The sequence below is a fragment of the Motacilla alba genome, chromosome 1, assembly GCF_015832195.1.
Source record: "Motacilla alba alba isolate MOTALB_02 chromosome 1, Motacilla_alba_V1.0_pri, whole genome shotgun sequence".
Taxonomy (NCBI): Eukaryota; Metazoa; Chordata; class Aves; order Passeriformes; family Motacillidae; genus Motacilla; species Motacilla alba.
In genome coordinates, this window is record NC_052016.1 from 90,288,124 (window position 1) to 90,431,411 (window position 143,288).

The window sequence follows — 143,288 nt, forward strand, 5'->3', positions numbered from 1 at the left end:
AAACCAGATTTTCACCTGGATAAATGAAAATTCAACTACAGACTAGAGAGTCATTATGTGTCAGCAGAAACCAGATGAAAACTTTTCCTGATGGCCAGATGTCAAAAACAGATTTCCTGCAGGCAGGCAAGAAGAAAGAAGAAAAGAAAGAGGAAAATAAGGCTTGAGAATAGGAGCTGCACCAAACATCCTGAAAATAAGTTATGGCAGGTGGGTTGAGCAGTCCTGTGTTTGGAGCCCTCCTCTGAAATATCTTTCTACAACTTGTTTGCATATTCCATGCCATGTTTAATCCTTCTCACATCTCAACAACTGCCTGCATGCCTGGAAAGACAACTGCTACAGAACATTCACTGGGGACAGACAAAAGAGAAGTTTTTCCTGTAGCATTTACAGCTTTTTACCTACATTTGACTCTCACTAACTGAGGAGAGACACAAATCACCTGAGAAGACCAGACAAGGCCCTCTCACAAGCAAGACAAAAATATGCCATATCCTTTTGCTGTGGTTCGACTCCTTCCAACACTGAGGAGGAAGCTGTCTGCAGTGTTGTAGATAGTTGGTTGAGACATCTCATGCTGCACTGATTCCTGAGCTCCTGTGCCTAACAGGCAACACCCAAGGCCCTTAAAGTTTGCCATTTTTCTTTGGATATCTCATGGTTAAAAACCAGTTTTCCACCACTAATTACCACAAATTTCTTCACAGTGGAGGGTGGAAAACCACAACATGCACAGTGAGATATCTGAATGTCCTATCTTCTGTAAAGCATTGTCAGTTTTTGGAGCAGAATAAATGTGAGTGGACCTAGCACTACTGCTTACAAGCCAATGTGAACATTCAATGCTTTGTGGAATTTTACAGTGTTGGTTTTAATTGATCTGCACATTTTCTGTGTACAAGGCAAATCTTAGTGATACGTAACTCACCTAAACCCTCCCATCAATTTGCCTGGAAGCTACCCTTCACTGTCCACTTTCACATGATTCCAGCTTTCTCACTATCACAATTGTTTAGTTGTTTTCTGCATTTTGTTGTGGCAGAAAATTTTTTAAAGTTTTTACTGAAATCTCTCTCCTTTTTCTTTTTTTTTTTTTAACATGGAAATATTTTTACATTGAAAGCCTTTACTTCTCCTACATCTAATGCAGACTTCAACTCTGTGTTATCTTGAACATGGTCCTCAAGTGCATAGTCCCTCCTAAAATATAGGGGGACTATGCTGCAAAGTACCTGAACTATAACTGACACAAAATAGAGCCAAAATGGCAGAAGCCTTGCACTTTGGACATCAACTGCTATATTTTGAAAAATAATGAATTGCTCCTTTTTCAAGTGAGAAAATATGCTCACAACGGACTGAAAATGTTCTCTCCATACTCATACAGCTCTTCATAACCCTTCATCTCTCTTCTGAAAATGTTTAAAGATGAACAGGAAGGATGCCTCATTTGAGTACACTTCATGCCATTTCACAAACTAGCTTCTAACTCCTGTTTGGGTCAGTGAGGTTGTTCCTTGAGAAAGGAATATAAAAATGAACCCATTAACAGCAATCCTTTGAGTCCGATGGAATATACTGTGAAGTCTTGGAGAGTCTTTATTAGAGAGGAAGAGAATAAAATATTATTAAAAGAGGCCCATCGTACTGTTCTTTGATCTTGGAAATATATCCTTCTGGAGCACCATAAGAATAATAGCTTCTACCCTCCTTGATCAGAGAATGTAAGTTGACATCCATATACATATATACATATAAATATAGACATATAAATATACATTTCAATTTGTGAAGTTATTGAGAAGTTCATGTCCATATTACGTTCAATTTGGGGAATATGGGCCTTGGGCAACTTGCTTACTTTAAGCATTACTATGTAATTAATGTAATTTTACTGAAAGAACAAGAATATAAAGGCTTCTGGTTTTTTTCAGGCTTGGGAGGGGAGTTTGTGTTTGTTGTTGTTTTATAATTACTGTATAGAAATTTAACCTATGAATGTGCTTGATTTTTTTGCAATATAATGATAATATTAGAAAAAAATAAAAAGTACATGATTTAAGATTCATTCCCGTGTTTTTACCTGCCATGTGTGAAAAACTTCCAAGCATAGAAAAGGGCAGGGAAACCAAGTTATGAAAGAAAATTAATCTATTTCTCATTGTTATTGTGGATTTTTCAGGGTTTTTTCAGATTTTTTACAGGATAGATATATATATTAGAAGTTGGCATTGTCATAGACCCTTCATACAAATTTTAAAAGTATCAATGCTTTAATGAGATGTTGGCTAACTGGAATCCTTCTCTTTATGCAATAGGTGCACCAATACATATATTTTTTAAAACTTCTATGCATTTCTGAAGGAGCCTAGCGGTTAGAGCCCCACCCCCAGTCTGGAGCAGGGCATTGGAGGAAACTGGGAACAAACAGTCAGGGTCAGTAGTCATGGAATCATAGAATCATAGAATATATCAACTTGGAAAGGACCCACAAGGATCATCAAGTCAAGTTCATGGACCTGCACAGGACCATCTCCAAGAGTCACACCATGTGCCCAGGAGTATTGTCCAAACACTTCTTGAACTCTGTCAGGCTTATGCTGTGACCACATCCCTGGGGAGCCTGTTCCAGTGCCCAAACACCCTCAGGGTAAAGAATATTTTCCTGATATCCAACCTAAACCTCACCTGACACAACTTCAGGCCAATCCCTTGGGTCCTATTCCTGGTCATCAGAGGGAAGACATCAGTGCCTGCCCCTCTGCTACCCCTCACAAGGAAGTTGTAACTGCAATGAGGTCTCCCCTCAGTCTCCTCTTCTCCAGGCTGAACAAACCAAGTGGCCTCAGCTGCCCCTCATAAAGCCTCCCCTCTACACACTTCACTATCTTTGTAGTGCTCCTTTGGATTTTCTCTAGGAACTTCATGTCTTTCTTACATTGTGGCACCCAGGATGCAAGGTAAGGCCACAGCAGCACAGAGGAAAGCAGGACAATCACTTTGCTCAACCCGATTGTGATGCTGTGCTTTCATAAATGTTCCCTAGACTGACTATGTTCTGTTTTGGGTTCATTGTCTGTTTGGCTACATACATGCTGACACATGAGAGGCCCAGAGATTATCCTAAAGTCAACTCATCACTTTTTGTCATTTTTTCCAGTTCAAATAGTTTAAAATAACATGAGGTGTACATTGATACCCACCGGGGTGTTATTTCTCTAAGGTAATGGTTAGGGTATGTGCTTACCCAAAGATGGGAGGGATAGCACAAATGTTTGTGTGTGAAATTCAGTGTTGGTAAGTGTGAAGTAATGCCCAAAGGGAAACCCAGTAACATCTTTGTTTATAAAATGATGTTGCTTGTCAGTGACTACAGTGAATCGTAATCCATAAATCCATTCATCAGCTCAGCACCATAGAAATCCATGGTTCACCCATTCCTAGTTTACTCTCTGCACTTCTGGCCTCTGGCACAGGGAGGATCAACAAGGACTAGAAAAGACCAAGGTAAGACCATATGGTATGCTCTAAGAAATTAATTTAAAATCTTACAAGTTAAATAGTTTGATTGCTCATCTCAGAAAACAGACAATATAAGGTAGGTAGGAAAAAGGCCTCCAAAATCCTCAAGGAAGTTGCAAAAGCTGATTTGGACGACTTACACTGCCTTTGCCCAATAATTGGTGAACAAAATATTAAGCTAATGAGATCTAGGCTTAAAACCAGATCAGGTTCATATCTCTTCTTACAATACATAGTATAATTAGAAAACACTTTGCCAAGAATGTTGTGGATGCACATAGTACACTGGTCCAGAGAAACTGGAAAAGAACATGGAAAAGAAATTCATTGTAGGTTATTAAACAGGCAAACCACCACAGGCCCAGGAGGACCTCAAGGATTAAAATTGTCAAAGGCTGGAGGAGTACTAAGAGGAAGTCATAGTATGTGATTGCCCTGTTCTCCCTTCTCTTGAAATGCCAGTGTTTGAGGCAGGACACCATAAACAAGATAGGCCCTTGGCTCCTCTCTGGTCCATATCACACTCCCAGTTAAGCCCTGCCAGAACCACCTTGGAGCCTGGCCTCTTCCACCCTGCCTGCTGGGCTGCTGCCAAGGGGAATTCAGCAGTAAATTCAGCCTTCTACCATCTTGGAAGAGGCTATTCCACAATCAGGGGAGCCTGGGCCACAAGCTTGATCATCTGCCATTTGGTCCCTTTTGGCAGGTCACAGAATCACAGGATGGCTGAGGCTGGAAGAGACCTCTGGAGGTCACCATGCCCAACCCCCCTAACCAAGCAATCTCTCACAATCAGGTAAAGAGGAACTTCTGTCTTGCCCTTCAACAAATCTCTCCAGGTGCTTATAACAGTTCATCCATTTTGCTTCAAAACATAATTATTTATTCCATTTCTGACATATTGTCTCACCCAGTCTCATTTTTTCCATCACCTATCTCTCTCAAAGGCTGCTACTGTTGGAGCTGACTAGCAGCAGACCTGCTTGTAATTTGAGGCATGGCAATTCACTGTTGTTGGTTTTTTTAACTTCTCAGGCAGCAGCCTAGTCTATTCTGCAAAGCTCACAGCTGCATTAGGGAGAGTACAATTCTCTGGCATGAATTGTCACAAATACATTGGCAAATACACTCTAGTGTACGTCTTCTGCAAAGAAAATTAAAAAAAGGAAACAAAATCTTTAAATCTTTTTTAATGACCTGACAAGATCTTCTAAAAAAGATAATTTAAGTTGCTATGACCTGGCAGAGTCCATTAAAATAATCAGTTTTAGATGTGTATCTAAAGTCACAGTTCTTTTAAGTGCCCCAAATGAAAATTCTAATATAAAATAACTCTTACAAGAATGATTAGGATATAAGACTTGGTTATTGTTCTTAGTAATTAAATCCATCCTGGAAAAAAAAAAAAAACAAAACGGAATATTTTATAGGAATAAATGTACTTTCCTCATTTAAGCCACAGTTCATAGTCTCAAAAGGAGTTACTGAGAGCAACATTTCAGACATACAAATAATTTTGATACATTTGGATTACTTTCATTCTGGATTAAGTTTTTGGATTAAGTAATTGTTCTCTTCTTGAAAATATAAAGTGTAATTATGTAGTGCATAATAGAGTACAGCATAATGCTTAGTTGAAATATCTTTTTTTAAGCTTTCTTTTTTATTTGACAAAAAAACCACAACCCTGCATAACTGCATAACTGCATGACTGCCACTTAACTCCTGGTCTTTCATGATTTAGTTGCAAGTCTTCTAGTATTTTTCCTTAAAGTCTAAACAGGTGGAATATGTTATCAAATGAGGAGACACTCAAGCATCTTTAATTATAAAACATGAAGTTCAGAGCTGCCAGACAGATTACCTTTCTAGCTTTTAGCATAAATAAATACCTCAACTCCCTTCTTGACTGTCTTATCTCAGGATGATGTCTTGCAGTCAGACTTTTTCTTCTGCAGAAATTTTCAGCACTGGGACACTGATGGTTCTCTTTCCCCAGTTTCTGCACCACTGCCTACATGACCTGGCTCTGGCATGTCCCAATTTGCAGAAAGAAAACTGCCATTGTCCTACTGAGAGCTTCCCAGTCTAATTGTCCTTTGGAGCTTTTCCTAGTATGTTCCACAATCTTAACTGCTGCTGTTGGGTATGGTGACATACCAGGAAAATGGAGAAGTGTTTTGTTGAGTGCCTTAAATCTGAGGAAATTTAAAGGTTCTTCTCTGCTGTGTACCTGAGCAGCTTTATCAAAGGAGAAAGGACAACAGACTTATATGATGTATAAACACATTCAAGCTAGAAATGGAAGAAGGGTTAAAGAAGTAACTTCTGTGGCAGTTGGGCAGAGAAATACTTTAAGTGTCTGCAGAGAGACACAGGAAGTCAGTTTCTGCATTAGGCTGTCTGCAGTTACAGAATGTCTGTAAATAGTTTTGTTTTTTTTTTCATAAACAGTCACTTTCTTTTTAGAAACATGGCGCCTTTTCAGCAGAAAAGCTGGGAGCAGCAGTAAATCTCCAGCTCTCTGCTGTAAGGAAACAAATGTGATTAACAGACAAATAAACACTATTGAGATACGCAACAAACATCTCACAGAGGGACTCAAACCTCTGAAAATGTGGGCTTGCCATGCACAAAAGGTGTAACTTACCTGATCAAGTGTTGCCCTAAGCATCTTATTGCTTGGAAGCACTCATGATGACTGGTGACTGTCTCCTCCATTTTGTAAACAATACCTGCTTTGGTTTTTGATTGCATTCAGACATCCAGATGTCAGTAGATCTCTCTGTAGAGAAACATTACAAAAGAAATATTGGTATCCCACAGCTGTTACCATCTTCTTCTTGACAGCTGTTTTTGAATTTTGCCATCTTCATGCTTGTAACAGCAGATTACAATAATATTCCTGAAGATCCCAGCAAACACTCAAATAGGCTGTGGGTCTTTCTTATCTCCCCAAACTCACATGGCTTCAGAAAATAAAGGAAAATACATGTTAATGTATAAACTAAAGTCTCTTCCCGTCATTTACCTCTAAAAAGAGTCTGTCCATCTTCTCAATTAGAAACTCTCTATGAAGTGCAATGGCTTCTTCTCCCTCAAAAAGTTTCAGCACCACACCTCTGACTTGGTTTCCTCAGTTCCTTATTATTGTCAACATGCTGATATTTTTTCCTTTCTCTATTTCATCTTGTATTCCATAGTATATGCACAACGCATTGGTATTCACCCCATTTTGATGAGTAATGCAAATTTCTCTATACACTTTCACATAAAGTGTCCATATGTTTAAGCTTTTTTAAACCCCTAAACAAGTACAAAAACAAGTTAAAATACAACATTTAATTTTTTTTACTTGATTCAGCTGATAAAATTGAGATGGTAGAAGACAGAAGTCTGACAGTGATTATTTCCATGTTCAATAAAGGTATTTGTTTCATAGGGTAGAATTATTCCTGTTCTTACAACCATGAAAATTTGCTGAAGGAGCCTTAAGACCTGTGGCAATCATATCTTAGCACTTCTTAGCATGCTTATGGTGTCTCTTTATCCCTCCAATCTCAATACATCTCTTTCAAGATATTGCTAGACATATTGCCATTCACATCAGCTCTGACTGTCCCTAAAAGTACACATCTGCATACACACAAGCGCATCCATTGCTCAGCTGGAGAAGAGGACGCTGAGGGGAGACCTCATGGCGGTTCAGAGGTCCTCTTGCCTTCCTCTCGAGGGGAAGAGGAGGGGCAGGCACTGACCTCTGTGGTCACCAGTGACACGACCCGAGGGAATGGCCTGAAGCTGTTCTGTAATGTAATCCTTAAAATTAAAACTAGGAATGTGAGCGTTTGAGGTGTGTGGTCTTTAGTTCTTAGAAGTTACAGCATTTTAGAGGTACTTGAAAGTTAGGGTTCATGATCAAATACGTAGGGGAAAGACGGGACGCACTGCCCTCCGGTGGAGATTCAGATAATATAAGAGCTCCAAGATGCTCTCCACCTCGGAGCCTCGGAAGTTATTTTCTGGAAAAGCTGGGATTACAGTGAGCCAATTAATATTCTCTTCTCTGCACCTTATTTTAAGTTTCCCTAATTTCATGCCGTTGTCTTTGCAGCTATCATTATACTGTACATAAAGACTGAAGACTTATTTTCCAGTCTTAGGAAATTAAATGTTTGTATCTTACATCACATTTGTGAATATATATTTTTTAATAAGCGCACACACACACATAGATAATATGTGCATACTGCACATATAATAGATATATTATGTATATGCAGATTATTTCCCCCAAAATATTTTATGTACTTGTTTATGTATTTTTCAAATTTAAATAACACGGAACCAGTGTTTTTTATAGTCTGATACACAGCTTCTTTTTGTCTAGAGGCTATGTAAGTGCTAATTGAAGTGAGACTGGGGCAATGCTGAGATTAGAGGCGGAACCTGTATGTGCAGCAAAATCCAGATATATGAGTTCAAGAGAGGCTCATGAATTCAATATAATCCACTAGCTGTCAAACACACAAACACACAGATACCTAGAGATGCTTTCAGAAAACACTAATCCTCTTGTCCCAGAGACTACGGGGTTATTAGACTCTGCCCAGTCTTCCCTTCTGAGGCTGCTTGTTGGCTTCAAGCTCACAGCATGGAGAAAGAAAGCTGCAGACCAGAAGTTGCTCTCAGCAGCAGACATTGGCTGTGGCAACAGCTGGGAAAGTCAGCACTGGCACTGTGTATAACTGTAATACTGTTTCTCTGTCATGTAAATCGGGATGTGCTTGCAGCACTCCACTTTATACTGGAGGAGGATATAGCACTTATTCAATATCAGGTAGAAAGTAGCAGGAAGGAAGATTCTTTTCTTTCTTCTATCTTATGCTGCTGCTGTGGACCAGGCAGCTCATCCTCTTGGCCAGCACAGGCAAGAAATCTGTCATTCTCTGCTCCTCTTACTAGGATTTAGTTGTCTTCACATTGAAATTTTTTTTCAAGGCTCTAGGTTTCTCTGATTTACAATATGTTTTCTGTGGCAGAGGCCAAAAGCAAAGTAGTTAGCTTAAATTCCTAACATCCTTTCTTCAATTATTCTCGGAATGACATTTTTTACACTATTTAAATGTGCTGGCCAAGGATGACTCTTTGGGGCTTGGATAATGATTTCTGTATTGTTAAAAGTTGCTTTGTGAATGGCCATGTCCTCCCCCTGGGCATTGCTACGTCTACATTTGATGTAGCTGCTTTTCTTGTCCCAGGAGATGGGCAGGGAGCTGCCTGACAAATGAGCTTGTATTCTTCTGGTACTAGTTACACTGCACTCCCTCAGCAGTTGTGAAGTTTCTTCTCAAGGTATGACGTCTTTTGATGACGATGCTGTGAAGATGAAGATCTTCAAACTGAGTATGTGTAAAAATATTTACAGGGACATTACATATCCTACAGCCTTTATCCTCTGGTGTATTTAAATTTTATTTAATGTGAAATCTTGTTTCATCTTCCTGTGGTCTCCACAAAATGTCTCCATACGATTGCAGTACAACTCTACTTCAAATAGAAAGGAAATTCTGGGAAGTGGTCACTAAGAGATGTCAAGATATTACAGGCCTTCCAAGATGGACAGAAGAGGAGGAAGGAGCATTTGGACTGAGCTGAAAAATTGTAAGGGATTCTTAAAAATGGCCTATCAGAGCACAGAGCTAAGCAATAGGACTGTGAAAGAAATATAGAGCATCTGCTCTGAAAGCATTCTCTGAGTCTGGAAAAATCTAGAATACCCCTTCATAAACAAAAGATCTAGTTGAACATGTAAAGCATCTTAAAATATCAAGGAGATGGAGTGCTATACGAAGCAGGTAACTCTGCTCAGAAGGCTGCTAGCTAAATACAAGCAGTATATAAAAAGACAAAAATAAAACGTAGGATGGGGAATGTTAAATGACACAATGATTTTAAACAGAGTTACTCATGATTCGCTGATGAAATATAATCCATCTGTAAACAACTAAAGATTTTTCCCACTACAGTAACAGAAACAAGATGTATTAATTACTTCACAAAGTAGGCAGACACATTATACTATGGCAAGGATTTCAGCAGAAGAAAAAGGTTCCTTGAAACATGTAAATGTGAGCTTTTTGAATTGATGAGGTTATCCTAGAAAAGTCAAGCTGCCCTGTGAAAGGTGAAATGCTCATTCCCTTCATAGCAACTTTATAGCTAAGCCCCTAGGGTTCACTAATTTCCTCACAAAGGAAGTGCATTGTTCCCCAAACAAGATGATACTGTACTTGCACAGGTGGCTCAGGCAAATAATACATCTGGGTTGAAATACATACACTCATCACAATACACACAAAAGTAAGCACAAGAAGTTAATGATCACAGTGTTCTTTACATGCTTGAAAATGTTACTGTCATGGCCACCAAGTAAATGCACAGACAGAAAAGCAGAGAAGTCCAGAACAAAAGTATTGAGGTCTCTGCAGTTCAGAGCTCTAACTGCTGTTTTGCTTCTGCTCAAAATACCTTGGCTACTTGAATAAGTCAATAGTTTCATAACCAACCTTGGACAAGCTAATCTTTGACTAGCACAGTCAGCCATGACACAAACTTTTCTGATAACTGCTGGTGTCATTGATCTTCCCCTCGGTCAGCTCCCTGCAGCCTCACGCTTGCTGTGCCTGGCTTGCGAGGCCGCCGTGGAGCAGGTAACGGCTCTCTGACAAACCCCTCCCAGCCGTGGCAGCTTATGTGATGTGGTTTAGCTTTTCTCACAGGGTTCTTTAGCTTGACATTTGTACCAGCAGAAATAACATATAAAGATGGAAAATGAAAATATGTATTTCAACAGGTTTGTGGTATTGTCTTGTAAATAAACAAAATCACCATTTGCCATGTAAGTTTAAGAGAATAACAGATTTAGTAATTACAACTCCTTAAAAATAAAAATCCAAGAGCCATATCTCATTTTCTTCAAGTAAAAAACTCTTTTGGTGGTCTCTCGTTTTGGGCATTTTCTTAACTTTCATGGAAAATATATAGAAATTCCACATATTTCCCATTTCTTTGTTTAAGTTTCAAAAAGTCTGTTGTGCAAAGCAGAACTCAGTTAAAGGAAACAAATCAGGCTTGTTTCACTCTTTAGTTAATGGGATGCCACACCTAAGAAAGAGGAGTTATGTTGGGTGCATCTCTAAAGGCTCTACAGGGGTCTAGAGACAGATCTGTCTTTGTTCTTCTCTCTCAGAAGAAGCTGCCAGGAACAGGTGTTCTTTCATCTCAAGTCTTTCCTTTATTCATACACACAGATTGGGCTGGAGTCACAGCTTCATTGCTCTGTTGCTATGATAGCCAAACTATATTGGAAGAATATGAGGAAAAAAAGAAAATTTGGCCTGTTGGTTTGACATGTAAACCTTTGCATGATCATCTTAGTCCTCTGGAGTGTCTGATTTTAGTTTCTTGTGCTTGCTTATATTCAACACAAAGCAAGGCATAGTATAGGAAGATGACTCTGGATAAGAAATGTGTCCCAGATTCTAGGAACATCCATACAATTGCAATTTCCTGTTCTTTGGTTAGTAATGCAGTTACATTGAAGATGTACATATATTAGGATTTGCATTTACATTAAACTTGTAGGGTTGTAATATTTTTTCCTAGAGGAATAACTCCGCATCTTTTCCGGTGTGAGCCAGGAAATGTAAGCTTCTGTTACTTGATGAGATCCTTGTCCTTTTATTCCATCAAAAATTATATTGGTATCATAAGAAAGATACTATGGCTTTCATTTCTGCAATATCTTTCAGACCTGTCATTTGCAAGGAGCAGTGTCACACTTCACAGCCCTGAAAAAGGAATAGTGAATTTGTTCTGACAAGCATACACTACTCCTTTTTCACACAGGCCCTATTTTCCTTGCTGACTCTCCAGACATCCCAGAATTCAGTATTATGAATATGCAGAGCATAGCTGTCTGCATTCACAGTTGCACTTAATCAAAGTTTTTTATTTCTGTTTTCAATTTAGTATATTTTCCCTAGGTTCTTTGTATTTTGTAATTACTTGTGAAAAAAATGTCTTTAAATTTTCAATTCTGCTCTCAAGTCACCATCTCCACTAAAAAAAAAAAAAATTAAAAAATCAAAGTTCAAGCCTTAAATCCGGGTAGCTAGGATGATATACACCTGTCAGGTTATGGTGACAAATGGCTCATCCCCATCCACCATGACAGGAGCAGGAGGCCTAAGCCTGAGGGGAGCCCTAGCAGCCCCACGAGGCCAACAGAGTCCCCTGTCCCAGCCCCTCCAGGAGCCACAGGAGCCCTGTCAAAAGTTGTGCTGGGGGAGGGGGTCCACATACACAATATGTAGGTAGGGGAATGTGTATGCATACAAGAAAGTTTTCCATCCTGATCAGCCGGAGGGGAACAAAGATACTCCTGGTGGTGTTTGTGCCTGGGTGAGTTCTTAGTGTCCCTGTCTGTGTTGCTCCAGGTGGTTTTCCATGTCTCCAAGTACACGTGCTATACAGTGTGTGCACATCTACCTGCTGGCAATGGAACTCACACTCAGCCCTGCTGCTGGGGGCACCTGGGGCATGGGGCTGTGGCAGTCTCACCTCCACTAGGCTGTCAGATTTGGCAACCCTTAACACAAACCATGGAATCACAGAATGGGAAAGGTTGGAAGGGATCATCTGGTCAAACTTCCTTGTTCAAGCAGGGCCATCCTAAAGCACATTGCACTGGATTGCGTCCAGATGGTTCTTGAATATCTCCAGTGTGGTAGACACCACAATCTCTCTGGGCAGCCTGTCCCAGTGCATGGTCAACTGCATATTAAACTTCTTCCCATACTTGAATGAAAATTCCTGAGCATCAGTTTCTGCCTATTGCTTCTTGCCTATTTCTTGGCACCACTGAGAAGAGCCTGGCTCCACCAATGAGACACACGGTCCATGAGACAGGTGTCAAAGGATCTCAATATGCAATGCAAACTGCTGTTTTAATGACTGGACATATTTTTAATGCTGGAGAATATATTTTACTTTCTTCCAAGCCAACTGAGAAAGCATGCAGCATCACACTATTTGAAAATAATTCAAGTTTTTATGTTCTTTTTCTACTGCTTTTTCTACTTTTTCACACTTAAAAGGCCAAATAGGGGATATGTAAAGTTTGATGAAAATGCAAAAGATGATGATGAAAATACAGTCACAGCATCATAGAATGGTACGGGTTGGAAGGGACCTCAAAGATTCTTCCAAATGCCTAACCTAAATCTCCCCTCTTTCAGTTTGTACCCATTATGTCTTATCCTATCACTACATGCCATTGTGAAAAGTCCCTCTCTGACTTCCCTGTTTTCGCCCTTCAGGTGCTAAAAGATTGTTATGAGGTCTCCATGAAACCTTCTCCAGGCAGAACAGCCCCAGCTTTCCCAGCCCTCTTCACAGCAGAAGTGCTCCAGCTCTGATCATGGCCTCCTCTGGACTTGCTCCAACACTTTCATGTCCTTCTTATTTTAGGGTTCCTTCTGAGCTAAGAAAAAGTGATAACAGCTCTTTTCCAAACACTTCATGCCAGCATTAGGGGAGCAGAAGGGATGGGACGTTACACTTGATGTGACCACTGGTGAGGTCACGTCTCAAATACTGCATCCAGTTCTGTGCCCCTCCATTCAGGAAGGACATAGGGTGGAGTGGATCCAGATAAGGGCAAGAGAGCTGGTGAACGGTCTGGTGCACCAGACCTGTGAGGAGAGACTGAGGGAGCTGGGGTTGTTAAGCCTGGAGAAAAAGGAGGCTCTGGGGGGACTTTATCACTCTCTAGAACCAGCTGAAAGGAAGCTGTAGGCAGGCGGGGGTCAGGACAAGAGGAAACAGCCTCAGGCTGTGCCTGAGAAGGTTTAGGTTGGACAGAGGGAAGAATCTCTTCACAGACGGGGTGATTGGATACTGAAATGCAACGCCCAAGGAGGAGGTGGAGTCACTATTCCTTGAGGTATTTAACGAAAAGCTTGAGCAGTGCCATGGTCTGTCGGTGGTGTTCAGTCATTAGCTGGAGTCGATGTCAGAGAAACAATTCTGTGTTTCAAGGCTGCCGTCAGCTGGTGCGCAGGGGATGATCAGGACAGCGACAACCCTTCCCTCACGGCAGGCTGGCTACCGAGCCACTTTCCCCACACGCGGCCGCCCCGTGCTGCCAGGGATATGGCCCCGGGCTTCTCCGCCCCGGCCCGGCTCCGCCCCGCGGCCCCGCCGCTACATAAGGCCGCCTCCACCACCTCCCCGCCCCCGACCGGCGCGGAGCAAAGGCTGCGGGCTGCCGTCCGCCGCCATGGTGTTGAACCCGGTGCTGGGGAAGCTGGCCAGCAAGCGGGTGGTGCTGGCTAGCGCCTCGCCGCGCCGGCAGGAGATCCTCACCAACGTGGTGAGTGCGGCCGGCGGCCGCTGGCCTCGCTCGGGCCGGGGGCTGCGGGCAGCGGCGGCCGCAAACCTGCGGGGCCCGATGCCTCCCGGCCTGTCCGCTCCATGAGAACAGTAGGAGGGGAGCGGGGCGATAAAGGAGTTGTGTCCTTTCTGAAATGCACTGGTGCAGAGGAAAGGAGGCCGTAGCCTGTCATTCAGACTCTTCAGGCCCTGCGGAGGAACGCGTGGCCCTCGCTGGGCGGGCTGCGGGAGGCTTTTGAATAGCGCTTGGGTATTACCTGTCAAACTTAGTTTGCTTAGTATTACTATTCTTAATAATTCTGCCGATAAATTGAACTTCAGCGAAAGAAAACACTTAAAAATTCGGATGTGTGGAGAAGCTTCAGGGTTCAGTCGTGGACTAAGTTTTTAGAAATAGAGCATGCCTGCTGGGTGCAGTAAATGTGCAAGTGTAGCCTAGAGGCAAAAAGTTAGAAGAATAGTTGGGCATTGTTTGCCGAAACCAAACAGAAACTGTCTGATTTTGTTTTCTGTTTATCGTGTATAAGGACACATGAAGTGCAGTAAAGCTTCTGTAAGAATGTGCACTGCTGTTGCATGAGTAAAGTGCTATGCAGAGATTCAATAAAAAAAAAATCAGTAGTGTTTTTTTTTACTCTGTTTATGACATGTGTAAGCTTATACTGTTTGTTTTTATATGGAAAAAAAAATGAAATTATTAATGTGATTAGGTCTAATAAATAAGGGCAAAATCAAATATACACCCCAATTTCAAAGTTTTGATTGTTTTGTTTGCTTGCAAAGGATATGTATGTACTAAACAGCGATAGAAGCACTTGGGGGTGTTTTTTTCTGTGTGTTTGGGGTGGAGGTGTGTTAAAGAGTGAAAAACAGATGTCAAATTGGCTATTTGCTTAATATGCCTTGGGAGCGATGTTTAATTATGAGGTCAGATTGACTGCATCACTTTCCTGTGTTACAGGGCCTGCGGTTTGAGGTGGTTCCATCCTGGTTTAAGGAGACACTAGAAAAGTCATCTTTTACAGCCCCTTATGAGTATGCTGTGGAAACAGCTAAGCAGAAAGCTCTTGAAGTAGCAAACAGAATGCATGTAGTAAGTTACTAACTATTACAGCAATAAGCTTTTTGTCTTTAGGTGGTGCACGTTACTGTGACGTAATTTGCTTGCACTGCTTAAGTGATCCCTGAGGTTTATTTTTCTCCACTGAAGGCTAATGGATCCTGTCATTTGTGAAAGATGGTGTCTTGATATTGCCTAATCAGAAGTCTAATGCCTGCAGTTCAGGCTTTCCACAAACTGAAGCAGCCTGCATCTTTTGTCAGAATCATACCTACTCTTGTGTGGGATACATAGTCCATTTTTTTTTTTGAACAGTCAGGTGTATGGCTGACCTCATTCCACGTATTTGACATATTTGTTGATTGTGGAGACAGACTCCACAGAAAACACTGATGTGATTCCAGTGCTTTGCTGTAGCTTCCACTGAAGGAGTGACAAGAATAGCTCAGCAGTTGTGAATATAGAGGTATTGGCAGAAAGCAGAAAAAAAATTACTCTTTCTTTACCCAGAATGTTTCAAAATAGGACTGGTCTATCTAATTTTAAGAAGGGAGAAGTTGATATTATTTCAGATTCTGCTGGACAAGGCATCCATTTTGTATCCTAAATTCTATCAAAACCAGTGATGCAATTTATACTATCAGTGGTGTTTGGCTTATGCCCATGGCTGTGATCACTGTTTGAACACATAAGGCTCTTTGCTACCAGAACCTGTTTAAAAGTTGAGCAGATTAAATCTCACAGAATGGACCATAATATTTTCTTAATAATATAGCTCTGAAAGAGAGAGGTGTTTGCTGATCCTGTTCTGGCAGCAGAAAAGGAATGTTGAACACTTTAAATTAACAGTGTTGCCAGATGTCACCATTCTTCAAAGCAAATATTGCATGATGTCCAGTGTAAATCGTTACCCGGTTTTCTGTCAACTGCCTTCCAGACAATGGTACAACAGAGGAGAATGGATTTTAAACCCAACCTCGGTAAATTACTTACTGTGGGCTTTCATTGCAAAACACTGTGCTGGTGATAATGCTAGTTCAGTGGATTTCAAAATGCTTCTTCATACAGGAATTAGTAGAACTAATTCTAGATATCATTAAACAATTTGGAGCACATCAAGTTTTTGGCTAGAAGAATTACCTCCCTCTAAATGTTTTATTATAATGGTCACACTTACAGACAGGTTTAATGTCATGCTGTGATAAATAACAGCAGTATACCTTATAATATTCAGGTAAATCAAAACTTAGCTAGAAGGACAGGTACTGTTTAAAGTCAAGAAAGGTTTACAAGGAATTTTTATATATCACTACCTCTCATATTTTAAAACAGAGTTTGTGTTCCCTTTTAAGAGAAAAACATGAAGTGTAGCTAAAAAAAAAGAGGTTTATTTATCAGTAAAATTTTGCTTGGAGGAGTTATCCTCAAGGGCTGTATTCTCTGGCTTCCAAGTACTAGACACTTCATTTAAAGTAATTGTTTGCCACCTTGAAGACCAGTTTGACTTTTGAGAATGCACTTTAATTCCTGGATGCATTTATTCATCAGTAGCATATTTGGGCAAATTTGTGGCTTGAGAATGGTGTGCTCAAGCCTCACTTTTTAATGGGGATATAAATGTTTACTATTTTGTGAACAGTGCGAAAGCAGAAATAGTGTCTTGTTTTCAGGTCAGTGTAGAGCCCTACTTCTAAACCAGTAAACTGCTTTTTTCTCACCTTATGTCTTAAAAGATTTTTTTCTCTTTGCATCTTCTGACAAATGCCTTCTTATGCTTTTGCAGAAGCATATGAGAACACCTGATGTTGTCATAGGAGCAGACACTATTGTGGTAAGAAGTCTTTAGTGATTTAGTATTATTTTAATTTATGACAAATGTAGAAAATACTTGTATCTTTAGATTTAAGTTTGAAAGCTGCCTTCACTGTGAAGTTATACTTGCATTATGATACACCTTCTTGGGGTTTGTTGATATGGCTTTTAGGGGTTTTTTCCCAACAAGGTAATTTTTGAAGTCTTGAGAGCTAGAAGCCTTGCTACTGGTTTTGGGGACACTAATACTGCCATAAATACTGCCTTGGATCTTCTAATATGTAATGGAAATTCTGTTCTCAGGTGACTTGTCTGTCAGGAAGTCCAGATCATGTGAACAGTTCTGTGTTGTGCCTTGTAGGAGGAGGTCACTTTGTATCTGACATCTTCACAGACAGTGAACTGTTAAGGACAGAAAAAGTTGAATTATCCTTTTGTTTGAGAGGTGCAGCCATTGGAGGGTAGAGTATGGCACTCATGTGCTTGACACTAAATTACCTGTTCTATCAAAGTATCTGTGCTTCTTGCTCTACTCAATAGACTGAAGTTTGAAGCCCTGGCTGAAATGATATGAACATGATTTCTGACCTCAGTTTCTGAAAAGTGAGAAAAAGCAGCACACTCACTCTGTTTTTCTGTTTTAGTCTGTGGATGAGCAGATCCTGGAGAAACCAGTTGATAAGCAAGATGCCTACAGGATGCTATCAAGGTCTGTAGTTTTAACTAATATATAAAATTTGAAGGTGTGATTTCTTCATCACTTAAATTCTCAAAAGGGCTCCACAGAAGGGATACATGCAAATTTTTGGGGGTTTTGTTTTGTTTGTTATAAGTTTAGTAGATTTATCTCTTAATTAGGGATATGAAAAGCACTTAATATTTAGCTTTTTAGAGCTCCAGGAAAAAAGGCAGACAAGATAATGCATCTTTGCATATATCCAAGGTGTCAAGTGGAACTTTTCACACAGTTTCAACTTACATTTTGGTGTGGAATCTTGTGGGGGACAGAGCATGTGAGATGCTTTTGATCTCATCCAAAAATATCCTGGCTAATCTTTACGAGATTATTCCTTAAATAGTCTCTTCACAGATTCCCAGTCCCTTGCTGTTATACATCTGTTGCTTATGCAGCAGATAATAAAGTCCTTAGAGCTAATTGGCCACAGCGTGGCACTCTGGAGCCACTACAAGAGAGAGCCAGGGGTAATGGAATCTGGGCTCTTCCTCTGCACTCTGGCTTGCCACGGGATCTCTGGGGACCAGTCTGGATTAAAAGAAAACATATGCTCTAGTTCCCTGTTACATGTTTAGTCTGAGTTACATCACCTACCTATTTATTGCCAGCTTTCAGTGAAGATAGCCCTAACAGTAGGATTTATGCCAACTGGCCTTTTCTAATGCATTTGAAATAGTCACTTTTTTGATGTACAGTGAATGAGCTGGTACCGTGGACTGCTCTTATACAAGTGGCATTCTGGAGCCTTGAAATAACTGCAGCTTTTAGTAGTGTTTTTTATGTGGTTATTTTTTTGTTTGCTTTGCCATTATCTTTTCAGTGATCCTGAAATAAAATTTGTTTAGGATGCATGTCAGATCAATTGAGTGATTAGATTAATGTAATGGTCTGCTTCTCAGGCAGTAGCAATATAATCATGTAGAATATTTCCTAAGACTGTTGCTTAATTGACATTTTTTTGCCTGACAGGTTAAATGGGAAAGAGCACAGTGTTTTCACAGGGGTGGCTATTATACACTGCTGCAGTAAAGGTACACATCATTTTATTACAACTCAATATTTGTACTAAAAATTATTCTCATGATAGCTTGTACAAGTAAAGAAACAGGATGAAAATGTTTCATATACAGTCTGAATTGGTTTTCTACTCAAGAACTACTTTATCAAAATATAAATTAAAGACTCCCCACAAAAGCCAACCGTCCTCCTGTATTCAGTTTTCACACAGAAGGGACAGCAGCAAGATACAATGGAGTTTGGAAATACTGTCTCTGAAAGCTGTGAGACTAATTGAAAGGCCAGTGTAAGTGGTGGAGTATTCTTAATTAAATTCAAGTAAGGTAATACAGACTGTGAGACTAAGCTGAATGTGATCCATATCAACTTCATTCTGTGTTGTGCTTAGACCAGTTGAGGCTTAATGCCTCAGACTGTTAAGAAGCTGTATGGAGCAATACATCCATGTTCCTTATCGCATAATTTACAGAGAAAGCAAGTAGTTTTTATGGAAACTGTACCATTAATATAATTTGAGGAGTGTTTGAAGGGCATTGTCTGATAATTGTGCCAATAGTCTTTTAGTAGAGCTTTTGCAGCCATTTCGCTGGACATAGTCTTTCTGTACCCAAATTAACAACTTTTAATCTTTTCTGGAATGGTTGCTCTTAACTCTTGTAAAAAAGAATTAAAGTCAATGATGCAGTACTGCTAATATGCTAGTACAGCAGAGGGAGAGCTGCTGCAAGAGAAGTAAAACATGTTACCAAGGGCATGTTCCTGTGAGCAACCCAGCAATGTAAATAACACCTTTAACTGTTTACTCTAGGAAGAAAGTTAAGTGCACCCAGCTGCAGTAGTGATAACAACTGCTATAACAACACCTCTCATTTAAAGTTTACACATTTAAACTGCATCACAGTCAGATGAATAAAAATGTACCTTTAGTCAGCAGATTCCCCAAGAGATGCAATCGATAGAACACTTTTGTAGAATTACTATAAACTGTATTTACAGTTTATGATTACAATGTGTTTAACTCAAAGATTTTTTTTTTACTAGAATTTGTTATCAGCACTGAAAGACATGTTAATCTGTCTTCATATGCACCAATTTTCTTACTTTGTTTGGGCTTCACACTATCACCATTAGAAATTGGTTATCATTCTTCCTTTGGTCTGTACTGTAGGTATTTCTTACTCCTCCTCAAGCATTTCCACTGCTACCAGAACTGTGGTAACAGGAGATGCTTGGTGTTTATAGAAAAGAGTAAGAGAGCTAATGATCTGCAATGTGCACACTCATTTGGTCTGTTACCTTTTGAACATATTTTGGAAAAGTCTCTGTCTGCAGTGACAGGAGGGTCACAGTGTACCGCATGCAGCAGGGTCCATAGCCCAATCTGCAGTACTTTATTGCACCTTCCCTCATCCACTTCCAGCTACAGACGTCTGAAATAATACTGTCATCTCTTCAGAAATGATAGGAAGATGATGGTGATGGTTCTTGATGGGACTGCTGGATACCCAAGTCTGAAGTGCAGGTGCAGCTGCACGTACCCACTTTTATGACAGCTACATGTTGAACTCTGATATGTTGTTAAGAGTTCTTTGACAATGCTCATAAAGTTGGAAGGGTGGCTGTAGCCTTCTTTGTACTCAGTGCTGGATGTGTGCCAGCATCCATAAATAGCTTTGTGTAAGCATTGTTAATTTAAGAGTATATTCCACATAGGAAGAGCAGTCTGTTATCCCTGAGACAGGACTGCAGAGGTTGAAAATGCAAACTCTTAGTGTTTTGGGAAAGTTGAGTTCACTGTCCCTGAAGAACATTATTAGTCATTTCATACATCTGTGCAATGTATTTAATGTCTCTCAAGCAAAATTGTCAAATGATTAAGAAATACAACCTAGATGTTATTCTCTCTAAACTACAGTTCCTGTTTCTAAGAAGACCTTTTTCTTTCTGTAGACAAACAGCTAGAGATGGAAATCACCGATTTCTATGAAGAGACTAAAGTAAAATTTTCTGAGCTATCTGAAGAGCTCTTATGGGAGTACATTCACAGTGGGGAGCCAATGTAAGTAAGACTCTGATGCCACCACACAACACTTGAGAATAGGCCTTAGGGTACATTATTAAGCTGGTGTAAAACATTGTCCTGTGTTCTGTGAAATTTTGTTCTGTGTGTATGAGAAATGATAGTGTGGGTGATGCAAGGGCACTTATTCTTTTGTTCTTGTGTAAAGCTGTCATTTCTCCAGTGAAAGTGAGCCTACCTTTTTAGAACCCTAATGAATTTGAAAAGTGAAGACTTGAAATACTCTGGATTAAGCAAGCTCTTGTGCAATATACAATTATCTTTCTGTTAGCAGAGGCAGGGGATCTTCAGTGCCCAAGACAATGCATAGTTCATTAGACAGATGAAAAGAGTGTTGGATTATCAGGGCATCATGGAGCTGTATTGGGAGAAAGCTAGAACTTGGTGTATTTAGTTTATCAAAATTACTGCTCTAATGCAAGGAGCACCAGCCTGATTTTTACTTATCCTTGTGAAAAGTGAAAACAGCTTGTGTTTCTGTGTCAAAATTGTCCTTCAGTTTATGCATTTCTGCTACACTGGCAATGTAGTTACTGATTTATATAGGCACCATTTGCAGAGACAATATACCAGACAGAAGTTATTCCATGGAAGAAATAGGATGAGAACAGAATGCCTAATTACTGCTCCTAAGATGAAGTTCACTAGATTGTTTAAAAAAAAAAAAAAAAGTACTTATTTACTTATTTGGAGACAGCAAGAGAAAGGAATTTGTCTTCCCTTTGTGTTAGCTGGACCTGCCTGTAGGCATAGTTTGCACTATGGACTGCATATCAGGTGATCTGATGTGAACTTTTGTCCCTGTAGCTTCAATTCTGACCATGTAAGAAATTGTGGTGGTTTTAAAACTCATTTGTGCTATAAAACAAAAAGCCACGTTTTACTGGGGAAAAGAAACTACTGTAGACTTTGGATATACTTCAATGCTTATGTGTAGTTGAGGTGTACCTTGTGAACATGTAGGGTTCACAGTTTATTGAATAGACTGATTTTAAATTGGATTATATGGAGAGAATGTTTTGGCAAGACTATAGATTGTAATAAATTCCAACATAGGTTTTTGGAAGGTGATATTTACTATGCTAGTTAGTATGATGTCTAGATATAGTGGGCCATAAAGTTACAGTTTGAAGGAGAAATGACCATGGATTTTTAGGAAGAAAGTGAGATTGAAAATTATTTTGGAATATTCTGAATATTTCCTCTGGAAGCAAATAGCTTTAGCAGTATTTTGCTGCACCAAAATGGCTCATGAGCAGTGCTGGGTTGTTCTGTTCATTCTCCTAAAAAAGATGTGACATCAAGGGTTTCTCAGGGACCAAAGGTTCAGAGAATATATTTTATTACTCTCTGAGGCTGAAGCAAATTTCTACTTGTTTATATAATCCTGTTTATATATGTTCCTATTATATATATAATAGGAAGCACTTGTTCTGACTTTGCAAAGGACATGGTGTCCAATGAAGTCTGCAAATTTCATTAAGGAGAAGTATCTCACAGCACTTTTTTTTTGGGTTTTTTTGTTCCCTCCTCCATGTCCACTCATACAGGCTACACAATTCTATGCATATAGGTTTTTCTAAACAAAAAAAGTGACCAATGCTTTTTTTTTTTTTTTAATTTACAAGGCAAAATAATTTTCTGAAATAATACAAGACTTAATAATCACATGAAAAAATAAAAGAAAAATTACTAGTTCTCTTGAGGATTAAATTGAGTTCTTTTTCTAGCAAGAAGTGTACCATGTGCAGTAGGCTCCATACCCAGATGTGCAATACTTTATTGCACCTTCCTTCATCTGCTTCCAGCTACAGAAGTCTGAAATAATCTTGTCATCTCTTGAGAGGTGACAGGAAGATGATGGCAATGGTTCTTGATGGGACTGAAGAAGAAAATTGGCATATAGTATTGAAGTCAATCACTGGTGACAGAGTAATACAAGAAATACATAGCTGATGTAAAGTGTGGGAAAGGAAGGAGGGAAAATTGCTATCTCAAGGTAGTCTGTGATGAGGCTATAAAAACCTCAAATTTTGGCTTCAGAAAGATGTTTTGCTTTTTGTTTTATTCATGTTCATCTTTCAAAGATTTTATCCTTGCAGGCACTGTCTCTTTCCTTTTTTTTTTTCTGTGTATCTGTAGAAAGAAGGCTGTACCACAGTAATCCTCACTGTTTTGGGCTTGTATAATGAGTAGACTTTGACCCAGCTTTTTATTTTGTAATCTTGCCCTTATGAACAACTTTATCTATCTCTGCTTATAACTGCTAGCCTGAAAATCTGATGTGGTTTTAGCAGCTCTCCTCCAATGGCAGTGAAACCAAAGGACTACTGCAGTCTGGAAAGGAGGTGATGACAGAGCCCTCAGCTCTACAGTTTCACATTTTACTGTGAAGGAATAAAATGTTTTTTTCAGGTTCCAATGCCAGAACATAAAGTGTTGTAGAAAAATAAATATGTAGCCATTTCTGTTAATTATCTTGCTGGGAATATGATACTGCTGCTTTTGATGGTTATAATGTTTTTTTGCCTACCTGTAAGCATATCCCAAAATAACTATAACTTCATTGAAAAATGAGAAGACATTTTAGTCATTATAATATTCCTAGTTTAGTTGATGTAAATCATAAGAATGTTATAAAAGAAAAAATAATTTAAACAATGACTAAGTTATAAGGTAGGGCTGACAATGCAAGATGAAAGGAAAATTCCTATTCCACAATTTTTAGCAAATTCAGAAAATCCTACTTGCTGGTATACTGATTCATCTGTTTGTTTTAGCATGCTATTAGAAAGGGAATCCAGAGGTAAGCACTAAAAATAAAGAGCTGTTTCTGATCAAATCTAAGATGAAAAAATTAGCAATGATTTTTTTTTTGTGTAGTGACCTTCTTTCTCAAGCAGTTTGTGTAATTCCATACTACCTTAAGTTAATAGATCTGAGACTGACTGACCTTTGGTTTCTAAGCTTGCTGATGTAGGCTTTCAGATTCTGCTGTTATGTAGGAAACATACTTTTAACTGCCTTGTCCTTGTATGAGAACAGTAAAATTGTTGAGTCTACTGCAGCTTATCTGACTTGTATATATTTCCATTCCAATCTGTGGAATTTGCATAATTACACCTAAAGACAAATTAAATTTCCAAGGTTAGTTTCTGTGCAGGTACATTCCTGTGCCAAATTACCAGTACTACCATGACATCTAAGAGCAGAGTGTTGTGAACCACAACTCTATTCTGTCTCAGATGGTTGCACAAGAGATGGATGGATAGGGCTAAATAGAGTAGTGGATCTTGTTTGAATAGGTTGTTCTTTTCCAAGGAAGTCCTGTTTTCCCAATCCTCACTTTAGGTATTCCTATGACTGAGATCTGCAAGATGCATTCTATGATCATTTGAGTTCTCAAAGGTCATCTTTGTTGAGCTCCTTTGGGACCTAACATTCCTAAAAGCTTTCCAGCCTTCTTGTGGAATTGGGTGAGGGTCCGTATGCATCTGGTAACCCAGTAGCAGTGTTGCTCTTGGTGACACTGTTACCTTTTTGGTAGCCATGACTTGGTAACCTATGACAGCACACTGACTGCTGTCACCTGCTGCTTAGGTGACTGTTGCACTTGCACTGTCTGAAGCATCAAGACCTTTGGCTCCTCACTCTTAGTAGAAATACTGATCCTTGTATTTATCTCGTGATTTACAAATTGAAGTGTTGAGCCTACCTAATAGATTGAATCTGCCTGTAACTTAGGTACACTAGTCTTTATTCTAGCCTCTGCAGTTGTGGTGTATTTTTAGTGTTCTGTGATATCTCTACTCTTAACCTTAATTAGATCTATGTTGGTTTTGCTTTTTCTTCCTCAGGGACAAGGCTGGTGGATATGGTATCCAGGCCCTTGGTGGAATGTTAGTTGAGTATGTCCATGGAGACTTCTTGAATGTGGTGGGATTTCCTCTGAATCACTTCTGCAAAAAGCTAGCTGAATTGTACTATCCGCCCTCTAAACATAATGTACAACATAAAAAGTATGACTCCATCCCTTCTGTGGACACTTTTGAGAACCTAAGCGATGGAGAAAGTGAATCTTCAAATTTCACAGAGCACAAAGTTGCTAGTAAGTTGGACTGCAGCGGGATGCATTCCTCGGGAGCTGCTTACACTTCTGAAAACACTTCTCCTGTCAGAACTGGTTTTACAGTACCTTTGGAAAATCAGAATGGAGTGTCACAGAGTGCATCAAAACTTCCATCCAAAATCCTAGAGCTGATGGATGGTTTTAGAGCTTCAAAGGTAAGGGAAAAATAAAACTACTCATTACATTGTTGTCTGATACATTTGTTTTACTGTACTTCAGTATGTAACAGTTATTGTGAAGTACTTCAGCTGGGGAAGGAATGTATTAATAATTAGTAAAAAAGGACCACTGACGTTCTGGAGAATCTTTAGATAGCTGAAATTTCTGGTGCAGTGCAAACATTGCTGGGTTTGTCTTTTTGTATTTGTTCTTATGTGTGCTATGAAATTTCAGTTACCTGTGGGATACTTTTATCCCTTGAGCTGAGAGGGAAAAGAAGTTGCAGATTTTTCTTTTTTTACTGATCAGAAGAGCACAACCAAGCTGGAATTATATACTCCTAAAAAAAAAATTTAATGTGGTTAACTCACCTGACTTAAAACTTTGACAAGAATTGTATATGTTATATTTCCTTTGTAACTTTTGATGCTTTGCATTAGAATTCTGTGGAAGATCTTAATTTTTATTGCCTCTTCAGCATACAATTTTTAATAACCTGTTTCATGTTCTGGATGTGTTTAACTGATAATATCCATGCTGTATCTGATGGAGGCGTACTCATAACAGCTCAGAAACAAGGTCACATGCTCTGTGTTTCAGCCAGGCGTGATGAGAAATGCGCAGCTGGACATTTTAAGTACTCCCAGATTTTATACATAGCTCCAGCATGGCAAAGACAATAGTGAAGAAGGGGAAGAAGAAATGAACAGTGATCATTCTAATAGATCACTGGTCTCCAAGTTATTTGTGTTATAGGAGGATGTGGGAAAAAAGTGCTAAAGTGGCAGTGAAAAGCAAACTTGGAGCTAAAGATCCAGCAACTTTGAGGGTAAAGGAGGGGGGCACACCAGACAGTGAGCAATAGTTTTGCTGAAACAGTGGAGAGTTGTGCTCAGCTCTGAAGGAAGACTGTAGTGTGATCATGTGATGTGGTTCTGTGGGCGTACTGCTTGTAGGCAAACAAAGCTATCCTGAGAAGTTTGGAATAAAGTGGCTTTGAGGGTGCTACATTTGTGAACTTCTTGTGTACCTGTGGGGAGTGACATATTTGAATAGGTGAGATGATGCTTAGCATTTCTTCAATTTAGGTAAAAATAAATATGGATAATTACCAGCATGTGGCTGTACATTACTTATACTGTTTACAGTGATGTGATGATGAATTGTTTTGTGCAGTGAAAGACAGTGGAGGCTGGAAACAAAAAGAACAACTTTACTTTCTCATTACTCCAGTATAAAGTCATAGTGTCAAGTACTGAATCACATGTTGAACTAGTGGGATTTTTTTTTCCAACTAAATGGATCTTTGTAAAATGAATTACCAGTAGCAATGAATTCCGATCTGACAAAATTCATCATGTTTCTATTTGCAGAATAGGTATAAGTACACAAAAGCATTTTTTTCCACAAAAACTCTCAAGTTTTTTTCATCTTGATTCAAGAACTTTATAAAGCAGAGTAAAATCTCCTGCAGGTGAAGGTATTGCTACCTATTTTCCTCTGAACAGCTCTGTTGCAGAACAGGAGGAGATCAGGGTTAAATACTTGCAAGTTAAAAAACTTTGAAGTTTACTATGTTCCAGTTTTACTTAGTCTGGTCTGTACGCAGATCTTTTACATTTTTTCTTTAATTTTTTTTTTTTGAACTGAGAATTACCGAATGGGTTGCTCAGCCAAGTTTTCTGCCTTATCTTCTCACCTTCTTTTTCCTGTTCTAATAGTTTCCAGTTGGTATTAGTCCAAAGACTGGGCAGGTCTCGGAAGCCATCTGGTTGTAAACTAGGTGTAATTGGCTCAGTATTGTGAAAGCCTGAATAAATCTCTTATGAGAATAACAAAGTTGTTATAAAATAGAATAAAAAGATGTGAAGATGATAGAATATAAATACATGCAGTAGCAGACCTACCTCTCAAAGTTAATCTTTCTCTCCCTTTGATTTTTATTAAACAGAATGTCAAGGCCCTTCTTTCCTTAATTACCTTTAGATTTAAATTTCATCATAGTTGCTTGCCATTGTAAAGAAATTGATTCTGTGATTGCTGCATTTGCCTCCACTATTGTGTTCTCCAAAAGTTCCTTGGTTTTAGGTGTTTTACCTACTTCAGAATACAGAAACTGTAGAATTGCAAATTAATTTTGAATGGAGAGGTATATGTTTCTATATTTCATTAACTTTACTCTCTGGTTTGGTTAGCATATCTTGAAAAAGTTCAGCTAAGGCTTTCAATTTAAGGCAGCCATTGCCCATGAGCTTTTCTTCACCATGAAGCACTAGCTGTTCTTTTGTCCCCATTCCACTTGTACACATCCTGTTAAGGTGTGCCTGTAGTATAGTTGTCCTATGAGGTTTTAATCTTTTTGTTCTTAATCTTTTTGGGGTTTTTCCTTAATTTTAATAAAACAAAGACCTGTATTTTAGCAACTGAAGTTGTTACACTATCTTAGTGGAGAGTTTTAAGTTCCTTATGCTTTGGGACTATCAAATTTAATTTTTCATGATTATTTAATAATAATTTTTATTATATTTTGGTATTCATATGCTTAAGAATGTTCGTTCCATCAAACAGCCATATAGATGGGGAAGTGCTAAATATATCAATAAAGAAGTGGGTCTTCGTACAAAATGTGTAGGCTGCATTCCAGAATACTGTGAGTTCCCTTCTCTCCCAAACACCATTGTTAAAAGTTCTGTTACTTGGCCAAGATACTGATATCCTCTGAGAAGGAAGGGAGCCATTTTTAGAAGGTTTGTTAAATTGTGTTGCGGTAGTTTAACAGCAGTTGTGTAGAATAGTTCTAGGCAAACAATATAATTCTTCTGCTTTCTGATTGCAGTCTTTTAAACACAGCATGATAACAATTTCTTACCTACACATAGGCTCTGTTTGTAGCGTCTAAACTGAAGATATTTGATCATCTGAAAGACAAAGGTCCTATGAAGGCTGTGAATATTGCAAATGATGTTGGAACCTCTGTATGTGGAACTGAAAGGCTCCTTGATGCTTGTGCTTCTCTTGGATTACTGGAGAAAACACCACAAGGTGATTAAATTACACTCCCTGCAACTGTATATGATACTAAAAGACAGGCAGGACTGGAAGAGATGCTTTTAAGGTCACAGGTTCTGACTTGATGTTGTGGTTAACTTGGATTTAGGGCAGAGGGAATGGATTCCTTTGCTTTCATTATTAGTTGCTGGAATTGTTTCATGTGGGGAAAGGCTTTATGTAATGAACACATTGAAGTCTCCTTTGTGGAAACCTTAGATTGCTTTTGCTCTCTGGACATAATACTGACCAAATTTCTAAGAAAAGATTGCATAGACAGTCCCAGGGAACTGTGTAATAGCTCAGATCTGTCATCTGTACTTGAGTCACAACAACCCCATGCAGCACTGCAGGCGGGGGGGGGGAAAGGTGGCTGGAAAGCTGTCCAGTGGAAAAGGACCTGGTGGTGTTCAAGAGCAGCTGAATGTGAGCCAGTGTGAGCCCAGGTGGCCAGTGAGCCTCCTGGCCTGTATCAGCAGTAACATGGCCAGCAGGACCAGGGCAGTGTCTGTGCCCCTGGGTGAGGCCACAGCTTGAATCTTGTGTTCAGTTGAGAGCCCCTCATGACAAGAAAGACACTGAGCTGCTGCAGCGTGTCCAGACAAGGGTAATGGAGCTGATGGAGGGTCTGCAGCGTAAGTCTGATCAGGCACGGTTGAGAGAGCTGGAGGTGTTAAACCTGAAGCAAAGGAGGGTCAGGTGAGATCTTACTGTTCTCCACAACTACGTGTGAGGACGTAGCCAGATGAGAGATGGTCTCTTTTTAAAAGTAACTAACAGCAGGATAAGAGGAAGCAGCCTGAAGGTATGCCAGGGGAGATTTAGATTGAGTATTAGGAAAAATTTCTTCCCTGAAAGGATGGCCAAGCATTGGAACAGGCTGCCCAGGGAAGTGGCTGCCTCACCATCCCTGGAGGTATTTAAAAGATGTATAGAGGTGGTACTTGGGAACCTGGTTAAGTGGTGGACTTAACAGTGCTGGGTTAAAGGTTGTACTTGATAACCTTAGATGGCTTTTCCATTGAAGTGATTCTGTGTTCCTATCTGAAATGATTGTCAAATTCCATTTCCTGCTGAAGCAGTGCCATCAGTCTTCAGCAAAGGATCAGGCTTTTAATAGGGAGAGTTCTGCAATCTGTCCCTCTTTGTGGACAACTTAAATTTTAGTGCTCCTAACTGGAATAGTCCATGAATGTGTATGTAAATGAGGGAATTAGCATTAGGATTAACTTTTTCAATCAACACTATGTAGTTCTCAGTTTCCATGTGTATCATTTACATAGTAAGACTTGAAATAATTAGGTGTGAAGAAAAGAATATAAAGGAGTCTCTTTAACTCTGTTAGAGGACAAGACAAATGAAAAAGACCTAAAGACAAAATGGAGAAAGCTTGAATTCAGGGAAGAAGCAGCCATAATCTAAACAAAAATACAGCTAAGAATGAGGAACTTCTAATACTTCCCTTCAATATTAGGTATCTGAGGTACTCTGGTTTAAAATTAAAAAAAAAAAAGTGTATCTGTATTTTCCAGCATCTGAATTCTTTTTTGAAAAGAAGTACTTGCTCCTTTAAGAATGACAAGATTTTCAGAATTACTTTTTGTAGAAGATTTTTAGTAGTAGATCATAAGATCAGGATTTACTAGTTATTTATGCAGGGAAACATGCCTTCAGATTTTAAACAACAGTTGCAAAGTACTGAAACAAAGCTGGTTACAACTGTGTTCTTCCCATAAGGTTACAGTAATACAGACTCAGCAAATACCTACCTGACCTCAGATGGTAAATACTCACTTCATGGCTACATTATCCATTCTAATGACCACCTTTGGCCTCTCTTCACAAACTTGGAGTCTGCTGTCAAAGAAGGGACCAGGCAGAATCATCGAGCCTTTGGAAAGAAAGCAGATGATCTGTTTAAGGTAATATAAACTCTTACTAGTATCAAAACCAGCTGTGTGGAGCCCAGAGCTGATCTAGGGACAAGTGGAGACAGAGCTGTCCGAAGAAAATTTGTCAGTCTCAGAAATGGTAGAAACACAATGCAATTTACCAGTCCCAGGCTTCTGTTCCCTTCAACTTTAGGCTGTGAAGTAGTGGAGCAATCACATAATATATTGGGAAATTTGAGTGCTGACAAAAATTCTCCAGATGAAATGTTGCCCATCCCACTGACACACTCTCAGAACAACCTCTGGGCCTGATTAATTTATGTTTGTGTCCCTTTTACCACACATGTATTCCTTCTGTATTGGATGCCAGTCAGTTGATAGTGATGTGCATCCAGTTTAGGCTGTGCTGTGTAGTCAAAGCTGGTTTGTGTTGATGCAGTGGAGAAGGGATCTAATCTCCTTTATGAAGTTTTGTAGTTTTGTATAAGCTTCAAGCTAATATCTTTTACTGATAAAATTGTAATCCTTCTGCCATCTGTTTCAATCTGTGGTATTCTTTTCCAAATCCTAGCCCAAGTGGCTGTGATCAGACTGGAGAATCACTTAGGGGTGTAACTAGCCTAACTTGTCAGTTACCCATCTGGTGAATCGGGTTGAGAGGCATAAATATTTGTGCCTGTGTAAGCAGAGAGCTGGTATTGTGAGCAGGAGAATGTCTTTGACAGTATTGCTGGCTTAAATTGTACTTCAGACTACATCCTGAGGTCCTTAATTTTTATTGAACTTCACGATGGTGATGAAGGCAGTCTCCTGAAGGAGATGTCTACATCCCTCATGTATAGTTAATGGAACAAAATAAGGACTTCTAGAGACTTAAAAGCTCTGCTAGCTTCGTGTTAGTACTTAAACAACTGCAGTACAAAAATTCCATTTGAAATCATTCAAAGGGTCTTTAAAAGGTGTTAAGATACTTTGCTTTAGGATAGCTGTTGAAGTAGATGTCTAAATTTATATACAAATTAAGTGGTTTAATTAACCACTGGAGCTCATCCTTTGTTAAACATCTGGGTTACCAACTTTGCTTGGGTGATGCTGGGTGTCCAGTTTGGACCTGGGCTCCATATGTGTACAGAATGGTGTGCCTGAGCAGAATCTATGGGCTGCCTATGGCACTATGCACACCACAGCCTGGAGATACTTCCACTTCATGGTAGTTGCAAATCCAGCTGTAACTGGTGAAAGGTAAAGGGATTTTTGTGTATGTGTCCTTAAAAAGGTAAAGGTGTGAGGTTCTGCTACTGAATGCTTGCTTGCTCCCTAATAAAAAAAACCAGAATGATCTTTAATGTTTCTGATTTATGGTATGGTTCAATTATCTAGTTATTTTTTCCATCATGGGAGAATACATGTTTGAGTGAAATGAAAGCAATTTGTGAGGATATCAAGAAGGAGCACTTTTTCTTTCATTCTCCTAAATCTGTCCTTTCAAGGTGTCTCGAATTCTTGAGAGGATGCAACAATCTGCTTATCGCTACAGCAAAGGATTTGGACGAGCAAATAGTCAGTGGCTCTTTTAATGGACCTTTTAATTTTGGGAATTCTGATGTTCACCTACTGCATTGGTTGTACAGACTTTTAATTAACTCTGAAAATAAACTTTAATTATGCTGCTTCTTCCCCTTTTTAGGACTATTATCACAGCCAGGAGGTAAAGCAACGTTTTATGGCTGCCATGCACAGCATTGCTCACCTGACAGCAAGAGATGTGGCTACAGCATTTGATCTTTCACAGTTTAAATCTGCTTGTGATTTAGGAGGTATTGCTTGTAATTGAACATGTATACAAAGTAAAGGAAGAAGCTTGATTTCAGTTCTGCATTTTATTACCTAAAAGACATGTATATTTTCATTAGAACTGCAGTAATATTATCTACTGTTGTTTTTCTGATATTGCAATGTCAGGATAAAAGAACAGTGCAGCTAATTGAAAGAAGAGTTACCTAAATGGTATTAGAATAACTTAAGTAAATGTTTGTCTCAATCAGTTACACAATTCAAGGCAGAAAATAAGAGTGGCTCAGGTGATGCAGCATTGAGGTGGGAGTGTCATTTTCAGCAGTGTTGTTGCTCTTCTTAGGCACATCCAAGATCTTCAAAAGTAATGCAAGTAGTGAACTACCACTACTGGAGTGTCACACTTGAAACACTGCACTGCTAAAAGACAAGTTTTGATTCTTTTCTAATGGGTTTGTTTTGTGCATTGTTTTAGTTATTAATATCTAATTTGTCCATCAAAATTTTGAAGACCAATGATAAAACTGAAGAAACTCTGCTTTTTAGCATTCCTTTTTTTTTTTTAAAGGAAACCTTGTGCTTGGAGCTGCACAGAGGAAATGTTATTATATAGGGAAAAATCCACTGAAGGAAGAATAATTTATTTAGTGCCTAAGGAGGTGGACAGCATCTCAGAGGAATTAGCCCAATACTTGTACAACTGTTGCCACTTGTGCAGAGACTCCAGAACTTCACAATCTTTACTATGCTGGAGAGTGTTTGTCAAATTTCATGTATCAGTGCTTTGTAAATGCTAAACAGTTAGAGGTGTTCTTCTTCAACAAGTAGAAGTATTTGCCTTTTCATTTACATTTTGATACTCCCCAAAAAAACCCTGAGGTACTGATATCAAAGGTCACATTTGCAATTCTGTGTCAGTAAGGAGTTATGCCTGCATTCCACAAGCTTTAAAACTTTGCTCTATCAAGCAGGAAGTCTTGTTGCCCATGTTCATTGTTGAGCTGTCTATCTCTGGTTCTGATTGGATGTCTCTATTTTACAATGTTATATACAGCCTTGTCTTTAAAAATGTGTGCAAATTCTGGGAGAAAATAATTGAATTGACTTTTTAAACTCTTAACAGGTTGCACTGGAGCTCTGGCTTATGAATTAGTACAAGTATACCCAAATCTCAAGGTCACAGTATTTGACCTTCCAGAAGTCATTGCAAACACCTCTTACTTTCAGCCTTCAGGACAGCACACTGCTCCAGTGACATTTGTGTCAGGTAAATGTAGCACATGATCATTCTTCTGGTTTCTGTTATCCTTGAGCACAAACAAGCTCTTCTGCTGCTGCTCCAACCCCAAACATATCTTAGTACAAGGCAGTATAGGTTTACCCATGCTAAATGGGGACATAGTATCTTTCAAGACTGTGGAGATAAAAAAATGCTTGGAGAATGTGGCTAAATGGGTATGAATTAGTAACTTTTTGAATACCACTGGAAGCAGAGGCTGCATATGCTTGTCTGAGGTATTTCATTTCTAGACAAGATCAAAATGGTGACTACAAAGAACTTTGTCTCCTTCCTTGCTTTATGTTTGCTCTCCATTTTTTTTGTTAGACAATTCTTGCCCACGATCTGCTCTTTAACTACACTTTCCTTATCTGAAAATCAGGGCATACCTGTACCTGTTCATTCTTGTTACTTTTGTACTCCTCTGAAGCACCTTGTTTTTGCAGTATGTACTCTGTGGTTTCTGTTGGAATGTACTAACTCTGTTTTCCAACAGGTGACTTCTTCAAGGATAATCTTCCAGAAGCAGATCTTTACATCCTTTCCCGTGTTCTTCACGACTGGCCTGATGAAAAGATACATGTGCTGTTAAGCAAGATATCAGCTGTTTGCAGACCAGGTATGGTTTTTCATCTTGTGAACTTAAAGGTGCATGTTAATGTACCTTTAATGAGCATTGACTAATGCTTTTCTAGTAGGAACTTAGGATGCTTTTTGTTCAATCACAGTAGCCTTTGCTTGAATATGCAGTCTTGCATTGTGATAATACCTACTAATAAAAAGAAGGAAACAAAGCTGCAAATAAAACTATATATAATAAGCTTTTACTATAGTTGCAGGCTTCACGTACAACTGTATCATATCCCCAGTCTCTGTCATGCCCAGTCTTGCTTACTAAGCCCTGTATCATCAATTAAGTAAGCATGTGCTTATTTCTGTATAAAATTAGCCTAACTAAAGTTCCTTTGGGAAAGTCAAGAAGCAGCAGTTTGTTTTGCTGTTGTTTTGATGTCTCAGTAGTGTCCAAAATATGGTAAACTGGCTGAAGTTCAGTACTACTTTATGCACACATACCCTGAGAAATATGCAGCCTCTTTGACTTTCTGCTACATTTGAGTCATAGAATCATCAGAGTATGTCAAGTTGGAAGTGACCCATAAGGATCATCAAATTGAACTCCTTGAAGACTTAACTAAAACTAGTTCATATGACTAAGAATGTCATCCAGATGGTCCTTGAACTTCAGCAGGTTTGGTGCTGTGACCACTTCCCTGAGGAGCCTGTTCCTGTGCCTACCACCCTCTGGGTGAAAAAATCTTTTCCAAATGTCCAGTCTGAACTCTCCCTGATACTTCATTCCATTTCCTTGTGTCCTGTCACTGGTGCACCAGAGAGAGGAGATCAGCACCTTCCCTCTACTGCTCCCTTTGAGGAAGTTGTCTATGGTGATAAAGTCACACCTCAGCCTTCTGTTCTCCAGTCTGAACAGATCAGGGGACCTCAGCTGCACCTCATGAATCTTGGCCTCATGGCCCTTCATCATCTTGGTCACATACACTGAGGTGCCCAAAATTACACACAGAATCAAAGAATTTGCTGGCTTGAAAGGGACCTATCTGGATCCTCAAGTCCAACCTCTACCCCTATGCAGGATGCCCCAAGGGTCACATCATGTACCTGAGAACATTGTCCAAACACCCCTTAAACTCAGACAGTCTTGGTGCTGTGATCACTCCCTGGGGAGCCTGTTCCAGTGCCCAGCCATCCTCTGGGTGAAAAGCCTTTCCCTGATGCCCAAACTAAACCTCCCCTGACCCAGCTTCATGCTGTTTCCTTGCATCATGTCGCTGATCACAAGAGTGAAAAGATCAGTACTTGCCCTCCATTACCCCTTGTAAGGATGTTGAGGGCCACAAAGAGGTACTCCATCAATCTCCTCCAGGCTGAACAAAGCAAGTGACCTCAGCTGCTCCTTATAAGGCTTTCCCTTGAGATCCTTCACCATCTTTGTGGCCCTCCTTTGGATGGTCACTAATAGCCTATTAGGCTATTGGAGACCATCCAAAGGAAGGCCACAAATTTTTTTTTTTTTTAATATTGTGGTGCCCAAAACTGCACACAGTACTCAAGGCAAGGCTGTACCAACACCAGAGTAGAGTGAGACAATCACCTGTTTAGTGATCACCTGACTAAATCACAGAATGTAGTGATTCTGTGCTTGGATGCACCCCAGAACACAGTTGTCCCTTTAGACTGCCAAGGCACACTGCTGACTCATATTCAGGCAGTATTAAAGATCAAAGAAAACAAAAAGCAGAAAAGCCTGACCACTAAGATAATCTGATTTCTTAATGCAAGTGTAGGTTTGATTTGTTTCAGAGGAGAGGATGCAAAATAAGACCTAGCCCATAAACTATAATCCTGATTATAAATTATGAAAGAAAATTTTGGGTGACAATCTTATGCAAAGTTTGGGTTATGACAGATGATTACAGGAGTTTGGTTCAAATGAAAGCAAGGCTGAGTTTAAGACCATAGGCAGGAAGTGATCTCAGCTTCTGGAGACAGTGCTCTAAACTCTCCGTTCTCTTTAACAATTAAATGGTTGCTTCCGGGAAGAGGTTGCTGAAAGTAAACTTCCACTGATTTCCACTGAAGACCATTAAAAATCAATCTGAGGGGACCTCTGTAATTGTCTCTGAAAAAAAACACTTTGAAGTTGAAGCTAAAATACTTACACAGAACCACTTTTGGTTTTTTTGGAAATGCAGGAAGTGCCTTACTAGTGGCAGAAACTGTGCTTAATGAACAGAAGACGCACCCTTCTGTAGCTGTGCTACAATCCCTCAGTATGACTGAAGGCAAGCAGAGAAGCAGCTCAGAGTATAAACAGCTACTGGAGAAATACGGATTCACAGATGTACAAATTAAGATCACAGGAAACATACTAGATGCTATTCTGTGCTTCAAGAAGAATCTGTCACTGTAGTGTGCCCAGAAACAATCTGGGATGCGGAATTTTCACCCCTTGTGCAATATACCCATCATCAACCAGTTCTGTTGGCAGTTGAGGATCATTTTGGCCTTTTGTCTGAAGCATAGTTGTTACAGGCCTTGGAGACAAGTTGGAGTGCAGCTTCTGCCAGAGTGAATTCTGTGCATTTTAAAAAGTGTCTGGGGCAGGCTGAAACTCCTGCATGTGAAATACCTTAATGTCCAAGTCTTCTGCATACTGTATTAAGCTTAGACTTGGCATAGCTGTGTATAGCATGTCAGGTTAAAACTGTAAGCTTGTACTGAACTACATTAATATCTTGTTTTCTTGAACCGTAAAATTTAAGAGAATTCTCCCTCTGCAGTGTATTCAGTGGTTACTGCTAATTTTTATCAGAAATAAAAAAAAATATTGTACCCTCTGCCTGAATTTGGGAATGATAGTCCTCTTTTTCACTGCTGTGTGGGGCTTTACTCAAAAACATCTCATATACAGTCTTTTAAAGCAAAAGTGAAAACAGAACAAACCTCAGATGTGCTCCTACACTAGCTGTAGTGTCACAGAGGAACTTCAGCAGCCTCTGGCCTCCAGCCACAGTATGTACCTGCACAGGCTGCAGCTGAGAGCTGTTCATGTTGCTTACTGTCACTTCTGGGGTTTTCTGAATATGGTTGAATGGCCATATATGCTTTCTGTCTCATTAATTGAGATGAGTTTTAGGATTTATGTATAAAACCTTGTATGAAAATTTTAAAAATAAAAGTATCTTCATGCTTCAGTCTTTAATTGGAGAAGTGCATACTGAATCCCATCGCTTCAAGTAATTTGTCACAAATGTCGCCTCTCTTAATGTTTATTTCTTTCCTGGTATTTCATTGATATTTATTTTTTCTTTTTAAAGTGAAATGGAAGCCTCTCTAGAAATGAAAGTTACACTTTCAAACTAGCTTTCTTTCTATCAGTTGTGAGATTTTTGCCTGTTGCTTGTACAGCAGTAGTCCAAATAAACCAGTATGCAAGAGGCTGTGCCAATAGTGAATTACCAACCTCAGCAAATTAGAGAGGATTAATGAGGAAGGTTATGAGTTGCATCTGCCCGGATGTTAGTTAATCAGGAGTTACTTTGCTCCTTGACCAATGGGTAAAGAAAAAGTGCCACAGTGGCTCAACTCATTAGGAGAAACAGGCTTCCTACAGAGCATTTCAGGTGTACAAAATCAGGGAAATGTCAGACTTTACCACATTGGGGTTTTTAATTCTTAGCAGAAGGTTTCTATGAATGGAATTTTGACTGATCTTATCTGTACAGACATTTAAAATAGATAAGGCTGAATATTCAAATGAATAAATTAAAAATGTTTGTTTTCCACATTGACATGAAGCTTGCTTTTAGCTTAACAGGTTTGTATGTTGAGAGGGACTCATTCTGGCAATCAGATGTGTCTCATCTCGTAGTTATTTATGAAGTTCATAATGCTGTTTCTTAAGCTGCTCCAAGCGTTTTAGTCAGATTCAATCAAATCCTAAAGCTGGCACACCTGTAACTGTCACAGACTTTAAAACTGTGCCCCTAAGTGCCATGTCTCTGACTGTAAAATTTGAATATAATGTGTTTGGCTACCACCCAGCCCTCATTTACTCTGTGATTAAGGCACAACACTAAGCATTAGTCCCTTGGGCATGGTGTCTGTGGTCATGTACCACAGCTTTGCACTCTCAGGATAATTAAGTGTTGGAGCAGATGGTCCAGGGAGCTTGTGGAATCTCTGTCCTTGGAGGCTTCTATGTGTGAAGCCAGTCCTGAAGAAACTGAGCTGATTGCAGAGCTGCCCTGCTCTGAGTGGGAGGCTGGATCAGAGATCTTCTCTGGTCTGTTTCAGGCTCAGGTGCTCTACAATCATGTGATGCAGCCTGGTCACCTGAGGAATTATAAGCTCATCTTACTAATATACAAATTAAGTTTTTCAGTTGCTCTGAAAATCTTTTGCTGACTGGTAGAAGGAGTGGATTTAAGAGTCTTAACACTGAAAAGATTCTAAGCAATATGCATAACTGAGGAAAATTTTTCCTGAAATGATGAATGAGGGGACTTAACTTTTAAAACTTTTTGATGATTATTGAATGTCTGAGCTGTACAAGTTGGAATGGCTCTGAGGAGATTGTCTTACAGTGCAGAAAGGTGTGAATGTTATGCTGCACTTCATAATAAAATCACTCTGAACTGCTGCTATTTTGATCTGAGTTGTCAGGCCAAAAGGCAAGTATCACAATGCTGCTGTCAGTAGCCCTCTTGGCTTCCCTTTCCCCTCACAGGTCTGAATATGGAGAAAACTCTGTAAATCAGATCATTTAAGTTCTGCTTTCATCCTTAGGTCAGTCCCACCACAAAGAATTTGGGTCCTACAGAAATAACATACAGAATGTATTGAACAGAAACATTGACTTCTCCTCTGCTTCTATAACGCTTGCCATCTACTCTTCTCTCTGCTTGGCATCATTTCAATATGAATGTGAAGCAGCAGTATATCCTAAAGAGATGCAACTCTATTCCTGTCTTACTGTTTTCTATAGTCCTCATGCCAAGTCTATAGAAGTCATCCCCTTTTCTCCTGAAAACAGAGACGTGATTTGACTTGTGAGTGTTTGATCACTCTATACTGTGAAAGGGAATTTCCTGGGGTTTGTGAGAGGAGTGGATTATTCATTTAATGATGAGTCATTTAATAGGAGAGCAAATTCATAAATGATAAAGGAAATCACCCAGGTCTTGTAATTTTCACCCCTCTATATGGCAGCAGAAATTTTCTTGCCTGGTAATGGATTAGAACTGTTGCATGTGTTTGTTTTTAAATTAGGCTGTGCAATTTTGCTGGCTGAAATGGTGTTGGATGATGAAAAGAAGAACAGGAGCACAGCTCTGCTGCAGTCTTTGAACATGCTTGTCCAGACAGAGGGAAAGGAGAGAAGTGGCTCTGAATATCAAGCTTTGCTGGAACAACATGGATTCACAAATGTCAGAATCAGAATAACAGAAAATTTGTTAGATGTCATTCTCTGTGTTAAAACCTAGGAAAAAATGTATTAAGCAGTAGTCTGGATGTCTTACACTTGTATTTGATGTTTTGTAATTATCCAAATTCATTCTCAACTTTCCATCAATACCATAAACAAGAAATGTAACAAGAAATGTCAGCTTTGTGGTGTTACTTCTACAAAGGGACAAAGATGGATTACATTTATTTTAGACTTCAGTAAAATGATGCCAGGAGATTCTGTGGCTGCACAACACGTGTGGGACACAAATGGCGTCATCATCCTAAGGGCAGCATTCACACTGCTGAGAAATCACTGTTTCTTCATACTTGGTGCAATTAGAATAGTAGAGTTTTTAGACCAGCACACATTGCTTTGCCCCTATTCCAGGAGGTTAATGTTGGTATCATTTTAATGCTCCATCACCATCCATTTTAGTATCATTTTATATTACACCCTCTACTGTAAATAAACACACTGTAATCAACTCTGGAAACTGCTACTGCAGTGGTGTAAGAAACAACTTAAAAACTCTGGAAACAAGAACTGGAGCAGCAGCTTCCTGAGAGAGTCAAGACAGACTGCTCTGCTTTGAGAGAGGCTTCCAAAAAAAAAGCAGTTATATAAAAGCACAAGTTTCCACAAGTAATTTAATATCAAATGTGAGGGCACTGAGTTTGTTTCAAGAACGTCACCCTACACCTTTTTAGCCCTACTTAATCTGTGAGCTCTTATAAAAGTGGAGAGCAGAATATGAGATAAGGAGGGGAAAAAAGGTGAAGAAACAGAAGAAAAAGCATGGTGATGGAGAAAAAAGGATTTCCCCCAGTCATTTGCAGGTGAGCTCTCAAGCTGAACATAACATGACAACTACAGACTGAACAAGTTCCCCATTACAAGTTATGTGCCTTTTACCTTCATTTTTCACACTGATGATACTTGAGAGTCTTAGAATATTAATTTCTTTTTTAAATCAATAGAAAATTTTGTGGTGAACAAAATCTCAGTCTTGCAGACAAGGTATTGTGCTAAGAGAGTATTAACAATCAGTTATAAACTTTTTTTTTAAAAGGAAAAATTACCACACTGTGTGTGCCTCCCTGAATGAGGCATTCAGGGACCATTTCATAAATTATGTTCAGAATATGGTCTTCTAACACCTTATGTGCATAACTGTCTGTGAGCACAGGAGTCACTTCAGTCTATCTGTATTATGCTTTAGAAGAGCACAGTTTACTGCTGATCTTCTGGTGTGCAAAAAAAAAAGTATATGACATATCTTGTGCTAGAGCAGAGACAAAGGCTATGCCTGGCACCTTTTCTTCTTACAACATGCCCTCATGAGAGGCATCCTCATTTTGAAATCCTGCAGAGTACATACATGTGTAAGCAGTGGTTACTGGCACCTCAGCTACTGCAGCTTTGTGGTTCACTAGTCATCTGTTTAAAAAAAAGGTTTGGCCTTGTTTACTTTGGTAGGAAACACCCACAAAAAGTGAAAGCAGGTGATGTGAACTAATGCCCTCCAGCTAGAACAATTCCAACACATTTTAGAAAGAAAAGGTACAATTTCAGACAGAAGTTTGATAGGTTCAAAATATCAATTTCAGCATTCAGTAAAATTAGCAAAGTTACTGATGGAAACCAGGCCTGTCTTGGTAGGGCCTGAGTCCCTGCCATGAGTGCTTGCTCTGACAGCCTGTAGAGGAGGTTTTCAGAGCATCTAACTTTGAGTGCCCACACAAGAAGCTGGAACCACCCTGTCCTATTGTCCCTCTATTGTCCCACAGGAAACTGCCGCTAAGTCCTTTGGTATTCCATTGTCTTGGATCAGTTCAGTGACATACAGAAAAGCCCCATGGTGTGACCTTGGCACTGGCAGTGCTGAGGAGGAGGTGGGAGCAGAACTTGGGAACAAGGAAATACCATGGATCAGCATTACCCAGAGGGTGGTGAGTGTGGAGCAGAACTGACTGGTGCCTGGACAGTGCCTGAAATCTGCTCCCCTCCACCTGTCCCCTGATAGCTGCTGCTACCCCACAGGGACCCCACGCAGAAAGCTGTGTCTGCCTCCTAGACTGGCTTCCAGCAGTTGTTGCAGAAAGAGCCTTCTAGTTCACTTGCTTGTGCTGCTCATCGACTGCTGCCTGGGCCCACAGACTCACACTCCAAAGCCAGTGCTCCAGCAGCTCACACTCAGCTTCCAAGAATCAGAATCACAGAATCAGTTATGTAGGAAAAGAAATGTCAGATCATCAAGGACAATCTCTGACCCAAAACCAGGTCAGCAGATCATGGCACCAAGTGCCACATCTACCCTTTCCTTAGATACACCAAGGGACTTTGACTATACCACCTCTCTGGACAGTCCATTCCAATGACAAACCACCTCTTCTATGAAAAAATTCCTCCTAACGTTGAACCTAACCCTCCCCTGGCACAGCCTAAGATTCTTTCCTGTTCTGTTGCTTGTTGCCTGGGAGAAGAGGCCAACTCTCACCTGGCTACAGCCTCCTTTTGGGTGGTTGTAGGGAACAATAAGGTCACCCCTGAGCCTCCTTTTCCCCAACCTAACCAGCCCCAGCTCCCTCAGTAGCTCCTCACAGGACTTGTGTTTCAGAGCTTTACTAGCTCTATTGCCCTTATCTGGATCCAACACCTCAGTGTCTTTCCTGGATTAAAGGGCTCAGAACTGGGCACAGTACTCGAGGAGTGGCTTCATCCGTGCTGAGTGCAGGAGCAGGATTACTGCCCTGGTCCTCTTAGCCACGATGCCATTGACTTTCCTGGCCACCTGGGCACACGCTGGCTTATTTTCTGATACTGTCATCAGCATCCCTTGTCCCTTTTACGAGGGGCAGTTTTCCAGCCAGTCTGCCACCAGTCTGTAGCGCTGCACGGGGCTGTTGTCACCCAAGTGCATTTGGCATTTGGTCTTGTTGAACCTCATACAAGTAGCGCCCATCGGTCCAGCCCGTCCAGATCCCTGTGCATAGCCTGCGTGCCGGGCGGTGCGGGCACCCGCTGGGCTGTGCAGGCTGGTGTGGGCGCACGGGCAGCGGCAGGCAGCGATCGCGGAGAGCGCTAGGGAAGGGGACCGTAGTGGGGACAGTGGTGTGAGCAGCGGGCGGCCCCGCAGGCTGCCCCGCGGGGGCCGGGCCGGGGCGGTGGCGGGGCCGGGCCGGGGCGGTGGCGGGGCCGGGGCGGTGGCGGTGGCGGGGCCGGCCCGGGTGACGCGGCGCTGCGACACTGGCGCCGCAGCGGGGCGGAGGGCGAGGGGCGGGGTGGGGGCGGGACCCTTTCGCCGCAAGCCCCGCCCTCGTGGCGGCCTGACCAATGGGGCGCGGGGGCGTGGCCAGCGCGGCCCGGCATTAAGCCCATGCGCGGGGCCGCTCCCGCCCTTTCGGCTTGAGCGGCAGCAGCGTTTCCCTCCCGGCGGCTCCGGCGCGGCGCGAACATGGCGGACCAGGCCATCTCCTTCCTCAAGGACTTTCTGGCGGGCGGCGTCGCCGCCGCCATCAGCAAGACTGCGGTGGCGCCCATCGAGCGGGTCAAGCTCTTGCTCCAGGTCAGCGGCGCGGGCGAGAACGAGTAGCGCGGGCGGCGCCCGTCTCTGCCCCCGCGGGCGCCGGGCCGGGCGAGGACAGAAGGACGGACGGGGGGCGGGGGCCCCGGCCAGCGCGGGACAAAGGGCGCGAGCGAGGCGGCGGCGGCCGGCGGGAAGGTCACGTGAGCGGCGGCGGGTCGGCCGAAGCCGGTTCCGCCATGCGGGGCGGGGAGGGGAAGGAGGGCCGGGCCGGGCCGAGGGGGGCGGCCGCCGCTGGTGTCACTTCCTGCCGCCCCCGCTCCCGGCGCCCAGGGCACGGCGGGGAGGGGAGGGCGGCCGCTCTCCGCCGCCATTTTGGCGGCCTTCACGTGACGCGCGCCCGCGCCGCGATTGGGCCGCGGGGGGGGGCGGAGCCGGGCGGCGGCCGGCGCGCGCGGCCCGGCGTGACCCGGGGCGCCCCAAGGTGACTCGAGTGACCTTCGCGGCGGGGCCGGCTCCGGCCGCTCCTCCCTCGCCCCCAGCCCCTGTCCCTCTGGCTGGCAGCTCTCTCGGCCTGACGCGGCTCTGTCAGGCGAGTCCCACCACAGGCCCGTCTTTGACAGTAAAGGCTCTCACCTCTACGGGTGCCTGTTGAATTTGTCGTGATGTACTTGTCTTATACTTGCCCTTGTACCTGACGGAATCAGTTTGGTAAAGACCTCAGAGAGATCATGAAGCCCAATCTAGTGCCACGTAGTCTAATTTAAAGTAAACTGGCACTAAGTGCCACGTCCAGTCTTGAACACCTCTAGGGATAGTTGCTTCACTAGTCCCTAGGCAATCCATTCCAAAGTCTAATCACCTTTGGTGTGAAGAAATTCGTTCCCTAGTTCCCCCTAAACCTTCCTTGGCACAGCTTGAGGCTGTGTTCTCTTGTTTTGTCACTAGTTGCCTGGGAGAAGAGGTGTGCCCCCACCTTGCTGCAGTCTCCTTTCAGAAAGTTGTAGAGGAATGGCTCTCAGTTTTCTGTTCTTGTTTTGCCAACTCCTGGTTTCTGAGAAAGCTTGGAAGCAATTTTAAGTCTTTTTCCCTATAAAACCAACAATGGCCACTCAGAATTAACAACTTTGTTTTATAGTAGAAGCAGGTTTAAGCCTAGCTGCAGCATAGACCTGTCAAGGCAAGTGATCAATATTTGTGTTTTTATTTGCAGGTGCAACATGCGAGTAAACAGATTGCTGCTGATAAGCAGTACAAGGGTATCATCGATTGTGTAGTGCGTATTCCAAAGGAACAAGGAGTGCTGTCTTTCTGGCGAGGAAACTTGGCAAATGTCATCAGATACTTCCCAACTCAAGCTCTTAACTTTGCCTTCAAGGATAAGTATAAGCAGGTGTTTTTGGGAGGTGTAGACAAGCACACTCAGTTCTGGAGGTATTTTGCTGGTAACCTGGCATCTGGTGGTGCAGCTGGAGCCACTTCCCTCTGCTTTGTCTACCCCTTGGATTTTGCAAGAACCCGTTTGGCTGCTGATGTTGGAAAAGCTGGCGCAGACAGAGAATTCTCTGGTCTCGGGGACTGTCTAGTCAAAATCACGAAGTCTGATGGTGTGCGTGGCTTGTACCAAGGGTTCAATGTCTCTGTCCAAGGCATCATCATCTATAGAGCTGCCTACTTTGGGATCTATGATACAGCGAAAGGTAATATTTCAGAGGGGATCTGAAAAACCTGGTTTTAGAATTGTGTTGTCTGGTTTTGGATAGGTGAATGGGGATATCAGTGCCACATCTGTGACACTGCTGATACAAGGGAAGTCTCGTGCGTGTGTTAAGGCCAGCAGCCTACCTGCAAGTACTGGTTTTGTACTTCAAGCAGTTGCTCCTAAGGCCAGGAGAGTATGTTGGTGACCAGACAGAATTAGAATAATTTATTTTTTGTTCAGTGCATACTAAAGTTACACTGGACCAGTCCCCATGTGTTTAGCAGAATGGGATTGAGCAGTGCTTTTGCAAAGTAATTTTTAAGCTTGACATTTTGGGAAATAAGCTGTTGATGCATTTGTAATATAATGTTATCCACAGGGACAGTGACTTAATTTAGTGATGTTTCTTTACTGAATGCATAGTGAACAGTCAAGTCTTCTCATGCCAGTCTAAAAAGAATGCTTGTGCTTAAATTGTAACCTACCGTGATTACTGAGAGGAAAGTCTTCCAAATATGGCTTCAGTATGTTTAAAGTTTGTGAAGTGTTTTGCTGCAATTTTATTTAGAGTATGGGTCTACAGTGTTTCATACTAGTTTATCTAGTAAAATACCCATCATGCAGGGAATGAACCAGAGGAGGATGTGCAAGGTAAAAAGCTAATTGCTTCTTTTTGCTTTACTGCAGGCATGCTCCCAGATCCCAGAAATACGCACATTGTTATCAGCTGGATGATCGCCCAGACAGTGACTGCTGTGGCTGGCGTGGTGTCCTATCCTTTCGACACAGTGCGGCGTAGGATGATGATGCAGTCAGGACGCAAAGGAGGTAGGCTGTAAATCCACAGAGCTGTTCATGCTGTTGAAACAGCGTTAACAAGATGGAGTTCTTTTTTACCAAATGCCATCCTCAGAGTTACAGTTCCTTCCTCCATAAATCTGGTTTATTATATTATACTCAAGTGAGGAAATGCAGTAAGACTGAGATTGTCATTATTTATGCTGAGGATTTTTCATTATGGAGCATGAAATTGAAAAACTGTACTACCTGATTGCATTGTTTGATTAAACAAAGATATTAAAAAGGAGGCATAATTTTTTTAGTAAGTATTGTGTTGCAGTTTAACATTGTGGTTTGGGACATCACAAAGCAGTTAAATGAAACAGGGCAGTTGTTAAAATTACCTGAGATGAAGTAGGAATTAAGAATAACTTTTTGTTCTTTTCCTGCAGCTGATATCATGTACTCTGGAACAATTGACTGCTGGCGGAAGATTGCAAGGGATGAAGGAGGAAAGGCCTTCTTCAAGGGTGCATGGTCTAATGTTCTCAGAGGCATGGGGGGTGCTTTCGTGCTTGTGCTGTACGATGAATTCAAGAAAGTAATTTAAACAGCCTAAATAGAATTGGAAATCAAGTTGAGCAGATCATGTAGAATAACTACCATTATGGACCATTGACCTTCAAGAAATTCCTGTGAGTCTTATTTATCGGAGCCAGATGATACTTCTAGATGGGGCTAGAAACTGACATAGACAACTGATCCACTTCTCTGTAACACGCATGAAAACACTGAATCTGGCAATTCAGTGTGACAATTTTTCTTTACAGCAGTAAGGAATGAGTGGTGTTGGTTCCGGGTCCAAAGTTGTGAGGTCCAGTTTTGGCAGAAAAAAATCATTTGCCTGTGGATCAGTCTTCAGTTTCAAGTCTTATCTTATAGGACCATAAAATTGTATTTGAAAGCATTTGCTAACAAATCATGTTTTTTTCCACTTGTACTGAAGCACTATGTACCATTTTGCACAGCTGAACATCTAGCAACTTTGTTCTTAAATTGGGGCATTCTGCTGTAAAACAATAAACATACTTACTCGGTCTGTGTTGAAATTATTATATAAAAGCTTTGGAAAAGCCTCTTGTATTTGAAAACTTGTTTCAGATAATGGGTCCTGTGATACCTTTACACAAATAAGCTTTTAAAAAAAAAATTTAATGTGAGATCTTTAGGAAGGAGGGGTGGGGAAGCATGGGTTATACTAATAGAAACCACTCCCATTCCTTGTGCCTGATAGTGTGTGATGGGCTGCTGCAGGTGGCTTTTTGCATGATTCTTAGAAATTGATTTACAACTTCTGTGATTTAAAATTATGGGGTGGGGGTTCAGTAGTAGTGCTAGGAAAACCCAAAGTACCAGGGACTGTTCAAAAGTAATGCTCTTGCCCTTGGTAAAACAGCCTAAAATAAAAAATTTTTTTGTCAAATCAGTATGGAAAGCATCATGGCATTCATGCAAAAACCCAGGAACCCAGTAAATGCCTTCAACTTCTGAGTGACCTATGTATTGCATTGTTGCTGCTGATTGGAAATGCTGATAGTGCCATTCAGGATACTGTTTGGCCTCATCTCTAGCAGTGGTCAGTAGCTCTGTGAAAGGTTGAATTTAATCTGAAATGAGTTGCAGTCTAATAGGTGAAGTTGAAGGGTTGTGGGGAGGGAATGTGTGTGTTTCTATGTAGCTGTAAATATACAGATCAAAGTAGGTCAGCCTTCAGTATTAACTGATTGATGTTTAGGGATGGTCAGAAGACCAGATTGAGTAATTTCTCATAACTGCTCTTTGAGATAATGTAATACCTATGTGCCGTTCTTCATATGTATATAATCTTTTGTACTTTGTAATCTGCAAAGACATTGTAGAGGGACCAGTAGAGGAAAAGAAGGTGTTGAACTACATGTTTTAAGAGTTCTTCCTATATCGTGAGAAAGGAAAAGTGTGTCATTGTGTGACTCATTGAAGGCTGACTGAGCTGTCTTGAGTTCTTCTGTGTGCCTTCTGAGATTGCTATTCAAGATGAAGTATTTAAATTTCCTGCTTGGCTGGTTATTACCTTCCTCCTGAGTGTACTTTACCTTTTTCCTTTCACTGTTGCACAAGCACTGCTTTCATCTGTATGTGAATGTAAGGACATGACACAGCTGCTTCGTGCACAGGCTACGGGCAAACTTCATCTACCTACTACAAGTGGTTCTTACATCCTGTGTGGCAGTAGCAGCTCCCTGTGGTGCAGGCAGGTCATTTGGTGTTAACCCTGCCAGTCAATTATTGGGGGAGCAGGGGAAGACATTTTGTCTATATAAAAACATTAATCAGGTTTCTTTCTGTATCAGTGCCTTGCAAGGGTAGAGATAATGATGGGATACCTCCCTGTGAGAGAGCCCAAGCATAGAGAGAAACCAAATGTGGTAGTTACTTCAGCAGCCCCTGACAGCAACTTTCACACCCAATCTCCCCTTCAGAACAAGGTTTAATGAAAAGAAATAGGAAAAGAAACAAATGCTCCCAATTTTTCCCTAAACCGGGACACAGAGTTTAAATCAAATTGCAGTTTCCCTATGCTATACATTCAATATGAACTAATTTGTGGTGTTCAGGTTTGGTTTTTTTTTTTTAATATATGGCTTCCCTTAGTCATGCAGCAGCAATTTCCAATGTGTGATGCAGTTTAGGGATGTAAGAGGCAAACAATAAATGAGACTTTTAAAAAAACATTTGTTCTCTGTCTTATTGAAACACTGAAATTCATTCATTTAGAACAGTATGAACAGGAAACCATCCAGCATTTGTAAAAGAAAATACTGGCATCTAAAGCCTGTATTATTTTTAAAAGGCATTGGAAATAGCATTTGCACCCTTTGAAGGGAGAAACTAAAATACATTTGTGAGGAATTTTTACATGTAACATCTAGCTCTTAAATATTAAATCTTATTTTATATTCTCACAACTATTAGATTTTTTGAAGGCTTTCAGTGCTTTTTGTGTTACTTAGATACATACTAAAAGTGCACAGGATCACAGTGTTGCAGAGGTCTACTTACAGTTGCAATACTGAACTCATGAAATGGCTGACTAAGGCCAGTATTAATAATTATATTTGACAAGAATAATTTTATTTTCTGTTCTTGTCTTGCATAAAGTTAATTGCACATATTGGGATAGCTTGGTGTTACTGCTTGGAAGATCAAAGAGCAAATTTAAACACATTCTAAATAGCTGGTTTGGGCTTTAAAAATAACTGGGCATAAAGAAATTACAGTAAAACTACTGTGGCATTTTACAGCAAGGTTGTCAACCCACAGGAAATCATGATAATGAGGAAAGAAGCTTCATAGCAATGACGTCAAGAAGTATCAGCTTTATTCTGGCTGAGAGGGCTTGTCTCACATTGTGAAGAACCTCTTAGCAAGGTTTAAGCACTTCTAAGTAGGTGCTTGCAGAAAAGCTTAGTTGCCAGGCATTGTGGGTTTGAACAAAGGGGAAAGAACAAATTTCAGTGATTTTGCTCCTTTTTTTCATGTACTCCATTTTAAGTGGATTTTAAGGGGACAAACGGTTCTATAGGTGATTATATTCCTTTATAGGCTGGTTTGAAGTTCTTGTCAGCAGGATCCATAATTTTCTTTCACGTTGGGGAATCAGGTGTGGTTTTGGAAAGTTGGCTCATTCTTCAACTGTAGTTATTTTCTCAGTATGACTTTTTGTTGGTAGATTTACATATTCTGTCTAAAGGGAAAGAAAATTCTGTATCATGCAGTAAGCTACAAGCTGGTATCATTCTGAACATTAGTTTCAGCTGTACCAAAGGCATACCATCTTAATACCATCATTTTAATACTTAATAAATTATTCCAAGGCAGGAGAAAACAGTTTTGAGGACAATTAAGGAATGTTTCAATATGTGTGATCAGTATTAGCTGTCAGCAGCAGGACAAACAGAAGCTGATTTATACACTGGACAACCTTAGCTGAGGCGCTAGAAAGAATTTATTCAGTCAATATTGGCTGAATTTTCCACACGTAGGTATTGGCTGGGCATGTAGATAAAATATTTTGGTTGCTGTCACACATTCTTACCTTGGCTAACCTGGAGTTCTAGGAGAGTGCCTGCTGCTGGGTAAGATTGTAGTACTCATAGAGCACTTGGAGTTTAAAAGTTTTGAGGAAAGATTTAAAAAAAAAGGAGGGATGCCGCTGGTTGGGGGAAAAGATAAAAAAAGCAAGCTTGCTGTAGTACTGAGGGTATGTTGCAGAACATCAAACCAGGGTGTTCTGGGGACTTCTTTTCTAGGAAAGCTGAAGAATGGGTAAAGCACTGCAGGGCTTTGTGGTCATGGTGTTTTGGGCTACTTTACTGTTCTCCGAGGAAAATGCACAACGAGTTGCAAGTTCTTGGAATATATTTAACTACAAGCAAGAGGCGATAAAACTCGGTAATGGTGAGGAAAGCATATGGGGAGAGTGACTAGAAAATCATTGGTCTGTAGTAAGATGAGTAAAATAAAATGGATTAGAGGAGTGCAAGTTGTCTGATGCATTGAACGATTTGGTTGATAGGATCTTAAAGCAAATAAAATTGTCATTTCTTTAACATGAGTGTTTTAAGGATGCAGTGCAGAAAGTTAGGGTTTTTTTTAATCATGAGCTTTTCCAGCGATCTCAGGAAAAGTGTTGTGTAATAGAAGAAAAGAGTTAGAAAATGTGAAAGGTCATTGAGTAAATAGAGGGAAAATGAGAAAATGAGGCTTTAAAAAGGTGTGATTAGCAAAGGATATTTCAGGTTTCAAAACAGCTCAAAAATCCATTAGCACTAAATGCCAGGGAGAGTGTTTAGTATTCAGAGGAGGAAAGCTTTTGTAAAGGTACTTTTTGTACTGTGTTATTTTAATAACTTTGAAGGATTACAACATTCAATCAGTGTTAAAGGTACTGAGTTTGGAGAGAAGAGGTAAAATAAAATGAGGTTTTAAGAGGAGATCAAACTATTTAAAAATGTCAAAAATCATATTCTCTTCACAGCCGTGGTTGGCAAGTGTGAGATAATGTGAGGGCTTCACTTAACTCTGGCAACTGCTGCTGCTGCATTGCTTCCTGCATGGGAGTGCCTGTGCCGCAGTTTGCAGACCTCATCCACAAAGTCCTCTGGGTTTGAGTGTGTTTGGTAGTGTATATGTGCAGGAATTTGGAAGCCACTAAAGTTCAGGAAAAGCAAGCAAACGGTATGCAATTTTCCAAAACTGCTTGTTACTTTCCTCGCTATTATTATTTAATGTGGTGGACTGTGGACTGCTGCTGCTCTGTAGCCTTAGCTCTGGCAGCCTGGTAGGAAGTGAGAAACCAGGTATTTATGACTTAACGTGTATGAGGAAAACTGTCTAAGTCACACTCCTACCTACTTTCTATGAAAGCCAAAGGTGGTAGGACCAAACACAAATCTGGACAACAAGCTGGTATAGTTACCAAAACTGGAGAGTTTTAGTAGTCAGAGATTAGGGGATTCTTTCTAAACAATTGAAGGAAAATATATATGTCACTCTTGAAATCCTCATTGGAATGTGTGGTGTTGCCCACTGAATTTTAGGCAAGTAATGACTAACCTGATTGACTGACTTCAAGTATGTCTTTGCTTTAGCCAGCTGAGGGAAAGCATCCCCTCACTGTGCAGTCACCATACAAACCACTGCTCAAATGGATGGCTTGGAGAAGCATGAATGGTTTGAAGCCTGGTTGTAGTGATAGACAGAAGAGTTACTTGTTGTTGACAGTGTGCAGGTGTAAGACACTGTAAACAGGAAAGGAATAAGGGTAAAAAGTAATGGATTTTAGGTTCATTAAACCAAGCTATTAAAAAGGCTTTTTAAAAGTAAGGCTGAATAAACACGCAGAATAGGCTGCACACAGATGCTACAGTGTACTGGTCAATTCACCCAAAACACTGAAATTGCAAATCTTGTGTTGAAGCAAGAAGAAGGTTTGTTTAACTGTTAAGTCTTTCCAGCCTTGTTGATTTGCATTAAGTGTAATCGGATTTTTACATGGGTATAGGTCAGGCTTATGAAATATATATTCATGTTATATTATGACCATTGGTGTTTTAAAATGCTAATGGAAAATGTATCCCCACTTTGGGTCTTTTTAAAGTATGAACAGCAACCTTGCAAAGCTGGTACACACAGAAATTACAGAAAATTTACTCTCAGTGAAAGTGTAAATTCTGGTCTTAAAATATGTCAGTAAATATCTCCAGGACAATCTTTTAGTGTTGGCATAGAGCATTTCAAAGGTTTCAAAGCAGAATAGCTTGCATGACAGAAATTAGTTTTGGACCAAATGTTAACACTTACTTTTATAAGTCAGTTCTTCTAGTCTTTGGCCTGTGGTGGTTTGAAGTTAACAAATTTGACTGAATTGAGAAGAAATCATACCTGGATATCTTCATCAGTTAAAGCATTGAATTTGTCTCTTGGTTGTGGTATGGGAGGAAATAGGTTCTTGAAACTGCAGTACCTTTGGGTAGAAAATGGGATTGTGGAGAAATCGAAAATACTGCTGATATAACTTACACAAACATTTTGTGGTGTAACTTAAGGACATTTTTTACTTTCAAGATTGAATATCTATTGCTCTACAAATAAAATGAGAAATAAAATATTTTCAGTGGGGTAACTGGTGAGTAACTATTATTACACCTAGAATTTGGGTTATTAAAATTTATTTTGTGATTAGAATCACAGTAAATACATTATGAATAATTTACTTTGAATAAATCATGTGACCTAACTTTCACCACTGAGTGAGAAGTTTTCTCAAAATAAGAATATGTTAATTTGGATTCCTTCTTGTCTGTACTATATACAGCCAATGGCTTCAAAGCTACCTTAAAAATAAGAACAAAAAAAGCTACCTTAAAAATAAGAACAAAAAAAGGTTTTGTAGGATCTGGTAGAACCAATCACTTAATAACTTCAACATCCTTTCCTCCTTTTCCACTTAGTGATTTTGCATACCACAGGGCCCTCCACAGCAATCCTGGTGGTAATAGTTCATGACATTGATAATCAGATTATTTAAATTTGCAGGTAGGAAAGTAGGAGGTTGGAGGAATGTGTTTCATATAGACAATACTCTGTCAGTAGTGTCTAGAGAAAAAGGGTTGATTTACCTTTTGAAAAGACAATACAGGAGAAGTGTAATTGAGATTGTTCCAAGTGCAATCAGAAATAAAATCACAAAAATAAAGTAATCTTTTCCTTGACCTGAAACAACCAAGAGATAGAAATATTTTAGCATGGTAAAAAGCTGCCTTTGTGACTGTATGATGTAAGGAATGTGAATTTCACATTTTTTTAATGTTCTAAAGGACTTCAACCTGACTTCATTGTAGAATTTTGTCCAAAAATGCAGATAGACTTGATACATTTTAAACATTTTTAAATATTTAAAATTTAGAGAATCAAAATTCAGAGAGGTTTTTTTTTTTTTTTAATTCTGGAAAAAGAGAAGAATAAACAGACTTACCGAACAATTAATAGAGCAAAATTAGTGTAAAGGGTGAAAAGAAAGTTGCGCAAGGAAGGGGATGATATTCATGTAAACACTTAAGAGAACAGAGAGGCAGCCTCATCACAGCAGACCAAAGGCAAGGATGGGTTTGTCTCAATCTGTTTTTGTAGCCCTGGCATCTGAGTAACTGCTGCCTTCACCATCCCAGCTAATCAAAGGCTCTGCTGCCACAGTATTGGAGCTACTCCTCCATGTCAATAAAATTCCCTGAGTTCCTTCCATGTAATTGGGTTAAAATTAAGATTTTATTCATTTCTGTGAGGATGAAAGGAAAGCAAGCAAGGTAATACTGTAAAAAAAAAAATTTATGGTCTTACCAAACTCAATGGGTTCACTCCATTCCCCCCAATTTGAGCTTACGAGACAGTTTTTTCCACGTGCTCTGATTTTCAGGGTATATCTTTTTTTCTCATTGTAATTTTGGAATTCATATCTGTCATTCCTTACCTAAAAGGAAAGTGATCAGACTCTGCATTTCACCTCATAGGCAAATATTAAGAAACTTTGTGGGTAAATTTCCTGGTACACTTTCTAAAAAAAAACTAGTTTGTATGATTTTTTTTAGGTATGTACTATGTTGCCAGCAAAACTATCGGGGTTTTGAAGATTAAATTTTGTTTTAAGTTTATTTTCTCTTTGATTTTTCATTTCTTTTATTATGCTTTATGGACACTTTTTTTTTTTTTTTTTTTTTTTTTTTTTTTTGGGGTGTGTGTTCTTGTTTGTGGACCCTAAAGAAATCTGAAAGACACAAAGCAGAAATTGGAGAAGTACCCTGTAAACTCCCCTTGCAACCTTCATGGGAATTAAACAGGCTTAATTCCCTTCATGGGAATTAAACAACAGGAATTAAACCAACCACACAGGATGGTGTCTATCATTGCTAAACAGATTTAATGTTCTTGAGACAAAACAATAACAGATATGTAATATTTGGCCTCATGATACTTTATACAAAGTCTGGAATCTGCCAAGCCCTTCCAAGGCTTAGAAGACCACTCACTTGTCAAGGGAAGACTGACAGTATTTATTAAATTTATTTATTTTATTACATTTCCCAAGTTTTGAAGATTGTTGTACTCCCTTTGCGTAGCTGTCCTGAGCTATCAGTGGTATTATTCCAATGAGAAAGACTGTTTCAGATTTTTCGTAAGCAAAATGTCACATCTGTCAGGAACAAAATCTATTTGTGCAATAGATGGAATGTATGAAGTTTTGTGAAATGCATGGAAAATTTTGCCTACCCCATCCAAAAGTGATGTATCAAACTTACACTTACAGATATCACCGGAACATATTTTTCTGAATTCTCATTGCTACATTGATACAAAACCTGTAGTTCTATAAGTGTATTTTCTGTAATGGTATTTATATGCATAAGTAGGCAAAAGCACGAATTTGTATGTGACAAGAATACTTACACGAGGAAGCTTTTTCTCTTCTTTGGGCTCATCCTGCAAAACAAAGACAAATCTTTATTTTTATTATTTTCTTATCAATCAAATATTTCTCTATATTGTTCTCATTTCCTTGCTTTTGAAGATCATAGGTTATCTTAAACTGAAAAATCAATCAGATATTATTCTCCAGTAATGTCCCAGAATAACAACATTTTATTCAGAGTTTTGTCTTCCTACATTTCCTTTTAGAAAAGGAAGGAAACATTAATTATTTATCAGTAGATGTGAGAAGCTGTATTTGCCACTAAGGGTATTTTTATACACATTATGCATTCTCATCCACATCCAAATTGCACAAGCAATCACATCATCCTATAAACACAGCAGATCTGGAAGCTGTGATTTCACAATAGTTTGTGAAAATTGATGTGAATAGCAAATTTGTCCTCCTTCCAGTCAAAGTCTCTGTTAGACTTTTCCATGCTCAGGGGCTTTCTGTGAAGAGCTGCTTACACATCCTATGCAATCAAAATTTAATTAACTGGAATCAAATATTGACCTGGATCAAAGAACCTGAAAATTTTGAAGAAAATGATAGGTATAGGAATGGTGTCTCTCAACATGAGAAATGATAGGTTCAAAAATGAGTGAACAAATTCAAGAGCAATGATCTCAGAAAGCATTGAAAAGCTGAGGTCCTGGAAACACCTATCACATGTAATATCACAATAGCCAGCATTATGGAAAAGTCAGAAAGGTACAACTGGAAGGAATGTCTCATTACAGAAAACACACCCACAGTGTGTCTTTCACTGTAAAGCAGACTAGCATTTTCCCATCACTCATTGTCAGCTGAGTGCTTTCAGCTTAGGACATGATGGAAGTCATCAGCCTGTGCTGGGAATGAGCAGGGTGTAAACGAGTTGCTTAAACCTTAAATGTTAAGTGCCGCTTCAGCTGTCTTACTTCTGTTGGTCCCTACTGGAAGGTGTGAGTTAGCTAGCTGCCATCTCCATGTCAGTACTGCTGGTACCTTCAGCCCCTCAAGGGCTGTGAGGCACCTACTGCTCCACAGCAGGGAGCCCTGATGTGCACTGACCCTTAGGAGATATTCGTGCTCCTGTGCAGACACCTACATTAAGGCGTCTCAGTCTAGGAGATGAATTTCCTACCCAAATGTAGAAATCTACACTGAACCTCATCCATTCTGATTGTGGCACAGGAAACAAGAGTTAGCATATATTTCTTTCAAATAAATGTTTTGATGATATTGCTTTATTGTGATATATATCTTTATGTAGAACTTTGCAAGTACTTCACACAAGCTCTTATTGTCAAATTATACCAACCAGCTGGAAAGCAACATTGCTGCAATTGCTCCTTGTACCAATAGGTACCAAGGCAGACACTATTAATGCGTGAAAGATACAAAATCCAGATAATCCAGGCAGCCTGCAAGGTTTTGGTCTTGGTTTTAGTAAACAAATGAGATTTAAGGATGCGTTGCTTTATTGCGGTTGTATATTTATGTTTAACCCTTAGCTGATCTTTCCTGTAATGGTCTTGTGGCTGGGCAATTGCTACCATGGTAAGCCTTTGAGCTGCAGAAGTTCATGACAGGTGGGATATGACACCAGGAGGACACTACAGCTTATGAGAGAAAAATTAACAAATAAAGAAGTCAGAAATGTACATATTATAGATATGCAGGAGCATAGGCATGGTACCAAACACAAAGCAAGAAATTGTTTTTACCTTATTTTGTATGCTAATTTCATACTGAAAACACTTTGTGTTTTCCACATGACTTGTAAGGGGTGGATGCCATGTAATTATGCAGCCCGTTGGATCTCTGGTACAATGGGCAGTGACATTTAATGGAGCAGTGAGTATTTCTGGGGAAAAAATGGAATAATTAATATAGGCTTGGTCACTAAAAAACTACAACTCATGCCTTCAGAGCAAAATGCATGTGAAGGTGAGGCAGCTGATGTACAACTGTGTGCTGCTGGTGCTAACTGAAGTTATCTGGTAAACAGCAGTAAAATACCTAACCAAAACTTGGGAATATATCACTGCAGGTTTTGGACATCTGAAGTAAATGAAGCTCATGTAAAGAAAAGGTATGAAAGATTTTGTGTAATTCACTAGTGCAATCAGCAGAATGTCATTTTCTTCTACATCTGTTTTCCAACCTCACCTTGACAAGTTTCCATGGGAAAAAAGGAAGGAAGTTTTTGTGTGTGTGGTATTATTCATGATACATTCAAGACATCTGAATTGGAGTGCCTATAATATAGTTGACTCAGTGTGACCTGATTTCTCTTGGGGCTTAAATACCTAATTCACACAGGTACCCACATATTTAACTAATGTTGTCCTAATTTGGAAGCTGAACCTCACTCTGGTTTTAGGACATGTAGCTCTTGTGGCTCTCAGAAAAGTGTGAAATTAAGATATGGTAAAAATAAGCCCTCAGGAAAGGTGGCCTTGAAAATCTAACCATTGTGTTTCATTACTTGGAATTCATTATTATGTCCACACCTCTTGTCTCAGCAGTTTTTCCAGTCTGCCTCGTCTTGTTTTAGTCAAGTTTTGGAGCTGTATCCTGTCAGCTGTTGGAAGCAAAGTCTGCCCTGAAGTGCAGAATCCTGCAACAGCTACAGACTTTGTTTTAATATGCTTTTCAAGAAAAATTCCCCACTTCCTTATTTTATAAAACAGTAATAAAGTAAAATGTTCAATTACTTACCAATTTTATACAGTTCAATGTATTCATCATAGAACTGGATCAGGGAGTCTTTGCTAGACCCATTCACCAGGAAGTAAGCTTTTTCAATCCCTATGCTCACGTTTTGGAAGATACAGCCCACATTTCTGCAATTTTCATCCTTAATGTAATGCTCACATTCCATCTCCTCTTCATCTCTGCACACAGCAAAGTATTTCAGTTAAACATGAGCACTGTGATGTGTTGAATGAGAATTCAGACTTCCTTGTCTCAAGCAGACCTACTTACCTTGACTTCTGCCAGTAGAGAAAATACTGTGTGTCTGCTGGAGCATCCCTTCCTGCCTGCCAAGTGCAGTTCATGAGGAAGATGTTATAAATCACACAGGAGAAGTTTTCAATGGCTGACCCCTTCATGCCTGCAAACACAGGAATATCCATGATGAGGAAAAATCATGTGACTCCTCCAAGCTGGAGGATCTTGGCACACACTTAGGTATGTAAGATACCTGCAAGCCCAGCTTGCCCAGTTGTTGCTTGGGTTAGGAATGACAACTGAGAGAAAACTCTATTTTCACTCCACTTTGACTGCCTCTGAACTGTGAAACCTGTCAGTGAAGCATTCCACAAGTAAAGAAGGCACATTGCCTTTTAATACCATCCATGCTGCTACAAAGATAAGTATTTCTCCTTTTTCAATTAACGCCCAGGAAACTACTCCTGACATGTTTACACAGAGGATTTAAGAAGCTGAAACTTTTAGAAGTAAGGTTGGACTTTTTCCTACTCTCCAATTAAGCAGGCTCCTCCTTAGATCTTTTGACCTTCATGTGCATGACAGTGACGTGTCCTTTTGCTTTTCTGGAGCACATTGAAATGGGAACCTCGTTGCTTTTGAAGGTTCCTCATGGCTGGGCTCTGCAGGCATGCTCAGCCTCTTCCTCTCTTCTTCAACCAGTTTTCTGCTTCTCACTGTGCTATGTCCTAAATTCAGTGAAAGCATGGAGGCTTCCTCTGCTACTGACTCCAGCCCTCTTCAGTGCCCAATAAAGAGGACAACCTTATGGAATCCTCTGGGGAAGCTGCACACTTGGAAAGTAGCGCCAGCTGGGGAGACACACCGAAGTTTTTGGTATTCTGGCTTATATTTTGAGGGCCACCATGAATGTTTCCACTGGCAAATCTACAGGAAGAGAAGAGCAACAAGCATTTTCTCTGCTCAGACATGAGAAAGCTGCTAATCCATCACCTCTGTCATGTCTGAAATACTCCAGTTACACACAGCTGCTGCACCCCCAGTGGCTGGGGAATTTTAATGGAGAACTCTGAGCTGAGAAGGAAGGGAAAAATGGGTCGCAACAAACTCATCAACAGCCCAATAGAAAGGCATTCCATAAATAAGTGCTTACATCTTAATTTATAACAGCCAGAAGAGTTACTTGAATCCACCCTTAAACCACTGTAATTTATTAGCATTTTGGAGCCTTAGTATAAAAGAGAATAATACATTTATGGATACATTTGTTGTAATACATCTCTTGCAGAATGATGGAGACATTTATTACAGAGCAAATAATTTTTAACAGATCTGGAAGAAAAAGCTTTTAATAGAAAATATAGAAGTTACCTGTTATGTAAATAACTGTTTTCTAAGGCAGTGTTTACCTTTAAAAGATTGCAAATGCATAAAGCCTTAGCCAGACCATATACATTACCTCCAGGGAGAAAGCTGCATTGTTTTGAGATGTTTGTGTTTGGCACTTCGATGATAAAGGTTATCCCTTTGTGCAGAGGCATGTGTAGTTCCACTGGAAAGCTGCATAGTGGACTAAACACCTGTAAAGAGAACATGGTATTTTATTTCTCTGCTTTTTCTCTTCTGATGTTACATGAGGCTGACTATGGAAGTGCAACTCTGGACTGCAATTCCATGTATACCTATGTTTTTGCTTCAAACACTATCTCTCTCCTTTAGCACTCAAGGGTGATATAGAATGGAACTGAGGGATCAACAACATAACTACACAAAAAGCTTTGCAGCTCAGGAGGTGGATGCTACACTAGTGTGCAACTTGTTTAAGAGACTGATAGCGGCCCAATGGCATAACAGAAGATGGCAAATACATAGGGGAGCCACAAAGGAATTTAATGAAAGGATTAAGCAAAACAAAACTCCTCATCTGACCTGCCCAGGGGTTAAAAAGTGTCTATGGTGTTATACATACACTTGTCCATAAAGATGTGATATATTTTGTACTATGTATTTCTAAGGCACCTGCTTTGCTAGGCTAAATAAGCCATCCCTATCTCTGTTGAGCTTCCTATTTTCCTCTTTGGATAATGTGGGTTTATAACATAGCCTGTGCTACAGGCATGATCCAGTTTACTGGGAAACAAGTGAAGAATTTAAGATAACCCTCATCCATGGCAGTGTTTCTGGGATTTTTTTTTGGGGGGGGGGTCTCTTGCTCTGTCTCTTTAAAGTCTCTAGAAGTCTCACTTAAATCTCACAGCCTCTTTTTTTTCAGCAATTACATTCCTACTCATGATTCAACATAGCTGCAGTTCAGACTATCACTTTCTTTCTACTTTGGTGTCAGAATTTCAATTCTTTAGTATGCATTGGGTGCTCATCTCACAGTAAATGCTATGAGAAATGCTCATCTCACCCTGGCATTGCTGATGGCTTTCCACAGGTCCTAAGAGATCAAGCTGTAGATAGACTGCAAACAGCCACATGTCAGATTTTCTCTGCGACATTCATTTTTTTCCAAAATGAAAAACTTTCCAAATGAAATTGATAAAATGTGCGAATATTTATCTCAATGAATAGCAAGTTTACCTCTGGGTCTATATATTCCATGCCTCTGCCCATGATGATACATTTGTACTCAGAGAAATTCCTGCTGCTCTCCCAGGACAGCTCCATTTTCTTCCAGTCCACATTCACATTTGTAATAGGTGATTCCTGTGCATCTGCTGAAAGTGTCGCAGCATAAGTTCAGTAAGGATATGCTATTGCTTTTGTTGAATACAGAGGATGGTATCTGTCAGGCTTAAGGTAGACATTGCCAGTTTCGTTGCAAGTATCTCTGATAAATGAAGAGTTAAACCTCATTTCTCAGATTATATCTGCAAAAACGTACTTACACTCCATACACTGGATGTCAGCATGCAAGGGATGAAATAGCATCATATACCACAAAATCATACAAATGAGTCCAAGAGTATCAAACATATTTCCTTCTCTGGAAAGAGATAATGAAACCTTCAGAAAGAAAAGGAAAATATTTTTAGATAATGAAAGGAAAATCATGTTGAAGTGTATTTTGGTTTTGCAAAACTTAATTTTTTAAAAGATTCTTTAGAAAAGCCAAGCGGAGGATGTGCTTCAGGCACCTCTTCTTTGAATTAACTGAATAGCCATGATACTGCCTATAACAAAGTAGTTTGAGATAAAGAAGGAAGAAGGGGAGTGAGAGAGCAGCTTGGTGGGCAGCTGGTGGCCAGCCAAGGTCAGGGCCCCACAGTATTTCTTCCTGTTTGCCATCACAAATGGGTCTCCACTTTTCAAACTACATCACCCCCACTGCTGTTAGAGGTTTGCATCCATACAGAATAGTCTACTTCAAATTTTATCTTGCTTCAGTGTCAGAAACCAAGGAGTCAGATGTTCCAGATCACTGTAGGCAATTTAAATTACTAAGGAAGTGTGAGCACCTGCAAAGGGTGTCTCCACATTCATTCATGTGGTATGGATGACTGAGCAAAGCTAGTCTAACACGGGCATCAGCTCTTGTCAAACATTTATCATCTTATGTACAATTTTTTTTTTCTCCAAGGAGATTAAAACTCTTTAGAAAAGATTTCTCTATTCCCAATTTTTTTTTTCTACATGAAGAAGCAACTCTGGTTAAATTTTTGTTTGCTTTAGCATTGTCTAGCGGTGCAACTTTGTAGTAGCAATTTTCTTGATTACAGATAGTGCTAAGGATAATTCTAAAACCTAATTAAATTCTTACAAACTCCAGAAAAAGAGAAATGTGGTAAGATTTTGTTAGTAATCTGCCCTTCTATTAATTTTTATTCTATTAATTTTTATGGTCATCTCAGAATGCTGAGTTAAAACTGACTCCACTTGTGACGAAAGCAAAAACCCACTCTGATGTTTCAAGTAAGTAATTCTGTAATCTTAAATATTTTCAGAAGGCATGTCACATTTCCTGGAAATTAGCTTGATGTGACGTTTCCGTTACAGTCCCCAGGATTCAAGCTGGGCCAGGAGACCACGCTGGGGTTGCAACAGAGACAGACAATTCACTGTAACATGCTTATCTCTTGCAGCATCCATATTTGTAAATCATCATACTACAGTAAGGATGTGGCCAAGGCTGCTGGGAAGCGATACTGAAGAACCTCAAGTACAAACAGTGTGGAGGGCTGGCCACTGAATTCTCTGTGAGATATTGTCTCAATAGTTATTTCCACTTTCCCATGCTCTCAGGGACTACCCCAGTATTGCACGTGTGAACCTTGAGACCTGTTGTCCTTCTAGTTAGCCTCTTAATCATATTTTCTCTGTTTTGGTCTTTCTGTTCAGTCACTCAACACTTTCCCTTTCCTTTCCTTATGTTCCTTTTCTAGGCATTTGTTTTCCTATTCTTTGGCTGCTCACCTTTCCTTAATTTTCTTTGTTTCATTTTTCTTGAGATCTCCCTCACTCTGTTCTGATTACCCCTGCTCTCTCAAAATCTCCCTCAGGTTTTTTACTCATGACTGCAGCCCCATATTGCAGGTACCCTTCACGCTTTCTCATGGAAATGCTCATCTGGGACACTGCCATCCACATCCACATCCCTGCCTGCTTAGAGAAGTGTTTGCTGGCATCATTGTCTCCACACTCTGGACATTTCATTGGATGTGCAGTGGGAATAGCAAGGCCTGTAAGCATTCCCTTTCCTCATAAGAAAGGACCATTCCAGCTGAATGCCTCAACACATAGCCAGGTCCTCTGTTTTTTCTCTGTCTGCAGGCAGGATGGGCAATGCAGGAGCTGTGGTGAGCCCTGAGCCATTCAGCTGAGCAATCCAGACCTGTACAGTGGCCAAACAAGTGGCTCCAGCAGAGTGTTTTTAGGAATTTTCTGCCTCCAGGACCTCCACTGTCTCCCAGACTGGTCTTCTTCAGACAGTTGTGGTAAAGGTCTCTCTGGTCTGAAGTCACCTCAGTATTGAAGGTGCCAGAAAGAACACTCATGTCAAAATGATTGTGAGTGTTATTTGGAGGATCAGACCAGAAGAACCATATATATTCTGCTGTAAGCCGTATTTCCTCATATTTCATCAAAATAGAAATTATTGGGATGAAAACGCCCAAACAGGAAGATTTTTTCTGCCTTTCTTCTTTCCTCTTTCTCCCCTGGCCAGCCTCATAAATGTGTGTCTATCCTGCTACACAAGGGAGAGCCCCGGGGGGTACTCAAGCACCTGTTTTCCAGACACCTCAACTCTTAGCTCACTCCCTAGCTCTCCCCAGGGCAGTTTGTTATAAGCCCAGTCTATCCACCTTATCAATGCGTCAGAAGTAAAATACTGTCAGGTAGCCTGTAGTGGTTTCTACAGAAAGCATGCACGAAATACTGACTTAAGCACTATCAGTTCTTACCCTCTTAGTCTATTGTCTTTGCTCTTAGGCAGTGAGGGCAGGATGGTGCCAAAAAATGTCACCTGAGACCAGTGACTTATTTACTTCAGTGTCCCTGGGAAAATTACTCCTGCCCATGACACACTTCCAGAAATGAAACTTTGTATTTTACTCATAGGGTAATGTGAGGATAAATTGATAATTATACATAGATATGGAGAATATCATACACTGGCTAAGCCTTCCTGGAAGCATTGAAATTGGAATAGAAACCTTTCAGTGCATATGAAGCAATGAAATATTATTATCAAATTTCTGCCCAAATACAACTATTTCAGTTTTTAGATCAGTATTCTGATTCCTGTAGATGATACAAAACTGGGAGAAGCGGGTGCTATGCAACTATTTTTGCTTCAGAGGGACCTGGAGAAGCTGGAGAAATGGGATGACAAGAATCTTTTGGAATTCAGCAAAGGAAGGTGCCCCATCTTGTTCTGGGATCTGCAGGAGAAGAAAGATATGAAGCTACTGGAGGGAGTCCAGCAAAAGGGCTCTGACACAAGAGAAGAGGCTGAGAAATCTGGGGTTGTTCATCCTGGAGAGATAAAGGCTCAGCAGGATGTTATCCTTGTATAAAAAGGATACCCAGCTGTGGGGAATGAGAGAGAGCCAGGCTCTGCTCAGTGGTGACAACTGACTGAACAAGAAGCAATGGGCAAAGCCTGAAATAATGGAAGTTCAATTTAAACACAAGAAAACACCTTTTACTGTGAGGTAGTCAACTACTTGAACAGGTTTTCCAGGAAAGCTTTGAAGTCTCCAGTTTTGGAGATACTGACTGGACAAAGCCCTGAGCAACCTGCTGTAGCTAACCCTGCTCTAAACAAGGCTTGGGATAGGACAATTTCCAGAAATACCTTCCAGCCTCAACCATCCTATGATTTTGTGATCTACTTTTTTGCCCCCCAGGAAATAGAAATCTACGTATTTCTAGTTAATTTATAGAAAGGGTACAGAAAATAGCATTTCCTTCAGTTATTGAAAAATAAATGTCAGATAAAAAATGTCAAATAGTGCAATAGATATCACAGACATTTCATAGTCTTCCTTGGATCTTGCAGAAATCTTTAGAAATTTAGTATTTACACATTTCTACTTTTAATCAAATAGGTAAAAGAATCCTAACAACATTCTATAGAATTCCTTAAGCTTGAAGGACACTAATCCATATTTTGTACATGACTGCACCTAACTTAATCCCTGGAAAATATTTGTATCCTGCAAAAAAATCTTCTGTGGCACAAAAAATCAACACACAACATAGAGAGACATACCTCCTCTTGAAAAACTCTCCTCATTTATCTTGTTTGATTTTTGGTTTGCAGCAACAAGGACGCTTTATCGTGTAGTTTTAGTCACAAGCAGAAATCTGTAAATGTTTTGCTCTGCCAGTTAGCTTTGTTTTACTGCATGACAGTATTAAGTAACAAATGCTGCAAGTTAGAAAGCTTCTCATTTTATCATTTCCCTTACTGCTTTTGAGCTTCCTTAAGTTTCCTGATTGGCAGATGTTAGCAACTTCACATGAAGAGCTCATGCAACTAACTCTTCCTTCCTGTTATGTCAGATGAACTAAGCATTAATAGTCACAATATGCAAACACGTTACCCAGAAATACATAAATACTCAGCAGGGTCGCAGTATATCAACATGGTCATAGAAATACCACCTCTGTAAATAAACAGATGTTCATAAATAATATGTTCTGGCAATAACAGCAGTGTTGTGTGACTAGTCCATGTTTAAAGTGACTGCCTATGTTGGTTATGGCCCCTGCACAAGCCCAGCTTCTCCTTTGAGGAAGATTGGTCCTTAGCAGGGACATACAAACAGCCAAGAAAGTTCTGTGTGGCATATATGCAGGCAAAGAAATGCCAAGAAGAACACCGGACCCAAATTTCTGAACTTTCTCACTGCTGACTATGGGTTGTTTTTGTTTGGTTCATCTTAGGCTACAATATCATGTTAGATGAAAAAATGTGTGACGCAGAAATTAAAAGAAAATATCCAAAGCATTTATTGAATAACATAATGTTACATTCACAAAAATCTTTGCAGTCATCTAAGTATGAGAGAGAGAGAGGCATAATCCATTTTATTTGCTTTAACTCTCAGCACCTTCAGATGTGGCTCTGACTGTTAGCCACTTCCCCATTTGTTTTACATGACATCTGACATGCAGTTATGTAATCTGCATGTAATGGATTTTTTTTTATTATTTCCTGCTGTTCTTGGATGCTTTTAGCAAACAGAAGTTCATTTAACCCCTGCCTTCCATTCCCAACATAGGTGCGATAGCAGGAAGGTGAAGAATTCCCTAGCCTTCTAAGGTGTGAGGGAGGATCCCTAGTAGTTAGTCTGCTAAAGGAAGAACTGTTCTTAACCCTGCTATCATTGAACCAAAATTGTAGGGTGGGTTTGTTTGTTTGTTTGTTTGTTTGTTTTGCTAGTGTATGTGCCCAGATCCACCAATAGCAAACTACAGACTTCAAATGTTAAACCTCTTTCCCTTTCAGTTCACACTGCTCAGTTTTGCCCACCTTTACCCAGTGGTTCTCACTAGAAGGACATGTTAATGTTATTTTCCTTTTCAAATCCTTGGGTAAAAACACCTAGGTAAGTGAAATGAGTAACAGTTTAGTCACAGCATGTGTGAGGCAGGGCCCAGCTGCAGAATTTTGTCTCTAGAACCACATATTGGCATTGGCTCAGTCCTTGTCAGCTTTTTCAGTACCTTGGGAACAGGACATGCATGTTTCAAGCCTTCTACTCACTAAAGGATTTAATGTACTTATTTTATGCAGCTTTAAAGAAGCACATCCAGTGAATGTGTAGTCCCAGTTCAGTGTGATCTGGAATTGTCTATTCATCAGCTATGCTCTACTTGGATACCACCACTCTCCTCAGTGACCACTGCCACCTTGTGTAACCTTTCTGAAGCATCATCCTTCCATGTCACACATATTTGTGATGCAAGGTGTGTGTCAGTGTGCCTGATTAATTTTGATGAGGTCATTTGCATGCTGTTGTGATGGTATGTCTGGTGAGGTTCTAGGTGATGTGAAGATGGTACTACAGCTGACCAGTACCTTCAGGCTGCCCAAACAGTGGCTGAATTAGTTTTAACTGATCCATTTGTAAGCCATATGAGGAGTAGCTCACCATCCCTGGAAGTGTTCAAGAAATGCCTGGATGTGGCACTGAGTTTCATGGCTTTGTTGAAAAGGTGGTGGTGTTAGATCAAGGGCTGGTCTCAATGATCTTGGAGGTCTTTTTCAACCTTGATCTGTGAATCATTCTGTGATTCAATGATTTTGCATTTTAGCCTGGACTACTTCATCAGGGTTCTGTCTGTAACACCTTTCCTGAATCAGCAGAATATGTTATTCCTCTCCAGGAGACAACAGAAAACAAATGAGTGGTTTGTTTAGGTTCTACTTAACAAGACCCCCATGCCATCTCTTGAGTGTCTTGATGCTGTCTTTATTATGCTTTACTATTCCCTTCCTCAGGTTGAGCCACTGAATGGTTGTTCTTAGCTCCTGGCTAGGTTTTTGTGGACTGGAGCCAAACTCTGGCAATTTTGCCCAAGAGAAGAGTTGCTGTGCAAGGTTATATAAACCAGTGCAGTCTGTTACAGCCCCCCCACCACCTTTTTAGCGAGTTATTGTGAGCATTTCCACTCTGACCACTGCTGCACACTGGGAAAAATACATAGGTGGTTTAAAAGTGTATCCAGCATGAATTCAGCCTGTTTTAGAAATTTGCTTTGTTTTTCTGACCTGCTGCAAAAAGCTTCCCAGGTGAGTCTTTGACCAGAATGTAATCATTAACTGTGTCAAAGGCAATAGGTGTGCCAAGAGCTGTTTGTGTTCAGCTATGGTATAAACTGGAGAAAGTACAGCACTGGAAGGCTCCCCAGCACTGGAACATGTCCAGGAACAACTGTTCCCAGCATTAGTTCAGCCAGGATTTACAAGTAATGTCCTGAACAGCTCCTGGACGTAGTCCAGGGGTTAGCTCAGGCCAGGGCTAATTTCTAAAGGTAGTTTGCATGCGTCCACTTTATTTAGGGTTTTAAGAAAGTGTGTCTGGACTCTTATACGTAAATTGGCCCCTATGCAAGAAAATAGTCCCAGGACTGTTTAGTCTAACAATAAAACATCTAGTGCCATTAGCAAATTAGTCTAATAATCAAATAGAAATGTTCAAATATCTAGTGTAAAAATCTGAGTGAATCTCATTTTTTCTAGTTGCCCATGTGTACTTTAAGAGCTCCAAAGAAACTCCTAGTATGAACTGACCCATTTTTGACAGTAGAACAATGAAATTCAGGCATCAGAATTTAAAAAAATTATTCATCTCAATAAATTAATCGTTAATATTTTTAATATGAGACAGAAAGACAATTATTTTTCCTATATTAAAATGTAACTAAAATTTGTTGAATAAAATATTCCAATCATATTTACAAAATAGAAGATATCCAATAAGGACAACTTATCCAAACAGTTAAAATTAGTCAAAACTAAAAGCAAATACAATGGCATTTAAAAAGATTGCATATGAGGTATCATTCTCTCTTGGCTGTATCATGCTTTTATGCAAAAAAAAGAAGAAAGTAAAGAAAGCCTATATATTATTCCAGGCTTTCCACAGGGATATACAGTTGTCTAAGAAATGCACTTTCAGACTCCTCCATTTTTCTTGGTTATCTCAAGATGTCAGCAACTAATACTATATCTTCATTTTCAGACGTTATTGACTGTATTTTGCTCCCCATCAGCTGAAAGGAAAATAAAAACTTCCATCAGTTTTATACATCATGTTAGGCTAGCCTCTACTAATGAACAATTCTGAGAGTATTTCACCCGGTTTTGCTGTGTGTGACCACCAGTCTGTACTGTTGTCTTACAAAACCCTATTTTGAACTGTTTCCTGTGTCACTTTCTTTTCTTTCCTGCATGTGTAACTTGCTAGTGGGTAAGTAGGAGAGGCGTATACCTAGGGGGATTCAAGCTTGGAGGGAGGGACGTGGGGGGACACGGGGCTCAGTCACTGGGATCAGGTGGGAGTAACTTTATGGTGGTTGTAGATGAAGAGAGTGAGATGTGCTAATCTCACTGGCAAATTCAGCCCTGCTCGGCTGGGGAGCAGCAGGAGGACTGTGATGTCTAGGACCCTATTTTAGAGACTACTACTGGTGCTGATGAGGTGCTGGTAGAGGCAGCTGTGCTCGTTTTGTTTCTGGCTGCCTCACTGTGCCCTGTTACGTCATTGTCCATGTCCTTGTGTTGGGAAAGTGAACAGTCCTTCCTGCCGCCTGGATCTACCAATGGGAGCATCAGCCTGTGCACCCATGAGACTGGAATGGGAGAAACCCCGTGGTTCTGGAAGTGCACTGCATTTGACTTCCTTTAAAAAACTCTCCTGCTGATTTTCTTTTATTTTTCTTCAGAATATGGCAAAGAGGAGAGTGATCCTCTGTAATAAGTTCCTTATCATTTAAAAATTCAGACAGTAGAGTCTTGTATGTATTTCACACATTTAATATAAAAATAGAAAGAGAACATACCTCTGAATTTGTATCAGCCAGTGTAAAAAAAGCAGGTTTTGGTCCTGGGATCTGTGGAAATGCTGCCTTCCAACAGCCAGTCCTGGAAATCAAAACGTATTGAATACAAAATTAAAATTGAATAACCATAATGTGACAACACCATTGCATCTTTGAACCAGCTCTTATCTTCCTCTTCACTCTTAGAAGTGAACGGAAAAATATACATAATCTCAACACAGAATGAACATGTATCAGGAAAACATTAATAATTTAGAAGGTAATATATTAATTTCTGATTGAAGATTTACTAGTAATTAATTTCCTTCTTTCACTGAGAAAGAAATTTGTCCTGCTATGTCAGTACAAACAGTGAAAAGTGGGGGTAAAAATTTTAACAAGTTAAGAGAGCTGTATCTTCTCTGAATTACTGTATATTTCTATGCAAAGTGCATCATATAGGAGAATATATTTTTTCTTTCATTTTCTGTTTCACTTATGGGGTTTATTTTACCTATCCTACAGAGGCACCTCCACCTTATTTGTTAAAAAACTTTAGGTGTTACACACACAGAGAAAATAAAACAAATGCATAAATTAAGTTTACCTTTTGCAGAAAAAAAATGTGATGATTGTCATTAAAGGTGTTGCAACTGCTACCCCAAGTAAAATCCATGTTGAAGAAGACATAATTTCCTCATTTCCTGAAAGAGAAACATTCATAAATTAGTAGTAGTAGTAGTAGTAGTGATAGTAGTAGTGTAGTAGTAGTAATAGTACTACTACTAGTAGTAGTAATAGTAATGTGCGGAATATATAATAGAATTACAGAACATAGAACAGTTTGGGTTGGAAGTGACCTTTAGAGATCACCTAATTCCAGCCACTCTGTCAGAGGCAGGGATGCCTTCCACTAGAGCAGATTGCTTGGAGCCTGGCTTTGAACACTTTTAGGGATGAGGCATCCACAACCTCTCTGGGCAACATGTGCCAGTGCCTCATCACCCTCATAGTGAAGAATTTCTTCCTAAAATCTAACCTAAATCTACACTCTTTCCATTTAAAGCCATTCCCCCTTGAACTATAACTACAGGTCCTTGCACAAAGTTCCTCTCCATCTCTCTTGTAGCCCCTTTAGGTACTGGACAAGTGCAACAGGGTGTCTCTGGAGCCTTCTCTTTTCCAGGTGGAGCAAAGCAAGCTTTCTCAGACTGTGAGAGGTGCTCCAGCCCTATGATCCTTCTTGTGACCTTCCTCTGGCCTTGCTCCAACAAGTCAATGTTCCTCCTGTGCTCAGGACCCCAGAGGTGGCTGCAGCACTGCAGGTGGGTTCTCAGAAGAGCAGAGCACAGGGGCAGAATCCCTTCCCTGGCCCTGCTGCCCATGCTGCTTTGGATGCAGCCCAGGACATGTTTGACTTTCTGGGCTGGGAGTGCTCATTGCTGGGTCATGTCCAGCCTCTCACCCACCAACACCCCCAAGTCCTTCTTGGCAAAGCTACTGTCAATTCCTTCATCCCCAAGACTGTACTGACACCAGCAGGTGCCCTGACCCAGGAGCAGCACCTTGAACTTGGTCTTGTTGAACTTCATGCTGTGTCAGACATCTGCTGTGCTGACTGACTGTGGTAAATGTCAGACTGAAAGGCTTCACTTGGTATAAAAATGAATTCTGTCATTTATCACTTTAGCAGAAATGGCTGATGGGAAGAATTAACATTGCTTCTATTTGTCCACCCCCTGGAGTAAGCAGGAGCTCACTACAGCTGCAAAGGTGTAATTTTTAATGTTGTTTCCATGTTAGAATGTCAAGAAATCGATTAAGTATCTTCCCACTCCTCTCTGTAGTGTAGTGTGAAACAAAACGTTTGCCAATCCTTTTTATGTGTGTGTGTCCATAGGCATGTGACAGTGTGTGAGGTAGACAGGACATCCCTGGGGGAAGAGTAGCCCAGGACATGGGTTTGTTCTTACCAAACTCAACAGGTGCACTCCATTCCCCCCAGGCTGGGTTCACAAAGCAGGCACTGCCAGCTGCTCTCATCTTCAAGACGTACTTCTTTCTTGTATCTGATCTTAGAAATATGTTACTATTTCCCCCTTCCTAAGAAACACCCAAAAAACTGAGTTGCTTTTCTTTGTTCCATGCCTGTGTTGACAATATGCATGTGTCATTTACCAGTGAAACTTTTAAGAGGCTATGAAAGCACTGCTTATTAAAGAAGACTGCTGTTACAGAGGAAAAAAAATCATTATTATTATTTATATAATATATACACAAACATGTATCTCAAAAATAACCTGACACTCATGTAACTTTTTACATTTAGAAGCATTTCATCTTTTACACTATAAAAGTATAACCTGTGATTTCTTATGATATGGTTTGATTTATTGATAACTTCCCTAAGCACATAGAGAGGCAGAAAAACCTCTTTTAATTATCTCATTTTAGTACTGCTTGAACTGAGTGATTTGAGGAATAAGGTGTCTGTGCACCTTCCCCAGTCTCTGCATTATGAATTTTCAGAAAAAGCATAACTTTCCAGCCAAACCTGTAAAATAAGTAGATGACTGCAATACTCAGTGTTACCAGAATTTAATGTAATACTCTTGCTCTTGATGGCTTTTGCATAGAGGTGGGATGTGCAAGCTGCACCAATTAAAAGGAGGTGCAGCATACCTGGATGACAGCCTCCATCCCAAAAGGACTTTTGAGGTCTATGTTTTTCATAAACAAAATTGAATTCCTAGGAGATACTTTATCTTTTCTCCATAGTGAGTGATGTGTAACTTCAAAATAGGTTCCAAATATTTGAGAAGGAGAGCGGACAATATAATGAAGAATGGGAGATTTTTCAAAATACTTACAGAAAAGCAACAAAGTTCTGCCCCGATTGTATAGTAAATTACAAAAGTAAATATGCCATGATGATTCAGCAGTTTGATGTATTAATGAAATCCATAAATAAGGTTCCCATAAAGCATGGGACACTGAGCACATACTGATTTAAAGGTATTTCCATACTATTTACTTTTCACAGTTGACAATGAAATGAACATGTATTGCTGATTAAAAAACAAACAGACTCACTTGTATGGAAGTATATATGGGTTTTCCTTTAGGATTATCCTGTAAATCGAAAGAAAAAGAAAAGCAGCTAACTTTATTTTTATCATTGCTTGTTTAATGTTACAACAATAATTAATTTTTATCTGCTGTCCCATTTTCCTGCATTCTCTTTCTTATGTACTCCATGTTTTTTTTGGAAGAACTAGGGATTTGTCTAACATTTAGTATCTAATATCTAATTAATCTACAATTCCAAGTTTACATAGTAATTAATTCTGCTACGGAAAGATATTTGTTTTCCTTTTCGTCACAGTTGAGATATAAATTTTATTTCAGATTGAAACACAAAGCAAACCAGACCTAAATGAAAACTATAAGTTTATTCTTACAGACACCAGGGAAAAAAAAGAAATAATCTGTGAAATAAACCTTTTGTGTTACATCTAATATTTTAATATTACAATAAATGTCACTGTTTGTAATTGCAAATCTTATGTAAATATTACTTTGTTTTCTTTTAGATGAAGATACTTGGGACTGCCATGGATTCACAGATATTTTAGTTGTCCTCTACTACATTTTTGATAGATAGAATAAAATTTGTTCATCTTATTTGAATAGCCATAATAACTACTACATAATGCACTGACCACACACAACTAATGACTGCAGACTATATCCTCTCCATTAGACAACTAGTTAGGTATTTTTGTAATTATTTTGCAATACACCTTTTTAGAACAATACTCAATTAATCCAGACTTTTTTTTTTTTTCAATTAATTGCACACCTGCTCATGTGGCATCTGAACATGAGGCTGTTCAGCCTGGAGAAGAAAAGGCTCTGGGGAGACCTCCCAGCACCTTCCAGCACCTAAAGGGTCCTGGAGAAAGGCCGAAGAGGGATTTTTCACAAGGATATGTACTGATAGCACATGGGGGATGGTCATAAGATGAAGGAGGGTAGGTGTAGATTAGATATTAGGAAGAAATTCTTTACTGTGCTGGTGGTGAGGCACTGGCACAGACTGTCCAGAGAAGCTGTGGATGTCCCTGGAAGAGTTCAAGGCTAGGCTGGATGGCTCTCTGAGTAACTTGGTCTAGTGGAAGGTGTCCCTGCCATGGCAGGGGGATTGAATTAGATGGTCTTTGAGGTCACTTCCAACCCAAACAATTCTAAGATTTTATAAAGCAAGCTGCTGTCCAGGACACCTTCTAGTATTTGCAGTCAAGCTAAATTATGCACAGGGATCAACCCCGGACAAATGTCTGGCTAATGAACCCCTTGTTCTTCTTTATTGGTGCAGGGGTAACCTGAAAGTTTTCAATGAAGTGATTACAGAGCACTGGGGGGGATGGTGAAGGGCAAGAAGTCCAGATGGTGTCTCCTCAGGCCTTCCAGTGAGAGGGAAAGGCTTGAGTAGAATTGCAGTCATCCAGCAGGTCAAGACCTGGCTGAATAGCTGCTGTCACAGGCAGGGCTTTGCCTTCTATGGCCTTGGGATCCTTTTTGAGAAAGAGGGGCTACTGGGCAGGAATGGGATACATCTCTCCAAGGAGGGTGATTGCATCCTTGCAAACAGGTTTGAGCAACTGGGCCTTCTACTGTGTACAAAGGAGTTCCTTGTATGCACAGAGCTCTGCCTTGGGATAAATAATGAACCAGTAAGAGAACTTGTGTGTAGGCATCAGGGGACAGATCAGCAGAGTTGTCAGTGATAAAGCAATAAATTTGGTGGAAGAAATTTTTATGGGTAAATATTCCAAAAATATGATTATAGCTGCATCTGATAAGAGCCAAAGGAGCCTACACTGATCAATTGCTGGAATAATTGCTGTACCTTGACATAATGAGCTTGGTGAAAACTGCTAATGATGATGAAAAATAGCTAGAAAATTCAGACGAAGTATGAATTGACTATTCTGTATAAAAAATGTATACTATATATAAATATAACAATATATTAAAAGTTATTAAAAAGTATATATTGCTTTACTGCAATATATTTTATTCCAATGTCAGGCAGAGTTTTCAATAATGTTTCTTTGTTACAAGAGCCAAGTGATTCAGAGACATAATGCTGTTGCACAGCAGTTAGTCTTGCAAAAAGTCTTGTCTGTGAAATAGTAAGCCCAACGCAGACTAAGAAATTCCAAATTCCAGAATGCCTTCAATCAGCCACTAAGTAGGGGCCAAATCTGGTTGTAGTTCCAGAAGATTTTTCCTTTGTAGTCTCTGTCTGCCACCCTGTGGCCTTTTGGTGCTGCTCTGCCGCAGTGGTTTACATCTACCCTTGCAGCAGAGCACAGCAATCCCAGTCTCTCCCTGTTGCTGCCAAAAGACTTGTTAAGCCAAGGTCACCCAACCACTAACCTGTCCTAAATCACGCTGCCTTTCTGCTTTCTCTCACATTTATTTTCCTTTTGTTTATCATTATAAATCTTCATCTTTTGGACCAACAGGTGTGATGCATATATCTGGGTAAGCATTTAATACATGGAGAAATTTCATTCATTTCTATTAACTCAAAATTGTTGAGTAAACGCACATTTCTCTTTTCACTCTTTAAAGCCCAGCTCTGACCTTCCACAGAGATCCAGTTTCCACTGGAAATACTTCAATTCAGGGCAACTCCAGCAATTTTTAGTGAAAGAAATTCCTTTTCTAAGTGCTGTCACAGACAAAGCTGTGATGTGTTTGAATCTTGACTAACAATGCTATTCCTCTAGGACTATCCCAGACATCCAGTGTATCTCCAGCAGTGTCTTACTCAAGGAGACAGGGATTAAAAAACCAATAACAATGGGGCAGTATGGCAGAGCAGGATTTGGTATGGACCTGACAATTGTGGTCACAAAGGAATAAGGTGCTATGTATGGGGAAGGCTACATCATAGAAGAGAGACTTATTTACTTTTCACTCGTGTATTGGTAAATGCAAATATATTAATTATTAAGTGTAAGTGAAGACATTCTTACCTTATACTTTATCTAAGTGAAGACATTCTTACCTTATACTTTATGTTAATTTCATATTTGAAGCACATGTCTTTGTTAGAATGACTTATTTGAGGTCGCTGCCATTGAGTTACACAATCATTTTTAATTTCATCACAGCTGACTGTGATATTTGATGGAGGCATGAGCTTTTCTGAAATGACATAACCAAGAATTCAAAAAATTAAAATCACTTGATCTCTTTTTTATTTGATGAAAGAGAGTGAAATTGCAAGTAAAACCTCTATGAACAAAGATACTTGTTTATATCTTCTTTTCCTAGGACCTATTAGAAATATTTTAAAGACCAAAGTTTTCTAAATCATGTACACAGGATCACAGAAAAAAAGAAAAGGGACTAGAACATGAAACATGATATAGGAGCATACAAAGAAACAATCCCCTCCATTTATTTTTCTAGAGGAGTAAGGTAAAATACTGTCTTCTTTTTAAGAAAATTTATTACTGTGGATGCACTAGCTGCTGCTATCCCCAAAGTAAGAAATTTAAAGATTTTTTTTTTCTCTAAGCTTCCTCATGATGTTTCTGTGACATGGTTTTGCATTCAATCTGTTGTGAACTATGCAAATTATTCCCTCCTTGCAAAAGAAATAGCCATAAAAATTTTAAGAAAGAGAATCCATTTCTAATAGTTTAGCAAACTTCTTCATGTATCACCCCTTACTTCACAGATATGAGCAGAAGTATGAGGACCTTTATATTTTGATCATTGCCAATGACTTGATTATTGGAACGGCAGAAAACAGTGACAAAATGGAAGAAAGTTTAATATGAGCTAGAATACTACCTTACATCAGCCTTTAGGGACAGGCCTGACCTGTTTGTGATGGGCTACTTGGTCAAAGAACAATCTTGTTTTATCTGCCACGAGTGACATTACAGCTCAGTTTCTTCTTATAGAACAAAACCTTTCCTGTTCAATCTTTTAGCACAATACCAGAACCAGTGTGACATTTCCAGTGAGACTTTGCTACAGAAACAGTAACTGCACAGGATGCTTTCAAGTACAGCACCACATGCCTAAGGTATGTTGCGCATGTCTTAATTCATTTACTCCATGTCATCCCCACTGGCAAATAAAAGCAGAAATCAGTGCTCAGATAAACTCCTAAAAATCTTGACTGTCTTCTATTGAGAGGTGTTTGGCCATCACTAAACGGGCAGCAGGGGAGAGTACAGTTTTTTAAGTCTTGTGGCCATTGCTTGAGAAAAACCTAAAACTCATAAGGGTAAATTGCTAAAAAACCTGAGACAGAATGCAGCTGTGAGTTTTTCTGTTTAATTCCCCTCTTTGTCTTTTGCTTGGGGAATAGGTTTTCTTGAGGATGCCACAGTCTCTTACTCTCAAATCTATGTGAGACAGGGTACATGGTTCATTCTCAGGGATAAATGCCCTAGTATTTTCATAAAATAATTAAAATAAAGCTGAAATGAATTACTGACTTACCAATTTTATACAGGTCAATGTACTCATCATAGAACTGGATCAGGGAGTCTTTGCTAGACCCATTCACCAGGAAGTAAGCTTTTTCAATCCCTATGCTCACGTTTTGGAAGATACAGCCCACATTTCTGCAATTTTCATCCTTAATGTAATGCTCACATTCCATCTCCTCTTCATCTCTGCACACAGCAAAGTATTTCAGTTAAACATGAGCGCTGTGATGTGTTGAATGAGAATTCAGACTTCCCTGTCTCAAGCAGACCTACTTACCTTGACTTCTGCCAGTAGAGAAAATACTGTGTGTCTGCTGGAGCATCCCTTCCTGCCTGCCAAGTGCAGTTCATGAGGAAGATGTTATAAATCACACAGGAGAAGTTTTCAATGGCTGACCCCTTCATGCCTGCAAACACAGGAATATCCATGATGAGGAAAAATCATGTGACTCCTCCAAGCTGGAGGATCTTGGCACACACTTAGGTATGTTAGACTCCAGCTAGTCTAACATTGCTTGATTTGAATGGAATGACTTGGTTTGAAAGGAATGACTTATTTAATTTTTTTTTCTAACACTGAAAGGTATTTGCCCCAATAGATTCAATGAAGAATTTTTTCATGGATAAATACCCCAAATGTGATCCTAGCTGAAACAAAACAACGTGTGTGGAAAAAAGAGCTGGTGATCTTAGGAGCACTGCAAAAACTTTATGGACATACATTGGATGGCTGCTGTTTTAAGGTCTAAAGATTGTTTTTCTATCTGCTGTATACAAAGTTATGGGTGAATAGATGTCAGGCAGTTGGGTAAATAGCTGCAAGCAGAAAATATCAAAATAGGTCACAGTACTATCCATCAACTCAAGTTACCCAATGCTGAATGTGGTAATTTTGCTGAGAGTGTTAGTTCATGTGCTTTCAAGGATGTAGATCAGCTACAAGGAAGAAAACCTTTACTGTGAGGGCAGGTTACCCAGAGAAGCTTGGATGCACCATCCTTGGAAGTATTCAAGGCGGGGTTTGCTGGGGCATTGAGCCACCAGGTGTTCTGGAACACATCCCTGAAGGGGGTGGAAGTGATTTTCAAGGCCCTCTCCAACCCAAATCGTTCTGTGAACATGATTCTATGACTGAAGAACAGCCTCTCACTTCTAAAAAATCAGTATCAAACCCAGTAAAATATCAAAATTGTGTCTAGAATCTTTCTTAGCATGCAGCAGGTACTTTATTTGTAAAAAAAAAAACCTTCATTTAGCTTAGTCCCCTATATTCCTCTGACAGCTTTTTAGATTTTGTCTCGGACATCCAGACACTCCTCCAGTCCTGGACTTCCTAGAGGCTCAGTAAATACCTCAGCAAACAAAACAGTTGGAAAGAAAAAGACACACCTACCTTTTTATTTCAAAATGTCTTTACCTCGTTTATCTTTCTATTATAATCTTCAGGTTCAGAGGAGATGGAAAGACTATATTTTAAAAGGCTGTATAACTATAAATAGGGCTGTCTCCCTTGCTCCTTGTGTTTTGGGGAACCATCTTAGCATCGGAAGTGTTGCAGAATAAATGTTCATCACTTCCCCCCTGATTCATAGCAAATTTTGTAATTACCCAACTCAGGATTTCTTACAACGTGAACAAGAAGTTAGCTGGTTAAATTTCCCCTTTTGTTGCACCAGAGTATGGTGGTGGTTCGGGAATCCAGAAAGTGCTTGAATTTACTTTTACAGGTATTTCTCTCTAGCTCTAAACAATACTGAGAAGTACAAAGCATCTCTCCATACAAACCATCTCTGGAGGACGGAAAATGGGGGTTCTCCACGGAGGCATCAGGGTGAGGCCTGGCAATCCCAGCCCACCCCACCTCCAGCCCAGATCAGGGCAGCTGTGGACCCAGGGCAGCCCCAACCCTGACCACCAGGCACATCCTGGGGGACTGGGATGGGCCGTGGGCCTGAGGGTGGGCCCAGCTTGGCAGGGGCCATGTCCAGGCAGGGCAGGACTGTGGGAACCTGGAGGATGGCTCTGCTGTGGTACCACTGGGCAGGGGCTGATGGATCCAGGGGGCTGATGGGGGGTCCTGGGCTCTGGGCATGGCGGGGGAAGCTCCAGGGACTGGGCAGGGATAACCAGGTCTGTGGAAGTTCCTAGGGAAATGACAAGGTAAACTGTAAATGTTTTTTAACCAGATGGAAAAAAGGGATTTCAAATCTTGGATATGATGTCTCCAGATAAGATATATCACTACTACAAAGTTTGATGTGCGTTTGTCCTCATTTCATTTCTCTCAATGTGAAAATAGCCAAACTACAAACTGCCACTAAAATAGAAAAAAATTGCAGGTAGTAAGCATCCAACTACAAACAGCCACTCCAGGCCCTGTTGTTGGACATTTATTACCTTCTTGGGTCACGGTCGTGCATTTTCTAAATAAGAGAGTTATTATAACCAGTATAAAACATCAAAAGCTCCTTTATACCCTGAAAGGCTTTGTTTCACAGAAGGCAATGTAATTTGCTTAATATGGAGATTTAAAATCCATATAAAGTAATTTCATTTCTTCTTGCAAAGAATCACTAAAAAATATGACATTTTTCAAACATCAACATATGTCAACATTTTCCTCTTAAAAACACACAGATTCTTTCTGCTTGGAGTTAAAAACTTGTATGAAAGAGAACAGTCCATGTATTTCTCTAACACTTCCACTTCTTGGCTACTATATATGGTCTTCATATTATATATTATATATAATATATATATATATATAATTGCCTTTATCAAAATGCTGAGGTCATTCCAATCCTATAGCTTCTTTATTGACATATGGAATGATTCAACTACATCAGCAGTAGTTCTTATGTATCAGCTATTCACAGATGACTAGGAGGATATAGTTATGTCCAAGAGAGGAAGCCAAAGGTAGCTCAGTGCTGTCTTCCCTGGAGACAAAGAGGGCTTACCTTCTAGAGACCCAGAAATGCCCAGGCTCATGAGTATTTCTGCTTCCTGGATTCTGGCTAGAGTGACTGATGAGCTAGAAATGGGCAGTCATTTTCTGGGTTCATTATCTCATGTTGATTGTAAATATTAGTTATGCTGGCTTGTTGCTGAGGCCAGCCAACATCACAAAGAAGATAGCTGACATGCTTTCTTCTCCTCATCATGTGTAGTGTAAAGTGAACAGGTGTAGTGAAGCAAGTCTACTCATAATGTTGGAATTTTTTTAACTGCAAAATTATTTTCTACCAAAAAAGAAAAAGAAAAAGAAAAAGAAAAAGAAAAAGAAAAAGAAAAAGAAAAAGAAAAAGAAAAAGAAAAAGAAAAAGAAAAAGAAAAAGAACCTATTTCACTTCTGCTCACAAACAGTACTAAAAGCATAGACCAAGGCATGAAAAAGGACTGATGTATTAAGTGGCATTCTATGGTTGTTTTCATGCATTTAATCACATCTGTTAATAACTTGGTGTTAACTGAGGAGATGAACAACTCACTTTGAGCATCCAGAACTTCAGAAACTCCAGTCATCCATAGAATCAAGAACCATGAGAGAATCAACAGAGCCTTGCCTGGTCTTTTGTGGTTTCAGAGGTAAAGACCTAAGGCAATGTTGGCTCTATAAGGACCAATTCATGGATGTTCACTCTCTTCATATGCTAGTAGAGAATAAAAATGTGACAAAGGTTTTCTGAAGCATATCTAAGACACCAAGGGTGGGAATGACAAGCATGTATGTAAAGGTGGATATTCCACCAAAAAAAGAAGATTTAGTCAAATTCACAGCTCATTTTGGTGAGAATCGCTATGACTACCCCTATCACATTATAGATGTCAACAGACAAAGCAAGTGAAAGCTTGGACATCAGGTCTGAGCCCATGATAGTTATTCAGAGGAAAAAGCAGCCCATTTTCAGAAGTTTCACTGTACTTCCAGATTAAATAAACTCCATACATAACCATGTACGTATTTTTTTGAACACTGACTGTACTGTAAAGACAGAAGAAGGGGCTTCTGATCACAAAAAATGTAAAACCCCACAGTTAATTGTGTCCTCATCTTTGGAAGAAAGCACTCAGTTTTGTGGTGGTAACATATTGCATTTCGTGGAGAAGAGGATTGACAAGTGCCCAAGTAATAAAATCAGAGCTGTAAGAAATGTCATGGAGAGTCAAATGAGACTCTGGAAAATGAAGGAAGTCAGAATTTTTGTTTGCCTGCTTGAAAGCCTTGCCTTGCCTGAAGATCTCTTGAGCTTTCAGAGAAGGCAGCAGCGAAGCAGTGTGTTTTTGTGTGCTCTCTCAGATTATGTATCTCTGAAACACAGTGAGGAAGAGTGGAGTTTGAGGTTTTGATTTGGCTACTTTGTCTTTAAACTGGAATTACTGCAGCAGAACAATCCAAAGAGCCCAGAAGGACAGTGGTGTTTTTGCAGAAAAGGGAACTGTTCTACCAGGGGATTTCTTTTCTTGTCTATATTTAAGCAAACTCCTTACCTAAGGCTTTCAAAAATGCAAACAAATTAAACACATTTTAAAAATTCCCAGGCAAAGAGGTGCTACTAAGGGTACTACCAAAGTCTGTCATCCTTCAGAGACCAGATAACTTCAGTGGCCTTGATATCAACCAGGAGTTGGAAGCAAAATAAGAAGAGAAAGAGAAAGAGGAAGAGGAAGAGAAAGAGGAAAAAAGAATAAAGGAGAGAAGAAAAACCTGGGCAGAGACACTAGGGCTGTTTACAGACTTTTGGCTCTACAGGGAGTGAAGTCATCGCAGAAACAATATCAAACCAAATGTTTCTTAAAACTTAGAAAAACTTGAATAACAATTTATTGCTCCAACAAAACCAGGAGTTTTCACAAGAGCTGTCAGCTGTTTTGCTGTACTGGTGTGTTGCAGCTTTTGCATTGTCACAAAAATACAACTGGTAGACAAGACCATTAATTTTTTCCTTGCATCAAAAACTTTCTGGTTTTTAGCACAGAACAGAGGAATAGCCGTAGGAGACCAGAATAAAGGTCTTCTTCCTGTGTGAGCATCCAAGGCACTTAGTTAAAATATTCTAAAGCCTCACCATTCTTTTCCACTGATTTTGGGGTCTTTGCCCAGGGATGGGAAAGTGATACCTTAGTCCCACACCTACTACCACCTCCACTGTTTCATGGATAGGGTTTATGGTTTTCTTATTAACGTGCTGGTAGTGAACAAGTTTTCTTAATGACTTTTCTGTCTCAGCAGCTATCACAGTGAAAGCAGTGGGGATGTAAGGGGTGCACCAATGGCCATGATCAAATCTGTGTGGAGCAAGATGGAGAGGATCCAGTAGACTGTATCTGTTTAATTGTCCTTAGATTTCAGTGAGTGTTGGCTTTAGTTTTCCCAGTTAATGCAGGTGCTTTTATCTTTTGGCGATTATAACTGAAGTAGAAGGATCCTTCTCTGGTTCTGTTTTAAAAAGACATTAAAATATTTTTTTATTGAAAGCTCATTTAGAAACACAGAACCATAGAAAACTTAGCTCCAAAGATGGTCTCTTGACAGTAGCCCAGTCTAGTGGAATTTTATCACTGAGAGGACTTATTTTCCATAATAGGATTTCAGCTACCTGAGATGACTTTAACCATCTTGAGACTTGATGGAATTATAGAATCATAGAATACCCTGAGTTGGAAATGACTCAAAAAAGTCATGAGTTCAACTCTTGGCCCTGCTCAGGACAGCCCCAAGAGTCACACCATGTGCCTGAGAATGTTGTCCAAATGCTTCTTGAACTCTGTCAGGCTGGTGCCGTGACCAATGCCCTGGGGAGCCTGTTCCAGTGCCTAAACACCTTCTGGGAGAGAAACATTTTCCTGATACCCAACATAACCCGCCCCCAACACAGCTTCAGGCCATTCCCTGGGTCCTGTCACTGGTCACCAAAGAGAAGAGATCAGTGCCTGCCCTTCTGCTTTCCCTCACAAGGAAGTCGTTACTACAATGAGGTCTCCCCTCAGTCTCCTTCAGGCTGAGCAGACCAAATGGCCTCAGCCACTCCTTATACAGCTTCTCCTTAAGGTCTTTCACCATAATTGTAGCCCTTCTTTGGACCATCTCTAATGGCTTTATATCTTTATTATATTATGGCACCCAAAACTGTTCCCAGGTCTCGAGGTGAGGCCACCCTAGTGTGGAACAGAGCAGAACAATCCCCTCCCTTGCCCGGCTGGAGATGCCGTGTCTGATGTAGCCCAGGACAAGGCTGGCCCTCCTGGCTGCCAGGGCAGGACTGACTCATATTCAATTTCATGCCAATGGAAGGTCAAAATATGTGATTAGTGCCCAAATTGAGGGTTTTCTCTCATATCTCCTTATTAGTTGGAGGATTCAGGCTGTTATGCTTCTGTTTCATCCAGGTGTTATAAAAACACACAACTTGCCGGTGCCACAATTAGCAAGTGACAGGCTTCTGCTGGAGAGTTCAAATGCTCAATTTCCAACATTTCCCATTAAATACATATACATACGTACATCTGCTACCTGTTAGCAATCATATATTAAGTAATTTTTTCATCTAACACAGATTAGAAAGAAGAAAAACGGGAGGCAACAAATAGGCTTATGGGAAGATTGTATACAGAACTCTTTAATAGTACTCACTTTGTATGAGCAAGTAATCTTTCTTAAGAGGTTTGATCTTGGCTTCATACAGCAAGCATTCATACAGATGTCAAATTTCATTCCTGATCACAATCTCAGTATGGCTGTACCTTTTTTGAGACACTGAGCCACTGGAGATCCTGAATAAACCCCTTAAGTTGTTCTTACTTATTCTTTTGCATGTTGTGGAAAAACAGTAAAATAGCTTCCAAAGCAATACTGAAATATTTTTTTCTGAAATACTGCAGTATTCATCATAATAAAACCCAGAAATAGTCCAAACTTAACTGTTCATAGAAAATGCAACCAAATACAAGGAGACTTTTAGAGATCAGATCTTGGGGAATTGTCTTTACAGCCAGTGCTCTTCTCCTTGCTTCCAGGAGCGAGAGAATATGAAAAACCTCTTAATTTTTTGCCAATAAGGTATATATGCTTCAAGAAAATCAAGTTGCTCATTTCACTTGCATTTCATCACTTCTTCAATATCTGTTACTTCTTCAGTTTCTTGTTTTTTTAATAAAGTCATATATTCTGTCTATTAAAGGAAGAATGTAACATTTTGTTAGTGTTTCATGCATGAGATTAGTCACAAAGTCATGATTTATGAATCTCCTGTCATTCAAATTTGTTATTCATTGTATAAAACCTGTAGCAGGACTCTGTCAATTAGAAGACCAAGGAAGACATGTCTAGATGATCCCTCCATATAGCTCCCAAAGAGGTGCAAAGACTTTTCAAGTAAAAAGCTGGAAAAATCATCTTTTAAAACATCAAAAAGTTAACGTGATGAAGGAAGAGAAAATAAAAGTATTTATAAAGGCTCACCAGTAATTCAGTGTATCTCTGCAGACAAATTTTGTCTTCCAGACCTGCTTGCAGCCAACCTAAAGACTTTGCAAATTGCAGCAAACTGCAACATGCTGTCTAGAAGGGCAGTTCCTGCAGTGTTTGTCTGTTTGCTCCTTCTCACGGGTCATTCCAGCATTCCACATAAGTTAGCACCTCTCAGCATTCTGCTCTACTTTCTTGCTTACCATGCTCTAGAAAATTTTACCTCCTTTAGCATCATTGCCAAATACTAGCATGCTAAAACTCCTAAAGATTTCTTTGTCCCTTCTCTCCCTGCCTCCTTCTGCATTATTATTGTGTTGAGAAACCTATGCTCAGCATTATTTTAGTGATAGCATATGGCTTACAGGGAGAGCAAGGTGAAACTGCCTTTTTTCCCAATGCTCCAGGTAGACAGATTACAATTATTTCATAATGGAAAAGGTAAAAACAGACAAGTTATTTGCATGTGGACTTTCTCTGTCCATAACCCAAGAACAAGAAAAAGATAGAAAATTGATTCTTGTTTGTGTGTATCTTTCTGACAGTTAGGTCATACGTTTGAAACTAAATTTTTAAATGTCAGGCAAATGGAAAGAAAACATACCTGGAAGTCCATTGGAGAGGGCTCACGGAATGGGTCTCTTGGCTGTGGTACTATAGCAGATGTTTTTTTCAAATAAGCCCTTCTACAGTGACAAAAAGGTTTGATAAAGAAAAGACTTAGCTTGCAAACACATGAGCACATAATATATAATAATGCTCCTGAGGTACTATTTTATTTCTCTAAGACATAAATAGTATTCTTCTAATTCAAAAGTAGCTATAAATTACATAGTCTGAACACAATGTTATAATGTTGTTGTTCTGCATTTGGATGACAAGAATTTATTTTCTGACTTACTAAGGCCTCATAAGAAGCTGTTTTTTTAAGTATGTGAAAAGGAAATGTTGTCAAAACATGGAAAGAATTTCACATACCACCCCTCTACATTGCAGGGTCTGATGGTAGGAAAGACGTACTGATATAAGGCCTTGGCCCAGTATTGGAAAGCATTGTGTTATAGTAATCAAGTGGATAAGAAAGTTGGGAATCAGAAGTAGAGAGCATACTTGAGAAACATCCCACAGATGATTCCTAGTATAGCTCATTGCTGATTTTCTACCTCCCTTGTATCCTTTAAAAAGAAGCCAGAAATTTTCTGTTGGGGGAAGAAATGTTATTTCAACTACAGAATAAAAATTTCGCGCAAGAAATAAGGCTTACACTGTCATGCAAAGGAAAAATGTGAGACCTGCTGCCAGGCTTGGTATCAGAAACAGCATATACGATGAAGTAGATGTAAGTTGTTGTGTTCCTGAAAATCAAGCAATCATCAAAGTGTTGGTTAGCATCACAGGACACGAATGATTGCACAGTTGTGTGCAGTCTGCTTTTCATCAGTGTCAAACACTGCATGAAAGGATGACTTCTTCAGCTCAGAGCCTCATTGCCCTGTAGCAAAGGAATAGAGTGGCTGAACAGTGGACTGTCCACAGGAACCTGAAATCTGAGGAACTGATCCTACAGAGTATTTAAATATCCAAGGTGGCAGAGAGCAACAGCAGGAAAAAGGAGATTATAAAGTCAGGAGCAGAGATGGAAGAAGTAAAACAGCGGGCAACAGACTTCAAAAAGGTCTGCTTCATTCACTATCCCTGTGCAAGAAGCACTGTCTCCCAAGAATGATTGGAGAACTCCCAAATAGTAAGAGACATGGCAATTCTTCGACTCTCTTTGTCCTAGCAAATTAATGTGCAATGATCAATGTGTTTCCATCTGTAAGCATGAAGTAAAAATGAGGCAGACAGGTAATAACTGAACAAGGTCAAGGAAGGGATTTTTATTCTTACCAAACTCCACAGGTGTACTCCACTCTCCCCAGTTTGAGCTTACTAAACAAAGGTCCGCATCTGTTGCTCTGATTTTGACGCTGTACCTTTTTCCTGAGCTGAAGCTTTCATATAGGTAGGAGTTACTTTCAATGATTAGTGGCTAAATAAATAATAAGTAGAATGAGAATATTTGCATTATTTTTGTATAATTATGATAAAATTTTATATTTGACATTCTTAAAATCTTTCTGAGAACAGACTAGAGTGAAATAATAGAAAAATATCCCTTAGTAAATTAGATTGTTTCATCTCAGTTCCTCTTGTTTGGACATTTTATTATTGGGTAATATGAAGATGAAATTTGCTGTATGTTTCCGTGGCTCCTTAGACTCTGCTCAGCAATGGACTTAAAGGAAAAAATTCTTTAAAGATCTGGCACTTTGTTACAGTGGATATTTTCAAAACTGAAGTAGAGTTTGATCGCCAGTTGTTTTTTTTTTTTTTCTTCCATCTTTGTATTGGCTTAATCTTTGACGTAATATTTTCTGGCTTCTTACATCTCAATCCTTTTCAGAGAGTATTAAAAAAGAAAAAAATCCTCACATTTTTTGTGTTACACAGAATAATGATCCATATTCTTACATATATATGAATCTGTTAGGAAGTAAAAAATAATGTAAAATGAAAGATTTTTTGAAGTAATATCAAAGTTCACATGTGCAGGTGTTTTTGTATCAAGTTTTATAAACAACAGTTTAAAACTTCAGATTTAAAAAACTTATCAAAACTAAGCATGTGCAGTACATTGAAACAGGTAGTGTGAAACCAAACGAATTGTGTTGGAGGACACTCTGATACAGAAGAAATTACAATATAGCATAAATCTTAGATCAATACAGACTTACTGGTTTAGGTGTGGTTTTGGTGTTTTTCTCAGCATCAGCCTAGCAACAAGAGGAAAGTTTAATTTTTAAGATTATTCTTTTCTTACTATATAAGAAAGGGTCTTCCCTCATGAAGTTTTGATTTTCGGGAAGAAAAATGTATGTAAGATTTTAAATGTTTTCTTTTAAAGAAGGCATTTAAATTGTGAAATTTAAGCTGTTCTTCCACTAAGTGGTTTTTCCTGTCCACTGATGCTCTGAAATATTTCACCATTTCAATATGATTACAGAATTGAGCATCAAAGCACAAAAGAAAAAAAGGCTCAGGTTGACAAAATGTTTACATTTTAATTGCTAAAACAAAGTATCTAAAATTTACCAATCAACTCAGACAATATTTTTTCTATTTTTTTTTGCCTGTGTATCTTTTGCATTCTTAAATATTTAATTTAGCTAAGTAATATCTCCTTTCTTCTTTTTTTTTTTTTTGTTTTAATTTTTCACTGTTGGAACAACAATAAGCTCACAAATATTTTGAACTTTATTTTTGAAAGATGCAATATGACTTTCCATATTCGTTTAAGCTTTCAAAAGGAGGGGATGAGAACAGGAGATTACCTGTGGAGAACAGGGGATTACCTGTGGAAATAGAGACAAACAAAATGCTGTTAAATGTCATAATTATTCTTACCTTGTTTTCTATGACAATTTGATATTTGAAACAACTCCTCATTTTCACATGACTTGTGCGAGGTGGTTGCCACCAAATAGTACATCCATGAGAAGCTTCTGTACAGTTCACTGTGACATTTAATGGAGGTGTGAGTTTTTCTACAATAATATAACCAGAAATACTATTGATTAGTAATAGCTCTCTTCACTCTGTCATTTTAAAGATATAGGTAGATGTTTAAGTAGGTGATCTAAAAAGACGCAATTTTAGCAGTATTTCGATTTTGTCCTCATATTCTGAAGCAGGACCCCCTGATTTAACATTTCAGTTGAGGAGCCTGGAGCACCAATTTCTACAATAAGCAAAACTAAAAACACAAGCCATTTATTACATTTTACTCAATTCAGCATATGATTTCCGCAGGTTTAGTTTTATTTCTTTGGTTTAAGGTTTTTTTTTTTTAAATACTGTATTCAAATTAAACAGAATTTTTTATTAACATTCTTCCATTAAAAAAAAAAAAAAGGAGAAATTTGCTCACAGCATTAAGGTAACTGGTTCTTTTCATCATGTGGATGAACAGAATTATGAGATAATAAGACCAACATCTAGACAGTCCCCCTCAGGAATCCTTAGCTAGTTAATTCTAAAAGATGACAGCTTTTTCTCAAAGAATAAATATTTGATGGAAATGTTCAAAATTTTCTGACCTATGATTCCAGATTTTTTCTGTATTCATTAGTTTTTGTCCATTCTTTTACTTCAGGGTGGAGAAAAAGTGAAAAAAATACCCAAAGCTAATATGTAGAGAATTATTTTTTAAATAATTTCTTCTTCCCAAGGATGAATTCTTCATTCTTTTAACATATAACTGGAAATTAAATTAAAAAAAAAAGCTTACCTATTTTGTATAGCAGTATCTTCTTCTCATATGACTGAACACTTCGTCCATTTCTGGATCCATTTACCAGGAAATAAGCATTGTTATTTTCTATTGTCACGTTTTGAAATTGACATCCTATGTGCCTTCCGTAGGTATCTTTGATGTAATTTTGGCATTCTGTGATATCTTCATTCCTTTACATGAAATATTGTATCAACAAAACATTGACAATGTCACATGTCCAACCAGAAATCAAAATTCCCAGTATTCAAGCAGACCTACTTACTCCAAGGGCCTCCAGTACAGGAAATATTGGGTGTCTTCTGTAGCAGTCCTGCCCACATGCCAGGTGCAGTTCATGAACGAAACATTAAAAATGACACAGGAAAAATTTGCAATGGCTGTCCCATTCATGCCTGCAAAACCAGAAAGAATACCCCATGTCCACTCTGTAGACAGACTGAATAACTCCTCAAATAACACAGATCTTTGCAAGCTTGTTTAGCAAATTTTTAGCTACCTGCTCGGCATATCCGACTGTACACAGTTTTGGTCTTGTTGTTTTGTCCTTACTTGAAGATGGCATGATATTATTTCTGTTGAGCCATGAGGATTATCTAGCATGGTTCCAGAAGCCATAGATGTGACTGGGATTTAACTGATTCTTTAATCAACTCAAGCACAGGGATTAAGAGGAAGTTAATAACAGAGACAGTCACCGTGATGTCCTTTGTTTAGACCCCCTGTTTAGCTGAGGCCCAGTCTACAGTGGAATGTAAATTTTAAAACCATGAGCAGGGTGGCAAAATTCTCTCTGCTGTACTTGTATCAAGTGCTCTGACTCTTGGTTACAAAGCACTGGCAATTTAAATAGTATGTCCACCTCTTTCTTCTGTGTGACAGCTGGCTGGTTACAATCTCACCCAGAGACTGTTTCCTGAAGCTAATCCCTGCAAAAATGTTGCAATGTCGAAGAGCGAATGATGTATTTTTCAACTAGGAACTGAAACTGGCTGTTAATCTCTGACAGTACCTTGGATTCAAGGATAGGTGGAATCTTATTAGCACAGAACATGATAGAAACAGGCCTGAATATCGGTATAATGAGTGTAAAATCAAGACAAAGATGGAGCAGAAGTTTACAGCTTGCTTAAGTTAATTCACAGCCTATACTCACAGCCTGAATGAATTCCTTGTGTGTTTCTCCCTGACCAAAAGGCGTGATCTCCAACAGGAAATGATGAACATTCAGTACCTCAACAGCTGTCATTGTGAATTGAAGCACTGGGCCACAGCTTCCCAAGACTAACCCAACCACTCTTAACTGAGTTTAAGCACCACAGACATAACATTTGCATTTACCTCTCTAGTTAGCCCTAAAACTCCACATCTGATTCTTACATCTGTGGAAATAAAGAGAATTTTTTTAAGATATGAAAAAGCTGTCAAAGTACTACTAGATTTCTAGAAATCTTTCTCTCTTCCAAGGGAAAGCTTGCAACTTTTTCAAGAGCTTGATTCAGCAGCATTTCTTTCAATGGCAGTGTTGGCCTAAGCATGCCCTGTCCTTTCCCATCCTTCATTGACCCTGCCTGATTCCATCCTATCCCCCTGGCTGTGCTTATGCCACTTCTTGTGGGGCCCTGTAGTGAGTGGTTTTGAACATGTGATCATCATTACAACTAATGCTCCTCTCAGCAGTTTTTTTCTTTTTGGTTGGTTTTTTTATCCTCTATTAGAAATAGTGGAACAAGCTTACTTGAGATGACAGTGTGGACTAGCAACTAAGAGAAGAACTGTCTAAGCTATTTCTGTAGCTGTAATAAATACTGACCCATATTTAGTCACCAGAGGTAACAAAGCTCTCAGCAGGGAGTTGTTTACATTTAATTTATGTGTAAGTTTTTATATATTTAAAAAACTACTTTTGAGAGTTCTGTCATTACAGTACTTGATGAAGTGATGGAGAGCTTGGATCAGTTCTCTGCTACAGATTCACTTTATGACCCTGGGCCAACCAAGTCTGTGCACTTCACTCCCTCATTTGCAAAACAAATAGAGAAATTGTCTTCCATGAAGAAATTGGTGAGTAAATGCAGCAATCTGAAGTATGATCACAGGTGCTATGCAAGGGTCTTAGAGAGATGGGCTTCCTCAAGCCTTTAGCAATGCTGTAAATCTGAAGAAAAAAGGGTTATCCTGATTTTAAATCAGTTCACAACCTGGTTCTTGTGAGATCCAACAAGCAGTTGAAGTGTTAAATGACAAAGGAAATATTCAGGCATATGCTGTGAATATGTATGAGTCTTTCTATACCTGCTGCTGACTGGACCTTTTTTCCAAGGTTTTAGGGCTTTTTTTTTTTTGCATTTTTTATTTATTCACATTTCTGTGGTTATGCCAAAGAGATTCTAGCAAAGTATATAAACACCACTACCCTTTCTGTAAGGTTTCTTTTTGAGCCTACTGTATTCATCCAACACTGTCAGCATTACCTTTTTGTTTTTAGCAGCACCTGGAATAGAGCTAAGCCTTCATGAGACTTTTAGCCCACATTATTTCAAAGAAACACTGAAATTTTTCTGCCTCCAGTTTATACTGAGGACTAGATAAATTTCTCTAGTGTCTTTTTGCTTAACCACTCCCATTTGAAATACCTCATATTTGTCACTTACACATGTTTATTTCCTTAAAAAATGGTAGGGCCAACAGCTACTTTAGACCAGTTTATTCAATCTAGTCTGGGAGAAGATAAATGAAGACTGCACCATATTTACTTTTTGCAATGCACCAAAAATATAGCCCAGAGGAATCTCTCTAATTCTGAGCTACCCACCTTTGTCAGCTAAATCCAAGAGGATTCATTCCTTTGCTTTCTTACATCATCTGGAATTCACATGTAATTACTAAATATACTGCCACTATTATTTTCTCAACTGAAAATTTATTATTGAAAATGTCTTTTTCTCCTCATTCTTACACCTATGCAAGTATCACGTGCTGCTTCTCTTTAGGAAAACAGTTGCAGTAGAAGAACATTACTATTTTCCTCAGAGATGTTTCAAACTTCCTTCCACACCTCAAATACGTCCTGCGCAGATTGTTGATGAAAATCTTTAGGAAAATCAAAGTATTTCTGTGTGAAGTCGTTTCCTTCCTGTACTACATTTTATAAAGTTGCTATTGAAATTGGCTACTGCTAGACTCTATGCTACAGCACAAGTTATTTTTCAGAGAAGCCCAAACCCTTCCACGGGGGATAGTCATGTTAGAAATTCAAAAGCTGAAATGCTGCTGCAGTGTCTAATCTCATCTGGGTTGATTGGAGAGGAGATTAGATGAGAATAAAAACTGTCCAGTAACCTGCTGATTATGAGTAACACAAAGCCATATGTTTTATCATATTTTGATTCCACTATGACTTTATAGCCAATGAAAAGGAAGGTTTGTAACTGAAAAAAAAATCCCAAAACTTATACTTCGTTTTTAATATGACTATTTTTTGTTAAGGGAAAGTCTGTGTTGAGTACAGTACATTAAACTTGACCTCTGAGATTCATTTCCCAGCTTTGCTCCTGAAAGACTTTGAAAGACATTATTGTCAGTTAAATTAAATATATTAATATTAAAAATATTAAATGGAATTACTGCTTCCATGTTGGATGTGCTATGAGGGTAAGATTATGCCTGCGTTCCTGCAGCACTTTCAGGGAATTGTGTGTATGAAATCGTCTAAAGTATTAAAATCATGGAAGAGGAAAGACCCTGACATACTTCCATTCTACTGGTGCCTAAATGCAGTACTTCTAAAAGAGTTCACTCCATTTAGTGACTTGACTCTATGGACATAAAGACCTAAAATCCAAACATTTCCAATTTGACTGTGTTTTCAAGAGACAGTAACAGGCTCTCCAATACTGTAATTCAGGTTTAACTTAACAAACAAAATACTGCTATGTGGATGAGACCAGTAACACTGGAAACTGCAAATTTTAAAATATAATTCTACAATTATTTTCAGATTGTAGAAAAAATATGCCATCAAAATATTGCCTAAGACATTTATCAGAGGAAACCAGACATTTGCTATCAGATAGTGTCTATCCAACCCTCACAGTTGTTTTAACATTAAAACTAGCAGAAATGACAAAACTCAGTATTTCTTTGCCTAGCTTCTTTGGAGTAAAACTAAAGAGAAACAGAAAAGAGAAGAGAAAAGAAAACCAGACAATACTAAACCTACCTTGTCCTTGAAAAGCTGTTTCCCTGTGGCGTTTACAGTAATGGAGAACAAGAAGGATAGAAACTATGACTTTGCCTGGTGTATTTTTGCATGTTCTGACAATGTCATTTCATTGCCTCATTTCCCTTATCCTGACTTCCGTTAAACCATGGGGAGAAGCAGGGTCCCTCCCGGCCTTGGGACAAAGGTCAGAATAGAGGGACGCCCTCTTCATTACTTGATTCACATAATTTCCAGTAATTTCTGTCACACATTTTTCATATAAATGTTTGTTCAGGGCACCACCTGAAAGACAGATGAACATGGGTCTTCCTTCTGGCTCGGGTGTAGGTCAACTATGATTGCTTCAAGCCATGCCACTGTTTTCTGCTTATTGCTTAGGGAGACTGCCTGGTACAGGAGTATCAGCCCAGTGCTCTGGCCTGCAGAAGAGCTGCTCCCAGCTTTGCGCTAGCCAGCCTCATTCCCTCTAGGTGGGTAACAAACCATGTCACCGGTCTTGACAGCCTTCCTGCTTTGTGTCCACATTTTTCTGGGTTGGGTAAATTCGATGCACAGATCAGGAAAAGTTTCTGTATGTATGAATTGTCCTGAGTGTACCAAAGCAACAGCATGTCACTTGTCTGTGCTGATGTCCTGGAATTGAGAAGCATAGAACCTGCTTCTTCATGTACCCCAGTCTGAGTACAGAGCCCTCTGTCTTCTTCATCTTTAAATATTTTTAACAGAAAAATGAAGTCATTAAAGTAGACAAAAACATTTAAATCTCATTATTTATGATGCTCACTGAGTGTACTACTATTCAGTGTTATATCTCACTGGAAGAATGGTAAATCATATAAAATCTGTCCTCCTTCTGTTTGTCTGGGTGTTGTACATCTTCAGTCTTTGTTCTTGTTCTTCTGGGCAGAGAAGGAATAGGTAGGGGATGGTTCTTGAGATATTTCCTCTTCTTTAGGTCTCAATTCCTCAATTTTATTCACAGAGTAAATAGCAAGGCACTATCATGTACCCTGCTATGACATTTCACTTCAGGACCTGCAGAAGTAAAGACGTCTGATTGCTGCTCCGCAGAGGAATTGAAAGAGGTCTGCTGGACAACTGCAATAATGCCGAGACTTTTGTAACTACTCAATTTCTGTAATTCTTGAAACTGGACCCTGTTCTCTTCTCCGAATAGAATTATTCTTGGAACCCTGAGTCCCAGTACAAGAGAGGTTGGGGGATGGTGTAACTGCTACAGCGAATTAGGTTACCAGAAGCTGAGCTGGAATAAATGTCTTAATTAATTTTCAAATAATTTTTCTTAATAAAATTTTCATATAGATTGGAAAAGGTGGAATCTTCAATATTTATACAGAGTAAACAACATTCTATCAGTTTCGGTGTAGGCAATTTAATTAATAGTATGGAATGTAAGACTTCATGATTATACCCAAGATCACCTCTGCAGAGGATTTGGGGTCCTACCCAAGCATCCCGGTCTTGTCAATTAGAATTTCATAGCGGTGTTTGACCCAGACATGGATGACTTCACCAAGCCAGGCAACCTGATGATGAAGTTCTCCTTAGCTGCTATGCAGTCTGAAGGATGATTTGATTTGATTTGATTTGATTTGATTTGATTTGATTTGATTTGCTTAATGAAAGGGAGGGAAGTTGCGTGCCAGAGCAGTCGAAAAAAAAAAGGCATCCTTTTCAAGACCAGTACATTTTACCACAGACTTTTTGGGTCAATCTGTATTCTTTTTAAAACCAGAATAAGTGTACAACTTTTATATTAATAGCTTTGTAGCCTTTAATATAAAACATAAAAGTTCCACAATTTGCATTTAGTCTTCTTCATAGCTAATGCCAAGAGTGAACATTGCAGTTATAGTAATGAAGAGGTTAATAATCAAAATACAATCTTTGCTTCATTTCTGATTTCTTTGCTCTGGTTTAATCTATTTTAAACCAGTCACCTTTTATGTGAGGTATCTAGAAACAGGAAGGAAAGTGTAAGCAGAAGTTTGCTAGATATGAATTTGTCTGTAAGAGGACCAAAAATCTCCAAACGCAGCACCTCTGAGTATAGGGCTATCCAGTAGGTACACTTGACAGTTCTATTCTGGATATTACAATACCTGAAAGCTGAATTAAAGCTCAGGTCCTCACTGTGTGGGGATGATGCATCCAGACATTTATTTTCGTTTACAAGCATTAGTTTTCCTCCTTATTTCCTTTACTTTCTTGATTTAACTTGTTTGTACCTGATCCTAGGCTACCATCATGTGGCCACTTTGAGAATCTTCCCAAGTAACAGAAACAAAGGCTGATTACTCACTGAGCCTGGAAAGCAGCAAAGCACTGCCTGCACACAAGATGAAAGCCACTTGGAGATTTCTGAGGGCATAATTTTCCTTCTTGATGGCACTCAGATGTCCCTTATTTAGACATTCTGTTCTTTGTTTTGTGTCTGTTTTATTCTACTTTTATTCTCCTCCCCTGCAAACTCTGAAAAAACACACCCTAAATTCAGAAGGAAAATTTTTCTGTAAGTAGCAGCCTTGGATCACTCCATGCATTAAACTCTAAAACACATTTCTACCCACACATTTCAAACTAATTTTCAAATCATCCCCATGTAAATGCCTTCTGTAAGTCCTCTGATATGGTCCCCCTCAACAGCCTTGCCTCTAGGTTGGAGAGACATCAGTTTGACAGATGGATGGTTAGATGGCTGGATGGGTTCATCTGGAGACTTAGAGTCAGTGCCTCAATGCCCAAGTGGAAATCAGCAACAAGTGGTGTCCCACAAAGGTCCATGCTTGGCTGAGCACTATTTTACCTCTTCAGCAGTGCCACAGCCATCGGGATCAAGGGCCCCCTTCAGTGAGTTTGTGAATGGCACCAGGCTGACTGGTGCACTTGTTGCATTAGAGGGAGGGGATGTCATCCAGAGGGAGGCTTAAGGCTTGACAGCCTTGAGGAATGGGCTCACATAAACTTCATGGAATTAATAAGGTCCTGCTCTGTCGGGTTTCCAGCCCCGGATTGGGGTGACCCTGAAAGATGGAAAAGTCTCTCCTCCAACCCGTGCCTTCGAAGAAAGACTCAGTAGTCTTCTGTTGTCTGGTCTCAAGGTAGTTTATTGTTGGTTATCTACAAGATTCTTCTCCCTGAACTGCTGTGGCCCGTTCAGCAGCTCAGACAAAGGCACTCTGCCCTCCCAGGAGGCTGGTGCCATCTTTTATATCATATATTATGTACTACATGTTTATGCTTTTTCCCCAATGCCTACTATCTATATTGAATAGTGACTTTCTACTCTAAACCAATCTGTGAGTGCCAACATCACCAAAGACATGGAGGCTTGGAAGGAGAAAGAAAGAGGACAGGGCACACCCAAATCCCTCCATCTTAGAAACCCTGACCCTCATGTACAAAACTTGGACCCCTGCGTACAAGGCTTAAAATCCCCCTGTACTGCACTCAAAAATCCTTCCTTTCACTTCGAAACTACTTCTAATACAATACCTAAACTTGTGTGTGTGGCTTGTAATTCTTCATACAGAGTTAGTAATTTGCTCCATGGGCTAAGATTGAAACCCCACGTGTGTCTTTGGCTGCATGCCAGGGTCTCAGAGCCCCCTGCCAGCGGCTCTGGCCATCCAGGGCACCCAGAGGGATGTCCTGGGTTCCGACACTGCTCCTGGGTTGGGGCAATCCCCAATCTCAGAGAAGCTGTGGATGCTCTTTCATTGAAAGTGTTCAAGATCAGATTGGGAGCAAGGTTGGTCAAGACAAGGTTTGAATATCCCGTCTAATCCAAACCATTCTTAGATTTTGGTATTTTATAAAAAAAAAAAAAAAAGATTGCAGTAAACACTCTCCAAAGCTCATGCATCTGAGCTAGTATTTCAGACTGTGACTCAGATATGGAAACATCTGTTTCTATATATCTGCAGCTGTCAGGTTAGGACAGCTAACAGAAGAGACAGAGATCTCCAGGTCACACAAGGTGATACTGTGAAGAAAGACTTTGCACCAAGTAAAGGTACTTATACTAGACTCATTTATGTTCTTGCAATGACAGAAATAGAAATTTAAAAGAAACTACATGGTTGATATATTCCTTGTAGAACCAAACTGGTTTATTTGTCAGAGCACTTTATCAGGCAATAATCCACATTGGAGTTGGAGTCTACCACAATTTGAAACCTAAATCCAGTCTCCAACCAAAGTGGGTATTTATTGTGGTGTTAACATTTCACCTTAGGCTTTTCCTTGATGTACACCAAATTGTTCAAAAAGTGGAAAACTGGAAATAGTTTTGATAAGGACAGCGGGGCAGAACAGCATTTTCCTCACTTGATAAGGATAGTGGAACAGAATAACTTCTTACTCTTATCAAGGACAGTAGAACAGAAAAGCACAGCCTTGAAGAAATAGATGAAGGATGTAACTTAGGCAGACAGAAATCATGCAAAATGCAAAATCATGCAAATGCAAATCATGCAAAAATCAGGACACCAGCTCAGCTCTGCAAGGCTGACAAAGCAGAAGTTTTGCAAAGCAATTATATTGTGCTTACTTAAATGTGGGGATTGAGGAACAGCCACCTAAAAAGGACACCAGGCACTGAAGACAGAGCCCAAAGAACAACATAAGGGATGTGATTATGTAAAATAAAATCAAGGAGGTGGGGATATCTAATGAATACATAATCAGTGTGCATGGTAAATCCCTGTTCACCTCATGCTCAGCACACTTGATTAGAGGAAATATCTTTGGGGTGACCAGCATGCTGCAATAGAGAATGCCTGCTTTCTAATACTCAAAACCTTGCTAGAAGGTTTCTATCCAGCCAATTTCTGTATCAGATTAAATGAAGGTTTTTAGCTACAGATATTGTTAGTTCCTAGTCCTAGATTTTATTTTAATGATTTATTTTATTTTAATATTTAGTATTTTTTCCCGAAATTAAAGCTCCATACAGTGGAGTTACACAAGACTTCAAAGATGGGATTAATTTCTAAAGTGTAGATTAAAACTGCTTATTGTATTCACCTATAATTTAGTTATGAGATTCTGTGCTAGTTTTAAACTCTGTCAACAGAAATGGATTCTTTCTGGGCGAAAATGAACAGGGTGAGGAGGGTGCTGTTTGATTAGAGTGTATTTATTTTAATTGAAAATAATGACAGCTGAATTTGATTTGCGTAGATAAAAATATCTGACAGAAAAGATAGAAAATTCTTTATTAAAGAATTCCTTTGCCTTTAAAGTTGCAGTGACATTTACCTGATTATTCCTAGAAAGATGATATGCATCAGTCTGAAATTGTGGTTCTACAGCACAGAAGTACTTGCATTTCTTTCCCACTCAGCATTGTACTCTCTCTCAGAGAGAACTGTGCTAAAGCCACTTCCAGTATAGGCTACTCTGAGTTTTGTGTGAGAAAATATTAAGGAAGTAAATTAATTACGTGCTTCCTCTGCCATTCTGTATTTCGTGGAAGACTTGGGCTTATCATGTTCTACTAGTGAAGTTTGAAGTTTTGCATTTGAGCTATTTTATTCTTAGATACACCTCATTTGTTGATTCATTGTTGAAGTTTGTGAGATACAGCATCCAAGCAAATTCAGCTTTCTTTTTTTCAAGACTTTTTAACAACTATTTGCCCTGCATTTTTCAATTTGTTGCAATTTTCCTATGAGATTTTTAGAAAAGAGACAGTGCTCTTAAATATTGAATAGCTCTTAGTATGCTGTCCACCCATATTGAGGGCAGTCACTCTATTAAAGCATCTCTGTTTTTAGCTGTAAAGGAAGCAGAAAAGATCCCTGACTGCAGTCAATCTTTGCCACACTGATATGTCCTTTTCAGGTTTAGCAGCCTTCTTTACTGACCTGTTGACCACAATTTTTCCTAATTTGGCTAATCTCTTTGTTCAAAGGACATGTACAAAACTCAGCCATGTAATCATAGGTCTAATCTAATGGAAGATAAGCAATGTTAGTATTTCACTCAGCATATGGGGACGGCTCTGACAGAAAAACCTCTTTAGCAAATTCTCCTTAAGGTATTGGAAAACCTATGTGAGATAAGGCAATGGCTTTAAATTGAAAGACAGCAGATTTTGATTGGATATATTTGAAGAAATTCTTTCCTGAGAGAGTGGTGAATCATTGGAACAGGTTGTCCATAGATGTTGTGGACTCACCACTCCTGGAAGTATTCAAGGCCAGTACAGTTGGAGCGTGAAGCAACCTGGTCTAGGGGAAGGTGTCCCTGCCCATGACGGGGGGAGGAACAAGATGACCTTTGAGGTCCCTTCCAACCCAAACCATTCTATGAGTCTATGGTTCTTCAGAAACAAAACCTTGTTAAACTAAGGAGTAATGGTTTAATAGGAAGATAAACATTTAGCCACACACACTTGCCAGATAAAAATGAAGTGGAAGTGGCCAAATTAGTGTGACTCAGCCTAATGCAGGGAACAGTTTAAAAGAGTGATGACAATCCTGAATCAGCAGGGCAAATGTGTGAACTCTGATGTCAATAGAGCTGGTTGTACTATTTACATGATAAAGTGCACTGGTAAGGGTTGAGGGGGAAAAAAGTCACGTCTGTGACTGAAAGGGCAGAGATCTGACTGATTTACCAGTTAGCTGACCTGATTGCACATAGGGAGTTGAGTAAGCTGATCTATGGGAAAAGGGAAGTAACGTTGGACAGAATGCTGGAAAGGATTTGAAAATGTTAAGGCAAGCTTGATCCATAGTGTAAGCTAGAGTTTTGAGAAATTATCTCAGAATGAAGAGTATGTCACACTGGGACTCCCCAGAACACTAAATGGGGAATTATATAAGCTTCACAGTTGAAACAGTATCATAGAGGGCTGCATCCTCTCATCTTCTCCATCAGAAAAGCATGTGTCCTTCTTGGGGCACTGAAAACCATGGATGGACTGAAACCACTGTGAACCTCTGCCTAACCTGTAAGTCTTAACAACATTTCTTTTTAAAATGTCAGGAAAATTCACTCCCCTCTCTCAAGTTTCCAGAGGCAGGAACCCTCCCTCATTTCTGATGCAGATTTCAGATGCCTTTCATTACAAATCTTCCAAAATTTGGAATAAAACAGATTTATTAACTATGTAACATTTTAGGACTTTATCAAAATATTTACTGGTTACATTTTTTTTTTAACTGATGACAAATAACAGTGTCTGTGGATAGGTTAATGTTTTCTGTGAGAATATAGTTGTTTCAAAGCTCATTGCTGCTACAACCCACTCCAGAAGATGAGGGTACACCAGGTTGCTTTTGGGGGACAGATTAGCGTGAAGTGACACTGACTGATAGATGACTATAACTGTAACTATAACTATAACTAACTATAACTATAACTATAACTATGACTAACTAGTTTATTTTAGAACAATTGGTTGCAATGAAAAGCAGGTATGTACATGTTTTTTATTATTATCCATAGTAATATAAAAGCATAAAAATAACTCTTAAGAACATGTGTAAGGGCAAAGAAAGAAAGAAAGGATAAGAGTGGAAAGATATCACCAGCCATGGACCCCGAAACAAGACTTGATTGTTGCAATTTCAATATCTCTGATGCCCATTGGTCAAACTATGGCCACAGTCTTGATCCATTGGGAATGGGGGAAACCCAAACCACAAAGCTCAGTGCATTAATATATGCTCAGGCTTGGTGAGGATGCTGAGACAGCACCCATGGGGCAGAGAGTGTTCTACTGTCTGAGGCAAGACTGTGGATCATGGGGTCTTTGATGGTTTATGACAGGCCCATGAGAAGGGATGAATATCTTCAGGCCACATCTGAATGCCCCAGCTCCTGGAAATGAGTTCTCACTCCTGAGTCCTTTGTGTAAGGGAGGACATGGCATGGTAAAAGCACTCTCCCATCTCACACCATCTGCTTCTTATAGGCCTCTTCCCTTACCTGGCTCAAACCCCAGCCTGCAGCCTCTTGTGGTAGAGGTGCACCCTCTCTGCACCAGGATGATTACTTTGAGCATGGTCATTAAAGCAACTGAAGCTTTTGCAAATGGCCAGTTGTTTTGAGTCATTAACAATTTAACATTCCAGTCTCTCAAAACTGCCTTTCAGTGAGCTTTCTTTCTCAGTGTATTGGCCCTGAACAGAGGCTGAGACACCAGAAGACCTCAATGGAAGAATTTGTATTAATGAGCTCCGGGTTAGTAATAAGGAGTTTGAACAAGCACAATTATTAATGTTGACCAATAACTAATACTGATGAGCAGAGTGCCTAGAACTGTATCTTTCGCTAATACAGAATGAATTTCTGAATATCTCTCTGGGTGAAGTGACCAAGAGGAATTATTTTCTTAGATGGTTCAGTTGAGAAGAAGCTGACATGTTTTGAAACTGAGCAAAGGCTGTTCCACAAACAAGCAGTTTATTTACTTTCCCTTGGCAGATGGATGGACATTTTCCCTCTGCCTGTCTCTGATGAATTTTATATCACCAGACTGTTTGGCTGAGAGTCAGTTTTCTTTCAACTGAGTGTTAAATGCTGCTCTTTGCTGTTGTGCTCTTGGGCAGATAGAGTTTGGTAGGGAGGAGTGTTTGGTAGGGAGGAGGAAAATTTTTCCTAGAATGATGGCTATAGCAGGTGGATAGACTTTTTTCTTTGCCATGTTTGGTTCTATAATGGACATTGACATACTTGTCTTCACTGAGAATGCCATCTGCTCGTATATGTTGTCTTATTTGGTTAGGCCACAAGCACCCTATATGAGTACTAGGAGACGCTTTATTTAATATCAGAAATTGAGACAGGAAGCAGATTTTTAGTAACTACTTGTAAATCAATAGACACTTTGCCAGTGCCAGTCCTAGTTCTTGATGGTGGCATTATTAGGAAAATCAGGACCTGAAGTTTAAAAATGTTGTAGGGAGTGTTTTTGAGTACCTGAAATGTTTTCTGCATACCAACAGGGGAGAAAAATAGAATTAATCATTCTGAAGGACATTCTTATATTCATTGTATAGAAGCAGCATGGAGATAATTTAACAATGATTCATGAAATGAGTAGAATGGAGAAAATTTTTCTTGTTTAGCATCACTTGTTTTCTAAAATTTGCTTGGTTTAAAGGTTTTATCCTAACAAGGGGAGCAGACATTAACTATTCTGCTGTCAGCACTTGAATATCTGATCAGGAATAGTTGCACAAATTAATAATCAGGTGATGATATATATGTTCTGAAGTGCCTAGGAATTTTCTCTGTATTAGGCTATGTTTCACCAGTTCTCTTGAAATAATACAGAAGGATCTCTTCCTAGAAATACTCAGGATGCATAGCTATTGTTCTAATGATAAAAGATAAATCGTTCTTTCAAGCCTTATTCTCTTAGGCTGCTTGTGGTCACAACTATTGTGATGCATCAGTAGTCTGACCATCACCCAGAGGAAATTTCTGTGCATAATGAGACATCAGCTTTTGACCAGTGTTGGGTTGTTTTATGTAGTTCATTAAATTTAAAACGGAAATGACAGAATAGTAGCAATTAGCTATTTCAGATATATCTAGTGTGATTTGAGAATTTGTATAATCTCTCTGTGCCTCAGTTCTTCACTCAGGAAAGATTAGGGATCTGATTTTATGTATTCACGTCCTCCTCCATCTCTCCCATCAATTGCAGTGCATATCCTAAGGCAGGTGTTAAATGGGCTAGTCTAATGGTTTTGTACTCACAACACTAACAGCACTATTCTTATAATTGAAATCTTTCACTGATTCTTCTTGATTAGCCAAGGCCAAACATGGCTACATAGTGTTGCACTCCTTTATAGGACTCTTTCTCACCCTGATGCAAGGTCACCATACCCTAGAGTACCCAAAACCTGCACGTTGCTCTCTCATAAATCTCTGCCTCTAGGATTCGAGAGAAACTGGAACAGAGGCATCGTATCTAAGGCAGGCTTTCACTGTAAACAGCTGGCTATTTGTTGCAGCTGATAATTTTCAGAAAACAAAGAGATGTCCGCTCCAGGAGATCTCTTCTCAAGCCTCGCATTGATGTATGTACATAAAAATAGTTTGAAAAGTATTACAAAACAATCCTGACAAAAGATATGTTACATTTTGAGACAGCACATACAGAGTAGAAGGCCGCATGACAAGTGCCATCCCAATTATATGAAACAGAAACATTAGATCAGACTTAAAGCAGAACTAAGAGACCCAGATGGTGGAAATTTAGTCACTGCAATAGAAAGCTGTGATTTCAAAATTCCCTCTGTTAACAAGCACGTATCACTTTCAGGACACTCCCTGCTATCCTTCAAGCCTGCCTCACTACTCCTTTGCAGTGAAACATGCTACTAACAGCCCAAATTTCTGAAACTTCATTTTCACTTCAGTACAAAGCAAAAGATGAGTATTTCCCCTCTTCCTCCCTTGTTGTAAACAGAGGTGGAACTCAAGAGCACCCCAAATATCCCCAGCACATGATTGCAAACACTAGCTGTGTTGACAGAAGAAACTAGACAGCAGGGACTGTGAGAAGGGAAAGACCTTGTCCTTTAGTCACAAGCATGGGACTTCACCGGCCCCACACTGGGTTCAGAGGACTGAGAGAGAAAAGGCTGTCAAGTCCTAAATAGTGCTTAAAGCACAGGCTTCTCCCCTGTTGGTATGCAGTCCTTCCTTTCCACAGGCACCTAAACCCTGCTGAAGTAACTGCAGAGTGCAGTGCTTTATGGATATTTTTAATTACATGATTTGCTGTTTTGATCAGCCCAAATCCACACGTGGTTCCAATGCATCACTTTGATGGACTGAAACTGTAACACAACTCAGTGTGAGAGTCTACTAAGGATGGAAAAAAGGTGTTGAATTCCTACCATTCCTGCTTTCCTGAATAAATTAAAAACATATGAAGATTTGAAAAATAAAATAAAAATCTTTAATCATTTAAAATTTTAAGAGAGCTCCAGAAAATGTGTGCAAAGTAATTAACTCTTTTCTCTGAAGTCAGTATTGGCAGTGAGTTATGGTGTAAGAGAAGAGGAAGAAACATACTGCAGTTGTTGAGGTGCTACCATTAATTCAAAGTAGAAATCATGCCTTAACCAGACAAAATATGCATGTTTTTCTAATAAACAGAAAACACAAGGGGAAATTAGGTTTTCTACATTTTAAAAATTGAGTACTGGGCTTTTGGTCAGGTTTGCCACTATTACCATTGGATTTGAGATTCCAAGTCCCACTCTTCTCACTTAAATAAAACATACTTCTAAATATAGTCAGAATTCTCCAGAAGCATTTACCTTCCTTTATCTTAGTTCATCATTAGAAAAATGTGGGTTTTGTACATCCCCACCATAAGATCATGTCTGATAACACCAGAACAAGGAAGCAATTGGCTTAAAGCACTTGAGGTAAAGTTGGTTTAGCCTTACCTTGAATTGTACTATCTAGCTTTAACAAAAAAAAAAAAAAAAACAAAAAACAAAAAACAAAAAAACAAAAAACAAAAAAACCCAACAAACCCCCCCCCAAAAAAAAGCAACAACAACAACAACAAAAAAACCACAAAAAAACAAAAACCAAAAAAACCAAAAAACCCCCCCAAAACCTCTAAAAAACCAACAAAAAAACATATGGACCTAAATATATCCTTTTTTAACCAAAGACGAAGATTGATTTATTGAATCTATGTATCAGGAAAGTCTAGATATAAGTCAAAAATATTTTCTTGAAAGAAAGAGGCACCCAAAAGACAAAGCAGCTGTTTTTAAGACTTTACCATTAACAACCCAAAACATTTCTTGATCTTCCCTATAAAATTTCTATGTCTGGATTTTTTTTGTTTGTTTTTTCATTTGTTTGGGATTTCTTTGAAACATGTATTTTTAACATACATACTGAAAGAATAAAACTATTTCCATACATAACTATAACAGCCTCTGCCTAGGATGAGAGTGAAGATCTTCAGGTTTCTAGCACTTCACTGAACAATCATTGAAGGTGTTTTATGGGATTCTTCCTTTTTCAGCATTTCTGTGCTGTGTGTCCGGTATCTAAAGATGGGGAAAAGCAAAGGAGAGATGTTTTCCATGCTCTGGAAAGGATCACGCTAGCTATCAAATGATAAAAACTATATTACTTGACCTCTCAGCCCTTTATAGAAGGGATTGTGAAATATTTTGTCCAAATTTGGCAGTTTTTGAAAAGGCAATATATAATGCAGTCTTGACACCTTAAGTTCATTTTTGCACCAAAACCTGGGGTCAGATCCTTAGTGAATAAACTTTTTAATGTTAACGATGTGTCATATCTGTTCCAAGCCAAAATACAAGAACAAAAATCCCCCCCAAAAAACCCCAAAAACCCAAACAAACAAAAAACCCGAAAAAACCACCACAATTTTAATTCATTATTGTCCCTCCAAATCCAGCTTAACATGGAAAGCTGGAATGCAAAATAACTGTGAGTGTGAACAAAGTTGTTGATTTCAAGACCACTTATTATCAAGTCAGTCAGCTGCCCCCAGAATGACATTCCTAAGTTGTCAGTGGGTCTCCCAATTGCATTTGTTATAACTACAAATTACCTTACTTTATAAAGCAAGCCAGTTAAAAGGACATTTTCAGAGATAGGGCTGGGCAAAGCATCAGATATGAAGAGTTAAACAGACAGGTGCAAGATTTATTTGCTCTTTTTCCTTCTTTGTTCTGTGACTTTCTTTTTTTCTAATTTGGTGCACACTGAAAGATGCATATCAGCCACTAAAAACCAGCAGAACAATGGCAAGCAGGATAGGATCTTTCTGGGATTTCAATTTCATAGGTCACACTTCAACTGTGTGATTTAATTTCTTCTTTAATCTGACTTCTTAAAAAATAAAAGCTTATTAAAATACATAAAAAGCTTTGAAGCCTTTCTCTTCCATATATAAAAAATGAAAAATAGTAACAGCTCTGACTTCTGAGTTAGTCATGCAGAGATGTGTCTCCTTAGAGGTCCAAAGACCTTGAGGAAGGTTCCAGGCAGTGTTTGCTTTTTCGGAGGTGTGCTTCAGCCCCTCAGTGGGAAGTGGCCCTTGCAGTGGGCTTTTCTGAGGGAGTGCCTTGTGAAAAGGGAAGTCTCTTGAATCAATCTCTCACTGTAGTGCTAAATCAAGACATTCTCCAGTGCTGATCTGTCCCACTTCTCAGGCCAAACGATGCACAGGTACCCAGGGTTTAACAAGCATTAAAATTAAGGTAAGTGTTGACAAAAAGAATGTAAACAGTACTCCTCTTATGACTCTTCAGCTACCAAGAGATTTAAACTTTATTTGACCTATATTGCTTATTTCATCATTCACTGATCAATTTCTACATTTTCTACTATTAATATGGGATGGGGAGTGTTGAAAAGTATGACCTGACAACCTTAAATGAAGTCTAAATTTTAGGTAGTCTTAATCAGACAAACAGTCCCAGGGATACCCTTCATTTAAAACTGTGCATTAGAGCAATGAACAAAAGATTTAATTGTTTACTGGTTGCATTTGCTTTCCAAATTTGGCATAATGTAATTTTCAAGACCACCTGCAATTGTCCTTTTTTTTACAATTTTACTATTTATTTTTCAAAGAAAATATATGTATATAAAAACTATTTCTTAAAAAAATAACTTTTGCATTTAGGAGGATATAATAATCAGCCCAAGAAACTTTTCAAAAATACCTTTATTCAAACACATGTATAATGCAGATTTAAAATTAAATAGTTTAATGTTCTGCCACTTGAACTAACAGCTCTTAAGTTTTATGAAACTTGTTTTAGCTATTTTCATTTTTCTTTCTCTGTCTACTTCCCAAATTCACCAGGTGGGTTTTGTACACACAACCTCTGCAGCTGCAGTGGTGCATGAGCTGGCAGCTCCTGTCAGTTCTATTCCCTTTCTCTTACTCCAGCAATGCACTGCTCTAAACCAGACATTGCTGGGTACCAACCAACAGGTATTAGTTGTAGTTGAAGCTCAAAAGTGAAAGAGATGGGACAAAAAAAAAAAAAAAAAAAAAAAAAAGAAGTGGTAAAATACGTGTAGGTTCTTTTGTTTTTTGTTTTTTTTTTTGTAAAACCCATTTTTGACAGGACATGGTTTGGAAAGAAAGGTTTCTTGTTTGGTTGGTGTTTTGCATTATTGTTATTTTTTAGATGATTTAGATAGTTGAGATAATTTCTGTCGCACTAGATTAACTGGACTGTCTGCAAATATATTTGGCTAGTATGCCTTTTTCCAGAGACAAAGGAGCCAGAGAGTTTTATTAGAAAAAAATTTGTCAGGCAATGAATTTTATTTTGCACATCATGGACTGAATTTCAGCACCATATGCTAACTCAAACCTCTTTGTAACACAGGAGAAGGAGCACAAAGTCCTGTCTGCACATGTCTGAGAAGAATAGTTCTGTCTTTCAACTCATCTATGCTGGCATAAATGAAAATACGTGTTCTTTGACAAGTTGTGAATCAAAAGCTTTTTATGTATGGACAGGTTTTGTTCCCTCCTGGTCACTTTGGGTGTAATTATGCTGCAGTGCTTTCACTTTACTGTTTTTTGTGGACTAATTAACTGTATAAAAACATAAGAAATATCCTGTGGGGTCAGCCCAGCTGTCCTTCTGCTGTTCTGCCTGCAGCAGTGAGAACAGGAGATATTACTCAGAAATAATCCCAACTCTGGCCACCTCCTGCAGCCTATTCTCTAAGTGTTCCCCCAGCACCTACAGCTGCTGAATTAGGGATGTGAGCTTGTGCATGCACCTCTGATAGTTTTTTTGGTGGCTTTCCATGTACCTGCTTTGCATGCATTTGCCTGGTCCTGTTTGCAGCCTGCTCACACTGTGCAGCCTCACAGCATCGGTGGGAGAAGGTGCACGTGCTCATTGCACACTGAGTGCAGAAGTGCCTCTCAGTCCTGCACAAAAGGTACTCCTAGGAGCAACTCACCTTGGGGAAACAGCACTGGTCTCACCTGACATGCCTGTCTTTGACTCAGGTTGGTTGGCTTTTTTCTAAGCTCGTTCAGACTTACTTTGAAAGTGTTCTTGTCTGCCCCTGCGTGTCCTCTCTCCAACTGAATGCATTTATATTGACAAAAATATCATGTCCATTTTTGTTTCTAACACCAAAAGTTGTTGCTACTGTAAGATTTATTTTGTTCCTTTTCCTGTTCCACATCCCCTTTTGACTTGTATTGTCTAAAAAAATCATGTTAATATTAGCCACAAGTATTTTAACATGCTTAGTGTTTTCCATTCTCTTTTTTCCCTTTCTGCTAATTTAAATAAAGTACTTACATGTTCCTAGGACTGTTTTTGGTTGCTCCATTCCATGGAGAGGGATGAGCCACTATGTGTTGAATAGTAAACCATCAAAATTTCCTTATTTTTATTTTATATTTTCCCTTTTTCCTCTTGCCACACACCCTACTGTTCTAGGAGCACAATTAATGGCACAGCTCACCCCTTCCCTCTCCAGACAATTAGAATTGGCTTCTTACCTGGGCACACCAAGCAGGAGAATTTACTCTGTTTTTGGCTGGCCATGTGCACAGTGTGACTTGCACACTATAGCTGCTGCTGGTGCTACAGCTGAGATCACTCCAGAATGAACAGAATGGGGAAACCTCTGCCTTACAGCTTTCTGTTATGATTTTTTCACAGTACTTCATAAACAAGGGCAGTATTCCTTAACTGGTCTATTTTTCACTGCATTGTGATAAAAAAAAAGATTATAAATTAATCTGTATATGTGTGTAATTTTAAGTATATGTGTATTTCTTTTCTCCAGGAAACCTCATTGTAGACTTCTTTGATGTGCTGGGAATTCACACATTTTCTTTCACCCGACCAGTGCCACTTATTAGCCAATGTATTGTGAGCCTTTTGATACGGCTCTAGGGGCTGATCCCTGGATACAGTATGTCTGAGTATTTAAAAGTGAAAATAATCAGAGCCAAGATAAATCAGTTAGTGAGTGAAAGCCTCTGAACATGGAGGCATATGAACACAGAAGGTATCAAATGTTATTTTACATAAAAGCTACCTCTGAATGAGACCCTTCAGAGAAATAGCAATGCTGTCTTGCTAAAACCAACTTTGATCAATCTGAATCTGTTTGCTCACTGTATTCCAAATTTAACAAACACCTAAAATTCTCTTGCTGATACTTTTTCAAATGGCAGGATTCATCTCTTATGGTTCATATCCTCCCAAACCAGAAAACACAAGTCACAGTCTAGGCATGACAGCTCTCTATGGTCACAAGAGGCCAGATAACACATACAAGTAGAGCTTCTGGGCTTAAATCTAGTCATGGTTATGTTGGGTGAGCCCTGCCTAATCACTTGCAGTGTCAGTAGTGTCATATCTGTGCTGTTGGCTTGCAATCAAAGCTGAGCTGTCACTCAGAACCAGTGCTCTATGGCACATGTTCTCTCTGGCCCTGGCACCCAGTCAAAGAGTGGGCTTGAATACAAACATCCTGGGAACAGCAGGCACCAGTTGACAAGACCTGTCAAATAGAAGTCATTTCATATTAACCTTTTGTACTTTAGACACCTTTTAAGCATCTAGGTGACCCTTTCCTAATATTTCACAGATGCAAAATGAAAACATCATGTTCTAACTACTTTTTCAACCAAGCTTGGAACTAAAGAGTCTCAGTTTCCTCAGACCTGTGGCCCAAAACATTTGCTATGGCACGTGTGACAGTCATTCCCATCCTGCTGATATTAAGCTTTTTCCAACATAAGATACTGTTTTCCACAATCCTGGCAAGTGGAAAAGAAGACATAAAGGGTAAGTGACTATTAACAGCTCATCCTATGCTAACTTCCTAGATCTTAATCTGAAGTTGTCAAGGCACTTTCTAGGGCCCATAGAGAGAAACAAAGACCTGCAGTAGGAGAGGTGTCCAAGACTGGCAAAAGTGAATCTCAATTAATATTGAGAGCTGCAAAGACCAGCATGATTCCCATTGCTGAAAGTCATATTCAGCAAAGCTCAGAAATTCCTGCTCCATGCAAGAACAGAGGTCCTGGTAGAGCTACTGGGCATGCAAGCCTTGCTGAGAGACAATTCCTTAGTGTACACAGTGGAGGATCCTCTCTCTATGAATTATCATTGTAATTGCAGATGCACTGAGGCTGCATAATGTTCTGTGGACCACCAAGGATGATTCAAGAGTTATTTTGTCCTGGAACAATAACCTGACAAAAGAAGAAACTAAGAAATACACTGTGAAGTACATTTTGATTTATAAGTTCTTCAATACTACTAAGGAAAGAAAAGTAAGTTCTTCAGAGGTTGCACATATTGCAAAGTAAAATAATATATTTTATTATTCAGTAGATGAGTTTGCATAATTTCCCTTTCAATACTTAGAACTGTCTACCTTCATGGAGTTTCTTCTTCCTCCTCTTAGGAAAGACTGCAGGAGAAGGAAAAGATAATACATCTTCATTTACACTCTGGTTTCAATGCTAAAGTTAAGACACAACTTTTTGCAAAAGAAACAGAAGACATAATTAAGGAGAGTGACTGGACAGAATTTACTTACAAGGCACCTCCAGGTCAACTATTTCCTGCTTGTTGTTAGGACATTCAAGCCTTTATGATAATTTCCTGTCTTACTTGGAGAATTTATGAAATCCCATTTTTATCTTATGATACTTTTTTTTTTTTTGGGGGGGGTACAGATATGTTAAGAATATGGTTCATAATACCTTGAGATATTGCAGAATTATTTCCTTTATTAGATGTGTTCACATTCAGAAAACTCCAGCTCTGCTGAGCAAGATGTCAGTATGACCCAAACACTCTTTCCATTTTCCCTAGCAACTCATGTATCACAAAAATTGCCTTCTGTATCACATGATTTCAGCAATTTTTAAAAGATCAGAGATTTTAATTTATTTTTAAGTGTGTTAGTAAGGCTTTGTTGTTAGTAGCAGATGTGCTTCCCAGTTTTCACTGTCTAAAAAGCAAAACAACTTATTTTTTCTCAGATAGTACTTTTTCATGCTTCTAGAAATAAGCCAATATAATGGGTTTGTAAAGCCAACTATCATGTTGTTCTTAGGAAACCAATATACAATAAACATGACTCTTTCTTTTTACCATTTGTTTGTTGCAGTTTACATTCAGAACCTTTCATGCATCATATATAACATTTCTTTTTTCAATTGCACCTGGCGCATCAAAGCAGAAGCTCCTGAAGATAACCAGATCTTTTTCTCATACAGGTAAAGGATGCTTAGCAAAATAAGTATGAAACCATGATTTTGTACCTAAGTCTTTGATTTAAAAAAACCTTATATTTCCTTCTCACAGACATGTAGGAAAGGTTTTTGAGTGCCAGCAATATATAAAAGATGCAAGGAAGAAAAATATTGGATGCTATATGAAAGAAATACATTTCCAACCATCAAAGAAAATAAATTTAAACATAACTGTGAGAAATTTGAGAAATAGTTCAAGAGGATTGTCTTATTACAAAGCTTTCAAACCTCAGACAATAGGTAAGTATTGTCTATTATTGTATATTATGAAAAGTTTATTTATTGGTTACTTCATGAAAAGCAAAAAAGGAAATAGGTGTAACAAAGTAATAATATTAATTCTAGCTATTTAGGCATTCATCTTAGTGTGAATGTTACACAAAGATTAAACAAAATGGATTAAGGCTGAAGGTTTTTAAATTTTTTGTCTGATTTAATAACATTATTTATCTATAATTTTAATTGAAAGAAAAGATAGGCTAATGTGAGGAAACAATATTTATAAGCATTGCACCCTTGTTTCTCCATTTTTTTATTTTATATCGTTTTTTATAGTGCTGAGCAAGTGCAAGAAAAAGAACATAAATAGTTACAAGCCTCATTTATAACCTGAATTTAAGAATATGAATGTTCTCAAACATTAGTGGTTTTTTTTTTTTAAGTTAAAAATATCTTGGCAGTCATTTTTAATTATCGACAGTTTTGAATGATCATATAAAATTAGTTTTCCTAACTTCTCTAGGAAGTTTGAATTAATCTCATGGGTAAGAAATTCACCTGAAATTTAGCAAAGATTGCAGATTCAAATGCCTTTTAAGTCTTTAACATGTTGATCATCTTCCAGACCTGTAACCTGGGAATCAGTCATAGCTCAAGGGATTGTAAAAATATCATTCAAAACTCTAAATATTTATTCTGAGTTAGATCTCATCTAACCTTAAGACATTAAAATTGTTTGCTTTACCTAAAGCTGTACACTGCAATCAGAGCCAGCTATAATCTCACACATGACAAAAAGATGAAATGAAATGAAATGAAATGAAATGAAATGAAATGAAATGAAATGAAATGAAATTGCTGCCTATTCCTGACATCCTTACAGAAGGGAGAATGGTCTGGCAGCAGTATTTCAGAGACTAAACATAAAACCCCTGCTGCTGCTTCTTCTCATGGTTCATGTCTCTTCAGGGCTCATGGTGTGCCCCCACCCTCAAAGGCTGCTAGAGCAAGCACAGCAGCTGCAGGGACACGTCATACTGCTACTCACCCTCTCTGCCCCTCTCTGGCTTTTCTCACATTGCAGCCCTGTCATCCCCAGACCTCATCGACCCTGTCGGCAGAAACCTGCCATGCACTTCTGCCTCTGCTGGGAGGGATTTTTCAGAAAACTCCAGCTGGAGTTCTTCCTTTAATAGAAATGCAGCAGCAACTGAGAAGGTCTGAGAATGCCTGAGTACTGAGCACACACTCAGGAGCAGTGCTCTAACACTTGCCATGCTAAAAAACAACTATAGATTTGATTATATGAATCCAAGGCTGAAATCCTGGACACCCAAATGTCCCTTGCTTCCAATACTGTACTTCCTCCAGAGCTTCCAATACTGTACTTCCTCCAGAGCAAGCGCTTGCTTGCTCCTTTACAGGAGAGAGAAAGAAGGATTTTTCTTAAGCATCTGCAGAAATCTTCATGTATTGAATCAGAAAAATTCTCTGGGCAAGAGATTGTTCTGAGAAATTGTGGATGCCCCACCTCTGGAAGTGTTCAAGGACAGGTTCAAAGGAGGTTTGAGCAACCTGGTCTAGTGGGAGGTGGCCCTGCCCATGGCAGGGGATTTGGAGCTAGATGGTCCTTAAGGTCCCTTCCAACCCAAACCCTTCTAAGATTCTATGAAGAATTTCTAAGTGCTCCTTCTGTAACCCCTCAGTGAGAGATTAAATTCCATTTTTTAAAGCAATAATACCAAGACTGTGGGTAGACAAAACACATGTATCCTACATGACATGGAGCCAGTAGCAGACTCAAGGTCTCCTCAACACCGACTCCGGAGAGGGCCTTCTTCTCCTTCCGCTCTTTCTGCCTTTCCTAGAAAGATACGTGGAAAACCCCAACTACATCCCTTTATTTTGAGGCACTTACTGAACAACAACTTCAAGGAAAATGTGTCACTCACTAGAATGTCTTTGGGTGTGGCAAACTCCAAAACACTCAGCTGTGTATTTTAAGGACTTATGTCCATTTGTTTTACATCTGTTTAAGTATGAGAAAGAGCACGAGGTACAGAAGGTCTCTCTGTGCTCTTTGTTTTTCAGAGAAGCTGAACCCGCCGCTCAACGTCTCAGTTTCAGTTGAAAATAGAAGTATTAAAATTCATTGGAAACCTCCACCTACTATTGGTTCAGCAAGGAAAAAATGTTTTTTGTACCAAGTGAAAATAACAGATCATAAGGTAATCAGTTTCTGTAGTAGTGCACTTAGTCTGTATAACATGGCTTCCACAAAAACAAGGCAAGCCTTGAATTTAACAGGATTTATTCTCAAACAAACTTTAAAGAAATCCCATTGACTTTAATGAATAATCCAACTTGACCTTCTGATAAAAATGAAAAATCAATACATTTTATGAAATCTTTCAGAGTCAGGCTTGTATTGAAGTGAATTTGAAGATTTTGTCCTCTATACTAAATTTGAATTGTACATTATTATCACATAGACCAGACTGATTTTTTTGTTATAGAAAAAGAAGTATCATCTGAAAGCTAGGAAAGGTTGTCAAGTACCATGGAAAACAAGATTAGAATTTGAAATTCTGGTTAAGTCTGAAATCAACAAGGCAAAACTCAGTAATAAGGAATATCCTATGATTAGGGAATACAGGTCAAATATGTCAACACAAAATAAGGAATTAAAACATAGGAGTCATCACAGAAGAAAGAAGGTCTGTGGATTGCATTGAACCACAAACTGAGTCAATCATTCTGTGTTAGGCAAAGGTCAAATGTTTTTTAAGTGTATATGACCAGCAGGTCACATGTAAGATGCAGGTTCTGACTAATTTGCCCATCTAGATGCTGAGCTTCTCCTGAAATTTCATATTGCACTTTGGGTACCACAAAATATTAACAGACACCAGAACTGGAAAAGATTTAAAGGGAAGAGAAAGAAGTGACATGGTGCACAGAGTCAAATCCACACCACATCAGTCAGTATGAAGAGACCAGATCATGCTTTCCTAACACCAAGGAAGCAAAGATTCCATGTTGCTCCATGTATGAGACTCATACTTTCCACTTTGCAACCTTCGAACATCACATTTAACTTCTACAAGCAAGGGTTTTCTCTCTTTCTTATTACTCCTAAAATTTTTAACATTGTTTATTTATAGAAGTTCAGCATTTAAAAGTGATTAGGGATTATTTAAAGATCCCTCTGCTTTAAATTCCACCACTCCATGTTTGGGCTTGATCGTTTGAAGTGATGTGCTTTTTTTTCATAGGCACAATTAAAGAGGTTTCAGGATAGCCACAAAAACCAGTGGACATCCTTCAGGTGAAAATTGAAAGATTTTATTCTAACAGAGAAGCAAGTGTAGCACACTACCCACACCCAAATCTTGAAACTTGCAGTTCCATAGTTACTGTGTTTATCCTGTATGTGGTGTGATAAAAAATGAAAGGGGAATGAGTGTTTTCAGATTCCTAATGTCCTGCCATAAATTATACATCCTTGCATCTTATCAATTCCAGTCTCCCTTCATGTTCAGTTCTGAGTTTTAACACACAACAGATGAGAGTCAAATTGTATCTGGACATAAGAACTTGTTCTGAAAATCTCTTCCTACTAGATAGATGCAAATAGTAGTATTTGAGATCCCTAGTTTATATCATCTGTTTGAACTGCAATGCAAAATATTTTGAAGTAATCCCCTAAACCTCTCTTGATAGATTGCAAATGTCACTGCAGAGAACTATAAGTATCCATTTCATAAGCCAGCAAAAAGATGTGCAGCACAAGTGAGGGTAAAGAAAGAGATTTGCATAGCAAACAAGATGTGGAGTGAATGGAGTGAGCCAGTATTTATTCACGATGGTAAGTTATGTACTTCCTACTCATAACTGTTTTCATGGGTTGTGTTATTACCATTTAATATATTTACTTCATTATTGCCTCTCTTCTTCTCCAGGCTGGTACTGGGTCATAACTGTACCTAGGGGTCCATGGCACACAGCTCTGCTGTAGGGAAGGAGAGTCCTTAGTCTGATTTCTACTTTGGTGGTTTTTACAGAACTGTTGTCCTGAGTTGTTACACCTGACTCTTGACAGCCTTTAGGAAATAATAATGGTCAGCAGCTGACAAGGTCCGAACACCACCACCCCTCCACCCCGTTGCCTTGCCCTGCAAAGGACAGCCTACACATCTCTGAAAATACTTTCAACTGGAGTTAGTAAGCCAAGAAATCCACGAAACTCCTACCATTCATCAAACCATATAGTCTTAAAGGACTAAGTCCAAAATGTCCCTTATTACACTAGTGGAATAATTTCTTATCTGACAGAGACAGGAAATGGTTTAGCTTTCATTTTAATATATGTGGTCTGGCCCCAATGTCTCACTCGAGAACAAAGTAAACAAGAGCCTTGCAATACTTTTCCTTCAGCCTCCATAAAGAAAACACCTAACATTGGTGTGCTTTCCATGATGAGAAAAATGCCTCCACATGCAGAAGCTTTTGCCATCAGCTTAGGCAGAGGGGAAGTAGTACAGTGGTGTGAAGCTGTATTTATAGAGAGAAACTTGTGTGTCAGCATGCAAAAAGAAGTACAGTACTATGGGTAGTAAAACAAAACAAGGTGAGTATCATTATTTAATACAACAGACTGTATTTTGGAATATGTCCTCTTGAAACTCCTCTTTGAGCTTCAAATACATATTTATCTGAGGACAGGAAATACCCGGCAAGACATTATTATTTTTGAAATGAATGTAAATTCAGTTATAGAGTTTACTGGATACTGGCTGCCTGCTCTATCAGATGCCTCATTGTATCCCACTAGTCTGCTGAAACCTTTTTTAGCCTAAATTCATTCATTTAATTTCAAAAGCATTCCACTTGTGAAATATCCGGAGAGAGAAACCTAATTGCCCTTCATTTTCATTGTGGTGAAGGAGAGAAATAATCAAGCCATAAGAGTCTTGAACTCCTCTTTAGAGATTCCCCTTTCTTCTCAGTAAAGACAGAGAGAGCCTAGGACCACTGCATGGCCTAGGAGGGGTCTGCCTGGCCTGTCTGCCAGGCATCAGGCCAGCCACATCTGATGTGTAGATAGGGGAAATCAGAAGAGGTCCTCCAGGAAGAGGCACGTAGATTTACTTGTTTCCTGCTAGCCTTTCAGCAGAAGAATGAAATGGAGTTGAGCAGTCACCCATTCTGGTTCTAGTTTACCAAACCTTGCTCTCAGCATCTGCATTCTCTTTTAGCTTGTTTCAACACTGCTGCTCTCCCAGCTTCCTTTACAGCTGTTGCTGAGGTTCGAGAATGACAGCATGTTTCCTCCACTTCAGAAAAGTTTATGATGGACAAGACCCCCATGGCACATAAGCTGTAATATCTGCCTGTGTTCAGTGCAGCATGATGATGTACCCTGGAGCATACTGCCCTGCACATGTGGTGCAGCAAGTCCCCTCCTTCCTGCTCAGGAAGAATCAGTGGTTTTTATAAAATAAATCTGTGGAAATATTCCATTGGAGGGTCAGGTGCTCAGCTAAATCTCTTTACATACCTCCTGTCATGCTGAGACAAATTTTTCTGTCCATTTTACTTTGTCTTCTGTGGAAATTATTCTATCTGCTCCTAATTGGAAACATATATAAATGGACATTATGCAAGTAACATGAAAAGAAAAACATCCATTCAATATTTTTGTTTTGAAATATGTCAATTTTTCTTGTGTTACAGGATATCTTTCTATTGAAATTCTTGAAGAAGCATGGCATGACCTGCTTTCTGTTTGCTTCTCCTTGACATTCTACTGTTTCATCTAGGAAATGTGCAACATTTCTTTAGGAATGCATTTTAAAAAGGCATTTTAGCTTTCATTTTAGAAAAAAGCTGAAACATCAAAATGAAATAACATAATTCAAAACATAACTAAAATATTTGTTCTGAAATGTTCCTTTGACATGAAAAGAATTTGCTAATTTTCTCATGAGGAAAACATTAATTCTCCTTTGGAATTAGCATATGCCCTCGAAAAAAACCCTCACAATTTAACCTGAACTGAGCTGTTTACTACAGAAACTTTCTGCTAAAAAAAGAAATGTTTAATCAGCTTTATTCATATGTAGAAACTTGAAATAATTGGTCTAATTTTTAGAACTGATGAGCATTCATAGATCACTTTGAAGTCTGTAGTAATTCAGAAATGTTTTGCATTTTTGCAAACCAAGCCACTAGTTTTGGTTTCAAAGTTCTGTTATTTCTGTCAAACTTAAAGCATTTGCATCTGAAAAAAAAACCAAAACAAAACAAAAAAACAACCCACTGTAAAATTGTCTACCCAAAAGAATATATGTGCTTCTTTTTCTTGCTGCTCTCCAAAATGCAAGTAAGAAAGCAGGAGAAGCAAACTTCTTTGTGGTTCAGCTGATGATAAGAACAGGACTTCCTCTTCTCCTGGGTGTGTGCATGATATAGCGTAAGCAGAATGATGCAGAGGAATTACCACAAACTAAAAAAAATTCTACTACACAGTCCAGAGGTAGTTCAGAATAAGTTTTCTGAGCCCTCATCTCAGACAGCAAGAAGAAAGTAACTTCCTTTTCATCATAAAGTGAATAAAGAGTAGTTTTGTGCTTTAAAGAAGATAAGGCATATTCTTATAAGTTCTGCCCACAAGTTTCTGAGATTTTTTGTTGGTTTCATATGAAATTTGTGGAAATAAATGGTTCCAAACTCAGAACTTTTACTCTTTTATACTTTGATTTTTAATCTAGATCGATCCTAACACCACTGTTTAACTGGCTCAGACTACAAATATTTTAAGAGCTGTCCTTGCCTGTTTTTCTTCAAAATACTTAGTTAAAACCAGTCCAAACTAGTTGTGGTTCTGAAGCTAGATATTAAACAAGAAATAAAATTTCCCAGAAAAACATTTCTGAGTCAACCAAATACATTGCTATTTTGGGTATTTTGGAGGAAGAAATGCAAGGTACAGAGTAGTAGTATTTGTTGAACAATATAAATATGTATTGATGCAATTCCTTTAGGACTATGCCAAGCAGGGTTGAAAAGGTAAGTATAATAGAAACCAAATGCTGCTTCTTGAATAAAAAAGAATATTTTGCTTGACAAAATGCTTTTATTTTCATTTGGCCTTAAATCAGTTACAGCTGTGAAGTAGTGAGGAGGCAGAAGCAGGGGACCCGTGGTGTGTAGAGATGGGAGGTAGCAGCAGTAGGAGCTCAGGAGCAGCTGCAGCAGCAGAAGTACCAATGGCAGATGGACAGAGGGTTTCATATCCAGAGGAATCAAGGCTGTGTGGAAATATCCAGTGGCTGGACAGGCCATGCCCAGGATATGAGAGCAGAATTCCAGGAAAAGGAGGGAAGGGAATGAAGCAAGAGAAAGTGCTGGACAGAGACAGCAGCAAGGCTGAGGGCTAAAAGGAGGAAGGGGAGGAAGGAGCAGTACTAAAGTTAAATGCCCTTTTCCCCTAAAAAGTCTCCAGGAAATATTTCTTTAAATCTGTGACAGCTCAGGAATAGAGCAATATTTACTTATTAGTCCATATGTAATTCATCAATCCTAGCCTCTCCCATATAATTAACATAACTTTTCCTTTTTTTTTTTTTTTTTTTTTTTAAGAAAAGACAGTGGATATCCTACTGCTAAGCCTTGTATTGTTTTGTCTTCTGGTTTTCCTTGGAGGTGTGCTGATATATGCATGTAGAAGGTAGTGTACATTTCTGATGATTGTATAAATTTCTGGTGGAAGAGGGATCAGGATGAAAGTAAACCATACAATGGATAAACGTCAAACACAGATTTTCTCAAGAAGCAGTTAATTGTGCTTTTCCAACTATTGTTCTAACAAACTAGTGCTTGATGTTATGACCCAGTGTAAGACCCTGGCACTTGTAATTCTTCTCTCGCAGCTCCTACCACAATCCCCCAGAGATCCAGTCTCACACCTTACTCTCTGATGTATTTCTGCCACTATAAATGACATTTTTTAATCTTACTCAGACAGCTGCCTCTCTATCTTCTGTGTGACTTTACCCCATGCTTTCACAGGTTCTGCATTCAAGGCCACCTATAACAATCAGACCAGAGATGAACTGCATGTCATGCTGTCCAATTTCATTTCATAATCCATGGGTGTTATAAAAGTAGTCTTTCGCTCTAAGCTGGAGAGTTTACTAGAAATAAAAAGGGGAAGTCAGGCTGGTGGAATGAATTTCCTTTGCTGTACTATTAATACCATTAGTAGAGCAAAGTGATAGTAGTGGCCCTGCACCCACCAGCAGTTAATGCTGCTAACTCTCTCTATGCCACTACTTTTCTGCCTGGCAACATAGCTTCCCTATTGACAGCTGCCTATGGCAGCAAAGGCTTTCTTGAAATGAGAAATAAACTCATCCAGGATAGGATGATAACTCAAGATACTTTAATATTTGGAAGATGCAGTGTGTAAGTGGAGCCTCTATTGAAAATAAACATTTAATTTATGACTAATCATTATTCCTGATTTGTATAAAAGAAGTTATCAATTTTAAATTATGGAAAGAATACATAAGAATATTTATTTAGGCTACAGTAGCATGCCACAAGTTCTCACTTTGCTTGGGAATATTATTTGTGTAGAAATCACAGGGGGTTTTATATACATCCAGTTCTTTTAAAACTCTTGCAGGTCAAAACCAGTTAGGCTAAAGAAGAGCTAGGGAAAATGTTGAGAAAAGTGTCTACAGTGAAAATAAAGAAAAAGAAAATTTAAATGGCTTTAGAAATAGTAGATGCCTTTCTTGGAACTGGAATATATATTTCAAAGCATTAATGTCTGTTCTGTTCCTGCAGACAAGAATAGTAGCGTGCCTGTATCACTGTCTTGCAGGTATAGATGCCTGGAAGTTTTAACCACACCTGTTCCACATCCTTCAAATAGTATCAAAACGTGGTTAGCAGATGAGACTCACCACCAGGTAGTGTGTCTGTTTTCTCTCACCACACTGACACGCATGATGTTACTTGCAATCAGATGGTACAACATTGCATTTGGAGCAGCATCTAATTAAAACAAAAAAAAAAAAAAAAGAGGGAAAAGGTATGTACAGCATTTGTAGTGAAACCAGAAGAGAACAGAAAACTTGTGGAGGTTACAGGATTGATGTCAGTAGACAGGATGGAGAAAATCCTCAGGGGACTAAAATGTCCAGTGTGCTCCAAGGTGTTTCAGCGTATCCACATTCAGTGGGCCAACATTTTAAGGAGTGATCACCCTGAGTCCCTGAGGACTAGTCTGTTATGGGATGTTATACATGTAAGCATGTATATACATGGGATGTTATACATGTCAGCCAGTTATTAAGGGGAATTTTTTGTGATGATCTGCAAGTCATTGGCTATGCAGTATTAAATGTGCACATTCTTATAGCAGGAAGGAGGAGGCTGCACAATGCATGCAATATAACCCACCCCAGCTGTGCCCCTGCTTCAGGACAAAGCCACAAGCAGAGGTGTTTACTTTGGAAGAGCTGATGTGCTACGAGTTCAGGTGGTTGCTTATCTCATACCACATTACAAGTCTTTAGTCAACTTGGCAAAACAAGGACTAAATATTTACAGTATTTTTGACTGTTGTTAATGGAGCTCCCTGGCTTGCAGAGTCAATGTTTCTTATTGCTGTCATCTCAGGCAAAAAATGTGCTAGTCAGGCAGTAGTTTAGATCTGTTTAACTCCAGAAAAGCTACACAGTTAACTCTGTGCTAGCAGTCACAGTAAGATTGCTTCTTACCTGGTTCTGCAACACATGAGGAGAAGGAACAGGTGTGCCCAAATTATGATATTTGGTGGAAAGCACCATTGAAATAGAAAACTGTAATGAGGATTTTCTCTGATCGGTGTGCTCAAAATATTTGTTCAGAGCCTCTGCAGGATTTCTGTAAATTTTACTCTATCCTGCTATATTATTGTACTTACACTGGAATATCAAAATATCTTCTAGTAGAGCATTCAGCAATTTAACTAGCAATTTTCAGTGTGTTCCCTTATGCTGCTTTCTTTCCCAAGAGAAAGATGTATGCCTTCCAATATTGTGTTTAGGGGCATTTTTTTAAATAATATATCTACATCAGTGCAAACTCTGACAGAAACCACAGATCATCTCAATCCAGGAAGCATAACTTGAGTTGTGAGGCAAGACGAATGGGTTGTTTTGTTTAATCTTATCTTCTCAAAATGAATTTATGGGGGAAATGATGTGCATATTCTATATAATCAAATGACAAATTCAAAGATTGAAGTGTTTTGAACTTGCATCTAGGGTTCATTCCACAAGCCTTGGGCTGGATCCCAGAGCAGACTGTGCTCCTCCTCTTCACTGCACTCATCTTCTCAGAAAAGCTCAAGAGGTCCAGAACTGGCCTGAGACAAAGTCTCTTATTCTCAGGATTCAGAATAATTTATATGACACTTCTGCCCAATATAATTTGACCAAATTTGATGCTAAAAGTGCCATGTTGACCCTAAGCTCAGCTGGTGAAAGAGCATATTTATCACCTCTTCTGTGCTAAAGTCCTTCTCACCCATCTTTACCAGTAATTGTGAGCAAATTAACTGATAATACCTATTTTGGCTGTGAATATGGGCTAGCAGAATAAAGAATCATCACCATCAGCTTTTTATTCTGTATCTCCCTTCATGTTAGAACTGTGTCAGCTGCTATGTAGAGGTCTTTGTATTCAAGATATAAACACCACAAAAACTATATTAATGTTTCTGACAGAGAAAGAAGCAATTTCTGTCCCCGAACTATTACAAACACTGAATAAACCTTTGACAGAAGACTTCAGCATAGCTGGGGAGTTACTGTCTACATGATAGCAACAAATTACTGAGACAACACTGTGATCTTTTGATTCAAGCGATTGTTGATGGCACAATGGTCATATCAGCCTGGAGAGTGCCAAGAAATAAAATTAAGGCTCAGAACAACTAAGTAAATTTGCCTGTGAGCAACTTGTAGATTGAGAGAGTAATTACTATAATCTTTGTATTCCAGTTGCAACGTGGTAAGCAATATGTACTAATTCCACATATATGCCAAATGAGTGCTTGTAAAAATGCACAGAATTTTTAATACCAGTGAATATGCATTTTGTGCATAATGTAATTTTTATCCAACAGCAACATATGTCAATGCAAATGGAGATGAACTCAGAGGTTACTCTGGGAACACCACAAGAGAACAGAGATGAGAACATTCAACTGCAGAAATGTTTGAAGGAATTAGTATTAGAAGACCTATAGAGATGACATGCCTTTTTCATCTGCATGCAAGTGTACCTTTCCATGAGGTGGACAACATTCTAACAGATCAAAGAACAGCTGATATGGGAGTTTATCTGTGCCCAATAACTTGTGCTCTGACAACATGCAACTCTTAAAATTAGCTTTGGATCACAGACACAAAGCAGTATCTTGCAGTTTGTCTCTAAAAAACCTGATCCTCAGACCAGTAAAATTAGAGCATCTCAGAAAACATGAACCAATATTGAGGTCCACTTGGGTTAAAATGAAATTAGAGTTAGTGTTTCATAATGCTACAATAGCTTCCAAGCACTATCTGATAGATCAAGACCTTTTGAAGATTGGCTGTTCATACAAATCTCATGCTAGCTATTCAACATCTGATTGGAGTGGTCATGAGAAATGGTGGAAGCAGTAAATGTTTCTGGAAACAGCAAGAGAATCTCACAAGTGTTCTCTAGAACTCAAAGCAACAACAATAAAAATATCCCTTTCTGAGTCACTGCATTGTGTAAACACACATCAATCAGAAAGGAGAGAGATGTGTGAAGACAAGGTCTTTTAATGTTGGGGACTTTGCAGTTGGTAATATAAGTAAAACGAGAAAACTTTACATGAGGTAAAGAAAACAAAGTTTTCTGCTGTATTGTGATTTTTTAAAGTAATTTTAATTCAGAGAAGTTATAAGTTCAGAACTGACCAATTTTTGCTATTTATTTTTCCTTGTCCTTTTAAAGAATATTTCCTACTGATTCCATGAGGTGATGAGCTATGTTAGTCCATTTTCATGTATAAAATCAGGGCAGATTATTCTAACTCTTTGCTGGGAGTGTGTTTATTTGACTAGAATAGAACTAATTGATTTTGAAGGAAGATGTTTCTTTTCTGAAAGGGAGAAATACATATCAATGATGGACAAAATTTTCTGGAAAGTTTGGAAACCTTCCAGAAAAAAAAAAATTACTTGCTTCCATTGCTGGTAATATTTTTTCCATGTCAGAATAATATTGATTACAAGAAATAACAATATAAAAATTTTGTTTGTGCTTTTGAAATATAAAGTTTCTAAGATATACTTTATTTCTGAGTCTTGATTCACCTAAGTGTGCTTTTTGTTTTGGTAAAAGTCCACAATGGAGATTACACTGTTTCTCCTTTATTATTAAGAATGGCTGGTGACAAGTGGAAAGCTCAATTTAGAAATATCTGAACAATAAAAGGACTACAAATGACTTTGTTTGCTGTAAGATCAGTTAATGACCTCAAAAGAACAGTCAGCTTTAGTAAATAGTGTGACATTTCCTCTTGCATTGTACTTTTTACAGGAGATAAGGGTGTTCTTACCTTTGGACATCAGTGCTCTCCCCTCCACACCTGTCAGTCTGATGCCCACACAAATCATCAGGCAGAAGTAAATGATAGATATCAGATACTGAGTCAAGTTTCAGAGAGACAACTCCTGTAGTATCTCCTCTGTCTTGAGTGGTGAGGGGAAAACCCTCAGCCAACATGGCAACTTTTCTTTTGGACGATCAGACACCATCTCTTTGGGTAGACAATACAATTTATCCCATGGTCCAATGTTCAGACATGTTTTCTCAAGAAGAGGGGAAAAAATTCCTTCTTTCTGATAAAAATCATTAGAGGAGGCACTTAGAACTTATCGTGAACTTATAGATTCCTTTCTTGGTGAGGATATAGAATGGATAAAATGAAAAAATCCCAATATAAGTGAGGTAAGAGGGGTAGAGAACTACACTGGCCACTCACATCTGGAACACAGACTTCATAGAGTGAAATCAGGCCACAGTGAATATTATATTGTTCATTAAAATATATATTTTTATACATATATTTTATATAGTTTTGACTTGCATTTCTTGAAGTCCTAAAGCAGTGCCAGAATTTAAAATAAGACAGAAAACATACAGATTAAAGAAATTTTATTATTTTATCTGAAAATAGAAGAATTGAATAGAATTCTTTCAGATTAAAATTGCTTTTTTTTACAAGAGGCCTTGATCAATACCCAGAGCTTGCCCATGTGAACATGACAGCCTCCAGAGGCACATCATATAAAACATTATGATAATATCAGTTGTATTGAAAATTAATCCTAAAGTGCAAATTTGATAAAACAAAATCCATGATCTGGAACCTTCCAAGAAATATTTGACATACATATTCCCAAATGGTATAACCTTTCCTTAAAATAAAATATTATTCTAAACAAATCCAACACATCTTCTCCAATAGTGGATTAATCTGCAATACATACATAAAGAAAGGTAATGATCTGAGAGCAAAATTTATATATTGCTGGCATTAAACACCTCAGTCTATACAAAATACTCAGCAAGTTTGCTGACAACACCAAGACAAGCAGTATGGTTGACACATCTGAGGGACTGGATGTCATCCAGAAGGACTTGGTCAAGCTCTAGCACCTGGCCTATGGGAATGTCATGAGGCTTAAGAAGGCCGACTACAGCAGGGATGTGATTTTCCCCCTCTACTCCATTTCTATGAGACCCTACTTGGAGTCCTGTGTCCACTTCTGAAGCTGCCAGCACAGGAAGAACATGGACCTGTTGGAGCAGGCCCAGAGGAGAGCCACCAAAAGGATCAGGGAGCTAAAGAATCTCTCCTAAGAAGACAAGCTGAGAAGGTTTGAGTTATTCATCCTGGAGAAGAGATGATTTCAGGGAGACCTTAAAGCACTTTCCATTACCTAAACGGGGCTGACCATAGAGCTGAGGAGAGACTTTTCACAAGAGCATGTTGTGGTAGGAAAAAGGGTAATGAAGGCAGATTTAGATTAGCATTTAGGAGGAAATCCCTGTGAGCATGGTGGGCAGTGGAACAGGTTGTTCCACTGCCCAGACAGGTTGTGGATGCCTCATCCCTAGTGATATTCAAGTCCGGGTGGGATGGGGCTTTGAGCAACCTCGTCTGGCAGAATGTGTCCTCGTCCATGGTGAGGGATTGGAAGCAGATGGTCTTTAAGGGTCCCTTCTAATCCAAATTATTCTATGATTCTCTGAAAACCCTACTCAGCTTGGCTTGGTTTCTCCTGTCCATGAAGCTCTTGCTTCAGGTGAATGACATTCCTGTGTATAGGATTTCACCTTCTGGTACTGAAGTGGGACCTGATGAGACACTGGGCAGTGCATTAGCACATAGATTGCTCTTCATCTCCACTTAGGCATGCACAGAGTCAAAATCCCTTTGCTGAGGTCATAAAATCTGGTGATATGTCATGGCTGTCTGGTTTTATGCTTTCAACTCCAAGTCCCCACTTCAGTAAAGGACACTAGCACACAGGAACTCAGGGTTAGGAGCGTTATTTAGTGTTCATGTTTCTTCCTGAACATCAGCGACTATGTAGACATCAGACATACCTTAAGCTCCTGAAGGGAAAATAGCCCCTTCTCTTTGCTTATAAAGGGGAATAGTTTGAAGAGGATGACGGGAGCCAGCAAAGTAACCTTCAGCCTTGGGACTCAGCACAAAGGTTCCTCTGGTTACCAAACACTGTTACCAGGTCTACAAACAACCTACTTCCAGTCAGAAATGTTCCTCAAGTTTTCAAAGCAAGTTTTGGAGCAAGTTTGTTGCTTTAACTGCACTGAGAAAATTAAAGAAATACACCTCCTGCTCTAACTTGAAGACCTGTCTTTATTAGGGACAAGATACACTGGAAGATACAAGATTCTACTTTTTACTTTCTCAGATTTGGGTTCCTAATCAAACAGAACCGGCCATTGCTCTGGGATCTTGAGAGAAGATCTCCAGCTATCTCAGTCTAGAACAGGTGTCCAAGACAGTATGACCACCTCTTTCTTATTAGACACTAGATGATGATCAGACTCAAGAGTATATGCCCACATTTTTTTGACTTAGTTATTCAGCCTTTCTCTGCCCTAGTGAAAGGAGATATTTTGGCCAAAGAAGAGCTTGGCAGTTACAGCCTTTGCATTTGGGAATCTTCCCAGCACAGCTAAAGATGTCATAGTTCATATCTCATAATGTTTGGGACCAGCATTATTTAGCCAGCAATAGCAGTTTTGATCAGAAACATTCTTGTTCATGAGCAAGGGCAGAGAAACTTGGGCCACAGTATTTAATCTGAAGCCTGGGTTCACAATTTTATTCTTTTCACTGTCAAGTAGAGAAGCTGGAGGATGGAATACTTCAATGTGTCAAACACATGAAGAGCATGGGAGTGTGTGGGTGTGTGTATGTGAATACACATGCGTGGCCAAGGAAATGCTGTTTGTATGGAAAATGGCACCAATATTCCTTAGGACTAAGTGTATGGTCCATGTGCTGTTCCTACCATTCTGTCCTTTATTTCTCCATTGCAGATGCACAAGTTATCTGCTGGCATTTGATTAGCTAGTGCCAGTTGACTCATACAACTTGGTCTACTTACATCAAAAGGAACCAGATGGCTCCTACAAAGTAACTTAAAAGTTAAAGGTGACATTGGGAGATAAAAATGCTTTGGTGACTGATGCAGCACAGGGTTGTGCTTAGAGTTACATTACTGCATCTTGTCAGAATATATACATCGGCCTATTTTTGGTAATCTCAGAAAAAAATCCAGGTCACAGCTTTGGATGGTAATTGCATATTAAGCCTGTCACCATGCTCTGGTTCTCCAGAAACTTGGCAGGGGATCCAAATCCTACTCATTGGATAAATAGTTAGAGAATATGATTTTGGTATTTAGTTCAGAAAGACACTTAGAGCAACACAGAACCAGCAAAGCAATTGGCATCTTTGAGTAAAAACTACCACAGCTTTACTCAGCTTCCCTCTTAATATTCTCTAATTTCGTAAAAGTTTCTAAAGAAACCACAATCATATGTATCTAGATCCAGTGAAATCAAAACGTGCAAGGATTAAAAAATACAAAGTGTAATAGATAGGCAAAGCAAGACATTCACAAAGAAGGTACGAATAGATGAAAGTAGGGGGAAAGTATGAAAATAATTAGTATTTCAGAGAATACAGCACTAATATTATGTTTTTATTAGCTCACAAAATTAGTTTGGATTCAGCAAGCTGTCACTTTGCATTCATATAGATAAAAAATAATTGCATTTTAAAGCTTGTTTTGGCTCCTGGCTGTCATTTGGTTTTTTAAGCAATGACAAAAATGAGAAATAGGGTGATTATGTAAATATTCTAGACCACAATAGCTGACAAATATTCATTTCATCCTTGATTTTGTGCAGAAGGCTACTATGTGGGGAAGCCTTTCTCCAGTTTTTAAACTACTTGCTACAGAATATTGAAAATGTACATGTACTCAAAAGGAAACTTGACAAAACCATGAAAAAATATCCATCAAAGACTTTTTAGATACAATGTCAATTCTTTTGACTCATTTGGTTATTTGTTCAAAAATTGCAAGACACAGGGAGCACACTGCTGTCCTCTTGTTGCTTTCTCCCCGGGCTCCTGCTACAGGCACTACCTGGGAGAAAATGGACCCCTGGTCAAGGTCAGACATATCTTTGGAGCAGTTGGAGGAATGGCTGAGGTGTTGTGTGTGCTTCCAGACTGAGGGATTAATGAGCTCACTGCTAATGTTGAAACCAAGTATGCAACCTCTGTCTTCGGGAGAATAGCAAAACTTGACACTCAGCTAACACCTAAACCCCAGAACCAGCAGAACTGTGTAGCTTCATGAAGTCTTCCATTTTATCTTCACTAATGAACATCATCTTCCAGGCAAACTTTATTTGCCCAGACTTTCAGTGATAGTTTGGCAAGGGTCTTTATCTACTTGCATAATTTCAGTAGCATCTTGATTCACAAGGGTTTTTTTACAGAAAAACAAGTTTGATTTAAAACACACAGGATGGAAAAGCTTTATCCCTGATCCCTTTTGGACATTTAATAAAAAGAAATATTGATGTATATATCACGGCCTGTTTCAACATCTGGCAACAATAGAAAGAGATGGACACAAGCAAAATTGTGCTCACTTTCTGCAGGCTGGGGAGAATTTACAGTAACATATACTTATTATACTGTTAATACAGTCAGCTTTGAGTCATTGTAAACCTGCTCTACCTGACTGAAGACTTTGGAAAGTATGAGGTCTTGAGGGTCTTCTTTCTCATACAGAAATTGTAAATTATTTGCATCCTCACATCTTTCAATTAATTTTTTTGTGAAAACCAATAAAAAAATGAAGTGAGAGAATTCCTGTCTCATACATTGAACATATTTTGGGTTCCTTGAAATTGAAAATAGTGTCTGTTATAGGAAAGGGCTGTGCTTGGTCAGAAGGCTAGTCTGGAAATTTTAAACCAAGAGTCTTCAAGATAACCTGTTTGGGGATTTTTTTCTTGTTCCCCTCCTGCCCTATTTCCATCCCAGGGACTTTTAATAAAAGTGTTGATGAAACCACTTTCCTGCAGTGGAAAGCAGAGCACTTCTTGGCTTTGTGGGAGCGTGGACTTGCCAGGGCCGCTCCACTGCTGAATGATACGTTGCTTCCCTCCCAGCTCTAGAGCTGTTTGATGTAACAGCACAGGGAGATATGGGGTAAAGGCAGCACATTTCAGATGATTAAATTGAAATGTGATGATTATCAAACCATGGTGATTGTGGACTTAATAAGACAGTATGCTATGTGGTCTCTTTAAATGCTCCTTTTTGGAACATCTCAGCCCTTGACTTAGAGCAATGCTGATGAGGTGGTACTTTGAAACAAATGGGAGCCCTTCTTGCTAGAAATAAACCTTTTTGGTTGCTTTTTGTGTGTGTATGTGTAAATTTCTTTTTTAAGTGTGACTGGATTTTAAACACTAGGTGTCAGTCAGTCACCTCTCAAAGGCATGCTCTCAAGCTCTAGCACATTCACCTTCGGCAGCAAAAACTTTTAAAGAGATAATGTACAATTATCTCATTTCTTTCACCCATTCTACTTCAGCTTCTGTACCATTTCTGAAAAACTGATGTTTCAAAAGAAAGCACACCCATCTTCACCTGTGGAGGTTGCTCCCCACAGGACGTTGGCATATACAAACTTATGCCTGCAGCAAAGCTGTTGTGACAGACGAGGGGTCTTTAATAAAAATGCTTATGTTGCCAATAGTTTGAGTCTTGCTCCTTTTGCCAGTTCTCCAAACATGACATTTTCACAGTGTCATGCTGCAGCAAGAACCACTGGACTTAATAGATCAGGCCTCTAGGGCACCTCCACACTAAGAATCTCCAGTTTTGTGGATCTGGATTTTAGTGATCTGGTACTTCAGGAGATGCTGATGACAGAGCTGTCTCTGTAGAATAATGACATACAAGAGGAACTGTTTGCTTAAGCAGTGCCGTGTGACTACAGACATACTGCCTTGGGACCCAAACTTATATGTCCTCACTTAGCTCCCAGCATGGGTGTTTAGGATATCTCTGCTGTGTGACTTGGGCACACATCCCTTTGGATTGCATCATGGGCCTGTCCCAAGTGCTCACAGCTCCACTAGATGTCAGGACACATATATCCTCTGGGTCATTTAAACAGTTTCTGTAATTTGACTTTGTAGGTATTGAGATCTCTTGTTAATCTCTTCAGCTACAGTTTGATTCAGTAATCTCAACAGTCCTCCAAAAATCTAATACCTATTCTCAAAACACATTTAAATGTTTTTCTTTCCTGGAATTATATATGTGTGTAATTTCAAATACTGAACTATTAAGACAATGCCACTGTGTAGCTTGAATGGAAATCTACTCTAGAGTGCATGAAGAAATGTATTTTAAAATTAAGATCTTTATTCTTTTACGCATATATTTAAAATTAAGGCATCTCTGCCGTGAGCCTTTGAGGAGGAATGTCTCTTATGATATGCCGACTCCATAATACACAATTTTCTTCACCCAACCTCTGATATTCCAGGTTGCTAGGCTTATACTGCTCTTGACTGTCTGATCCTGGAGTACTAAATATTGGATTAGTGTAGCCCTCTCCATGTGTCAGTCCACAGATTCAAGGACCACTGAGGGCATTACATTCGAGAAGGCAGGTAACAACTTTGAGACTAGAAGAACAAAGCTGGATTTTTCAGTAATCTGTATTTTGTGAGAGAATAAATCCATGTGCAGGCGAGAGCAGTTGCCTTTCTACCCACTCTTCACTCATCCTGACTGAGCATAGGTTACTGCAGAAAGCAAGGGGACTGGAGAACCAACCTCTTTGGTGTCTAGATCATCACTATGTTTGGGTCTTTTTTATTTTATTTAGTTTATTTGATCTCACATCAGGGCTTTAGTAATTTTTTTTCCTGGTGATAGAAAGAAACAGCAACAAATGAGTTCCTCATCTATGTGCCTCTCTTCCTACTGTAATCACTTTCTTGTTCCCTTTACTTCAGGGTACTTTTGCAGCTGCACATCACCATGATGGCCATGGCAGCTCCTCAAATCAATGACAATTAGACACATTTGTATAACAACTTTGTACCAAGATAAGAGCTGCCCTGTGTGGAGTAACAAGCAAACGCCTATATCCAGATTCATTCCAGTTAAGTAAGGTGCAACTGTTAGAAAATCAGAACACCCCCATATCCCAGGGAGGAAGACAGACACCACCAAAGGATGGCTCAGGCCACATGCGAATGGCTTTTTTCTTCTACTTTTCTCCCTGGATTTGCAAGACCTCCCTCTTGCTTCCACTCTTACTACAAGAGCTCTAGTTCAGCACATAAACTCAGTTGAAAATAAATAAGGGAAAAGCGCTAGTTATTATATCAAACAGCATAAATACAAAGCATAGTTAAAGTGTAGAAAATACAAAGATGGAGGAAACATAACAGTGATGAAGAAGGAAATGGCTCTCAGGTGCCCTCTGTCTTCAGACCTGTCTTCTTACCATATATACCCACCAAGTATTCAAGTTCTGTTATTTTTATAATTCTTTTGTCAACTTGCAAGACTGATAACCATCACCAAAAACATCCTCCTGAGTGCTTTAAATGGTCATTTATGACTCTGTCTGAAGTCAGTCCAGAAAAGTGGGTGAATTTTGAGCTCATTTTCTGCTTGAAGCCTGAGACTGACCGGGTGTCACAAGGGTTGTCTTTGCCTCACTTGGAACCAGAACATGTGCTACTAAACTGATTCAATCTATGAGATGCAATCATAAGCAAAAATCATATCCTTCCAAATTATCATCTGGATCTTTTGTTCCAAAATGGCTGTGCAAAGCTCAATTTGGTGTTTTACTGCTGAAGTAGAGCAAAAGAACTCTTCCATAACAAAAGAACTCTGAATTCTTTGCCGATGGGGACTCTTTCATGGATATGAAGGTTGAATGAATTGTACTGTCACAGTCTGCCCTATCCCTTGATGACTACTTTAGTGTTTGTGAACACTGAACATTTATCAGTCTTTTTCTTTCAGTCAAACTGTAACTGAATCAGGCAAGTAAGATTAAGAAAAAAGAGATGGCTAAGAGACACAGGTCTGTATACAGACACAGCAGGATCAATCCAATTTCATTTACCTGATAAATCAGGCTCAAAGTTCTTGAGGACAAACTACTATTCTGAAAACAAAATTGTCCAAATACTAAACACATGCATATGATCTGACCTGTAAATAGGTTAGTTATATTTATTTAATTCAATTAAATCAATCTCATGCATACTAAGCAATCTTCAGCTAATGAGCTGATTGGTATGTTTCATACTTTATAGCTTTGAAGAATAAATTTTACTTTGTAATCAGTAAAGAATAAAATAATTCACTGATTTTGTTTTTTTTTTTTACTCTGTGTAAGGTCTTTCCTTAAGTGACGCTGAGTGAAAGGGCTTGCTGAAAAACAAAATCAATTGTTTTACAAGGCATCTAAAATCAGGAAATTGTCAAGGAAACCAAATGAGATAAACACTGAGCTGCTTGGAAATAGCATGTTTTTTAAAAATATCTGCTTTAAAAAGCATGTAACTCATTACTGTTGTTCCACACATCCTAAAGATGTGTCCAGCTCTGTCATTAAAATATAATTTTTGCACTTGTGCTGAATGCAAATCAAACAATTATGAAATCTTTATGAGGGCACACCACCCTTGCTCTCAAAGAAATTGATAGCAAAGTTCTCACTGAGTGCATGGAATTTCTTTATTCCATTGAAACACTGGGAAGTACGTATAGTTCTTGAAGCAAGTCTGGCTGTTCAGCACAGCAAGGTGGAAACTGATATCAGAGTCCAGTCTCATCCACAGAAGGAGGGACAGGTAGGTGCCACCTGAGTACGACATCAGAATGAAGATATATTTTTCTTGGCTAAAAAAGCCAGTATAATTGTGTAAGCAGAAACTATTTCAAAACAAATCTGAAGCTCTTGAAACAAATGATATTTAAGTAATACAGAATCACATAGTAGAAGAGTTTAAAGTATATTTTGGTTATCTGGCTAGGGCTGTTTGGGGTTTTGTTTCTCTTTTGTTGCTTTCTTTTCCCTTTTTTTCCAAAGCCAGATGATATGTGATATAAAGCAGCAATTTGATTTGTTGAATCATAACACAAACATCCTGTCAAGATAAACTGATGGTCTATCTGCTTTTTTCTGATGTTGTTGTATGGGTATGCTTTATTTTCTAGCTTTGAAGAATTCTTGGAATTACTGAGGTGAAAAACAGCAAACCAGAATACATTATAATAATATTGTAAAACTTCAGGGTGCAACAGTGGCTCAAAAAGTGCCGGCAGGTTTGTCTGTCCAACCAAGAAGCATAAAATACATCTAGAAATTGAAAGGCAGCAGAGGTAAAAGGTGTAAAGCAGCTTGCACTGAGAAAGAACTATGTGGCCTAGGATCCTTCGGCCTGGAACAGAATAAATGGAAGGTTATAAACTAAACAGCTGGCTATGAACTAAGCAAATCAGATACTTCTCTTCCAACAACATGCATTGCTTATCATTAAAAACCTTTTCAAAGGAGTGCTATGAATGTTGATGAGCATGGGTTCAAAAGGTGATTCAAAATTCTCATACAGTAAGCCTTAATTCATCAAGAACTGCCAAACACACTTCCGTAACCCAACAACCCACTGAGCTACTGTCCTGGTTTTGGCTGGAATAAATGTATTTTTCTCCTTAGCCAACCAGAGAGGAGGAGGTTGCATGCTACATTTCTTACATCATTCCTTTGGCTTTTCCAGGTGTGCCAGCTGGAGGATTGGTTGGTTCAGCAGTGCCAGGTGTCCTCCTCACCTGTACTGCGACCTCAGCTTTGGCATAGAGTTTTCCAGACTGGATATGGAGGGGCTAAGGATCTGCCCTGTCTGCCTGGGGAGGAGTGGGCTTTTGGGAGACAAAGCCATTCTTTTCCTGGGAGGGAACAGAGAAGAGATTTGGAACGGAGATCCTACCTCTTTTTGCCTGTACACCTCTTGGCAAGGGGAAGAAAATATACAGTCTTTGGAGTGTAGATAGGCTTATCAGCTTTGGTAGGAGTATGAGTGGGTGTGGCCTGTATCATCTTCCTGGACCCAGTGCAATGAAAAGCTGTAGAAAGTTCCTAAAAATGGTGATCATTAAAATATAACCTGGCACAGTGACAATTGCATAAAGAGCAGCCATCCATGATTTTGGGCAGCGACCTCTGAACTTCTGTGTCCCTTTTTAGTGGCCACACAGGCAGGGCTATTACTGCTGGGTTGTGGGTGCAGGAACATCACTGGCTGCAGCAGCTTCCACCTCTGCATGTGAATTCAGAGGTGTATCACCCAGAAGCAGTGGGCACATTTCATCTTTTGACTCCCTCCTCTACCTTCTTCCTTTCCCCTTGAAAAGTGCTGCCTGAGCATGAATGTGGTACACACAGAATCCATTTAGTTCAAAACAAAATTTTAAACTTGCTCAATGTGTTCTGCTTTCTCTGTTTTGCTGATTGATAAAGGAGATAATAAAATTTGAGATAAGAGAAAAAAGAAAAAAGTTCTATCTTGATCTGTTTGGTTTTTTCTCTGTAAGTAGTTTGCATTACATGTCACTAAACTTTGCTTATCTTTCTTAATGTGACATTGATTTCAGCAGAATTTATTAGTTTCATTTCTTATTGTCCAGTTTATCATCCCTACTAATCTGAATGTATTAATCCCTAATTTATAGTTGCACTTTAGCACAGAAGTGAGATAGACCATGAGCCTGACTGACAAGATGTTTGCTATCCATGGTGAGAGGGGTGGAAGAGATGGGTTGCAGCCACCCACAGCTCTCCTTGCAGCACAAGGTGGGCTTCTTTAATCTGAAAAAGAGTAATGAAAATATTGTCTTTCATAGTGTCATAGTTGATAGCTTGAAGGATGGTGAAAAAAACAGAAAAATCTCACTTCACAGGCTTGCACCAAAGGCCACAGTTTAGACCAGGGTAAAGTAAGACAAAACTGAAGCAATTCCATTATAGTATTGTTTTCCAATCATGCAGAAGTGCAGGGAATGAATGCCTGTGCTGAAACACACTGAGCATTCTGCCTGAGCCTTCCTTATCTGTGAGCTTTGATCCTCTTGTCACACAAGTGAACCAAGAAAGCCTCTGCTCTGAAAGCCACTCCGTCAAGGCAACATAAATGGGTTTATATGGGAGAGGGGCACAGGGGCATCAGAGGTGGGAAGCCTGTACTTGTTGCTTTTAAAACTCTTACAGGTAGAATTTAGAAGTGCTTCTTAGTTAGCTTTAGAAGTGCTTTTAATTGGCAATGCAAACTGATAGACATGTGACATTCCAGCCTTTCGTGAGTGTGAAATCCCAGGAAGCCCTTTTTGGTTAGAATCTCCACAATTAGTTTTTATGTCTACACCACATCACCGAAGCACCTTCTACAGTAAGAGACTGGGATTGGGCAAAGGGTTGGGTCAATCAGTACTTCCAATCAGTCCTTCCTTGAATCCATGGATTCATTGAATTCTCTGTAGATGAATGGGTTTCAGAAAAGAAAATCATGGAATACAACTATGAAATGTAATATACAGTTATGAAACTATATAATTATGAAATATCAATATAGCATAGAAACTAATTTCCTTCCTTTCATGTACATAGGGAATTCTGTCAGATCCAAACACCAAGTCAAAAGAGAAAATTTTCAGGAAAAGCAGTTACAAATTTTCAGCCTGATTTTCCATACCAGTATTACATTTTAAACAGAAGTAAATAGAAAGTATAATCTTGAAAAGATGTTCTTCAACAAAAGCAGAATGCTTCTTTCCAGCTCCAAAACATATGATCTTTCCATGAGCCCTCCCAGCCTCTACTTGCCCTTTCCAGATTTCCTTCTAAAAAAAAATACTAAGGGAAAAAAAAAAGACCCTAAATACATGTTCTTCCTCTTTAGATCTAATTTGATAAAGACCGCCACCCTCCATTTTCCATATGCCTGCTGGTCATGGCCATCAGAAAGTTAATATTGTTACCAGAAATGAGCTCAACTTAACTCAAAACATGTGTTTGCCTGCACAAGAGCATTTTAGAAAACTTTGCTTATATTTCCCCGTCCTCAACTTTTCTATGGTTTGTTTGTTTGAAAACAACATTTTAAATTCAATTATATTTGCTACAATTCTGAGAAGGGCCCCTGCTTCCTTTTTAAAACAACTCACAAAGAAAATAAAATGGGACCTATTGAGAAAAAAAAAAAACAAGTTGCTACCAGTGCAAAAGACTGTAGAGACTTGCTTTCTCCTTCCTTCTTTAAGCAGATTTACCCATTTAAGAGCATTGTTTTGCACTAATTTCCAGTTAGTTTTTTTAGAAGGTTCTTCTCAGCAGTCTCTAGACACTGAAGCTGGATCAGAGGATAAAAAAGCAAGAAAATTTCCAGGCTGAAGCGTCCCCCTCCAGCCCCCAAAAAAGCGACATTTGTGGAAAAAATGTACAAAGACTCTACCTAGACACGCCTGCCTAAGATACTGCCTTGCTTTAGGTATTTTTCTATCCTTGCTCTCCTAGATTCAGGCAATCTTTAGTGTCGTCAGTCATTAAAAAGCACGAGAAAATTTTGTTGTTATTATTAGTTCAGATAACAAAAGTTGAACACCATGGACCTCATTACTGGATACAAAATTATTTTCCCAGAGGGCAGAGGACTGCAAGATTTCCAGAGAGATGGATGGCATCTCCATCCTCTTTCCTGTAGGATCACCTATGGAGTATATAAATAGTTCACTTGACTCATGCCTCCACACCTGGGGAGCTCTTCCCTTCAGACCTGCTTTAAATCTTCAGCACCTCTTAGAGCACAAATAACCTAAGAGTAACTGAACAAGTACCTTCTGAAATTCAAGATTCTAGTACAATTTTTCAGAGCTACAGGCAAACTGGGACATGAGGGAGTAGAAACATATTTAGCTAGTTGACAATGGGCAGCCATTTGTTCAGTGCAAGGGAGTATCACTAAATGTCCACTTATTGCCCTGCTTTCTTTGCCACTACAAAGTTTTTCCACAGTTGCGAAGAACTCAAACTCTACCCAGGCCATTATATTCCATTCTGCTATATTGGACTAAGATAATGGTAGGCAGGATAGAGAGCTCTCACAAAGTGTCCAGCATCATCTACTGAGTATTGAGACAGAATTTTCTGGGGAACCCAAAACTTTGGATGAATATGACATGGGACTTCTTAGAAAGTCTTGGCAGGTAGATGTGAGGACTTTATACTAGAAATTCACCTCTAATCAACACAAGAAAGAAAACTAAGGAACAAAATCTTATTAAATGACACACACACATAAAAAACAAATTATAATTAAACCCATTGTCATAAAATACAAATCTTGAATTCCAGTACAGACTTTAAAAAAAAAATACATAAGATTACTATGTAATCCATTCTTCATGACAATGCAAGAAAAAATATGCATTAAAAAAGTTCTGCTGTTGAATTTTCATCACAGTTTTAATTTTCTGAAAAAGTTGTATTTTGATACCATGGTTTGAAACAAAGGGAAACAGTTCAGGTTACAGTTGGTTGGGATTTCTTAGTTCAAAATACAAACCAGAGGTAAGATGGAATGCATGAAGTTAACTTTCCCTTCCAATCTTATGTTTATAAACTTTTACATATATGGGTTCACTTGAGAACAGATGAAAGAAGTTGTAAAACACCACAAGACTGACATGAATCAACATAATTCTGCATCAACCAAGAGAATGTAAAAAAGAAGTCTGGGGTTTTTGAAACCTCATGACACTGAGATGTGTTTCACTAAAAATTTTAGTTATTGCTGGGCTATTACACTAAATTGTACTTTCTAGAAATATAGAATTAATTAACTAATTGCAGAACTAAGCATATGACACAGATTAAAAACAACACTAATCATAGCTCTTCAACAAGCGAGACACAGATGTTTATGTGCTATTCTTGCATGTTTTTATGAAGGCAGCACTGCTGGGTAAACATAGATGCCTGAACTTCTCCAGCCAAAACCCAGTCTGGAAAAGCTGCCAAAAGACAAACCCAAACACTACATACTGTATATACACACTTACCAGAGTGGCACTTTACAAGTGTTCAGAAAGTTTACCTGAAATCAGATCTTTCTGATTTGAAACATTTCTGTCTTTGTTAAAACCACAACAACGCAAAGTACTTTCAAAAAAAATTAATACTTTTTTTTCTACAAGAGAAGTAAGAAAATGGCAGTTACCCAAAAAAAGATTTCTGTCATATTCCCATTTTTAACAGGTAGATTTTTATACTAAAAAGAATTTTTTAAGCCTATGTAGGAATATGTAATGACAAAGAGTTTGTCAGAAAAGGCAAACTCACAGACCTGGAAAAAAAATCACAGAGAAGATTTTACACACTGCAACCTTTGCTAACTTGAGGTGGACACAGGAATACTGAGGTTTCACAGAGGCTGCAAACAATTGCTGTGGGTTTAACGTAAGTATGTTCATCAGAATGCTGTAGTGAACAGACAGGAGGAAGTGATAAGGTCTTAAATCTTGCCACACAGAGAGGGAACTCATGGTAAATATGAACTTGAATGAATAAAATAGACTGACTCTTGTAGAAACAAAACAAATTATTAGCATTTTCTGAAACAATTGTAAGAGAAGGTGACTCCTTTGCATACAAATGAAATTAGAATTTAGGTTGATCAGACCCACAATGTTTGCCTTGGAGGACAGGGGAAGGGAGACAAGGGGAAGGAAGAGAGGGGATGATAGGGAATTTTAGGATTTTGTTTTGGTTTGCTTTATTTTGTTAAAAAGAGAGAACTAGAGTGTTTCTGCCTCTTTGCAAGCCCACCAGTATTAAAAATATAATCATGTAACATGAATGTCTGGTGTTGAGATGTGGGAGTTTATGGTATCAACACCAGGGGCCAAAAGCAGGACAGCTTAGGTGATATACTTCAGGTTTCTGCTGAGCTTTCCATGAGGGTTGAAGAATTGATCCCAAACCCATACACTTTGTTAGATATTCGAGGGACTTGGTTTTTGCCAACATATTCTCTTGGTTTTACAAACCACAAAAAATATAAACTTCCAATAGCTGAAATAGTTCAGCTATGATTGGGACCTCCAGGCAATTTCCTAAATACTTGGCTTATCCTCATGATTGGCACACATAGTCTTGAACATGCAAACAGCTCAACTGAAAGGACCACCATATCCCCAGTGCCAGAAAACCAAATTTGTCATATTGAGTCTGGAAGAGATATTTTGCCAGTTCTGTGGCCTTCATTTGAGGGTTCTTTAAAGAGTACTGAATTATTGATTTTTTCACTTAGAATAGAAATAAATGCTTATAAAATATCTTGTTTGTAATTTGAAAATAATGTGAAACACTCATTCTTAAAAGATGAAAATAGAAGTAGGTTATAAAGTATAAAATAAGTTTTTCTGAATTTTCTCTTTATAGTCATATCTTTGTATTATAATAATCAACACCTAATTAGAATTGAGGCTACACAAAAAAACAAAAACAAAGGAACCACCAGGAACAACTAAATGCAAGCTTTTGCTTTTCATGTTGACAAATGCATATTAAGGCTTCATTTGCAACAAATTCTATAAGAGAAGTGAGTTTTTAGATCTGTGTGACATTTTGAGACTTGGACACCACCAGTGAATCTCTCTGGATCAGCCAATGGCCAAAGCACTCGGAAAGACTCTGGATGATCCAAGAGTTACCACCACTCTCTGAGTGATGTTGTGGGATTGTCTGACAGTACATCTCAGACTGGGCACAAAAATGTCAATTTGAGGATGCCAAGAAGCCAAAGGTAAAAAGCATCAGACATTGCTCTGGCTAAAAATTTGGTTGTAGGGTGTTGGCTCTTCAGTCCCTCCTCTGCCAGCAGTATGGGTGTTTAATCTGCCAGGGGTACAACCACAGCTCAGCAGAAAATTAAAAGCTCATCACAGATAACTCTGCTTCCACAAGATTTGCATGAAAATTTGAGGGGTGCCAAGGTAATTGGAATGCCCACTCATGCACATAGCTAGGCATTGCGTCTAATTTTACTGAGCTTATTTCTTTTCTAAATCACTTTTGGCCATAGGCTGGTATAAATGCAAGAAATTCATATAATGAAAGTAAAATTTTATGTCTAGGAAAAATGCCAAGATTCATAACCATTCCCCCAGCTAAATTCTACTTTGCCTGATTTTCTGAATTAAGTGGTGGTAATTTTGTGCCTAATATGCATTCCTAGTTAACATGCTTGTCTCTATAAATTCTGTAATTGCTTATTTAAACAAGGTAACAGGCATATTACACATAATTGGCGTGCACAATTACCTCATTTGCATCAGCAGTCACTGTAATTTCATGTCATACTGATTATGCATGAAATCATGAGCATATTTTGGAAGATATTTGAAACCCAAATGCAAAACAGAGGCACAACATAAGCTTCTAAAGCAATAATCCTTTTCTTTCACCTTTAAAAATGTTTTCCTTCTGAGGTGCTATCCTAAATTCTTGTGCATTTACTTCTGTTTGTCTATTTATTTTTGCTTTTATTAGCTCACTGTCCTGTAATCAGGTCTGTAAAAGATTGTTAATTATTCCCATGCAATTCTTGCAGTCCTCCTGTGTCAGCTAAATGGTGCTTGTGTGCTGTTCAAAGAAGCCTAACATTTTCAATAAGCAAAGGCTGCTTTTCATCCAGGCATGGCTCCATTCTGCAGAGGAAGGTTTTCTCTAAATCTAAAGAGTTGATATTTTTGAGGACTGTGTATTTTGCCCTCCCAACTACTGGCATTCTTATGTCTATATCTTTTAATAAAAAGCATTTAAATATGTTATTGACATTACAATTTAATCTTTTTTTTCATTTCATGAAGTTAGAACTTTGGAGAAATTAACATTTTAACACTTGAAAGCTTTACATGTGGTGATTTAAATGCTTTAAAATTTAAAATGTATAATTTAAAATAATGTTTTATGTGTGAATTTTGTTTGCTAATTGAATATATACAATAAAATGTTAAAAAAAGATTGAACCCCTTATTGATGGAATGAGTTAAAGGAAGCTGTGCTTCATTTCATTCTGAAATAAAATACAGAACTAAAACAGTGCACAAGAGTAATTTAACAGGGTGAAATACAGATAACTGTGGCTTTGCTGGTGTTGCTAAATTGGGAGAGCTGGAGCTGATTCTGCTCTTTCAATGCCTGTGCCTGGCTGTATCACACTTTTCAGCTCAGCTATGCATGAAATCAAATGTCCATTTTTAAAATTTATCTGGTTTTCAACTTTTCATTACTCAGGCATTCAAAGCCATGTTATTTCCCTGTATTCCCCAGAGCATCCGCACTTGAGATCCATAAAGTTGCTACTCATTAGTCCAACATCTTAAGTAACGACAGCAGAGCATTAATTTAGGTAGATTCTGTGTTATCTTAAGGATTTTGTGGAGGACTTTATCCCCACAGAGTTCATCCTCATTCTGACACTCAAAAATGTGTGTTCACATGGCTTTGTCCATCTGTGGAAGAGGCTGAGTTTGAAGCCTGAGTACAGAGCTGGAGCTGTCATCCAGGCAGAGCTGCTCCTGACCCCACAGTGGCTATGGTCTCAAGGATCACTGGACCAGAGGTGGTGTCAGTGGACAGCACTGCCTCCCTGAGACCTGGCACAGCCAGTAAGTCAGGACTCTTGCCAGCTAGTGCTTCAAATCTGGTCAAACCAAATAAAAAATACCAGTTTTGGGTCCAATTTGTGATGCTTACAGTATAAAGTCCATCATCTGAAGGCACTTGAGCATAGATAGTGATTCCATCTGCTATGAGAGTTCTTTCACTTGCTGTGTGTGTATAATTTACAAATGTAAACCAACACATTTGGTTGTGTTCAACACTCCCACATCACAAGTGGAAGCAAACCAGGAGGGCAGATTACCTGCCATATTAGACTTTCAGGACAGAGGAAGGTATAATATATGAGGAGTGTGCCAAAATCACTTTTGAAATCTGATTTCATTGAATCCAGAAATATGAACTATTAGTATCTGATTCATCCCAGGATAAAATAATAAAATACATGAGTATGTTCATATGTCTACATAGCAATAATCTGTCATGGAATATGATTACACATGTATTTATGTATTTATTTATATAGAAGCTATACATACAGATGTGTGTGAGAGTGCACACACAGACACACATAATCAAGAACATAAAAACACTAGGAAAGAACTCAGTCTCAGAATTGAGTTTAGGAAAGAACTCAGAAAGGTCTAAGGATAACCAGCCCCTGAGCTGAAAGACAGAAACAGGGTGCAGAATGAAGCCGTCATAATCCAGCAGGAAATGGTCAGTAGGAATCCAACCCAAAGCCAGGGGGCACAGTTGGCTTGTCTTCCCTCTTCTGTTGTCTGCAAGACACAAATAATTTTATTATGTGTGTTTGCAAATTAAAAACTGGCTTGACCTTGATACAATGAGGAAAGACAGGTGTGTAGTTCAGGATGCCTTAAAAGATCCTATTTTTAACATATAAGGGACAATTTCTTGGGTATGTTATAAAAAGTGGTCATTTCATGTTTCTTTTGTGAATATTAGAAAACCTCACTGTTGATATTTTAGTTAGTTTATATCAAACCTGGCAAATTTTCAGTAGTTCTCATTTATTAAAGCCCCACTGAGACCCATCAGAGTCCAAACCTGCTAGCATTTATCTTGCCAGATGCTGGAGGCTTTCCCAGCTATTGCTCATCATTGGAAGACGTGATTTCCCTTGATGCCCCCAGCAATGACAGCTCTCACACCAGCCTGCTTCTACAGAAGAAGGAAGACGCTCTGCTCCTTCCTGGACAGCCTCAAGCAACACTTCAGAGAGCTGGGCACTTCCTAGGGTGCCTCAACTGCTTGTTTTAGGAATCACAGCAGGCTTTCATGAAAAGTACTTGCTGTTAGATTGAAACCACCCTTCACAAAACAGAGGGCAAGTTAAAGTGGAAATGTGCCTGTTCTAGAGGGCACATTCAAAACAGTTGATGCTAAAATAATTGGGTGAAGAAGTGAAGCAAATAAACAATATGAACTTCCTAGAGCAAGAACAAAACTTGTTTCTCTTTTCAGATGACATGCCGTAGGTGTCTCCTTGGTCATCTCTGCTCCCTGCTTGCTGCTCAGTGCAGATAACAATATTCAGAGGAAACTCGCTCTAGATAAACTTTAACAGCTAATCTGTAGCTCTTCTTAGGATCCTCGAGAGTTTTAGTACCATTAAAAAGCCCTTCCCAGGTGTTATACTCTAGCAAAACCCATCAGTCTTCAACACCCTGGAAAATTAATGGTTTTTTTTCACCTGTGGCAAATGCTTCTTGTGCAGCACATTGCACTGTTTTCAAAAAAGGATCTGTTTGTATTTCCTTGATTCCATCAGGGGTACAAACTCACCACTGAGGTGACTGAGGTGTATTTTTTCCATCGAGAGCAACATCGGCACAAGGAGGTTTTGTTCCCTGTATATTTCTCCTTCACGGTTCCTTGCTCTCATATTCTGATTCCTGCACTGCCCTGTGACTGGTCTAAAACATTTGCTGATTTTAATCTTAAGTAAATTAATTCAATACCTCATTTCAAGGTAAAGGGAACACTGTCCAAAATATCTTTGATTTTATCATATTTTGTTCAATAATTAAACTCGAGAGCACTAAAATGTATTTAAACAGTAAATGCAGTCTGGAATATTTTTAGGACAGTGCCAACAACAGTGGTGGAATGTGGGGATTTTCAGGAGTAGAAAGTTCATGAGAGATTTAATCTGTTATGAAAATGAGAATGAACAGTTCAGTGTATCACAGGTTCACAGGGCTCAGTTCCAAATACCAGCAATGCAGATCTTTCTGTGATTGAATTTAGGCATGTTAGAGGTGAAAAGTGATGATCCTTAGTCAAAGTCCATATGTGATAAGAATTGTAATCATATGAGAAAACAAATAAAAATTCTCAATAAGAAAACACCAACAGAGATCAGGTTGAGTTCAAAAATTAAAATCCTGTTTCCAAAATTCCTTTCTCAGTAGTTTCAAGAGAATAGAATTTTTAGTATGGTATAAATTTTGGGCAGCTTTTTCTTATCTAAAAAAATACATAGAGGTCTATGCAATAAACTGTCTGAGGAATGAAATTAGTGTGGTACCTGTGTCTTTCAAAACAAATACCTGAGACAAGGATTTAAATGCTTTTCATAGATAAGAATCTGCAGTCATCTCAGCACATCCTGAGATTATTTACTACTCAATCTAGCATCATTTCATGCTGTTATGTTCTTTCAAAAAAAAAAGAAAAATGTTCCAGATGCCACAAGATTTTGCTATTAAGTTGAGCACAGATATTAAGTGTGGAAAGCATTTAGCCT

The 143,288-nt window shown here is 39.1% G+C and overlaps 5 protein-coding genes across 17 annotated transcripts; 3 read left to right on the plus strand and 2 right to left on the minus strand.

The window, feature by feature from the left end:
• Positions 1-13,808: 13,808 nt before the first annotated feature.
• On the plus strand, positions 13,809-39,171 carry ASMTL (acetylserotonin O-methyltransferase like). 2 transcript variants are annotated; one of them, XM_038145113.1, is made up of 13 exons: positions 13,809-13,963; positions 14,945-15,076; positions 16,827-16,874; positions 17,500-17,564; positions 18,561-18,622; positions 20,559-20,667; positions 24,546-24,972; positions 27,856-28,018; positions 29,762-29,946; positions 31,604-31,733; positions 32,834-32,977; positions 33,486-33,608; positions 38,840-39,171. In XM_038145113.1, exons 1-13 carry the CDS (start codon positions 13,871-13,873, stop codon positions 39,052-39,054), a joined length of 1,896 nt encoding a protein of 631 aa, XP_038001041.1. In that variant the 5' UTR covers positions 13,809-13,870; the 3' UTR covers positions 39,055-39,171. The 2 variants fall into 2 exon arrangements, with proteins under 2 accessions (XP_038001041.1, XP_038001033.1); XM_038145105.1 differs by having other exon boundaries at positions 35,761-38,984.
• Positions 39,172-42,399: 3,228 nt separating this feature from the next.
• SLC25A6 (solute carrier family 25 member 6) lies at positions 42,400-47,794 on the plus strand. The gene is made up of 4 exons (XM_038133658.1): positions 42,400-42,585; positions 43,757-44,243; positions 44,933-45,073; positions 45,478-47,794. The coding sequence occupies exons 1-4, from the start codon at positions 42,475-42,477 to the stop codon at positions 45,633-45,635; spliced, it is 897 nt and encodes a 298-aa protein (XP_037989586.1). The 5' UTR covers positions 42,400-42,474; the 3' UTR covers positions 45,636-47,794.
• LOC119699729 (granulocyte-macrophage colony-stimulating factor receptor subunit alpha-like) lies at positions 46,132-77,096 on the minus strand. 4 transcript variants are annotated; one of them, XR_005256512.1, is made up of 19 exons: positions 76,953-77,096; positions 75,837-75,966; positions 75,570-75,745; positions 74,116-74,255; positions 71,127-71,165; positions 70,007-70,136; positions 68,641-68,737; positions 68,055-68,136; positions 59,927-60,044; positions 59,619-59,755; positions 58,492-58,612; positions 57,066-57,195; positions 56,799-56,974; positions 55,802-55,941; positions 54,068-54,100; positions 52,964-53,093; positions 52,246-52,339; positions 50,681-51,590; positions 46,132-48,809 (listed from the first exon to the last, which is right to left on the minus strand). XR_005256512.1 is itself a non-coding variant. In XM_038133640.1 (19 exons), exons 2-19 carry the CDS (start codon positions 75,962-75,964, stop codon positions 48,747-48,749), a joined length of 2,013 nt encoding a protein of 670 aa, XP_037989568.1. In that variant the 5' UTR covers positions 75,965-75,966; positions 76,953-77,096; the 3' UTR covers positions 46,132-48,746. The 4 variants fall into 4 exon arrangements, 3 of the variants coding, with proteins under 3 accessions (XP_037989568.1, XP_037989551.1, XP_037989560.1); XM_038133640.1 differs by having other exon boundaries at positions 51,509-51,590; positions 59,619-59,752; XM_038133623.1 differs by having other exon boundaries at positions 51,509-51,590.
• Positions 77,097-80,013: 2,917 nt separating this feature from the next.
• Positions 80,014-91,671, minus strand: LOC119699749 (granulocyte-macrophage colony-stimulating factor receptor subunit alpha-like). 6 transcript variants are annotated; one of them, XR_005256522.1, is made up of 10 exons: positions 91,583-91,665; positions 87,626-87,755; positions 87,358-87,533; positions 86,475-86,614; positions 85,805-85,843; positions 84,918-85,059; positions 84,292-84,382; positions 83,632-83,713; positions 82,194-82,731; positions 80,014-80,999 (listed from the first exon to the last, which is right to left on the minus strand). XR_005256522.1 is itself a non-coding variant. In XM_038133700.1 (9 exons), exons 2-9 carry the CDS (start codon positions 87,681-87,683, stop codon positions 82,654-82,656), a joined length of 810 nt encoding a protein of 269 aa, XP_037989628.1. In that variant the 5' UTR covers positions 87,684-87,755; positions 91,583-91,671; the 3' UTR covers positions 82,153-82,653. The 6 variants fall into 6 exon arrangements, 4 of the variants coding, with proteins under 4 accessions (XP_037989628.1, XP_037989595.1, XP_037989612.1 ...); XR_005256523.1 differs by lacking the exon at positions 80,014-80,999 and having other exon boundaries at positions 82,153-82,731; positions 83,022-83,713; XM_038133700.1 differs by lacking the exon at positions 80,014-80,999 and having other exon boundaries at positions 82,153-82,731; positions 87,622-87,755; positions 91,583-91,671.
• Positions 91,672-98,463: 6,792 nt separating this feature from the next.
• Positions 98,464-122,613, plus strand: LOC119702593 (interleukin-5 receptor subunit alpha-like). Of its 4 annotated transcripts, none has more exons than XM_038140911.1 (12): positions 98,464-98,567; positions 106,459-106,625; positions 108,230-108,429; positions 108,766-108,920; positions 109,055-109,202; positions 109,766-109,874; positions 109,963-110,150; positions 112,221-112,357; positions 113,853-113,997; positions 117,774-117,861; positions 119,023-119,110; positions 121,315-122,613. In XM_038140911.1, exons 3-12 carry the CDS (start codon positions 108,327-108,329, stop codon positions 121,435-121,437), a joined length of 1,284 nt encoding a protein of 427 aa, XP_037996839.1. In that variant the 5' UTR covers positions 98,464-98,567; positions 106,459-106,625; positions 108,230-108,326; the 3' UTR covers positions 121,438-122,613. The 4 variants fall into 4 exon arrangements, with proteins under 4 accessions (XP_037996839.1, XP_037996833.1, XP_037996818.1 ...); XM_038140905.1 differs by having other exon boundaries at positions 98,476-98,567; positions 105,988-106,625; XM_038140890.1 differs by lacking the exon at positions 98,464-98,567 and adding an exon at positions 104,749-104,841.
• Positions 122,614-143,288: the final 20,675 nt, after the last annotated feature.

Bases quoted from the DNA above. Each gene is read 5' to 3' on its own strand.
- ASMTL (XM_038145105.1), top strand. From the start codon at position 13,871: ATGGTGTTGAACCCGGTGCTGGGGAAGCTGGCCAGCAAGCGGGTGGTG. The intron at 15,077-16,826 runs GTAAGTTACTAA...ATGCTTTTGCAG, and splicing joins TAGCAAACAGAATGCATGTA to AAGCATATGAGAACACCTGA. The intron at 29,947-31,603 runs GTAATATAAACT...TCCCCTTTTTAG, and splicing joins AAGCAGATGATCTGTTTAAG to GACTATTATCACAGCCAGGA.
- LOC119699749 (XM_038133667.1), bottom strand. From the start codon at position 87,753: ATGAATGGGACAGCCATTGCAAATTTTTCCTGTGTCATTTTTAATGTT. The intron at 87,534-87,625 runs GTAAGTAGGTCT...TTTCATGTAAAG, and splicing joins CTGTACTGGAGGCCCTTGGA to GAATGAAGATATCACAGAAT. The intron at 85,844-86,474 runs GTAAGAATAATT...TCTTGTTGCTAG, and splicing joins AAATTGTCATAGAAAACAAG to GCTGATGCTGAGAAAAACAC.
- LOC119699729 (XM_038133623.1), bottom strand. From the start codon at position 75,964: ATGAAGGGGTCAGCCATTGAAAACTTCTCCTGTGTGATTTATAACATC. The intron at 68,738-70,006 runs GTAAGAACAAAC...TTTCTCTTTCAG, and splicing joins GAGTGCACCTGTTGAGTTTG to GAAATGAGGAAATTATGTCT. The intron at 68,137-68,640 runs GTAAACTTAATT...TTTGATTTCCAG, and splicing joins ACATTTTTTTTCTGCAAAAG to GACTGGCTGTTGGAAGGCAG.
- SLC25A6 (XM_038133658.1), top strand. From the start codon at position 42,475: ATGGCGGACCAGGCCATCTCCTTCCTCAAGGACTTTCTGGCGGGCGGC. The intron at 42,586-43,756 runs GTCAGCGGCGCG...TTTTATTTGCAG, and splicing joins GGGTCAAGCTCTTGCTCCAG to GTGCAACATGCGAGTAAACA. The intron at 45,074-45,477 runs GTAGGCTGTAAA...CTTTTCCTGCAG, and splicing joins GCAGTCAGGACGCAAAGGAG to CTGATATCATGTACTCTGGA.
- LOC119702593 (XM_038140911.1), top strand. From the start codon at position 108,327: ATGGCACGTGTGACAGTCATTCCCATCCTGCTGATATTAAGCTTTTTC. The intron at 108,430-108,765 runs GTAAGTGACTAT...TTGTAATTGCAG, and splicing joins TGGAAAAGAAGACATAAAGG to ATGCACTGAGGCTGCATAAT. The intron at 109,875-109,962 runs GTAAAGGATGCT...TCCTTCTCACAG, and splicing joins CAGATCTTTTTCTCATACAG to ACATGTAGGAAAGGTTTTTG.